Raw genomic sequence first — 122,636 nt, forward strand, 5'->3', positions numbered from 1 at the left:
TTTGTAAAGCTGGAGCAGGAATTCGAACAATGGTCTATCTAACTCAAATGCCTGCTCTTTGAAGTTTCCCATCATGCCTATGGTCACCCTCTACGGTACACTGAATAATGGCCTGCAGACATGTCCACACCTGACTTCTCAGGAGCTGGGACCCTGGGCAGAAAAGGAACTCCGCAGCTGGGATGAGTTAAGAGTCTTCAGGAGATTTGCCTGGAGTATCTGAGTGAGTCCAGTAATCCCGAGGGTCCTTGGAAGAAGGAGGCAGTAGAGATAGGGTCAGAGACACAAGGGAGATGAGACAAGGGGAGCAGCTGCTGGGATGATGGCTTCGAAGACGGAGGAAGGGACGCAAGCGGCCTCTGTGAGCTGGAAAAGGCAAGGGAACAAATTCTCCCCTGAGGCCTCCGGAAGGAATACGGTGGTGCTCACACGTGTGTTTTAGACTTCCGGCTACCCAAACAGTAAGACAGCAAGTTTCTGTTGTTTTAAGCCAGCAGGTTTGTGGTAATTTGTTACAGCAACAATAGGAAAACAATAACCTTCCCACTTGTCTTTGCAACTTCTTCTGAATCTATCATTTTGAATGAGTTTTTAAATTTTTTAAATTAAAGAGAATACTTGCCAATTTACAAAATGATGTCACAAGAATCATTTGACCCCATAGGAGCTGCCCAGTAACCCAGCAGTTTGTTTAGGGGAGATTTCTACCTCCTTTAATAGATGAACAATGAGATGCAAATGGACAATTGCCCAGTGTCTCCCACTTGCTGAGTGATAGTGAAAACAGTAATTAACCTCACCTTGGATGAGCACCCAATCCAACACTCACTCTCCCTTCTTCCCATGTGCCAAGCATGAACCTTAATGTCAGGAATTCAACTGACCCGGAAATTTCCCATTTTTGTTGTATCCTTTGAATCAAAATACATCAGACAAGCACCCATTGCAGCATGTTGGTAGAAAGTTCAATTTTGGGTATTACCGTGTTCCATCGCCTGCCCTGGAGTTGCACAAAACCCCCGGAGGCATCTTCAATGCACCATGATGACAGCTGCCATCATTAGTGTCTTAGTCCATGTGGTATACAGCAGTCCAAGTGCCCAAGGTTTCAAACCATCCATGGTCCATCGTCCTGGAGGTAAAAACTCCAAGACACGAAAGGTAGGGACAATTCTAGATACCAGTGTTGGCCAAGTCTCCTTTCATGGAGGATCAGGACTTACTTCTCCCATTCCATCCATCTCAGTAAGAGATCCTTTTGCAATAAAACGTTATTTCCTATATTTAACAATTATTAGTCATGGCTATGGGAAACAAGTGTCAAGCAAATTTGTACATTTTGTTGCTGAGATATATCGTAGTCAATAAAAGACTTTCAAGTATAAAAATATATTATACCAAGATACAATTCTGTGGGGGAAGTAGAATGGGAAATGTAATTTCAAGGAGTAAAAGGAATGAAACAAAATTTCTGTCAAAGAGCTTATCACACACTTTTAAAACAGGTGATAGTGGTCATCACATCATAATGATATTTCAGTTCCAGTAGGTGAGATATAAGAGTTAAGTATCAATATTTAAAATGCATTGAATACCATCTCATTTTGAATTACAGTATTTTAATTTGTGAAGGAGTTTAGATAGCAACTTTGTAAGTGTGAGGGACTATCCAGTTTTTCTGTACATGAGCAGGTTCCACCGGTGGGAAGTCATGGGGGCAGAGACCACAATCCTGCTGCTTTTCTGCCTTCAAACAGAAGTGTAGTGTTTAATTTTCACCTCTGGGATGTCCAGAGCTGTATCAAATAGTGACTTCCTGGTGTCTGGATGGTGTATTTTGGGGAGTCCCCACTTGAGCCCCAAGCTTCCTGTTTGTATCAGAGGTAGAATTCCTAGGGTCGGTCAGTTCTGGGATGTCCCCTTCCAGCAGTATGGTAAGCACCTTATTCTCTAAATTCAAGACCCCTTTGTTTAAATATCTAAAAGGAGCTCTGTTTTCAGTACTGAACCCCAGTAGACACAGCATGGGCTTGAACCACGCTAGCACCCAGTTAAGCAATGCAGGTTTTCCAAGAATGAGATGCGGTTATCCCCTGGCAGCAGAGAGCTGGCTAATGGTGTTACCCAGACTGTGCTCCTTAGTCAGTTGAGCCAGGGATAAAACCACAAATTCTTAGCAAAGTAGCAAGACTGCATCACTGCCGCTGAGCCTCGGGGAGCCAGCCTCAGGACCACCTCAGCCTGACATCTTTGTCCCCTTCTGCTTGCCTGCGCCTGGCTGACGCTAGGAGACTCAAGACTATTCCCCCTGCAGTCAGACCACACGGACAATGCCAAAGGCCGGCCACCACCCACAGATACCCCTCAGAAATTATGAGAACAGCTTCTCTGTGATAAAGACAGGGGAAAGACTCGAGGAGGGAGGATGATTAATGGCCCCTTCAGAGCTGATGGAAAGCAGGTGCCATCTGCATTTTGGGTGCTGATATTTTCTCACACCACAGCATTCCCATACGGTAGCAACCTGGGGGACAAAAACAACAGCCTAGTCAGGGGGAAGCGGGGTGGGGGTCTGTGTTCTTCAGCTGCTTTGGAAGACAGCATGCATTCTGGGAAGTGTTGCCACAGGGGGCTGGGAGTTCTCCTGGTGTTTGGCACAGTTGACCTCTGTGCAAGATCCAAAGGTGATACATTTAATAGGCGGCTCATTTGCTTTCATCTTCATGGCAAGTGTCTAGTCCCAAAGGCAGTTCTTAAAGCACAACACAGCAGGTAAGATGAGCTCTCGCCCCCATCAGCCTGAGAGAGGCTGCAAAGGAGCAGCATGGGATTCTGCTTCGGCAAGGCAAATACAAAAAGACGCAAGGAAGGGGCAAGCTGATGGGGAGGGAGGACACCCACAAAGCAAGAATGGATGAGCAGCGGCCAGACCAGGGGCCCATCTCCAAGGGATGCCCATGGGCAGAAGAGAGATGGCGCTCCTGAAGCGGAAGCAGGGCCGGGAGGGGGGCATTTCCAGATGTTCCCTGCTCACGGTGGCTCAAAGGCTTCTGAACACTTTTGCACCTATTTCTAAGCGGTATCCTCCCCTCAAGACAAAGGCACACCCACATATCCATCGAATACCTCCTCAGCACTAATCACAATGCCCAGAGGTTAAAAAATTAGGCCCCCAAAATAGATACTTTCCTTCTAATTATAAAAGTAACACACATCCTCTAAGCTGGACAGAAGTCAGGAGCTCTTCTGCCCCAGGGGAGACCTCAGCACCAGCCAACAGCCGCACATGGCCCCAGGTGAGTGCTGAAAAGAGGCAACCAAAGCTCATCTTTCTCCGAATCCCTCCAGCTGCTCTGACAATCCTGGCCATGGAGTAGGTCCTCCTGCAAGAGCAGCTTGCTACTTGAAGCACTGTGTGAATATCTAGAGACTAATATACGATAAGTATAGAAAACTAAGTATCAGTGAGGACAACAAAATTCCTTCTAAGACATCTGAATATAGAGAATCTCTGGAAGGTCAGAGAACCGCTTTAGAAACTATGCAATTGGGGCTAGCATTGTAGCACAGCAACTTAAGCCATCAGCTACAACAGTGGCATTCCATATGGGCTCCAGTTTGAGTCCTGGCTGCTCCACTTCCAACGCAGCTCCCTGCTAATGTGCCCGGGAAAGCAACAAAAGATGGCCCAAGGGCTTGGGCCCCTGCACCCACATGGGACACTTGGATTAGGCTCCTGGCTCGTGGTTTTGGCCTGGCCCAGCCCTGGTTATTGTGGCCATTTGTGGAGTGAACTAATGATTGGAAGCTCTGTTCCTTTGTCTCCCCTTCTCTCTCTCTCTCTCCCCCCCCTTCAAATACATAAACAAATTGCAGCAGCTGTGCAATAAGGAACAATGCCCACAAATTTCAGCCAAGGACTGCTCTGGAAGACAGCCCTGCTAACTTCTGGACACTATCACAACCACTGGCACCCCCCACTGGTTAATGCTGAACCTCACTACCTCTGGAAATTAGTGTGGCCACCCTCACCCTGAGAGATTCCACACCAAATGCCGAGCTGTGTGCTTGCTTGGCTGAGCCCTAGTTTCCAGCTGCAAAGGAGACTGTGGAAGTAAGACTCTTTCACTGAGCACCCATGAGCCCCAACATATGTCTGCCTTCTTGGCAGCACCTGAACAAAAGCTATGTGCTAAGCATCCAATCAGAAAGCAAAGGTTAAAGGAGGAGCCTCAGTGGCCAATAAAATTCCCAGGGGTCTTATCATCAGGGCTCCTGCCCAAGTTCAAGAGCACATCCCCTGTCACCACCTAAACCAGTATCATTGAATAGAAATACAGGATGAGCCACAAACACAGGCCACACATGTAATTTAAGATTTTCCAGTAGCCACATTTAAAAACTGAAACAGCTGAAGTTGATTCTGACCATATTTGGTTTAACCTCCTGTATCCACAATTTTATCATTTTAGCAGGTTGTCAATAGTAAAATGAATTGTTAAAAAGATGTATGTATTCTTTATTTATAAGTATACTAAATCCTTGAAACCAGTGCGAACTTTGTACTTATAGCTCATCACCATTGAAACTAAATCACATGTATCAAGTGGCTCCCACACTAGAAAGTGTGGACAGGCCTGCTGGGACACCATCACCCACGCTTGTGCCCTCCTGCCACATTGCAGTTGGGACAGTCGAGCGAACTACATTTCCATTCTCAATGTGGTGAAGAATCGCTGCTCCCTTGTGCTCGGGAGCCGAGCTGAGTTACAGAGTTCCTCACCCTGGGTCCTCAGTCCTCAGGGCTCCTGAGAAGCATGTGATGGCTCTTCCTAGTGTCATATCGCTGCTAATCCCCTCATGACCTCACCTTCTCCAGGGCTGGGGACCAGGCACTCACTTCAAGTGCCAAATTGAAAAGGATGCCCAAAAACTCAGTCACCAAGATCAGCACTCAATCCAGCAGAACTTTGACATTTAAAGTTCACAGATACCTCCATCAATAATAATAATAATAATAATGATAATAAAAACCATGCCCCCAGAATCCCAAAGTCACACCCTCACTTCCTCCAGCGGCAGAGGTAGAGATGGGACAGGAGACAAGGGGTTAGGCGCCACCCTCTGGGACAGGGAACTCAGCTCCTTCCTGCCTGCCCTTCAGAGGAGGCTTCTCATCTGGGCTGGCCTCCAGCTTTCAGTTTCCTGGCCTTTGAAAGCGTACCCTGCCATTCTGGCTTCTCTGCAGGATGCAGCCTGGGACCGCAGACACAACAGATCATGGCTGCACCTTGGGCCTTCCCTGACCCCAGTGGCCAGGACCCTGGGTGTGAGGCCCTGTGTCTCCATCTGGGCCCAAGCCCTCTGCAGCTGCACTCTCGGGCCCTGAGAGAGTCCTCGAGGCCTCCGCTTGCTGTCTTCACCGCTGCCCCATCCTTATCACCCTTTCTGCGCCAATCCCTCCACTCCTTGTTCCAGATCCCAGGCCACAGACCTGAGGAGCCTGGGTACACTCCTGAATCCAAGGTCACATTTGTAAAAGAAAGCTACTTCAAGAACAACCGCTGGATAATACAGCGTTACCCTGTAGTTTCTAGAAGAAAGTGGCACAAGTTGGCTGAGTGGCTCTTCCTGGTCTGGCAGAATTAGTCTTGCATCCTCTTCTTTCCTGCAAACACAGCTGGAACCAACCAGAACCAAGAAATGTCTCGCCCTCCTACCAACCCTTCCCTTTTCCGTCAAAGCTTCCCCACAATGTGTTCATATTCTCAGATACCACTGATGAACAAAGCACTGATTATCAAACTCATCTGCACAAAGATTTAATGTGGATTTCTTGCCTCTACATAACATGTTTCCAACATTTTTTAAACTGTAATTCTTTTAAAAGATTTATTTATTTGAAAGTCAGAGTTACACAGAAAGGAGAGGCAGAGAAAGAGAGGTCTTCCATCCACTGGTTCACTCCCCAGATGGCCGCAATGGCTGGAGCTGTGCCTATCCGAAGCCAGGAGCCAGGAGCTTCTTCCAGGTCTCCCACGTGGGTGCAGGGGCCCAAGGACTTGGGCCATCTTCTACTGCTTTCCCAGGCCATAGCAGAGACCCGGATCGGAAGAGGAGCAGCCGGGTCTTGAATCGGCGCCCATATGGGATGCTGGCGCTTCAGGCCAGGGCATTAACCTGCTGTGCCACAGCACTGGCCCGTAAACTGTAATCTTAAAAGCCAACATATTCCAGTAGTTATAAGCAAATGGCACCACCATCAATGCACAAGTAGGCATATTTCTGGCAAGTTTTGGAAGAAAAGTGTCTCCTGCTGTCTCTGGAGATACATGTGAGCGCCTTGTGATGAGCCCTTGATCAGAAAGGGAATGTTTTAGAGTCTTTGCTGCTCCTCTTCCGATCCAGCTCTCTGTTGTGGCCTGGGAAAGCAGTAGAAGATGACCGAAGTCCTTGGGTCCCTGCACCCACACGGGAGACCCGGAAGAAGCTCCTGGCTCCTGGCTTGGGATTGGCCCAGCCCCAGCCACTGCAGCCATTTAGGGAGTGAACCAGCGGATGGAAGATCTGTCTCTCTGTCTCTCCCTGTTTCTCTGTAACTCCTTCAAATAAATAAACAAGTTTTTAACAAATAATAAAGGGAATTTTTAGCACAAGTCTTACAAACTCTTCAGTCCTGCACCCATGTGACCACATACACCAGCCTCGGGGGCCCAGACTGAGCCTGGGTGCTCTGCACAAGAGTCCGTCACAAGGGTGGGGTTTAGTCTAGCAGTTACGCCGGGCAGGATGCCCACAGTCCACACCCAGGTTCAAGTCCCTGCCCTGCTCCCAATTCCAACTTTCTACTAATGCACAGTCCGAGAAGCAGTAGAGATGACACTCCCACTCATATGGGAGAACTGGATGGAGTTTCCAACTCCCAGCTTACCGTAGCCCAGCCCTGGCTGTTGCAGGCATCTGCAGAGTGAACTAGCAGGCAGGAGATACTCCTGTTCTCACATTCATTTATTCATTCTCTCTGTCATGCCCTCCCTCTCTCCATGCCTCTCAAATAAAGTGAATTTTTTTCAATTTCTTAAAATACTCCATCACTAAGGTACCAGGAACATCAGCAATTGTTATGTACAACTACTATGCAAGGTAAACGTGAACACCAGGCAGCAGGCTATGGAAGTAGCACTGGAAAATGAGCACCCTGGGACTATGCTTTTCTGTACCTCCTTCTAGGTGACTCTCGTCTGCTCATTCAGGGACATCACATCATACCGAGGATTGTCGGAGGCAAAATGCAGAGAGGATATCTCACTTACACCGTCCAAAATAATACCTTGAAGCTCATAGCAGGGGATGACCAACCATTTTGAAAGCAAAAGCAAGACTCATAGAGAGAAGGGCAGCTTTCACACTAAAATTAACTGGGAAGAAAATGTACTCATTCACTGAAATGAATTGGACAAATGTCTTCTCCCATCATAGTGCACGTGTCCTTGTTTCACAGAGCCCTGCTTCCACGTGGTATCACTTTGGCCAAGGTGTTCTTCCCCCAGCACTGTGGGGAACATCAGAAACAGGAGACAGATACGGCTGTTAGAATTTTTGCTCATGCTTTTATCACAAGCATTGCAACCACAACCAAAGAATACAGACAGAAATTCCCTGTGGTGCCCAAAACCCAGAATTAAAAGATAAGTTTATGTTGGTGTAAAAATTGGAATCCATGCATAGTTTTTTCATAGCATACATTTCCCATAAACTTTTAAAAAAACCATTCTTATGCATGAACTTCAATTTTTTGCACCAAGAAATTTAAATAACTAAGCCTTTAATCACATTTTCTGGGAAATTTTTTTGAAATACCCTCATATATGCTGGCTTCCCTGGGATACTTGTATAGCAACTTTTTTTTTTAACTTATCCTCACATGAGTGGAGGGTGAGAGAGACCCACTGTTGTTGCGCTCCCTTTTGGCATTTTGTTGTTGTTGTTGTTGTTGTTCCAAGATCATCCTTTGGAATTCCTTTTCCCATTTGCCAACCCCCTATGCCCTCCATGTGTTTACAACATACAGACCAACGTGCTACCCACACACACTTCTTTCTCAAAGACAAACTGAATCACCCTGGAATTGCTCTGCTCTCAGGAATCCCACATCTTTGCTCTCAACAGAACGTAATCATGACAGAGAAACACTTTAATTTGACCATATCATTTCTTCTGCTTAGGCACAAAAGAAGACTACATTTCCCAGATTCCCTTGCAGTTAAGCAGGCTGCATGTGACTTAGTTCTCACAAAGGGGAATGTGAGCAGTAGTTGCTTCCGGCCTGAGGCAATTAGGTATAGTGCTGAGTTCACCATCCTCCCTTATCTACAGAGAAATCAAAGACAATGGGTTGCAAGAGGAAAATGACCCAGCTGGCCTTGAGTGAATGTTAGATTGGAACCATTAAGGGGAGCTCACACACATACATTAAAAACCAAACCTTTGCTGTTTACATCACTGAGAAATTGAGGGTTACTGGTTATTGCAGTACAGCCTATCCTATTTTGACCAACATGATACCTGGAGATGGAAGGCAAAGAGCCTAATGGAAGAAGAAGGTGAATGTCTGTAAGTGTGATCCCTAAAGCCATGAGGCAGGTGTTGGAAGAGTGTGCTCTCAGCCTCAAGTCAAGCAAATCAGTTTATGAAGCTGCACACTGAGAAATTTGACCAACAAGAAGGAAAAAGGATATCCTTCCTCCCAGGCTACTTTGTGGTTGAGGATTTAAATCTATCTGCCATTTGTCATTTAACATTCCTTCACATGATTTAAATAAAAGATAGATTCTATTCCAAAGCACAAAACCAAGAAAAGCCACAGCACAAAACCATCCTTTTTTTTTCCATAATGAATTTTAAATCAGATGGGGAAAAAATTCTTACAACCCTAAAGCTATTGCTTTGTACATATCACGAGTCCGCTTGTTTGTTCTTCAAGAATGAATGTTCCTTGCTTTGAGTCTACCCAGGCAGTCAGAAGTACTATAAAAGACCATATAGTTTTCCTGATCAAATGTGCATGGATTACAGAATGTGCCAGCCATGGAATGCACTTTGTTTGAACTTTCAACTCATTTCAGTCCTCGGTTTTATTATCAGAGTTTTTTCCCCCATGTAATTTTCTCTAAGTTTCTACTCTGTTCAGGGAACAATTGAGAAGGTGGTGCACAGTTAAAATTAAAACCTGCCACTTCCCACATAAAATATGTAAATAGTACAATGCAGCTTGTATTTTTTTAAAGGCAGCAATTTCAAATTCTCTTAAGTAGTATCAGAAAAAAAATCATGGATTAATTTAATCCAGTGTCCTCTAACCCTTCACATTCCACAGGACTTTTATTCTAATTAATGGGAAGGATTAGCCATCTGGATGTTTGGCCTCCATCTAGTATCTGCCATGTGGGAGAGTTGGTTTATTATCTGCATGTGGCTGAGCGAGTCCCTTAATCTCATTCTTGAACCTATATGAAAAGCAATCAAGGGGCAGGCATTTGGCACGAGGTTGAAATGATTCTTGGGGACACCCACAACCCATACCAGGACACCTGCATTCAAGTCCTCACTCCACTTTCAAGTCTAGTTTCCTGCTAATGTGCACCCTGGGAGGCAGCAGATGATGGCGCAAGTATTTGGGACCCTACTACCCATGTGGAAGACCTGGAGTGAGTTCCTGGCTCCTGGCTACAGCCTGGTCCAGCTCCAACCATTACAGCCATTTGGGAGTAAAACAGATAGAAGAGCTCTCTCTGTCCCTGCCTCTGCCTCTGTCTCTTTCTCTCCAACTCTGCCCTTTCAAATAAAATAAGTCTTTTTTAAAGATGAAGGAGAAATACTTTTTCAGACAGATTGAGACACTTTGTCACCTATAGACCTACCTCACGAGAAATTCTTAAAAGAAATCCCTCAGGCCGGCGCCGCGGCTCACTTGGCTAATCCTCCACCTGCAGCGCCGGCACCCCGGGTTCTAGTCCCGGTTGGGGTGCCGGATTCTGTCCCGGTTGCTCCTCTTCCAGGCCAGCTCTCTGCTGTGGCCCGGGAGTGCAGTGGAAGATGGCCCAAGTGCTTGGGTCCTGCACTCGCATGGGAGACCAGGAGGAAGCACCTGGCTCCTGGCTTCGGATCAGCACTGCGTGCCGGCTGTAGCAGTGATTTGGGGGGTGAACCAATGGAAAAAGAAGACCTTTCTCTCTGTCTCTCTCTCTCTAACTCTGCCTGTCCAAAGAAAGAAAGAAAGAAAGAAAGAAAGAAAGAAAGAAAGAAAGAAAGAAAGAAAAGAAAAGAAATCCTTCAGAGGGAGGAAAACAACAAAAGAAAGATATACATAAAGAACCAGCATTAGAGAAGAAATTAAGCTAAAATAAAATCTTTTCTTACTATTCTTAATTGATCTAATGGATAACATCCAAAATATGTTCAATGATTATATATTCAGTGATTATAGCTTATCGATAAGTAAAATGAAAGACAATAAGACGATAAGTAAAATGAAAGACAATAAGGAATGGGAAAAAGGAATTGGGTACATTATGTTCTAAGTACTCATACTATCTGTGAAGCAGTACAATGTTATTTGAATGTGGACTTCGACTAGTCATAAATGAATGTTGCAAACTCTAAGGCTAAAAAATATTTTAAAACAAATATAATTTCTATGCTAAAAGAAGAGAAAAAATGGACTCATATGAGATGCTCAATTAAAATCAGAGAAGATTAAAAAAAGCATGGAAGACAAAAAATGAAACAAGGAATAAGAGCAATGAACAGAAAACAGTAACACGTGTGGGGAGGGGGTGCCCCTGGCATCCAGTGGGTAGCCATCAGGGATGCTGCTCAACATCTCACAATGCACAGGACAGCCGCTCACACGACAGATGACAAGGTGAAAACTGTCTTATGTCAGCATCTCGTCAACTCCATGAATTATAAACTGAACTTTTTTTGAAGTAGGAAATGTGACAGAGACAACTAGTTGTACAGTAAGATTCATACATCCTTACATTGATACAATAGAATTATTGCTGAGAAATGGCTTCTCAGCCAGGTACCACATTTCTAGCACCTAGGTTGAGTGCTGTGGCTGGATTTTGGCAAAGGATGGTGAGCAGGAGTGATGGTGCACCCTTTCTAAGCCATGGTGATTAGGAAGCAGATAAACCTTTTTCACCTCCTTGGCTCTTGGCTGCTGGCAGAGGCACTACAGGACAGCAGAGGACACTCTCTGCTGACCAAAAACTTCCACTGCACAGTTACAAGAGCAAGCAATACTCTATCGGATTAAGCCACTAAAATTTGGTGCACACTTGGTACAACAACTAGAATCTCCTTAACTGATCCAATAAGTGTTTCTCTCTCTCTAATATTTATTTATTTATTTGAAAGACAGAGTTACAGAGTGGCACAGGCAGAGAGAGAGGTCTTCCAACTGCAGGTTCACTCCCTAAATGGCCACAACAGCCAGAGCTGAGCTGAGCTGAAGCCAAGTACCAAGAGCATCTTCTGGGTCTCCCATGTGGGTGCAGGGGCCCAAGGACTTGGGCCATCTTCTACTGCTTTCCCAGGCCATAGCGGAGAGCTGAATCAGAAGTGGAGCAGCCAAAACTCAAACCAGAGCCAGTATGGGATGCCGACACTACAGATTGTGGCTTTACCCAGTACGCCACAGCACCGGCCCTGATAAATGTTTCAAACAGTACTTGCTTCCAAAATAATTCTGAATCATCTACATTAAAAACCTAATATTACAAGGGCTGGCGCTGCGGCTCACTTGGTTAATCCTCTGTCTGCAGTGCCGGCATCCCATATGGGCACGGGGTTCTAGTCCCAGCTGCTCCTCTTCCAGTCCAGCTCTATGCTGTGCCCCAGGAAGGCAGTGGAGGATGGCCCAGGTGCTTGGGCCCCTGCACCTGCATAGGAGACCAGGAGGAAGCACCTGGCTCCTGGCTTCAGATCAGCACAGTGCTGGCCGTTGCGGCCATTTGGGGAATGAACCAACAGAAGGAAGACCTTTCTCTGTCTTTCTTTCTCTCTCTCTGTCTATAAGTCTATCTGTCAAATAAAAAAATCTAATATTACAGTCACATATCTCTCAAATCACCTCCTTTAATTGTTCAGTAACACTAAAGATTCTGTAACAAGGGTTATGCTCTGAAGGAAAAAATAGAAGACACCAAAAAATGGAAAAAATCTTCCATGTTCACAGTTTAGGAGAATTAATATTATCAAAATGCCCATGTAAAGCAAATTGCAGATTCAACTGCCAACCAAAATACCAAGGATATTCTTCTCAGATCCAGAAAAAAAGGACCCTACAATTCATATGGAAACATGAGAGGCCCCAAATAGCTAAAGAAACCTTAAACAATAAAAACAAAGCTGGAAGCATCACAATATCAGATTTCAAGACATATTACAGGGTAGTTATGATCAAAACAATCTGGTACTGGCACAAAAATAGACATGTGAACCACAGGAATAGATTAAAGACTCCAGAAATTAATCCACATATCTATAACCCAGTAATACTTGACAAACAAGCTGAAATCACTCCCTGGAGAAAGGACAGTCTCTTTAACACTTGGTGCTGGGAAAATTGCATGCAGAAGAATGAAACAAGACCCCTACCTCACACCCTATACAAAAATCAATTCACAGTGGATCAAGAATCCAAACCTAAGGCCTGAAACCGTCAAATTACTAGAAGAAAACATAGGGGAAACACTGCAAGACATTGGCCTAGGCAAAGACTTCATGTATAAGACCCCAGAAGCACAGGCAATAAAAGCAAAATAGACAAATGGGATTATATCAAGCTAAGAACCTTCTGCACAGCAAAGGAAAGACTCAATAAAGATACAACTGACAAAATGGAAGAAAATATTTGCAAACTATACATCTGATAAAGGATTAATATCTAGAATATATAAGGAGCTCAAGAAACTCAACAACAAAACAAACAATCCGGTTAAGAAATGGGCTGGAAGCTGGCATTGCAGCATAGTGAGTTGAGCTGCTGCCTACAGCACCAGCATCCCATATGGGCACTGTTCAAGTCCTGGTTGTTCCACCTCTGATCTAGATCCCTGCTAATGTGCCCGGGAAAAGCAGTGGAAGATGTCCCAAGTGCTTTGACCCTGTACCCATGTGGGAGACCTGGTTCTTGGCTCCTGGCTTTGGTCCGGCCCAGCCCCTGCCATTGCAGACATTTAGGGAGTAAACCATAGGATAGAAGACCTGTCTCTCTCTCTCTCTCCTCTATATACAACTCTGCCTTTCAAATAAATAAATTATATCTTTTAAAAAATGGGTTAAAGATATGAACAGTCATTTTTCAGTGGATGAAATCCAAATGGCACAGACACATGAAAAGATGCTCAGGATCATTAGCAATCAGGGAAACGCAAATAAAAACCACAATGAGGTTTTACCTCACCCCGGTTAGAATGGCTCTCAGCCAAAAATCAAAAAATAATACTGGCAAGGATGTGGAGACAGAGGTTCTCTAATGTGTTGTTAGTGGGAATGTAAACTTGTGCAACCATAATGGAAGACAAGATGGAAATTCCTCAGAAAGCTGAAAACAGACCTACCATATGACCCAGCCATCTCACTCCTGCGAATTTACTCAAAGAAAATGAAAGCAGCATATTAAAGAGTTATCTCGACCCCTAAGTTTATAGCAGTTCAACTCACAATAGCCAAGATATGGAAAACTCAGATGTCCATCAACTGCTGACTAGATAAAGAAAATGTGGTTTATATACATGATGGAATACTACTTAGCCATAAAAAGGATTAAAATCCTGTCTTTTGCAAGAAAATGGATGCAACTGTACCATGATGCTTAGTGAAATAAGCCAGGCCCAAAGATAGATACATTTTGCCTGATTTGTAGTAACTAGTACACAGAGTACAAAAAATGTAATGTGTATGAGTGAAATTGACATCTTGAGATTTGTTTTTTATAGCCCTTTGTCTATATTTCTGAGGAACAGTAGTTTCTCTACTTACTACTGGTTGGTTGACTTTTTTATTTAGTGGAGGATTAAGCCTGTGATTACAAAGTAATTTGGAAGTATGTCATCACAAAAATTAAAAGAAAAATAAGGGCCAGTGCCGCGGCTCAACAGGCTAATCCTCTGCCTTGCAGCACTGGCACACCGGGTTCTAGTCCCGGTCGGGGCGCTGGATTCTGTCCCGGTTGCCCCTCTTCCAGGCCAGCTCTCTGCTGTGGCCCGGGAGTGCAGTGGAGGATGGCCCAAGTGCTTGGGCCCTGCACCCGCATGGGAGACCAGGAGAAGCACCTGGCTCTTGCCTTCGGATCAGCACGGTGCGCCGGCCGCAGCGGCCATTGGAGGGTGAACCAACAGCAAAGGAAGACCTTTCTCTCTCTCTCTCTCTCTCTCACTGTCCACTCTGCCTGTCCAAAAAAAAAAAAAAAAAAAAGAAAGAAAAAGAAGGAAGGAGGTGGTAAGGTGAGAGCAAGGGTTAGAAGGAGGAAGGGAAGTATGATTATGTTCATAAAACTGTATATATGAGGGCCGGCACCATGGCTCACTTGGCTAATCCCCCGCCTGCGGCGCCGGCATCCCATATGGGCGCCGGGTTCTAGTCCTGGCTGCTCCTCTTCCAGTCCAGCTCTCTGCTGTGGCCCGGAAAGGCAGTGGAGGATGGCCCAGGTGATTGGGTGCCTGCACCCGCATGGGAGACCAGGAGGAAGCACCTGGCTCCTGGCTTCAGATCGGTGCGGCGCCAGCCGTAGCGGCCATTTGGGGCATGAACCAATGGAAGGAAGACCTTTCTCTCTGTCTCTCTCTCACTGTCTAACTCTACCTGTCAAATAAATAAATAAAAAAAAAACCTGTATATATGAAATACACGAAATTGGTTCCCTTTATATAAATAATAAAGAAGATGCCACTTTTTATGAGGTGTTCAAATTAGGCTTTGTTGTCTTAAAATAATGAATACCCCTCCTGTTCCAATTTAGTGAAATGTACATCCCCTTTCTGTAGTAACAGCCACAGCTACATTGCCTAAGCACTCAAGAATTCACCAATCCAAAGAACCAGCCCAGCTTCCGCCCCTCCTCAGAGAGAACTGCAGGTGCCTTCTCATTGCTGGCAGACTCCAACTCTCTGCTTCTATTGCTATAGAGAAGAACATGGAGGCCAGTATAGTTGGGGGAGTCCTTGTCAACTCTTGGAACAATAAAAGGAATGAGCCCTTACTTATTCTAAATGTAGCCTACCTGAAGCTATAGTGAACCGAATAATGACACATACATATAAGAATGTGGTATGTAACATACTAATAAGTGGTCAAATAAAGGGCCACTAAATAAACCCTTTCAAAGAAACTAGTTGACCAAACCAGAAAAAAAACCAAAACCAAACTAGAATCTTACCTCACATACCACAAAATAAGCTCTTGGTAACCTAACAATTAAGAGAGAAGCATGAATTTAAACAAATGTTTAAATCATGTTGACATGGTAAGGAACTTCTAAGTGTAAATGCAGAGAAAGACATCAAAATGATCATCCAACAAAACACCATAAATAAAATTAAAAGGCAAATGATCAGCCAGGGAAGTCCTCAGACTCTATGTAATATTATTTCTCTAGAAATTTTAAAAATCAGGTCCTTTTACAAGATGCAATCCTAATGGAAAAAGTATTTGCAGGATATGAAAGACATTACACAAAAGAAGAAATGCAAATGGTTAATGTATGACAGCATGTTCAACTTCCAACTAATAAAGGAATGCAAATTAAAATAAGATACTATTTTTAACCTTTCAAATTGGTAACACTATTTGGAAATTATACCACTGTGTTTTGACAGATGTGGTGACATGAACAGTCTCATTGCCTTTTTCAAACACTATAAATTGGTAAGACTAATAGAAAGACAATTTGGCAATATGGATCAACAGCCTTAGAAAATCATAAAGTTGACCTAATAATTTTACTTCTAGGAGTTGTACTAAGGAGGTTATCAGAAAATTGTATAATGATGAATGCAAGAGGATTATCCTCTAAGCTCTGTCCATTGTGAACAAATAAAGAGGGACACATTTATTTAATAAGCATTTGTGGAAATATTTAACCACATGAGTAAATGCTCAGAACATAACTGGAAAGGCAGGATATAAAACTGTATATTTCACACCCTAATTACACAGTGAAATGCATGGAGGAAAGCAATGAAGAAACGTGAGTTGCAGTCTAGTGAAATTATAGGTAGGGGCCAGCGCCAGCATCCTATATGGGCGCCAGTTCGAGTCCCGGCTGCTCCACTTCCAATCCCACTCTCTGCCATGGCCTGACAAAGCAGTAGAAAATGGCCCAAGTCCTTGGGCCCCTGTACCCACATGGGAGACCGGGAAGAAGCACCTGGCTCCTGGCTTCCAATTGGTGCAGCTCCGGCCGTTGCAGCCATTTGGGGAGTAAACCAACAGAAGGAAGACCTTTCTCTCTGTCTCTCTCTCACTGTCTGTAATTCTACCTCTTAAATAAATAAAATCTTAAAATAAAGAAATTATAGGTAGTTTCTCTTCTGTTTATTCTTTTTAGTGTTTTCCCCCATGTTTCTATGATTAAAAATTCTTACTTTTATAATCAGGAAAAAAGTAAATGAAATGTTCACATCCTTTTGAGCGCCACCATATCACCAGAGAGAAATTCTACCTTCATTATTTGCCCTTCCCACTTTGTTACTCCGGCAACTTCCCAGATCATTGTTTCCCATGCTCATTGCCTGTGGCACTACTTGGAAGTCTGAAGTTTTTCAGGAACTCAGGTGAGATTCCTTGGGCAACCTATTTAGCTGATAGCTGCCTACACAATGAAGTAGTGAAAGTTAACAGGGAGTACGGTAGGCAAGGCCTTACAAAGCAGCCATTTCACTCCCAATTATTTAGAAAGAAAAGGAAGAGAAGGCTCTTCTTGAATCTAAAGAGAAATCTGTGCAGTGTCCATTGAGGGTTACTGGCCCGCTTGTATTATGCTATGTAACAAAGCTTAGCTACCCCAAACCATAAAACTATTGGAAGAACTGGGGAGAATGCTTTACAACATTGGTGTGGGTGTTGATTTCTTGGATGCAACCCCAAAGCACAGGTGACAACAGGAAAAATAGACAAATGGGGTTACATCAAACTAAAAAGTTTCTGCACAGCAAAGGAAACAATGAACAAAGTAAAGAGACAACCTACAGGATGAGAGAAAATATTTGCAAGCCATACATCCCAGAAGGGGTTAGTATCCAAAATACATGAGGAACTTAAGATATTTAACAAACAGAAAACAAACAGGCCTCTTTTTTAATGGGCAAAGGGCATGAATAGACATTTATCGTAAAATGACATACGAACATCCAACAGATTATATGAAAAAAAATTCTCAGCATTTCCAATCATCAGAGAAATAAATACAAATCAAAACCATAATGAGCTGCCACTTCACCTTAGGATGGCTGTTATCAAAAAGAGCAACAAAAAGTATTGAGAAGACTGTGCAGAAAGGGGTCGCCAATACACTGTTTGTATTAGAAATTAATACAGTCATTTTGGAAAGCAAAATTGAGTTTCCTTAAAAAGCTAAAAATAGAATTTTCATATAATCCAGAATCCTTCTTCCAGGTATATATCCAAAATACTTGAAATCAGTGTATCAAATAGATGTCTATACTCCCATATTCATTGCAGCATATGCACAATAGCCAAGATACAGAAACAGCAAGAAGTGCCCATCAATGGCTGCATAGATTTTTTTAAAATGGGGTATATACAATGGAATGTTATTCAGAAAAATAAATCAAGAAATTTTGTCATTTGAAATAACATAGGCCAACCTAGAGGACATTGTGCTAAGTGAAATAAGCCAATGCAAAAAGACAAACACCACATATCATCACTTAGAGGTGGAGTCTAACAAACAGTCGAACTCACAGAAGTTGAAAGTTGAATGGTGGTTGGCAGAGGCTGTGGAGGGGGTGGACAGGGAAAGCAGAGACGTTGGTCGGCGGGTACAAAGCGACAGCGAGGAGGCATTCACTCTGGTGCCCTATTACACAGCAAGGTGACTCGTAAATGATATTGTGTTGTATGTTTCAAAATAGCTGAAACAGTGGATGTTAAACATTCTCACAAAGAAATGATAAGCATATGAGGTAATGGATTTGGTAATCAACCTGTTTGGATCATTCTACAATGTCTACATGAATTAAAATCTCACATTGTACCCCTACGAATATACAGTAGTATTCATCAGTCAAAAGTCAAACAAAACTTTAAAAAACAGAGGTACGAGACGGATGGTTCCTGCGCTCCCTGAGTGTTGAGGGTATGGATCTGAGCCCCGCAGTGTGCTGCAGCGCCATCTACCAGCCTGGGAGGCAGTGGAGAGCCTCAAGAGAAAAGAAGAAAGTAGGCAAAGTCTTGATCACTGCCCTCCTACTGGGCTCTTCCTTTACTTAGGGCAATAAAGTGCCCATATTTTTTGAGGCCACTTTAAGTTTTCTAGTTCACACAGCCAAACTTGACTTTCCCCACTTGCAAGGCACAGATACCACGAGGCTAAAATTTTTCTTTGGAAATGAAAGAAACTTTCACTCTTTAACATTCAGGATAATCACATCTACTTGAACCCAGCCCAAATTTAGGTAACTGCCCTGATATACAGACAGGAATATCAAAAAGGAGTTCCGGCCCAACAGGTTCTGACCCAACCATGGCTAAACTCACCAGCTCCACTGACAACAGCTTTGGGGGTGCAATTGCTGAAGAAGAGTGGAGGTGTAGGTCTGTGGTCCCAGCTGGGGAAGTACCACAAGCTTGGTATTTCTGAGCCACAGTGAGGGACCCCAGGAGGGCCTACAAAAAGCTGCTCTCCTAAGTGGGCACCAAGTGGCACTAGGAGTCCACCACTTCTGGCCAGTGCCTGAAATGCCACCTGAGCCCTTGATGTAAAGCCCAGCAAGGAAGGCAAGGAAGGCTGTCAGCCACCTCCGTTCCACCATGGACTGCCCTGTGAGCCCTCCCCCCGAGATTCTGAGATTGCTGTGTAATATTCGTGCAAAATGAGAGAACTGTGGCGGCACCGTGAAGGGGATGGGGGTCCCCATGCCCCTGAGCTGAGAAGTAGGAGGGCATTCAGGAACCTTGAGGGCACTGGGAACAAATTTTGCTGAATCACACTTCTGCAGTGGGCAGGAAGCCTTGACTGATGCAGTTTTGCCAAGAGCAGGTCTTTTATGCTATTTAAACAGCACAGAAATGGACTTGATAACTGCTAGGTGCTGTTCTGAGTGCTTTACAAACATTGACTTTTTAAGGCCCCCTCAACAGCCCGTGAATACGTATCCCTGTTACTGATTAAGAAAGTGAGGCGAGAAGTTGAGAACCTCTCCCAGGAGCGGGCGTTTGGCAGAGCAGTTAAGACACTGGTTGCGATGTCTGCATCCCATATGGAGTGCCTGGGTTTGAGTCCTGGCTCCACTTCCAATTCCAGCCTCCTGCTGATGCATGTCCTGGGGGGCAGCAGGTGATGGCTCAAGTACCTGGGTCCCTGCCACTCATGTGGGAGACCCAGATGGAGTTGCTGGCTCCCAACTTCAGTCTGCGTCAACCTCAGCTATCACAGGCATTTGGGGGCATGAACCAGCAGATGGAAGATAGATGTCTCTGTCTGTCTGTCTGTCTCTCTCTCTCTCTCCCTCCCTCTCCCCCTCCAACCCTCCTTCCTTTTCAAATAAAATGAAAATAAATTGCATCAAAAATAAAGAAATAAAGGCCCCACAGTTAGAAACTGAGGCACAGAGATTTCAGTAACTTGTCGGTAGTCACACAGCTGAGAAGAGGGTAGCATAAAGGTCTGTGTGAGGCCTTTGCTGGCAAGGCCTACATTCCCAGACACCAGGCTCTGCTGCCCATGCTATGGTTTTTTTTCAGTTTCTCTGCAAACTCACTGCCTGATTTATCCTCAGGCTTCTTCGAAATGTAGCCAGTCATGAGGGACTCAGGCCAACCATTGCCCTCTTTGCCCAAGCTTCCTGATCATTCCAGGCCTCTGCCCATCACACAGCCTCCTCCTTAAACATTATCGTCAGTGCCGGGGTCGTTAGGGAGAAACCCGATGAAGAGGAAATGATTATAAAAGTTACATCTGCTGTTCAGGCAGCTGTTCTCTTTCCTCATTAGGACAATCAATCATTTTTCAACATCATTTTTGTAACTAGGAAAAGGCTCCATTTATTCTAAGACTAAAGAGCAGGAATGAGGGAATTAAATCCCGCAGGTCTTTAGCTGATAGGGTTTTTTTCATATTCTGTCCTCACCAATGACCTAATTAAGCTCTCAGAGAATGATAAACTCTCAGCTCCTCGGTCTCGTTTCCATGTGTGTCTGCAGAGCAGGGGCGACTTGTGCCCAGTAGTGCATGCTTTCTCTCCTGGCCTTTCTCGTGGGTCTTATCTTCACAGCTAAGCCCAGCTTTCTCCGACTTTCTGTGAAGGCTTCTTGGAAACATGTCTCCACTTCCAAAACCAGAGCCAAGCCTTCAATTGTCACGGAGCCCTTCCACCATGTTTCCATGGTATCATGGCACCCTAAGGCAGGACAGACACTCTTTGTAATGATTATGAGCCCCAACCATCCGGACAGACTGCCCAAGTTCACATAGCAACTTTGCCCTTTTCTCAGTATTTGACCTTAGGCACCTTATTTAGCCTCCTGGGGCCTTGATGCCCCCAGCCTTCAAGGGGGGAGCAACAGTACACCCCTACCTCATGGGATTGTCATGAGGATTAGGTTCAGTAGTAGTACACACAAAGCACTTCTAAGAGTGAACACCTGATGCACAGTAAGCACAAAACTGTGTATCTACTACTGTTGTTGCTGCCACTGCTGTTGTCATCATCAAGTCACTGCCTCTGACACTGACCTGCCCTTTGAAACCTCTTCCTTCCCCTCCAAACCCCAAGGCTGCTTCGGGCTAACCATCGATCTGCCTTCTCCATGCCTACATCTTGGCTGTTGAGAACTTCGGGGGAAAAAATCCAAGTATGTGAACTGCAAACTCATGGTCTCCAATCTGAGCCCACTTGTCACATACTTTGCTGTATGTTCCTCCCTGCATCGGACAGGGTCCAGGCAGGAAGACTAAGCACAACAGTTATCTTAGTTAGCCAAGGGAAACGGGTGCTGGAAGCTAACATGTTCCCACGCGTGTCCGAGGGCTAAGAAGGTGGCAGGGGACGCTGAGACACTACAGAGCCGGTGTCAGTGACTGTCCCTGGGATCCAGGGGGCAGCGGGAGGAGGCGGAGATTAGGAGACTGTAGAGGCCTGAAGAGACACCCCATGGGGCTGTGATGCAAGTCCCTGAAGAGGAGGCACCACCCAGCTCACACAATGAGGCAGCCTGTGGGCATGCTGGGAAAACTGCGGACTGAAGGGAACCCATTACCACTGCTGGGGTGGTTCTCACGGGAAGGACTGCCACCTGCCCTGGGCAGCGTACTAGAGTGATGGTTCTAAACAGCAAGCAGGGCTGTGCCTCTTGAGAGGGAGTGTGGTGTGCGACTCAGCCGACAGGGCCCCAGAGCAGGCGCCGCCAGCTTGCCAGCGCTGTCAGCACACACGGCACTCCTCCCCAGCCACTCCCGCGTGCCAGCTGTTTCCCCAAATGCTCTGGGCCTTGGTGCCTCCCTGGAAAGCTCTCCTCCATGAAGTCTTGGTTGCTCGCCCATCCTCTCCGTGGGCCCTTATTATAAGCTCAACAGTCCTTTCAGCAGGTGCTGCTGGGGCCTGCCCACGGGTCTTCAGTGTTCACCGCCACAGGGAGGGCTGCTTACTATGAACGCCTGTGCACCACCTGGGCCAGCTTCGTGTCCCTGCTGCGGGAAAACACTGAGGACAGCCCAGAATTCCCACGGAAGAGTCAACCCAGTGCCTATCTTAGTAACTAGCTCAACGTGCACCTTTGATCCGCTTTCTTCTGTTCCCTGCTTCCATTCCCTGATCTTTCTACCAGTGTTTCCTGGGACCAGCGCCCAAGTGACCTATGCACTTGCACTCAGATTCTTGCTGCAGGACTTGCCCAGCTAAGAGACTCCTCCCACTGCCCAGTACTTAGTGTGCTCCCATCTGTTTAAGATCCTGAGCACCCTGAGCACTCCTGACTCTGAGGGCTGGGACCTCGGGCCATTCTGTTCTTTACGCCTGAAATCCATGCTAATTGACAGGAGGGGCAGGTCTGCAAAAGAAGCCAGTGGCTGTTGCAGAATGTGATGTGTGATTTTTGGAGGAGCGTGGCAAAGGGCCTGGAGATTGGAACTCACATTTTCAGGAGGTGGGGCTGCTTGAGCAGCTAAAGGGCGTTGACTTCCACTTGCTCCCTCTCTTTCATCAGAGGAGACACACATCCCTCCAAAATTGCGAGGCACAGGAAGTTTCCCCTTTTACCAGGTCCCTTAACTCTGTCCCCCAGAGCAGCTGTCACCTCTGACTGTAGGAAATCCTCATCTGTCTCGCCTTTCTCTGCTCTAAGAAATGCTGTGCCCAATGGCGGCCCCTCGACTCTGAGCAGTTCAGAAAGCAGGCAGCTCTGACATCGTCTACCATGGCTGCTGTCTGGCTTAGAGGCCGTCTTTTCTCTGTTGAACTAGGACCAAGCAGACCAGGACTGTTGTCGTGACTATGCCTCCAACTTAAGTCTTCCTCTGAATGAGACGTATCATAAACAAGAGCCCTGTCACAAAGCCCGGGAGTGTCTCCATTCTTTTCTGATCAGCAGCACTTAGTCCACGTGCCAGTCGCCTCAGCTTCCCGCCCAAGAGCTGTGTTCTATAAAGTAACTCAGTGTGCCATCTGCTAATCAAGGCACACATGACCCGTTTCCTCACAACATGTCCTCCTGCCAGACAACTAGGAGACCCCTAATTCAAGGCAGCCCACCTTTCCAAGAGTAGGGCTGCTAGAAAAGACTTGTAAAATACTACTATTTCATTCACTAACATTTTTGAGCACCTACAATATGCTACCACCGCTTACAAAATGCTGGACTAGCACATACAGTAGCTCTTCCAATTCTCTAAACAGCTCTATACGGAAGGCGCTTTGATTAGCATCGTGTAACAGCAGGGGAAACACAAGGGGTGCCTGACTTGCTTGAACACAGGCTTTCCAACTCCTGAGCCTCTGGACCACACCACAGTACATACTGGAATGATTTCCTAACGTTGTTTATAAGAAATGCACTTAACTACGACAAATTAGGGGCCGGCCTTGTGGCACAGCAGGTTGGGCTGCCACCTGCAGGGCCGACATCCCATCTGAGCTCAGAGGAGCAAGCTCCGCTTATTAGCGGCAGCCAGCTGCCCGCTAATACCCCTGGGAAGGCAGCAGATGATGTCCCAGGTACTTGGGCTCCTGCACCCATGTGGGAGATCCAGATGGACTTCATGGTTTCAGTCTGGCCCAGCTCTAGCAGTTGGGGCCATGTGGGGAATGAATCAGCAGATGAAAGATTCTCATATTCATTTTCTTTCTTTCTTTCTCTCTCTCTCTCTCTCTCTCCCCCTCCCTCCCTCCATCCCTCCCTTTCAAATAAATAAAATAAATCTTTAGGGACCGGTGCTGTGGCGTAGCAGGTAAAGCTGCCACCTGCAGTGCTGGCATCCCATATGGGTGCCAGTTTAAGTCCCGGCTGCTCCACTTCCAATCCAGCTCCCTGCTATGGCCTGGGAAAGCAGTAGAAGATGGCCCAAGTTCTTGGGCCCTTGAACCCACGTGGGAGACCCGGGAGAAGCTCCTGGATCCTGGCTTCAGATTGGCACAGCTCCAGCAGTTGCGGCAAATTGGGAAGTGAACCAGCGGATGGAAGATCGATCTATCTCTCTGCCTCTCTTTCTCTCTCTCTGTAACTCTTTCAAGTAAATAAATAAATCTTTTAAAAAATAAATAAATAAATCTTTAAAAAATATGACAATTTACACAAACTAGAAGTAAGGGTGCGTGGAGAAATATATATCATGCTTGTATTAATAGAAGAAAGCCTGAGTAGCTACATGAATTTCAGACAGAGCAGACTTCAGAGTAAGGAAAGCTAACAGCAGTAAAGAAGGACATTACAAAATGACAAAGGAGTGAATACTCTAAAAAGACGTAACAATTCTTAATGTGTACCCACCAGCAGCATCAGAATATGCAGCAAAAGCTGACAGAACTGCAGGGAGAAGTGGATGACTCCACTGTTACAGTGGAAGGCTTCAACACCCCTCCGTCGGAAATGGACACACCCAGCAGGCAGGGCATCAGTAATGACACACTTGAACTCCACAGCACCATCAATAACCTAGGTAAATTGACAGCAATAGACTGCTTCAGCCAACAGCAGCACCGTATGTGTTATTTTCAAGCTCACACAGAACACTCACCACAACAGAATGCATTCTGGGGTACAAGCCATACCTTAACAAATTTAAAAGAATACAAATCGGGGCCGGCGCCGTGGCTCACATGGTTAATCCTCTGCTGTGGTGCCGGCATCCCACATGGGCGCTGGGTTCTAGTCCCGGTTGCTCCTCTTCCAGTCCAGCTCTCTGCTGTGGCCCGGGAGGGCAGTGGAGGATGGCCCAAGTGCTTGGGCCCCTGCACCCACATGGGAGACCTGGAGAAGCACCTGGCTCCTGCCTTCAGATCAGCATAGTTCCAGCCATAGCGGCCATTTGGGGGGTGAACGAACAGAAGGAAGACCTTTCTCTCTGTCTCTCTCTCTCTCTCTCTGTCTAACTCTATCTGTCAAAAAAAAAAAAAAAAAAGAATACAAATCCTCCTACAGTCTCCTACAGTGTCTGCTCGCACATCACAATGGAACCAAACTAGAAATCACTAACATAAATATAGCTGGACAACTCCAGAATGTTTGTCCATGGAGATTAAACACAGAGGTCAAAGAAATTTCAAGAGAAATTTTTTAAAAATTTAGAATTCAATTAAAATACAACTTACAAAAATTTGTCAGATGCAGTAAAAGTGCTTAGAGGGAAATTTATAGCATCGCATGCATATATCAAAAAGAAGAAAGTTCTAAAATCCATAATCCAAACTTCTACATTAAGAAATTAGGAAAACAAAGTAAACTAGAGCCAAAGCAAGCAGAATGAGTAATATGAACTAGAGCATAGGGTGGGAGTGTGGGCGGGAAGCCAGGTAGGGTGGAAAGTATCACTGTGCTCCGAAATCTGTATATATTAAATACACGAAATTTGTTCACCTTATATACATAAAAACATTTTAAATAAATTTTACAAATTAGAGCATACACCACTGAAATAGAGAACAGAAAATCAATAGAGAAAAATCAACGAAACCAAAGGCTGGTTCTTAGATAAGATCAATAATTCAATAAGCCTCTAGCTAGAGAAAATACACAAATTAATAATATCATAAATGAAAAAGAGGCTATAACTATAATCCCATGGACATTAAAAGGATAATAAAGGAATGTAATGAATAACTCTCTCTGCCCACAGATTTGACAGCTTGGATAAGACAGGCCAACTCCTCCAAACCTGCAGTTTGCCAAAACTCACATGAGAAGAAATAGACAGTATGAATACACTTATCTCTGGTAAAGAACTTGAATAGATAATTAGCAACATTCCAAAACAGAGAGTATCAGGCCCAAATGGGCTTACTGGTGAATTCTACCAACCATTTAAGAGAAAAAATATATCCATTCTTTTTTTTTTCTTTGACAGGCAGAGTGGACAGTGAGAGTGAGAGACAGAGAGAAAAGTCTTCCTTTTCCTTGGTTTACCCACCCAATGGCCGCTGTGGCAGGCACACCACGCTGAGCCGAAGCCAGGAGCCAGGTGCTTCCTCCTGGTCTCCCATGCAGGTGCAGGGCCCAAGTACTTGGGCCATCCTCCACTGCCCTCCCGGGCCACAGCAGAGAGCTGGCCTGGAAGAGGAGCAGCCGGGACAGAATCTGGTGCCCTGACCAGGACTAGAACCCGGGGTGCCGGCACTGCAGGCGGAGGATTAGCCTATTGAGCTGCGGCGCCGGCCAATATATCCATTCTTTCCAATCTCTTCCAGAAAAGAGAAGTAGATGGACTCCTTCCTAACTCATTCTATGAGGTTAGCATCACCCAAATACCAAGACCAGATAAAGACATTATAAGAAAGAAAACTACAGACCAATCTCTCTCAAACTCCTCAACAAAATGTGAGCAAATCAAATTCAAATCTGTACAAAAACAAATATACATCTTGACCAGTGGAATTCACACCCTCTATGTAAGACTAGATCAACATTAGAAAACTAATTAATTTATCATGCGATCATATCAACATATACAAAAAAAGCATTTAACAGAATCTAACACTCATTCATGACCAAAACTTTCAGCAAACTAGAAACAGAGGGAAACTTTCTCTACTTAGTAAGGAATATCTAATCTACAAAATACCTACAGCTAGCATCATACTTCCTGGTGAGAACATCAAACCTTCTCAATAAGACCAGGAATAATAATAGATGGGAAGTCTCAGCTAACACAATAAGGAAAGGAAATAAATGGCGCACAGGTTGGAAAGGAAGGCATAAAACTTAATTCACAGATGACAGAGTCATCCATGAAAACATAAACGAATCAACAAAAACTCCTAGAACTAATAAGCAATTATAGAAAGCTTGTAGGATGCAAGGTCAATATTCAAAAATAATATATACTGAAAATTATAGGACACTGATGAAGTAAATTAAATAACACAGAGACAAACTGAAAGCCACCTTGCATTCATGAATTAGAAGAATTAAGATTGTTAAAATAGCAATACCACCTAAGGTGATATCCAATGTCAAAGTCCCACTGACATAATTTACAGAAATTTAAAAAAATAAATTCATATGGAACCATAAAAGACCACAAATACCCAAATCAATCTTGAGTAAAAAGAATAAAGTGGAAAGCACTGGACATCCCAGTTTCAAAATATATCATAGGAGCTGGTGTGGCGCAGCAGGTAAAGCTGCCACCTGCAGTGCTGACATCCCATATGGGCGCCAGTTCATGTCCCGGCTGTTCCACTTCTGATCCAGCTCTCTACTATGGCCTGGGAAAAGCAGTAGAAGATGACCCATGTGTTTGGTCCCTTGCTATCCATGTGGGAGACCTGAAAGAAGCTCCTGGCTCCTGGCTTCAGCCTGGCCCAGCACTGGTCAGTGTGGGCTTTTGGGGAATGAACCAGCAGATGGAAGACCTCTCTCTGTCTCTCCCTATCTCTCTGTAACTGTGACCTTCAAATAAATTTTAAAAAATTTAATTATATATAATGAAACTATAGTAATCAAAACAGTATGATACTGGTATTTTAAAAACAGGTATAATTCAATGGAACAGAATAGAGATCCCAGAAATAAACAAACACTTCAATGGTCAACTGGTCCTTGATCAACATTCTCAAGAACACACAATGAGGGGAAGATAGTCTCTTCAATAAACAGCATTAGCAAAATCAGATATCCAGATTGAAGTGGGGCCTTTATCTCACACCATATCCAAAAATTGACTCAAAATGGATGAAGGACTTAAATATTAGACCTGAAATCATAAAACCCCAAGAAGAAAATATTGGGAAAAATCTTGACATTAGTAACAATTTTTTTCAAAATAACATCAAAAGCACAGGCCAAAAAATAAGAGAAAATAAACAAGTAGGATTACTTCAGGACAAAAACTAAAACACTTCTGCACAGCAAAAGAAACAACCAACAGAGTGAAAAGGCAACCTATGTCACCTCTTGATTGTACCTGTCCAATTCCACTCCCCACCTGTAATACAGTGAGCTCATATGAACACTCAGTTTAAATGACCTGAATAAATATGAGGAGAGAGAGAGAGAGAGAGAGAAATCCCAAATTGACAAAGTTTTAACCCATAATGGCTGAAGAAAATATGCTAAATAACTTGACTCTGTCATCAGGTGGAATGGGGCCCTTATAAAGATTAAATTGTAGAAAACATTATAGTTTACTTGCTTGCTTGCGTCGTTAGTACACTGAAGCTATCTTGCCACTATCAGATGAAGAACTGGGGGCCAGCGCTGTGGCACAGCAGACAGAGCCATTGCCTGCAGTGCCAGCATTTCATACGGGCGCCAGTTCAAGTCCCAGCTGCTCTACTTCTGACCCAGCTCCCTGCTGATGCCCTGGGAAAGCAGCAAAAGATGGCCCAAGTGCTTGGACCCCTACACCCACATGAAGCTCCTGGATCCTGGCTTCAGCCAGGCTCATCCCTGACCACTGCACCCCTCTGGGGAGTGAACCAGCACACATACAATCTCTTGCTGGGCACGGTGGCGTGTGCCTGTAGTCCCAGCAACTCAGGAGGCTGAAGCTGGAGGATCGCTTGAATCCAGGCATTCTGGGCTGTCATGCACTATGATGATCAGGTGTCCATGCTGTCTGGCATCAATCTGGTGACCTCCAGGGAGCAGGGGACCACCAGGCTGCCTAAGGAGGGATGAACCAGCCCAGGTCGGAAACAGAGCAGGTCTTTCAATGTCTGGCTCTGTCTCTTCCTTTCTCTCTGTAGCTGTTTCAAATAAATGAATAAATCTTTTTAAAAAGATGAAGAACTGACTCAAATGATAACTGACATGTAATTGTAATTTAATTATGTATACACCCTGATAAACTATGCATATTCACTCGGACATGAAAAAAGCCAGTAACTTTTCTAAGTATCAGCAATGAACAAAATAGAATTTGATTTTAAACAGTTGACATTATCATTCCTGAAAATGAGATACTTAGCTATAAATCTAACATGATATTTAAGTTACATAAATAAAGAAAACTAAAAACTCTGATGAAAGAAATCAAAGAACTAAACAAATGGAGACATAATTCATGTTTATGGATAGGAAAACACAATATTGTCCAGGTGTCAGATGTTCCCAATTTGATACACAGATACAACCCATCCCAACCAAACTCCCAGCAACTTATTTTGTGAATATTTACAAACTGATTCTAAAGTTTATAGTGGAGAGGCAAAGATCCAGAATACTCTACTCAATTTGGAAGGAAAAAACAAATTCACATTGACACTCCTTAACTCCAAAGCTTATAATAAAGCTACAGTAGGCCAGCGCCGCAGCTCACTAGGCTAATCCTCCGCCTGTGGTGCCGGCACCCCAGGTTCTAGTCCTGGTAGGGGCACCGGATTCTGTCCCGGTTGCCCCTCTTCCAGTACAGCTCTCTGCTGTGGCCCAGGAGTGCAGTGGAGGATGGCCCAAGTGCTTGGGCCCTGCACCCACATGGGAGACCAGGAGGAAGCACCTGGCTCCTGGCTTCAGGTCAGCAAAGCGCACCGGCCGCAACGCGCTGGCCGTAGCGGCCACTTGCAGGGTGAACCAACGGAAAAAGGAAGACCTTTTTCTCTGTCTCTCTCTCTTTCTCTCTCTCTCTCACTGTATAACTCTGCCTGTCAAAAAAAAAAAGCTACAGTAGTCAAGACAGTATCGTATTGGCATAAGAATAAACAAATGGTTTAACAGAATAGACCCACATAAATATAGCCAGTACATCTTTAACAAATGAGCAGAATCAATACAATGTAGCAGAGATAGTCTTTTCAATAAATGGTACTAGAAGAATTAAAAATCTATGTGTAAAAAAATTAATATAGACACAGAAATCACGCCATTTATAAAAATCAACTCAAAATATATGACAGACCTAAATGTAAAACCATAAAACTCTTAGAAGATAACATGGGAGAAACCCAGACAACTTTGGATGTGGCAATGATTTTTTTATGTTATAAAAGACATGACCCATAAAAGAAGCAATTGATAAGCTAGACATCATTAAAATTAAAAACTTATGCTGTGGGGCCGGCGCTGTGGTGTAGCGGGTAAAGCTGCTGTCTGCAGTGCCGGCATCCCATATGGGCACTGGTTCAAGTCCCAGCTGCTCCACTCCCAATCCAGCTCTCTGCTATGGCCTAGGAAAGCAATGGAAGATGACCCAAGTCTTTGGACCCCTGCACCTGCATGGGAGACCAGGAAGCTACTTCTGGTTCCTGGCTTCGGATCAGCACAGCTCTGGCTGTTGTGGCCAATTGGGGTGTGAAGCAGCAGATGGAGGACCTCTCTCTCTCTCTCTACCTCAGCCTCTTATAACTCTGCCTTTCAAATAAAATAAATCGTTAAAAAAGAAACAAAAACAACAAAAAACCCTTATGCTATGTGAAAGGCAATATCAAGAGATTGAGGAGACAAGCCAAAGACTGGGAAAAATATTTGGAAAGGTAAACTTGAAAAGCAATGAACTGTCAAGCCATGGAAAGACAGGGGGAAGCGTCAATGCCTGCTGTGTGCCCAACGCTGTATGGTTCTAACAGTAGGAATTTTTGAAAATTGAAAAACTATGTTTACAGGAGAAAGATCAGCAGTTCTGGGGAGCATGGGAAGGGAAGAATGAATGGATGGAACACAGAATTTTTAGAGCAAGCGAAACTAGTCTGTATGACAGTGTAATGGTAGATATATCATACATTTTCCAGAACCATAGAATGTACAACATAAAGAGTGAACCTCAATGTACAAGGGTACTTCAATGAGTTCATAGAAAATTAAATTAAAAGATGTTTATTTTGGTGCAGAAAAAAGTTTATTAATTTTGAAAAGTAAAATGAGGCATGTTGCAACCAACAGCACAGTTCCAGCTTCAGCTAAATGTAGAATCAAAAGAAAGGAAAGTCAGGCAATAAGCATTCCAGGTAATAGCTGCAAGACCAGCACTTGAACCCTGGGCATCAGTCTCTGGACAGTGTGCACTTGTCCACTGCACCACCCTGCTTCTCTTGGTCATCACCATTACTATTATTTTGCAAGTGGGCACACTGACACTCAGAGAGATCAGCCACTGAACAAACGTTCCAGATTCTGTGGGAGACAGAACAAGGTTCCAGGTGTCTTGACCCCTTGAATCCCAGTTCTTCCTGCACTTCCATGTCTCCCTCCTCACGGCGTCTGTATGGGGAGGAACTTTCATTCCAAGCACAGCATTCCAATGATCAAATCCTTCTGAAAGCAAAACCATTTCCTGCTCACTTCCAACCTGATTTAATCATCAAAATCAGAAGAGGAGCTTCACTGACATGGATTCATGAGTAGTAGGACAAGTAGAACATAGACCAGAATGAAACTCAGACAGAAATGTGGCCAGGAGATTTTTTCAAAAAGACAACCAGTGAGAGGCACTGGAAGAGAGGAAAGAGAGGACACTGCCTTTAATTCCTTCTAAGCTGGTCCAGCAAGAGACCTGCTTCGGTATAATTCCCTGGCCTACTTCTTTTCCTGATAAGCGACAGCTGAGCTGCGCAGACACGAGGGCTAGCCTCTCTGTAGAAGGTTCTTGTTTGATTAGATGCTGCTTTCATTTTATAACGATTCATATTTCCAAAGGCATCTCTCCTTCTTCACTTCATCTTACATCCCAACTTCTATCCCCTGCCCCCAAAACCCAAGGCTCTCTATCTGCCAGTTAATACCACACTGCACCAGAATGCATGATTATGTGCAGTCTAATTTCCTCTAGGTCATGTTCACATTCCGTTATTGTATACACATTGAGGATAACTCAATATGTATAATCTTCCCTTTGAATTTTGAAGCTGTGAGTTCAGCCTGCTCTACGATAAATTAGACATTATTCCTAAGGCTTTCTGTGCTCTGGTGCACCACCCTAAGGCCCAGGGTTTCAAACGATTGTCTTTCTTTTTCTCCTTTTATAAAACTAAGCTGGGTTTCAACGTGTGTCCCTTGCTATTGTGATCTCTTATTATTTCCTTTCATCCCTAGAAGAAATCTCACAGTTCAGCATGATCCAGTGCCTTGGTTGCAATTGGCTGAGTGATGTTTGCTTAAATAACAGCCCTTCCAGATGGGCGATGCTAGCTTCAGGTCAAAATAAAATGAAACTAAAGAGTGATCAGTGTTCAGAAATCACTGGAGTGTTGCTGGCTTTATGAGCATAATGCAATTCTATCAGCTTCTTTGATTAGTGTCAAAGATGAGAAGTTGGAGGAGGCAAATGTTTCGGCTTGTGTGCTTTGGGAATCAAAGCGAACAGCTTCTGACTGGAGAGAGAGGGAGAGGGAAAGAGTGTGAGAGTGTGTGTGTGTGTGTGTGTGTGTGTAAGCAAAATGTGTTTATACATCATAAAAAGTCATATGAAGAAATTATAATAAATATCCTGTTTCTAATAACCACTGAAGGGAAGGATACCAAAGAGAACAGAACTTAGCACCTATTATTAGACCTCTGGTGGGTTTTATTGTCTGGGAGGTTATAAGTATCTTAAAGAATCTGGCAAGACTAAGCTTGAAGGTAAAATGGTACTTGCCTTTCACTTCATCCTAGTACTCTGATCATTCAAATTATGAAATGTCCAAAGATTCATGTATAATCTCTATTTTCACCTTGTATGGAACAAAAAGTTTTCCATTATTACATTAAAGATGCTTGATACATACTGGGTCCCACTATAAGGGGTCCTACCAAAGAAAACACTTTTATTCACTCCCAGAAGTAACACCCAGATAAATCAAGCAAGACTGATCCCATACAGTATTATCAGACAGTATTACCCAGTTTCCGAAGCGCTGGCACACAGCTGAGCTCCCGTGATCTTCACAATCACTCTGTGGAGAAGGGAGAGCAGATAGTGTCTGCATCTTTGTGCAGCCGAAGAAAGCAGAATACAGAGCATAAAGTGAACACTGGCCAGTTATTCAGAAAACTGTGCCCCTTTCCCCTTTACATACAACATTTCCCAGGATCCGTTAAGATAAGCTCTGCATATAAAACCGGTTCTGTCTAACGGAATGGGAGAAGGAATGTGGATTGCCTCAAGGCCCAGCCCAGAAAAGCCTCCTGTGTGTAAGCCCCTCACTCTCGTTCCTCATCGACTAGCTGAATGGAGATCACTCCCAGGATTTAAACAACAACGAAACTACAAGATGGAAGATGCCACCTAGAGGAGACTTGTCCAGGAAAGCCAGCCAGCCAGGAATAAATACATTGGATTGTTGCCTGAATAAGAAATCTATTTGCATTGTTTTTAAATTTTATATGATTTTCCCGGTACTTTATTTTTTCATATTGATGTGCATTGTTTTAAAAAATTGGAAATTTTGAGCTTGCTTGCTGCAGAAGCTGCTCTACAATAAAAGAGAGAACTGAAGTGATTTGCCCAATGCTACAGAGCTCCTTTGTTTGAAAAAGGCATCCAGGACTAGAATTCTGTTTTTCTAGTGTTTGGTTTAATATTCATTTATTTGCCAGCGCTAACCATATGCAAGGTACTGTGATATACTCTGTTGCAAATCCAGTAACTGAAGGATTTAAAAGGATGACAGTCAGCTCACATGCAGGCTGTGTGTTCTCTCAACTCCCAATCTCGTCCTGTGCTTCCTCAGTGTGTTCTTCTAGTAGTTACTTCCTCAAATATTCCAGCAACAGCAAAGTACAGTGACAGGACCTAGGCTTACTGCTCTAAGAGGACCCATATCTGAATATTATATCTTCCAAGTTCCCTTTGCTCCCTGATAGTACAATTGGGAGTTAATAATATGTATTCTCTCTCACTGTGACAATGTCAATGGACCTCCTTTAGCAGGAACCTAATAAATTAAGCTGCCAGTACAGTCAGTGTCAAAGATTCCAAGGCCAGAGGGCGAGTGCCAAGGCAAGCAGAGGCAGTGAGCCCATTAGTGAGAGACACTAATGACAGGAAGTTTCCACCAGGCAGGAAAGGGATGCTAGCAATCGTTCAGAACCCTGGAGAGCTCCTGGTGCACACCATTGCTGTGAGATTGTTTACTCTGAGACCCAGCCAGGTAGTTGGCCCTTTCTTCTAAATGCTGTAGTTGATGTAGGGGTCTTGTTCTCTGTGCATGTCTCAGTGTCAACAGAAGAGGAGATTCATTCTCATTCTTGCTGAGAAGTTTGGGGCCTCTATTCAATAGGTGTGTTGGGGCTGTCTCATCTGGCCTTACTAAGGCCCGCATGAAATGCTCACACCTGAGAAACTTTTTTTTTAAAAGATTTATTTATTTGAAAGTTAGAGTTACACAGAGAGAGAGGCAGAGAGAGGCGGGGGTGGGGTGTCTTCCATCCGATGGTTCACTCCCCAGATGGCTGCAATGGCTGGAGCTGTGCCAATCCGAAGCCAAGAACCAGGAGCTTCCTCCAGGTCTCCCACGCGAATTCAGGAGCCCAAGGACTTGAGCCATCTTCCACTGCTTTCCCAGGCCACAGCAGAGAGCTGGATCAGAAGAGGAGCAGCTGGGACTAGAACCGGCGCCCATATGGGATGCCAGCGCTTCAGGCCAAGGCGTTAACCTGCTGCACCAAAGCACCGGCCCCCTGAGAAACCTTTTTAAAGTCCATAGTCAAGGGACAACCTCCTCCTTGATTACTTATGTTCTGGAAGCTCTCTGTCTTCTAGGTCAGAAGCTGATGCTGAAGTTGGTCTGGGCCCCAAACAACCCACCCAGCTGAAACCCTACGAACATTTAAGGCCACTTTATCAGCCCTCTATCCCCAACAGGGGGATCACTTAGGGTACAGACCCCTTTTTTTCTGACAGTTTGTTTCCAAGAAACTTGACAGATATTATATAAAATGTTTTGTATAGTAAAGTAAGTTTGGGAAATCTTCAATTACAAATACTTAAGATGCTTTCATATATTTTTCTCTCACTCTTCACAAAGTCCATCTTGAAGCGTGTAGTATTTTTTCTCCTTGGAACCTTTTCCTTTAGCAATACATTTTCCAAAGTAGAATTTCTGTGTTAAAGAGATTGAATGGGTATGGGCAAATCCAGTTGAGATAGTGACATTTTGGCTTCCATCAGTAGTGGATGAAAGTACCAATTTCATTAGTGCCTAATTAGTGATTTGTTGAGTATTTTTTGATGAGTAATTTCTGGAACTACTTCGATAAAGTGCCTAGAACTGTGTCTGGTGCAATAGTAAAAGCTCGGGGCCAGCTCCATGGCACAGTAGGTTAATCCTCCGCCTGTGGTGCCGGCATCCCATATGGGCGCCAGTTCTAGTCCCAGCTGCTCCTCTTCCAGGCCAGCTCTCTGCTGTGGCCCGGGAGTGCAGTGGAGGATGGCCCAAGTACTTGGGCCCTGCACCCGCACGGGAGACCAGGAGGAAGCACCTGGCTCCTGGCTTCGGATCGGCACAGCTCTGGTCATTGCGGTCATCTGGGGAGTAAACCAACAGAAGGAAGACCTTTCTCTCTGTCTCTCCTGTCTGTAACTCTACCTCTCAAATAAATATAATCTTTTAAAAAATAGTAAATGCTCAATAAGTGTTTAAGGTTGAAAGGAAAGATTTAACACTTTTCCATGTGTTTGTTTACTTGGTAAAATTCTTCATCCTTGTTTTCTTCTTTACTACTAGGAGTATTAATATTTTCTCTTTAATTTCCCTAAGACATTAAGCCTCTGTTTGCCATAGTTGTGGAAAACTATTTATCTTGTGTTGTATAATTTCTTATGTTCACTATTTTAAATCTTATGTAATCCTATTTGTCAGTCATGGTGTTTTGCCACTGTAAGAGTGTAAACCTCCATCTTTAAACATTTGTCTCTTGCAACAAAATGTAACTGGAGACCATTAGGTTTAGTGAAATCAACCACTCCCAAAAAGACAAATGTTTTACCTGATCTGTGGTAACTAGTATAACATACATGAGCAAAATTGACATTTTGAGATTTGGTTATTGTTTAGAGCCCTTGTCTATAGTCTTGAGGAACGTTGTTTTTTCCACTTACTACTTGTTGAATTCTTTATTTAGTGGAGAGTTAAGCTTGTGATTATAAAGTAAACTGAAAGTGTGTCAGGGGCCGGCACAGCAGTATAGCAGGTAAAGCTGCCGCCTGCAGTGCTGGCATCCTGCATGGACGCTGGTTCGAGTCCCGGCTGCTCCACTTCCGATCCAGCTCTCTGCTATGGCCTGGGAAAGAGTAGAAGATGGCCCAAGTCCTTGGGCCACTGCACCCATGTGGGAGACCTGGAAGAAGCTCCTGGCTCCCGGCTTTAGATCAGCTCAGCTCTGCCCGTTGTAGCCATCTGGGGAGTGAACCAGTGGATGGGAGACTTCTCTCTCTCTCCCTCTCTGCCTCTACCTCCCTGTGAATCTGCCTTTCAAATAAATAAATAAATCTTTTTTAAACCCCCTATATATATATATGAAATATGTGAAATGTGTTACCTTTATATAAAAAATAAATTTTAAAGATAAAGAGTATAACCCTTAAAGAAAAGTCCAGAGACCTCATAAAAATACACTGTGTTTCCTTTTGAATTAATTTCTTCTATGTAATTTATCCATCTGATATTGCAGTGTGAGATGCAGGCCTAAATTGACTCTTCTCTAATACCAGAATCCCAATACCATTTCTAATCTCATCCTCTTCTCTCCCAGTCTCTTGTAACTTTTACTACTGGCTTTTTGTAAAGTGTGGGTTGAAACAGGAGGATTTTCAAATCTCCTGGGGAAAAAAGTAACATGAGGTGAAATGAAATTGCCTAAGCCTCTCCTGGGTAGGTTACACCACCCTTCTCCTGGAGAGTTCGCAATCTCGTTAAAGGCCATCCTGTGTGCATGTTCATGTAGCAATCTAGTGCCTCTCCAGTGTCTTAAAGTCAATGCTGAAAGTCCCCAGACACAACGCAGACTTGCGGTGAAAGTACGGCTTCTGCATTTCTTCACCTGATAAACTACCCTCGCAAACCCCAGGAGGCACTGACTTCCAAGCCCATGGGCCTTCCTCTATTTAGGCTAGCCTCTGGGTACTGGGAAATGCATGTGTTCTATTTGGGGGTGGAGGGGGGGGTCAGTGTTCTAGAAGAGTATTGGCTCTCTCCCTCTGGCAGCTTCAATCTCATCTCCAGAAATTCCTGACAGGCTTTCTGGCTCCCACATAGCGTCCACACTACACTAGAGCTAAAGAGGGCTCAAGAGGGTTAATCAGGTAGAGGGGACTACTGGTGTTCCACTGACATCCCCTTTAGCAACGAATGCACCCATTCCTCTGCCAGCTGCTGTGTGTTGCTCCTATGTTCCCTTCTTTGGAGCTTTACCCCAGCTGAATGAGTCACTTTGCTCCCAAAAGCAATACCCACCTCTGGGGTATGGCCCAAAGCCAACCACTGAATGCAATCCTGACCTTGCATCAAGGGGCACCATCTCTATGGTACACTGCATGATTCCCTGTGCAATCAGGCTGAAGCTAAAAACCCATCCTTGCTTATCCACTCTATCCCTCTTCTCTCTCTCTCTCTCCTTTTCTCCTAAGACCATCCCCACAATAAACCGCAGGCAATAGAATCCCTGTCTCTAGCTCTGCTTCCAGTGATCACAACCTGAAGCATGCCTGAAGTCTGATAATGCCTCTCTTTGCTAGGCTGAGCCATCCCATTGCTTCAGTGCTATTTCCTCTAATGATTGACATCTTCCCTCTGTACTATAGGGCAACATAAGTCAAATATTAACCATATGTGTGGATGTGTTTCTAGGTTCTTCCATTGGTCTATTTTTCTCTCTTTGAGAAAGTAATATATTGTCTTGATTACTGCAGACTTTCAATAGTCTTATTATCTACTAGGTCAAGTCCTCTGAGTTGTTCTTCTGCTTCAAATGGGTAATAGCTATCCTTTTTGCATTTCTATATAAATTTTCAAATCAGCTTGTCAAGTTCCACCAAAAACCTTTATTCGAATGGCCCTGAATTTAGAAATAAACTCGGAGAGAATTAACACCTCTTGCTCATAGTTACTGTGGTGCATCTCCCTTTCTTGGCATTTCTTCAGTATTTCAAGGCAAGTTTTCAGCACGTTTTCTATAGAGGTTTTGCACATCCTCTGTTAGATGTATTCCTAGCTACTTGATATTAACTTCATATACTGTATGTTATGGATATAGGGAAATATATTGGATTTGGGGATGTCGAGGTTTTATATCCAGAGACTATTAAATTCCCTTATTATTCCAATAGTTTATCCGACAAATCATTTAGATTTTCTACGAATATAATTGCATCTTCTGAAAATAATGACAGTTTTCGGTTTCTCTCTTTCCCATTCTTTTGGCTTCATTTCCTTTTCCTTGTCTTGTGCATCGGCCAGAATACAGTTTCCACTATTGAATAGTAGTGGTTATCAGGGCCATCTTTGTTTTTCTCCTGATTTCCAAGGAAAGCTTTTCAACATTTTGGCATTCAGCACAGTGTTTGCAGTAGGATTTTTGGAGATTGAAGATGTCTCCTTCCACTCACATCCACACATGTATTTTGGATCTCATATGTAACAGTGGAGTTGCTGGGTCATAAAGATACGGAAGTCACTTTTAAGGAAAAGAGTCTAAGTTTGGCCTTAGGTGTACTGAACCAAGGCTTCAGGAGGGCTTCCAGGAGGAAGCGTGCAGTTGGCGATTTAAAATGTGGGCCTGCAGTTTGGGCAGAAGCCAGAGATGTGGGTTTGGGAGTCCTCAACCTAAAGCTTATCTTTGGAGCCACCAGATGGAATGTTCTTTGTGGCAGGAGAGCAGAGACAGAGGAAGACTCCCGATCAGCACTTGGAAAACACCTGTATCCAGGAGACCACAGGACAAAGAGCAGTGGAGACAGGATGGGAGGCAAATGGAGAATCAAGCGTAAAACAGGGCAGGGAAAACAAACACAGGGAGGGCCTTAGATGGGGCGACTGGGAAACCATCACACTCGCGCCTCCCTCGCTGGATCTGCCGCGACAGCTCCTCCGCTGCTTCCTGGCCTGCTTGTTTTCAATCTTTATAAAGTCCTTTGGTTACTGTTGGAGTCACTCCAATTTGCAGCACTGATATCACCCTGGCAGCTGCTAAGAACATTCTCTACCACCTCACAGAAATACTCGGGCCGAAGGACTTAATGAGCACTTACTAATTATAGGCCCATCAGTCAAAATTATGACCTCCAAAATAGCAGGCTTTCAGAAGTCAGCTGAAGGTGCACGTGTCACAGGACAAAGCCTCACACAGACGGGGCTGGTGGGAGATTCCCTCTGCAGAGTTAGGGGCTTGGGTTTCCTGCCTTGTCCTGAACCCTCTTCATGCTGCTCTTACAACTCCTGTCAACACTGCTTCAGGCTCCTCTTCAAAGGTTACAACTACGAAAATCAGGGAGAGGAGGAACCCTCCTGCAGGAGGGCCAGCCAGGTTCTGTGGATGGAAACGCTAGAGAAAGTTTGGGAGAACTGCACCAGCTGCGCCTCCCCTCTCCGTGACCAGGCAGTAAAGCGTGCTCTGCGTCATTCGGTACATAGCCACAACCTTCAAATATGCAGTGACTGCTGCTCCACAAAATGAACACTGATCACGCATTCATCCTATCCCAAGCAAAGGGAAGACAACTAACCTCGCAGAAAACATCTCCTTAGCAATGAAGAAGGCCAAAGGCAACGGGAGACGGCAGCATGAGATGGGCGAGAAAGGAACAGAAGAGATAGCTTCCAAATAAGAAGGAGAAAAAAGAAAGAAATGTAGACAGGAACAGCAGCAGAACAAAATGTAAGGCCAAATACAAGGAGGCTTCAAAAAGTCTGTGGAAAATGTACAGTATCTTTAATTCCTTTTTTTCCCAAAAACTCTGTGTACTCTCCTTGTATGTCAATGATCTATCTTCCAATCACTATCTTTAATAGATAAACAAATCTGTTTATATTGGGTGGATAAAAAAATAGACATAGGCTATTTATATAACAGTACACCTAAAACAATGATATACATAAGCTAAAATAAAAGCTCATATTACATAAATAATAACAAAGAATCTATCTAGAAAAATTAATATCAGGAAAAACAATTGAAAGAGGAAAAAATTTAATAGGAATAAAGTAGGACATTACTAGGTGATAAAGAGAGCAAACCACTAAGAAGCTATAAAAAATTTGAATCTGTATGCCCTTAATTATTAAGTTTCAAAATACATAAGGAAAAACTTTTACAACAGATACCCAATCATGGAAGATTTTACTTAACTTCTCTCAAGGAATTATCAACAAGGTGGACAAAATAAACGTATAGAAGGAATATTAAAATTTAACCCACACTAAAGCCTCAATCTAATATTTACATACAGAACACTGTACTCGATAGATACACAATGGGCATTCATTTGGAGACCACATGGAATATTTATGAAAATTGACCACATCCAAAATAGGCTAAACAGACACTTTCTCCAAATCCAAAGTTGGCAAACTATGGCCAGTTGCTGACCTTGCATCCCTGGTGGAAAGAAATTTACTAACACTGTTGTCTCTTTAGTTCAGAGATTGCAACAGCCTCAGCCTCCATGTGGTCAAGTCAGGAGCAGCCGGCCCACTGGCCCAAGCTGAGATCATGTCAGATCGCAAGCAAGAGGCTTTCTGATGAATCAGAAAACAGGACACAAACTGGAGTGGGCATTTGGCACAGTGGTTAAGATGCCGCTTGGGACGCCCACATCCCATATCTGAGCACCTAAGTTCAAATCCCAGCTCCACTCCCAATCCCAGCTCCCTGCTAATGTGCACCCTCGGAGGCAGCAGCTGATGGCTCAAGTACTCAGCTCCCTGCCACCCACATGGGAGACCCAGATGGAGTTCGGAGCTCTTGGCTTTGGCCTGGCCCAGCCCCACTGTTGACATCCTTTGGAGAGTGAGTCGGCAGACGTACAATTTCTGCCTCTGCCTTTCACATAAATGAAAAATTTTAAGAAAGAAAAGAGAGAAAATATGAAACAAACAAAATCACTGAAAACTCCACAATTTGGAGATTCAAAAGCAAAACCACTTAAAAGACATGGGCATGAGACATGAGTAGGATGGGCTCATTTTTCTATCCAATCGCAAACCATCAAGTCATTTCAGCTGCCACTGTTTCTGCTGTATTTTCACAGATATTATCAATTCATTCATCCTCACAATAAACCTGTTTTTCATGATGAAAACATCCGACTGTACGGAGAAGCATCTGAGGGTCACACTGGAGGCACCCACTCATGCCAGTACCAAGGCCATCTCGCCACCAGGGCAGCAGGCCAAAGAGCTGGGAAACTAAGTTCCAGCACTAACCTCACCTCTGTCACTTCCCCCGCCGTGCAGAGCTAGACGTGAATGGAGGGCTATGTGGGGCTGCAGCAGACAGAGGATTGGGGTTCACAACTGGGATTTCGTGAGAGTGTGGGGCCAGGGAGGGGCTCGTGACCCCTCACGTGATGGCTGTCACCAGTGGCGTGCCTGTGTGTGCTCTAAAATGTTGCGCAGCCTAGTGGCCCAGGGTTCTGTACGGCCCTGAGCACAGGTGGGAATCGAGATAGCCAGCATCACGGGCACGTTCACGGACAACTGGTCTTTCCCTGGACACCTCCTGTGGGACCCAAGGCCTGGCTCCAGACTGCCCAGTGCATAACCGGCATCGCGCTGGAAGGGAATCCGTAAGGAACACTTCTCCTGCCCTGCATCCCCTGCGACCATTCACTGCTCATTCCTACAAGGAAACGCGGAGAATGCTGGGAGATTTGCGAATGGGCTGCTCAGTGCTATGACTCCTCCAACCATCCGCCTACCCTTCTTTAGACGGAAGAGAGTCTCTAAAGATCACGACACCTCTTTCTTACAAGTGACAGGAGGACAATGCAAAATACTTCAAAAGAGCCTGCGATTTTCTCAAAGAATTTCAGATCTTGCTTCTGCAGCCGGTGGTTTTAAATAGCTCTGCAGAGACTGGGAGGTTCTGCCTACTTTGTATCCATGCTTGAAAAGGCCAAACCCATGCGTAGATGAACGAGGCTTTGTCCCCCAGAAAACCCGACATAGAGTTCTTTGCAATGCCTGGCTCCGCATCCAAGACTACAACTTTTTCATTTCTAGGTGGATAATCTCATCCCCTTGTCTGAATGAACTGTGCCAAAGCCCAGGAGACAAAAGTGGGTAACAAAGCGAGATGATGGATATGTTAACTTGTTCCACTATCGTAGTCCTTGATATAGATGGCTCTGTAGGCAAGTACCTTGTAATATCATGCTTCATCCCTCAAAAACACACAATAAAATCGACATTTAAAAATTACCACAGGGGCTGGCGCTGTGGCATAGCAGGTTAAGCCACTGCCTGCGGCACTGGTTCAAGGCCCAGCTACTCCTCTCCCGATCCAGCTCTCTGCTAACAGGCTGGGAAAGCCGTCGAAGATGGCCCAAGTGCCTGGGCCGCTGCACCCGCGTGGGAGACCCGGACTCAGAGGCTCACAGGCTCAGGGGCTAGTGACACTTAGCACTGCACCGCGATGCTTCTTTTCCTCTTGAAGTGCTTTCAAGTGTCACATTCCCTCTTGGGAAGCTGCCTTAGCTGGAGGTGGGAGAGGGGCTGTACACCGAAGGCTTTCAAAGAGCAAACGCCTTCTGATGCAAAAGAAATCGGACTTGCATTTCCAATATATAAAGCAGATTTCAAAGTGATATTTTGTCTACATTTATTTTGTAAGTTCTAAATCAGACAAGAAACACCCAAGGCTTACTCCAGACAGTGGGAGAAAAAGAAGTGGAGCCAGGTGGTTGAATAAGGCCCTCCTGTACAGGAGAGCCTTCCCAAGAGCTGAGGAAACCGGGGGAGAGACCACAGTACTTGGTTTTAGCATCCTAAAAAGAAAAGACGCAGTCGAAGCAGCGCGGCATGGAGAGACACACTGCCCCCTTGAGGGAGGAAGGGCAAAGTGCAGGCCTTTGACTTCGAATCGCACAGCCTCTGACCCCAGGCCAGTGCTCACAGAGCCTCTGCATCCATCCTGGACTCATGATCTGGCCCACACAATTGCTGGCCAGAGCATAGGCTGGCACACACCCTGCGCTCTGGGTACCACCCAGGTCCGTCCCACCCTTGGCACCGAGGAACTGTCTCCACAACGCTTCCCCCAAGCCCTAGGCAGCCTGGGGGGAAGAAGGACAGGGAGTAAGTACAGGGCTTCTCCTTGGAGCTCAGCGTCAGGCCCAGCACGGTGAAACCCAACACTGAGCCGAGCCCAATGGGCTCGGGCCCCAGGCTGATATCCACAGATGGGGCCTCTGACCCTGGCCTGGCACCAGCTGGAGCATCACGGCCCCAGTGGGACACACTTGTTTCCATCCCACATGAAAACTGCACAGCAGCCTTGATCTTGCCCCTGTACCACACCGGTCTCAGTCGTCACAGCAACCACGAGGGTCACAACGCTGCTCATTCTTCCCTCCATTCTTCCTCTACCCCCCAGGCGGCACAGCCAGTAGAGGCAGGAGATGGTGCCTTGGAACCCAGTACTCCCACTACAGGGAGGCCCAACACCCAGCAGAATCCCGTAACACCTGAACACAGGCTGTTGACTATAGACAGAGCCTCTTGAACTGGTCCCACACCCAGGCAGAAACTCATGAACCCAGCAGAGTGAACTACCCTCTTGAGGCCCTTCCCAAGTACATCTAAACTTACAGCACACCAACTGCAAGCTCATGGCAAATATAGGCTTGATGTGCCCTCTAGTGTCTGAAATGCAGCATTACATCAACCAACACTAGGCAAATGTGGGCTTATGGCGCCATCTCGTGGTAAAATAGCAGTAGTGACTTCCTAGGAGGCTCAGAGATAAAGTTAAGCCTGCTTAGAATTTCTGAACAGGCACAAAGCCAGACTACAAAGACTGAAAGCCACACCTGATTCTTCAATATACAATTACTGTCAACTAACCACAAGCATCAGAAACATGCAGTGAAACATGACCTCATGAAACAGATCAAATAAGGCACCAGAAACTAACCCTAAGTGAGGGAGCTGTGGGACCTCAAGAGAATTCAAAATAGCTGTTTTAAGAAAACAACAAGGGGGCCGGTGCCGCGGCTCAATGGGCTAATCCTCCGCCTTGCGGCGCCGGCACACCGGGTTCTAGTCCCGGTCGGGGCGCCAGATTCTGTCCCGGTTGCCCCTCTTCCAGGCCAGCTCTCTGCTGTGGCCAGAGAGTGCAGTGGAGGATGGCCCAAGTGCTTGGGCCCTGAACCCCATGGAAGACCAGGATAAGTACCTGGCTCCTGCCTTCGGATCAGCGCGGTGCGCCGGCCGCAGCGTGCCAGCCGTGGCGGCCATTGGAGGGTGAACCAACGGCAAAGGAAGACCTTTCTGTCTCTCTCTCTCTCTCTCTCTCTCACTGTCCACTCTGCCTGTCAAAAAAAAAAAAAAAAAAAAAAAAAAAAAAAAAAAAAAAAAAAACCAAAAACAAGGGGCTTGCATAGATTAAGCCACTGCCTGGGAAACCACCATCCCATATTAGGTCACCACCTGCAAAGCCTTCATCCCATATGGGCACCAGTTCAAGTCCCAGATGCTCCAGTTCTGGCTTGGCTCCCTGCTAACGTGGCTAGGAAAGCAGCAGAGGATGGCCCAAGTATTTGGGCCCTTGCCACCCATGTAGGAGACTGAGATGGAGTTTCAGACACCAGGTTTTGGCCTGGCCCAGCCCAGCCCAGGCCATTGTGGTCATCCTGAGGTGGAAAATCACTCTGTCTCGCCCCTCCCCATTCTTCTCTGTAACTCATAAATAAAAATAAATCTTGAAAGAAAAAGAAAACATCAAAATTCAGGAAAGCATATTCAGTCATCAGATATTTAATAGAAACATTGAGATAATTTTTTAAATATGAAAAAAAATCAATAGTACATGAAACATTCTCCAGAATAGATTACATGGCAGGCCACAAAATAAACCTCAAAAATGTTTTTTGTTTGATAAGTAGAGAGATTGAGAGAGAGAGCAAGCTCCCACCTACTGGTTCATACTTTAAATGCACACAACAGTAGTGCAGGGTCAAGGCCAAAATGAAGAACTAGGAATAGGATCGAGGTCCCCAGGAACCCAACTACTGGAGCTCTCACCACTGCTTCCCAGGGTCTGCACTGGCAGGAAGCTGGCGCCAGGAATCAACCCCAGGCCCTCCAGTGTGCAATCGGAGTATCTTAATTGCCAGGCCAACTGCCCACTCTATCCACAAAGTTTTTTTTTTTTTTTTTTTTTTTTTTTGGATAGGCAGAGTGGACAGTGAGAGAGAGAGACAGAGATTTTTTTTTTTTTTTGGATAGGCAGAGTGGACAGTGAGAGAGAGAGACAGAGAGAAAGGTCTTCCTTTGCCGTTGGTTCACCCTCCAACGGCCGCCGTGGCCGGCACACCGCGCTGATCCGAAGGCAGGAGCCAGGTACTTCTCCTGGTCTCCCATGGGGTGCAGGGCCCAGGCACTTGGGCCATCCTCCACTGCACTCTCTGGCCACAGCAGAGAGCTGGCCTGGAAGAGGGGCAACCGGGAGAGAATCCGGCACCCTGACTGGGACTAGAACCCAGTGTGCCGGCACCGCAAGGCGGAGGATTAGCCTAGTGAGCCATGGTGCTGACCCCACAAAGTTTTAATAATTAAAATCGTATCAAATATGTTTTCCAACCACAATGCAATGAAACTAGAAATCAATAACATGAACTCTAGAAACTGTGCAAATACACAGAACTTAAAAAACATGCTCCTGAATAATCAATGGATCAATGAAGGCATTAAAAAGGACATTAAGGGAGCCGGCGCTGTGGCACAGCAGGTTAAAGACCCAGTCTGCAGTGCCTGCATCCCATATGGACGCCGGTTCAAGTCCCAGCTGCTCCTCTTCCAATCCAGCTCTCTGCTGTGGCCTGGGAGGGTAGTGGAGGATGGCCCAAGTCCTTGGGCCCTGCACCCACGTGGGAGACTGGGAAGAAGCACCTGGCTCCTGGCACCAGATCGGCTCAGCTCCAGCTGTTGTGGCCATTTGGGGAGTGAACCAGAGGATGGAAGACCGACCTCTCTCGCTCTGTCTCTCTCTCTCTTTCTCTCTCTGCCTTTCCTTCTCTCTCTGTGTAACTCTTTCAAGTAAATAAGTAAATCTTTAAAAAAAGGACATTAAAAACTTTCCTGAGACGATTGATAATGGAAATGCAACCTATCAAAACCTAGGCCATGCAGCAAAATCAGTACTAACAGGAAGTTTGTAGTAACTAATGCCAGCATTAAAAAAAAAAGCAGAAGGATCTCAAACAGCCTAACATTGTACCTAAGGGAACTAGAAAATTAAGAACAAGTCAAACTCAAAATTACTACAAAGAAAGAAATAGCAAAGATGACAATATGGGGCCGGCATTATGGCACAGTGGGTTAAGCCACTACCTACAATGCCAGCATCCCATATGAGCTGGTTCATGTCCCAGCTGCTCCACTTCTGATGTAGCTCTCTACTATGGCCTGGGGAAGCAGTAGAAGATGGCCCAAGTGCTTGGGCCCCTGCACCTGTGTGGGAGACCTGGAAGAAGCTCCTGGCTCCTGGCTTTGGATTGGCACAGCCCTAGCCATCATGGCCATTTGGAGAGTGAACCAAAGGATGGATGACATTCTCTCTCTCTCTCTCTCTCTCCCTCCCTCCCTCCCTCTTTCCCTCCTTCCCTCCCTCTCCTTCTCCCTCTCCCTCCATCTCTCTCTCTCTCTCCCCTCCCTCTCTGTAATTTTGCCTTTCAAATAAATGAAATTAATATTTTTAAAAGATGACAGTGGAAATAAATGAAATAGAGAATAAAAATATAAAAGATGGGTTAAATGAAGAAGGTTGTTCAAAAAAGTAAACAAAATTGACAAGCCTTTAACTAAGCTAAGAAAAAAAAGACTCAAACAAAATCAGAAATGAAAGAGGAGACATTATAGCTGACACCACAGAAATACAAATGAAAGACTATTACGAACAGCTAGACTCCAACAAATTGAAAAACCTAGAAGAAATACTAACTTCCTAGACACGTACAACTTACCAAGATTGAATCATGAAGAAATAGAAAACTGAACATGTCAATAATGAGTAATGAGCTCGAACCAGTCATAAAAAGCCTCTCACCAAAGAAATCCCAGGGCCAGATGGCTTCACTGCTGAGTCCTCTCAAATATGTAGAAAAGAAACAATACCAAGTCTTCTGAAATAATTCCAAAAATTGAAGAGGAGGATATTCTTCCAAAACCAGAAAAGAACCCAAAAACCACAAAGAAAATGACAGGCCAATATCCTTGATGAACATGGATGCAAAAGTCTTCAACCAAAAATACCAACAAACTGAACCCAGCAGCATGTCAAAAAGACTGCGTACCACCACCCAGTGGGACACGTCCCAAGGAGGCAATGATGGTTCTACGATGCAAACCCATGAACGTGAGAATCCACATCTGCAGAATGAAGGGCAAATATCATACAATTATCTCAACAGATGGCGAAAAAGCATCTCAGAGGGGCTGGCTGTGAGGCCCAGCAGGTTACCACCTGTAATGCCAGCATCTCACGTGAGCAACAGTTTGAGTCCTGGCTGCTCCACCTCCAATCCCGTTCTCTCCTGGGGACAGCAGAGGAAGACGGCCTGAGTACTGGGGCCCCTGCACCCAGGTGGGACACCCGGATGGAGTTCCAGGTTCCTGGCCTCGGTCCGGCCCAGCCCTGGTCAAAGCAGCCATTTGGGGAGTGACCCAGTGAGTGGAACATTGATTCATTGCCTCTCCCTCTCCCTCTGTGTGACTCTGCCTTTCAAATAAATAAATCTTTCAAAAAGAAAGCATTTGATAAAACTCAGCACCTGTCACAATTATAAATTGTCAACACATCAGCTATAGAAGGAATGTACCTCAACACCGGAAACCCGCAGCCAAGCTCTTTCTGAGTGGGGAAAAAAGCTGAAGCTTCCTAAGATTCGGAAGACGACAAATGCTCATTTTCACCACCTGTGCTCCATGCGGTACTGAAAGTCCCAGGCAGAGCAACGAGGCAAGAGAAAGAAATCCGGTGCATCCAAAGTGGAAAGGAAGCGACAAGTTGCCCTGTTTACAGATCTTTATAGAGAAACCTTCAAGGACTCCAGTTTAAAAAGAAAAAACTATTAGAACTAACCCACCACCTCAGTGAAGTTGCAGGAAACCATATCAATGGAAACTATTGGTAGTGTCTCTGTACACCGATAACAAATTATCTGAAAAAGAAGTCAACTTATCCTAATTACAAAAGCTACCCCAAAACCCCATAAAATAGTGAGGAATAAATTTAACATACAATGAAAAATGTAAAACAATACTGAGGAAAGAAATTGAAGAGGCACCAAAACATGGAACAATGTCCTGTGTTCGTGGATTGGAAGAATTAATATTGTTAAAATGTCCATGCTGCCCAAAGCAATCTATGGGTTGAGTGCAACCTCTATCAAGAAACAATCCTAACGTTTGTATGGAACCACAAAAAAGAAAACGTAATAGCCGGAGACCTTTTGAGCAAAAAGAACAAAGCTAGAAGGAGCACACTAGGTGACGTCAAGACCAAAACCAAAACACCGAAATAGCATGATGGGGGCCGGCACTGTGGCCTAGTGGGCATCCCATATGGGCACTGGTTCTAGTCCCGGCTGCTCCTCTTCCAATCCAGCTCTCTGCTGTGGCCTGGGAAGGCAGTGGAAGATGGCCCGAGTCCTTGGCCCCTGAACCCGCGTGGGAGAGCTGGAAGAAGCTCCTGGCTCCTGGCTTCAGCCTGGCCCAGCCCCGCCTGTTGCGGCCATCTGGGGAGTGACCCAGCGGATGGAAGAGCTCTCACTCTCCCTTGCTCTGTCTCTGTAGCTCTTGCCTCTCAAATAAATAAAATAAATGTTAAAGCAAACAAGTACTGGCAAGGATGTGGGGGAAAGGACATTCTCACACACTGCTGGAGGGAAGGTAAATCAGGATAGGCCACACGCTCCTCCCCCAGCTCCCTGGGAATGGCCCTGAGCCCCAGAGCGCCTCGTCGAGGCCACCCCACCCCCACCCCGGCCGGGGTCTGCTCACCTGCAGTGGCTGCTGGGTTGGGGGCCTCGACGAGCAGGTCGAAGGGCGGCTCCAGGCTCATCCGTGCGTGCGTGTAGCCGCAGCTGAGGCGTCGGCGGCCCCGCCCCCGGCCCGCCCCCGCAGCCCTGCCCAGACCCCTCACCCCACGTGGCTGCACCCACCTGCTTGCACGGCGCCGCCGCAGCTCCGTTGATTGCCTGCGGTCGCCTCACCGTGGAGAGGCTGGTGAGGGCGCCCACCGGGACACGGCAGTGCCCTTTACCCAGAGGCCGTAAATTTGGTAACAAGTTTTCTTTTGGGGCTGGGACTCTGAGGGAGGTCAAAAGGGTATTTAAATAATAAGGCTAAGCACAGCAGTGTGCATTGCGGCACCACAAAGCCCCTTTGTTTTTAAAAATCTTATTTTAAGGGGCTGGCGCTGTGGCGTAGCGGGTAAAGCCATGGCCTGCAGTGCCGGGGAGACCCGGAAGAAGCTCCTGGCTCCTGGCTTTGGATTGGCGCAGCTCTGGCCGTTGCGGCCATCTGGGGAGTGAACCAGCAGTTGGAGGACCTCTTCTTCCAGGTCTCCCACATGGGTGCAGGGGCCCAGGGACTGGGGCCATCTTCTGCGCATTAACAGGGAGCGGGATCGGAAGTGGAGCAACTGGGTCTCGAACCGGTGCCCATATGGGGTGCTGGCATCACAGGCACCGACCCCAGAATGTACTTTAGTCTCTCCGAACTATAATTCCTTGCTCTATGGGCAGAGAGGAGCCGAGCCAAGCTGGCCGCCAGCGCGCACACTCTTCTTCACACTCTAGGTCACACCAGCTTTAACATTTGATAGAAGGCGGTAGGGATGACTACAGACCCAACTTAGATTTTTACAGGGTAAAAGGTCAAAATTGGTGCAGACCAAAGAACTGAAAGTACTGGTGGGATTGGAGGCAGGGTGAGGCAGGGTTCTGGAGGCTGTCCTTTTTTGGGCTCCCTCCCATTATTGTCAGACCACAGGGTTAGGCACCAACCACATATCTTGGCCCTCAGGCAGTTCAGGCAAGACAAGCAATGAGGCAGCACGCGCTGCTGGGGCTAGCTCGTGCGCTCTAATGCCGCCAGAAAGGGGACACCTGGAGCTCCGCCCTGCCTGCCCCACCCCCATCACCATCGTGCTTTCTGATCCTTTCAGAGTCCCTGGAAATGCTTGCCTAGGGAAACAGCTTTTCAATTTGAAAGATAAAACAAGAAGGGAGGGGGCTGTGGTGCCCAGGGTTAAGCCGCTGCCTGTGAAGCTAGGATCCCACAGGAGCGCCAGGGGGCCTGTGAAGCTAGGATCCCACAGGAGCGCCAGGGGGCCTGTGAAGCTAGGATCCCACGGGAGCGCCAGGGGGCCTGTGAAGCTAGGATCCCACGGGAGCGCCAGGGGGCCTGTGAAGCTAGGATCCCACGGGAGCGCCAGGGGGCCTGTGAAGCTAGGATCCCACGGGAGCGCCAGGGGGCCTGTGAAGCTAGGATCCCACGGGAGCGCCATTTGAGTCCCGGCTGCTCCACTTCCCATCCAGCTCCCTGCTAATGTGCCTCGGAAGGCAGGTTGGGCCTCTCACCCACATGGGTGATTCGGCTGCAATGCTAGGCTCCTGGTTTTGCATTGGCCCAGCCTTGCCCATTGCAGCCATTTGGTGAGTGAAGAAGTGGATGAAAGATTGATATTTCTCTCTCCCTCCCTCCCTCCCTCCCATCTCTCTGTAATTCTGCTTTTCAAATAAATAAATCTTAAAAAAAAAAAACCCTTAAATTTGAAAAAAAAAAACAAAAGAAATATTTTTCGTCTGCATTCTTTTCACATAAGAACACACATTCTGATAAGAGAGATGTCGAACTTTATTGCTGTGAGTCCACACACCCACGCCCCCAGCTTCTGATGGCATGGAGGTCGTCATTAACACATGCTATATGACGTCAGGGGTCGGTCAGGAAGACAGAAGCCAAGCACTGCACCCCAGGCATCGAGCGTTCTAGGATAAGGACTAGTGGCTCACAGGTAGCAAAGGCTGCCAAAGACAAAGGAAGCAGCCACTGGAGACCTCCGCTGGGAGCACCAGTACGAACATTCTCGAAAGATCACTTAGGAAGCTGCTGAAGTTCGCAAAGGTCTCTGGCAACGCCCTTGCCCTGTCCGCTCGCCTTTGCAGCTGTGAAGTGTGGATTCCCATGAATCCCTCGGGAAGCTTCTGTCCATCTCCAGTCTGCCCACATTCCTGGCTGGGAAGAGTAACAGTTTTCGCCTTCTCTCCTGCCTCCAAATCTGAGCCGTGATTCCCTGGCAAACTCTAAAGCAGAAGCAAACGGAGATAGGGGTTTGGGGAAATGGGTCTCACCGCTTCCCTTCTGCAAAGCAGACACTCTCAAAGAGGGAGGTGGGGATGGTGAGTTGAGCCAGACGATCCAGCCCATACAGAATGCGCAGTGCCTGGCATGTGGCTGGGGCTTAAGCAGTGTGGAGCAGCGGCATTGCAAGTGCTTCTTCACCTTTTAATGTTCCAAACCCTGATTTCTATTCCAGGATTCCTATCTGCCGGCCAGCCCCCACCGCCAGCCCCACCCCATCTCATTGTGCTGCAAACAAGGAATCTGCAGTTACATCCCTAGAAAGCAACTACTCAGTCGTTGAGCAGTACTGCAAAACTCTATAGAGGGATTACAGATTAGTGGTAACAACCCCAGCATAAAAGTGAAACTTGGAATCTAGCCCTGATTTGGGGGCTAGCGGCTGCACAATTTGGGGCAAACTACTGAGCCTTGTTGAGACTGTGTGACTGAGAGCAGTACATCACCTCTGGGTGTTGTTCTCAGCAAGGCATACCGCTGGGGCAGACGTTCGGTGCAGTGGTGAAAACACTGCTTGGAATGCCTACATCCTGTATGGAGTGCTTGGGTTCGAGTCCTGGCTCTGCTTCCTATTCCAGCGTCCTGTCAATGCACACTCAGGTAGTTTGGCCCCTGCCACCCATGTGGGAGACCTGGATGGATTTTCCTGTTTCTAGCTTGGCCCAGCCACAGCTGTTCTAGGCATTTGGGGAGTGAACCAAGAGATAGAAGCGCACTCTCTCTCTCCCTCTCCCTCCCTCCCTCCCTCTCAAGTAAAAACAACAACAACAACTAAGAATGCTTACCCTGGTGGCCACCTGCAGTGCCTGCATCCCATGTGAGTACAGCTGCTCCACTTCCCATCCAGCTCTCTGCTGTGGCCTGGGAAAGCAGTAGAAGATGGCCCAAGTGCTTGGGCCCCTGCACCCGCATGGAAGACCCAGAGGAGGCTCTTGGCTCCTGGCTTCAGATTGGCGCAGCTCCAGTCGTTATGGTCATCTGGGGAGTGAACCAGTGGATGGAAGATATTCTCTCTCTCTCTCTCTCTCTCTGCTTCTTTGTAACTCTGCCTTTAAAATAAATGAATAAATCTTAAAAAATGCATACCTTATTCTAATCAAGAAAGGACCATCAGATGAACCCAAACAGAGGGGCTTTCTACAGAAGAACTAACCAATACCCTTTAAAAGTTGTCACAGACTGGAGGAGACTAAAGAGACATACCAGATAGGATATTACATTGGATCCTGGAAGCAAAAAAGAACTTTGGTGGGAAACCTGGTGATCTATGAAGACAATCCAGGGTTAACAGTATTGTACCAATGTTAATCTCTGAGTTTTGATCACTGCACCACGGTTATGTAAGCTGTTCACAATTTACTATCAGTTGTTAGCTGATATTACCAGATTATCAACTTCCTACCAGCTAGAAGGGACATGAGTTGGGTCTTGAATTTGTGGGATCTCCTTCTCTCTCCCCAGGCCCTTGGCTATAGATTTGATGGGGAGACAATAGCACGCGCACGCGCACGTGTGTGTGTGTGTGTGTGTGTGAGCAGGCCCTTAGCAGTTTCTTGCTTCCAGCATCTGGCCCCCTCCTCATCTCTTCCTCTATGCACAGGCTCACCTTGGTTTTATATGAACACACAGAAGATGAGTCTGAAGCCCCCCCTGTTCCTGCCTTCGAGCCCCTCCTACATTTTGTTCCCTCCCAAGCCACCAGAGGGCGCCTGTTAACCTCTAACTCAGATCAGGGGTATTCCCCTGCTCAGAACCTGTCTTTTTTTTTTTTTTTTTTTTTTTGTAGTTGAATTTATTCTTTTTTTTTTTAACTTTTGTTTAATGAATATAAATTTCCAAAGTACGGCTTATGGATTACAATGGCTTCCCCCCCATAACATCTCTCCCACCCGCAACCCTCCCCTTTCCCACTCCCTCTCCCCTTCCATTCACATGAGGATTCATTTTCGATTCTCTTTATATACAGAAGATCAGTTTAGCATACATTAAGTAGATTTCAACAGTTAGCTCCCACACAAACATAAAGTGAAAAATAATAGATGATTTTTTAAATGATGATGAAATCAGATCAGACCTATTGTCATGTTTAATCCCAGTGAGAGTCAAGTTGGAAATTAATAATTTCTTCTTTTTTTTTTTTTACAGAAGATCAGTTTAGTATACATTAAGTAAAGATTTCAACAGTTTGCACCCCCATAGAAACACAAAGCGAAATATACTGTTTGAGTACTCATTATAGCATTAAGTCTCAATGTACAGCACATTAAGGACAGAGATCCTACATGAGGAGTAAGTGCACAGTGACTCCTGTTGTTGACTTTACAAATTGACACTCTTGTTTATGGCATCAGTAATCTCCCTATGCACCAGTCATGAGTTTCCAAGGCTATGGAAGCCTTTTGAGTTCACCGACTCTTATCTTGTTTAGACAAGGTCATAGTCAAAGTGGAGGTTCTCTCCTCCCTTCAGAGAAAGGTACCCCCTTCTTTGAAGACCTGTTCTTTCCACTGGGATCTCACTCACAGAGATCTTTCATTTAGGGTTTTGTTTTTTGTTTTTTTTTTTTTGTTTTTTTTTTTTTTTTTTTTTTGCCAGAGTATCTTGGCTTTCCATGCCTGAAATACTCTCATGGGCTTTTCAGCCAGATCGGAATGCCTTTAGGGCTGATTCTGAGGCCAGAGTGCTGTTTAGGACATCTGCCATTCTATGAGTCTGCTGAGTATCTCGCTTCCCATGTTGGATCAGGAGAGTGAAGAGACAACCGACAGAATGGGAAAAAATATTTGCAAACTATGCAACAGATAAAGGGTTAATAACCAGAATCTACAAAGAGATCAAGAAACTCCACAAAAACAAAACCAACAACCCACTTAAGAGATGGGCCAAGGACCTCAATGTGGGGAGCAACTCGGACTAGACTAAGTTACTGGAATTAAGACTTATTCTATGCATCTGCTCTCCCACAATATGGCGCTGAGAATGGAGTAACAGCTTCTACACAGCTGCCTCCAGTTCAACCAATAAACTGTAGGACCTGCTCCTGATTGGAGGAGAGCAGCATACTCGGCGTGTGGGCAGCCGAGTTGGGATTGGTGGAAGAGGACTATAAAGGAAGAGAGAGACAACATGCACCAGGAACATCTAAGGGGAACATCTATCTGAAGGAACACCTGTGCAGCCCCCGAGAGAGCCGGCCGACGGTGTGCCGCTCCCCTGCGGAAGTGGGGAAAGTGGCAGGGGGCCCGCCCCTCCACGGAGGTGGAAGGGACGGTAGCCAACCCGGGAAGAACCAGCAGTAAACCCGGGGAGGGCCGAGCAGACAAAAGAACAGCGCAGGGTCCTGTGTCGTTCCTCCACGAAGACGGGGAGCGACACCTCAATAGACATTTTTCAAAAGAGGAAATCCAAATGGCCAACAGGCACATGAAAAAATGTTCAAGGTCATTAGCAATCAGGGAAATGCAAATCAAAACCACAATGAGGTTTCACCTCACCCCTGTTAGAATGGCTCACATACAGAAATCTACCAACAACAGATGCTGGCGAGGATGTGGGGAAAAAGGGACACTAACCCACTGTTGGTGGGAATGCAAACTGGTCAAGCCACTATGGAAGTCAGTCTGGAGATTCCTCAGAAACCTTAAGATAACCCTACCGTTCGACCCAGCCATCCCACTCCTTGGAATTTACCCAAAGGAATTTAAATTGGCAAACAAAACAGCGGTCTGCACCCTAATGTTTATTGCAGCTCAATTCACAATAGCTAAGACCTGGAACCAACCTAAATGCCCATCAACGGTAGACTGGATAAAGAAATTATGGGATATGTACTCTTTAGAATACTATACCGCAGTAAGAAACAACGAAATCCAGTCATTTGCAACAAAATGGAGGAATCTGGAACACATCATGCTGAGTGAAATAAGCCAGTCCCAAAGGGACAAATACCATGTGTTCTCCCTGATCGGTGACAACTGACTGAACACCAAAAAGGAAACCTCCTGAAGTGAAATGGACACTAAGAAACGGTGACTTGATCAGCATAGCCCTGACTGTTAATGAACAACTTAATACATTATCCCTCTTAGTAGTTTTTTTGTCTGTTCTACTTAATATGACTGGTTTAATTCTGTAATTAATACACAGTTATTCTTAAGTGTTGAAATTTAACTGAAATGTGATCCCTGTTAAACATAAGAGTAGGAATAAGAGAGGGAAGAGATGTACAATTTGGGACATGCTCAAGCTGACTTGCCCCAAATGGTAGAGTTAGAAACATACCAGGGGACTCCAATTTAATCCCATCATGGTGGCATGTACCAATGCCATCTCACCAGTCCAAGTGATCAATTTCAGTTCACAATTGATCATAATGAAAGGACTAAGAGTGATCCAACATGAGAACCTGTCTCTTTAAAAGTGAAATCCAGCCGGTGCCGCGGCTCAATAGGCTAATCCTCCGCCTAGCGGCGCCTAGCGGCACTGGCACAACAGGTTCTAGTCCCGGTTGGGGTGCCGGATTCTGTCCCAGTTGCCCCTCTTCCAGGCCAGCTCTCTTCTGTGGCCAGGGAGTGCAGTGGAGGATGGCCCAGGTACTTGGGCCCTGAGACCAGGATAAGTACCTGGCTCCTGCCTTCAGATAGGCGCCGTGCGCTGGCCGCAGCGCGCCGGCAGCGGCGGCCATTGGAGGGTGAACCAACAGCAAAAGGAAGACTTTTCTCTCTGTCTCTCTCTCACTGTCCACTCTGCCTGTAGAAAAAAAAAAGTGAAATCCAGAGTCATCCGTGTGACACAGCAGGTAAAGCTGCTGCCATCCCACATGGACTCAATCCGATTCTCAGCTGCTCCACTTCCGATCCAACTCCCTGCTAATGGGAAAGCGGAAGATGGCCCAAGTGCTTGGGCCCCTGCACCCACGTGGGAGACTTTGACTAAATCTTTTAAAATTTTTATTAGTATGAAAAGAAGAGATTTTATGCATTCCCTAGGTACAGTTCCAATGAGACAACCACACTTCCCTCACTCCCTTGCTCCTCCAATCCCCCTCCCTCCCCTCTCTTCATCAATTTTTTCAAAGCTATAATTTCAATCCACTCTGTATCACAGGCTTAATTCGCCACTAATCATAATACTCAACAAGTAAAAAGTAGGAAGAACACAGTTCCACAGGAGTATAAACAAGGGATAAAAACAATAATCGTATCCCAAAATGACCATTTCATTCCTACATTTTTTGGTATTCTATATTAACTACCACATATCAGAGAAAACATATATTCATTTTTCCTAGACTGGCTTATTTCACTAAGCATAATGGTTTTCCAGTCGCTCCCATTTTGTGGCAAAAGACAGGACTGCACTCTTTTTTATGGCTGAGTAGTACTCCATAGTGTGTGTGTGTGTGTGTGTGTGTGTAGCACATTTTCTTTAGCAAGTCATCAGTTGATGGACATCTGGGTTGATTTCATATCTTAGCTATTGTGAATTGAGCTGCAATAATCATAGAGGGGTACAAATAACTCTTTTGTATGCTGACTTCTTTTCATTTGGGTAAATTTCCAGGAGTGGAATGGCTGGGTCATATGGTAGGACTATATTTCCAGATCTCTGAGAAATCTCCATGAATAAATAAATGGATAAATATTCAAAAAAAAGTGAAGTCCAAGTCCATCGTGCAGCCCATAGGCACACTCATACCTTAAGGTCTTTGCTTCTCCCCAGTTCTGGCTCCCTCCCTCACCTTTCGGACCTGAGTCAACTATCACCTCTTCATAAGGCTGCGCCCGCAATCTATTTCAAAGGTCTTCCTTTCTCAAGAGACTCTCAGCCTGTTTGGTCAGATCCATAGCACTTGCCACTCTGAGAAAAATTATTGATTGATTGCTTCTTCCCTCCCTAAGCCTGTAGGCCTCCTGCAGCAAGGACCGGGGGCTCAATCTTCAGCTGGGAGCACCTCCTACAGGTGCTCAGTAATCTTTGAACTGAAGGCACCCCTCTCTCTCCAGGCTTGCCCATGTGGTCAGCTTTCCTCCTCCCCATGGCTGGTGTAGTGTGAACCAAGAAACGTGATTCCTCAACCACCCCATATCTCCGTTTTTATTTTCTTCATGTGCTTAGTCCTAAGTAAAATGTTATCTTGACAGTGCTCTCACCCAGAACGTTCCACGGGCACACACTGAATGAATAAATGCATGAATGAAATAAAGCGCTCAGTGCACAGTAAGAGCATATATATATATATAATATATGCTGTATATATATATAAACAGTATATATATACAGGATATATATACTGAAGTGACTATTAAAACATAAAAATGGCATTATCCTTTAATAACACTTATATTTTACCCAGGAAGGACAAAGCACTTCCAGAGTTTTCAATATCCTTACAATTGCATCCACCACAGCCATTGGTTATTGTTACCAGTTAAACTATTGTTTTGCTTATCAAAGAAGCAAGCAAACATTCTAGCTTTGCCACATTTTTGAAACTGGCCAAAAATGCATTACCATTAATATAAAATACTGTAGATAACATTAGTAAAAGTTGTACGAGTTCATTAAAAGAAACAAACCACGCATCTTATCAAGAATATTTTTAAGTGTTTATTGATCACATTTATTTGGAAAATAACAATATTAAAGATAAATGTTTTCAGCAAAAACAAGTCTTATGGACAAGCATTTAAAATGTTTAACATTGGACTAATACAATAACAATTAAATTGAGAGATTCTGAATAAAGAAAAGGTTCAATTTAGTTTAAAATAAAACATGAAACACATCCCAACAAAATTTACTTTGCCTAATCAAATGTGATTTTAAAGAAGTGATATACATTATGATCCAAACCATGGGAACCATCTTCAATACTTTTAAAAAAATAAAGTGAATTCTAAACTGGGTCATCTAACATAGCCATTATCCACCTGTGATTATTTATCTTCGAATTTTAATTAAGTAAAAGTTTAGCGATCAAATTTCAAGCTTTGCTCCTCTGCCTAATTAGCCACAGTTCAGGTGCTCAGTGGCCACGTGTGCCTAGTACGGACCACAGGGAACAGTGCAAACTTCTTTTCTGTGCTTATTTACATTTCTCTCATTGTGGAAAGTTCCACTGGACAGGGCTGCTGTAAACTACTCACACAAAGGATCTTCAGGAAGTTTGTGAAAAAACTTCATAATTTCAAAAATTTTTGTATCAAAATAAACTTATCTTTTAATTCCATTTTCCATGTACTTTTTGAAGTCCCTCATATAAGCAACCAACATAATAATGTTAACCAGATAAGTCTTGGAAAACTTTTGTAAATATATGTTTTGTTTTTGTAGACTGGTTATTAGTCCAGAGAATATTTCAAATCCTATATAATTTGAATCAAACTTGAAATCTGAATATACAATGTGAAATTTATTTCTGCCTAGGAGATAATATTATTTTATAAATTTTTGGTTGGTGAATAATGATTGTATATATTTTGAGGTACAATGTGCTGTTTTGGTTCTATTATCAGTTTGCAAAAAAATTACCTGTGAACCTGAGTGGTGAAGCCAAAGATTATCCTAAATGAATTCATCTAAATAACTCTGGTCAAAACCTTTTTATTCTCTCTATGGAAGATTTTTTGAATTATCTACTTTTTAAGACCAGATGTTATTTAGAAATAATACCATAAAGGCAACTACTATGGCATGTTACCTATAGAAGAATCTTTACATTTTATAACTTTTCTTCTACAAAACTATGTGAGTATAGACTCATATGCCACTAAAATACTCTAAAAGCTGAATTTAACTTTTAAAAGATATAATCACATATGAAAATATGTGTCCATTTTACAAATTGGTCCCATGAAAGTAGCTTAAACTATTTCAAGTCATGGAAAAAATAACTTGCCAATTTTCACACAAATTATATTTTTTGACGGACTGCCATTACTTCCTTTTAAATTTCTTGCTCTACTATAAGACCTCTGATGTTAATACCACTTAACTAAGATAGCCATGGCTCACAAGCAAATGGCCACAACTAAGGGCTGTACACTTGCAAGGAGCAGATTTACTTTCTGAACAATAACTAAGAATGCTGCAAAGCAAATGTAACTGAGGACTGTTTGCTGGGTTGAAAGCTGAAAGATGATATTACAACTGACAAAGTGTGTCCTAAATACAAAATTTCAGACAATGAAATTTTAACAATATTTCACATGGCTAAAAAGACATGCAAAACCTTGGTCAAAAAGAAAATCCTATTCATGAACAAAATGAAACTGTTTTTTCTTAATTACCTAATCATTCTGCCAACACCCTTTAAGGCTACTTTTTTACAATTGAAGTTCAGATCATGTTTTTTATTTAAACTTTCTAAGATTCAAATGTTTAAGTATTTCAACTAGTTCAATCTATCAAAAATGCAAATACATTAAAACCTTCACTCAGACATTTCAGAAACCACAAATAATGTTAATGTCTGAATTTGGTCAGATTTTTTCTATTCATAGTAATGTATTCTTAAGTTTATATTACTTCAATGGCACCAAAACCATATCTGTATTCACGTACCCTGAGTAATGTTATCATGAGGTAAGAAAAAGAATGCTGTTCTTGTAGGAATAAATCAAAAGGACACAGGTATCCTCTCTCGACAGCTTAGATTGAGCATGGTGATGTAGACCCTACAAAGGAGGTAGACAGGTTTTGGCCCTGTGGAAACCCTCTCTCCCTTTGAAAGCGGGTGAGTTGAGATCTAGAGCTCTGTAGCTAGATTCACTTGGCAAACACTAGGGATATACTCCATGCAAGCCACTTTGCTTTATGGGTTGCCTCTGTAACTACAGCTCTCTGCCTGCTTACTTGCATGCACTTCACAAATGCTCACATGCTGCCTGAGTGCTTAGCACACTTTTCTCAGCCTACACTCCAACAGCAATGAAAACCACTGCTGGCAGTTTCACACTGTTTCCTCAGTCACGGGCTTTTATCAGTATGCTGCCCACTACCTGTCACCTTGCCCTGGAGATGACACATTACACATATTCCGACCACAACTGTGCCTCCCTTTTGGGCAGAAAAGGAATTTTGCCATTTCTCCAGGTATCAGTGCGAAACTACTCTGCCATAAGAGGCTAACTTTGGGATTTTAACTTGAGAAACTTACAGAACACTATAAATGTTAACAAACAAGAAATGGGCTGGTTGACATTCAAGGGCTTCACTCAGTTACAGCTGGGATCTCTTGGCCCCCATCCTGGAAGCTGGTAGGATTTATTTGGGAACCTCTTGAGGTCATGGCGAAGGACACGGATATAGCTGTTGATGGCTGCCACACACAGCTTCCAATGATACTCATTTTCCAACAGATTGAAACCTGGGTAGGCATCTTGGAGAAATTCTGGTGGTAAAAATCCCAAAACATCACAATTACTTAGAAGTGAATTCTCAGAGAAATGAATGTACTCAACCTTAATTCTCTGTCTGTAAAAGGGTCATTAAGACTTTAATTAACTAAAACTCATGGACTGTACCCATTATTAAATGAGCTGAACAAATACAAATCTTTTAAACCCAAAGAATGTATCTGAAGGGTCCTCAAAACACCAATGGAAAAGGTATATTGTGGAAAACTATGCATGGATTTCAAAAATTTGCACCAAAATAAACTCATCCTTTTAAATTCCATTTCCCATTGACTTTTTGAAGTCCCCCCATAGTTCCCTATACGGAATCAACACCTTTGGCTACTAGTCTTGGTAACTTTTGACCACCAATTTTCAGAAGAGTTCCCCCAAATAACAAAATCTTAGGATAAGAAATGATATTAATATAGAAGAATAGATTGGTTTCTTTGTTCAATGGGATACCAGTCAGTGTTAAAACATATGAACATGTCTCAAAAACATAATGTTGAGTGATAAAAAAAGTACAAAAGGCTAAACTCCCATTTATGTCCATTAAAACCACTAAAGAACAGTATCACATGTTATTTATGGATCTACTAGCAGAAGTAACAAAAACACCAAATATACACAGGAATGATATATCCTGGACTAGAATTACTTCTAGCAGGAGGAGCAGGGAAAGGGATGATGGGCTGGAACTGTAATTATAGCAGTAGTGCTTTACTCTTTAAAAAAAAAAAAACCTGGAACACAAAAGGCTAAGTGCCTATACTGGTAATATGCAGATGGGCATTTGCCACATTGCTGTATTCTATTGCAATAGATTGTAATGAAGTGATCCAGTCACTGAAGTTACGTTAGAGGCCATCAACCTAGATGTCCCACTAGTGCAGCTATCTCCTCTCAGCCTGCTTTCCCAGCCTTTGGTCTGACTCTTCCAGCTCCCCAAGTTCACTTTATCCTTATATTAAAGTGAAATAAATATGCTTTCCTGTCAGCTTCTACTCCTTGGGCCTGGCTCTGTCTCTTGGGAAGACAATGACTGCTCTTTTCTTTCTGCTGAAATAACTCTCCCAACTGCCCTTCTCCAAAGCAATCGAACTTCGGGTCTTACAGGAAGTTTGTTAAAATATGCTGACTGTTTTTTACTGCAAAAGATGTCATCTTGATTTTAAAATGATTCAATAAATAAATAGAGTATGAAATATGTAGAAAAATATTTTTCACCAATTTTAAGGAATTGATCTACTTCAGATATTAAAGAACTTATTATAAAAGTCACCTTTTTGCCTCACATTAAAAAACTTCAATTAGAAAGACATTACTTCTTCTAGAAACACATTCCTTTCCAAACTGACTATAAACTTCGTACCATCAGGTAAGAGGAATTGAGTGTGAGTGTTTTGCCTGGCTGGTTTGCTCAGAGATGTTCAAATTCTAAGTTGTGATTAATGACGGACTACAAGGTGAAATCACTGACAGCAGCAATTTTAAAAGGAATATCATAGAGTAGAAAACACTGGGATGCAACTTTCCCTAGCTTGTATAAAAATCACACACATGTGCTGTGTCACAAAGTGAGATGTATTTCTTACTTATGGGTTGCAGTAGGAAACAAAGTTTGACAGTACCTGGGTTAAGATAGGGCAAATGGTTACAAAAGGAGCTGTAAACCAGGTTTCTTTAGTTTCGTCTGATGCCCCACTGCTGTTCCAATGTGCTGGATATGAAAGTGTGTGATGTGAAGAGAAGAACCAAAGAGGAACTAACTGCAATCAGGCTGGAAGTCAGAGCTACATGTTTGCTGGGCACCTGTGATATAAGTAAGAAATTCTGCTTCCTCCTTTGTCCAAATGTAAGGCTTCACCGAACTGTTTCTGGGCGCTTCAACACTTCATTTATATACGTCACAGAAACTACACTATGCTAATGTGCACAAGGAAAAGTCTAGCAAAGTAACCTGCTGTAATGCTGTTCAAACTTGTGTGAATTAAGAAAGCTTCAGTGAAGGTGACTGAGTTTCCATACCCATGGCAGGCCATAGCACAGAGCCACCGTTAACAATGCCCTTCCCGTTCTAGTAAAGCCATTCAAGACAGAGCAATTAGCCCTAAGAATCCAAATGCAAAGAGAAGTACAATTCATGGACCTGCTACTTGTTATACTGTGATAAGGGACTCTCCTCAAAAAATACACAAACCGAATGAATTCTTCTCCCTGCCTTTCTTCTCTAACACAGTTGGCCTCTTATTTATTCTGACATACTCTATGGAGAACAAACCTCGGAGAGCATTAATCCTATTAGGGTCAAGGGCATAGATGCCTTGCGTAATACTTCCATAGACGTTACTTCTGACCAAGATTTCCTCTGGGAACAGGTGGCGAATGAGGAATCTGGCCGACTGCTCTGGGCGAGCCTTGGATTTTGCTGCATGGATTAACGAAGACGGTACATGTATATTTCTATTTGGATTTCCAAAATATTCTAGAAGAGCAAAGAGAAAGATGTTAATTTTCATGGCAGATGTTAGGTGGTATTTTTTTAAAGACTGTAACAGAAAGGTAAATTTTTCCAAATTTTTAGGCTGAAAACTTAAAATGTTTCATTAAATTAAATAAAATATAAATTAAAATTTAAATTTCAGGTTAAAAGAATTGAAGGCTCAAATTTTTAGTGGATTGAGACAGCATGAGAAATGAGGCAGAAAATACTGCTACTGTGATTACATATACTCCCATCATTCAAGAGGAAGACTCAGTATTCTGCTACCTCTTGGTGTACATTAAGTTTTAAAATTACATTTAGTAGCAAGTTCTAAGCAATTTTAATGCATTATTTCCCTACTTATAAGAAGGGCTTTTTCACACATAAGCACCATGACTCTTACTGAAACAATGCATTTACAATTGTTAAATGTAGGTTTTCTGTTTAGTATTAAACCCATTTAAAAGGCAACAGACTGCTGATTTGCCCTAGATATCATATTTTAGGTATATTATTTGAATTAAAAATTAATAATTTTAAGTTTGATTTCATTTCTCAACCCTACAATACAACTGAATCTACATCATCTCTCTTTGGCCCACACTAATCCAAATTGACCATATTTGAAAACTATTATTTTTTTTTGACAGATTCCACATTTAAGCAAGAGAGATTAAATTATTAGGAACTCACTCAATGGGTCCAAAGACTTGACTCTGGGAGATTAACCTTGCTATTTATCAAAGGTCAGAAAAAAGATTAATACCCTAACCTGGTCATTCAATTTCTGAGAACCTAATATAAAAAAAATCCAAAATATGGAAAAAGTTATCCAAATGAAGTGAATTTTTCCCAATGTGATTTATAATCCTCTTAAAAAAAAAAAAACTTCAAACAAAACAACCAAAGCAACAACAAAAACCAAAGATGAGTTAAATAAATCAGGGTATAGTAAGTAACTCACTAGAATGTTATAAACCTATTTATATCAATGATCATGAAGCTTGTAGATTCTTGAGGAAAAACAAACACATATTATAATATTGACAAGATGAGTAATTATATGGTGACCACATTTCAAAACATTCATAAGGGGAAAAAAAAACCTTAAGGAAATGAAAAGGGCCACAACAGTTTTTGAAGGTATCTTGATTGTAGGAGCTTTTGCCCCCTTTGAAATATTTTTCCAATTTTTAAAATGAGAGAGTGTTAACAACTACACACAAACTGGTGGCTGCCTGGCTCCCAGAGCACCTAGCAACCAAGTCAGGATGGAGACCTTGTGACCCAAGTTCCACACACAAGATCTATTTTTTTCCCCATAGCCTGGGGTGCTGTGGCTCCTGCCCGCCTGAGGCTGGGTTTCTTCGATGCTTCTTTAAATACAGGAGCTATTTGTCCAGTGATTTTTGTTGTTTCATTACAACCTTAACAGATATGGTAGTTAGGTTACTTTTATAATATAAAAAATATATTATAAAGATATATCATTTCAACAATTCAGTTTGAACAGAATTCCAGGTAATACTCTACTTAGGACTGTGGAGACAGAATTAAGTTTTGCTACCACAGGTGCCACTTTAAGGACAGTCAGATAGATGCACCTTTGCTAGACAGCCAGCAGCAGGGGCCACCATTCTGAGGAATGGCATTCATGGATTCCTGCCAAAGGCCTTAGCATGTGCGGTGGGCCGGGCACACAGAACAAAAACCTCTGGCTCCTTCCCCTTCACTGGCAGAGCTCACACTGCTCAGCTGAATTGGCAAGGAGATAGTTTCTGCAGGGAAAATAACGGATTCAGCTGAACGCCAAAAACCATCCGTCTCAGACCTAAGCATCTAGGTTCCGTTAACTCGCTAATATAAGAGGGTAAATTGTTTTGATTTCTTGTGAAATTTTTCAAACATACAGTCAGCCTTTGGTATCCTCAGGGGATTGATTCCAGGCCCCTTATATATAGCAAAATGCATGAATGGTCAAGTTTCATATATAAAATGGTACAGTATTTGCATATAATATTTATCCATCCTTCTCTATACTTTAAACCATTTCTGTATTACGTACATTACCTAATACAATGTAAACATGACATTTTTTTGTCTTATTGCTCTTTATAATTTTTTGCCAAATAGTTTCAATTTGCAGTTGGTGAATCTGAAGATGCAACACTGTGAATACACAAGGCCAATCATACATAAAAGTAGGGAGAACAGTACAATGAACCCCATAAGCGCATCACCCAGATTCAACATTTAGCAGCAAGACAATTTATTTTTATTTATTTATTTGATTTAAAATCTTTTTTTTTTAATTTGAGAGGTAGAAAAACAGAGAAAGGCTCCCATACACTGGTCACTCCCCCACATTCCTGTAGCAGCCAGGTCAGGGCTGGGACCACCCTGGGAGCTAAGAACCCAATCTGGGTCTCCCACATGGATGGGAGGAACCCACCTACTTGAGCTATCACCTGCTGCCTCCCAGGGTCTGCATCAGCAGGGAGCTGGGGATCAAATCCAGGTACTCCAAGATGTGTCTTAACCAGCAGCTCAATAGGCCAAATGCCCACCCTAGAACTCATTTTTTAAATTCACCCAGGGGCCAGCATTATGGCCCAGCGGGTTAAGCTGCCAATTGCAACACCAGCATCCCATAGTGGAGTGCTGGTTCAAGTCCCAGCTGCTCCACTTATGATTCAGCTCCTTGGATAATTCGCCTGAGAAGGCAGCAGATGACGGACCCTGCATCCGTGTGGGAGACCTGGATGGAATTCCTGGCTCCTCACTTCGGTCTGGCCCAAACCGGGCTGTTGCAGCCATTGGAGAATGAACTAGGAGATGGAAAATCTGTGTGTGTGTGTGTGTGTGTGTGTGTGTGAATCTCCCTCTACCTCCCTCCTTCTCTCTCTCTCTTTCAAATAAATAAATCTAAAATAATAATAATAATCATCTCACCCAGCACTTCAGTAGAGTAGATTGTATTATTAATGGAAAGGCTTCCCATTTCTTCAGGAATGCCATTCCTGTTAGGCACAGAATTCCCAGTTTCTCTTGTTTCTGGAACATTCAAACTCTGAGGAAACTGAAAGCCGCCTTCACTGGGCACCCTGACCCCTCCAGCATTCCAATCTGCAGACGCTGGTGTACCAGGCAGCTTACAGCCACCACCATTGTTCTGTCGAAACAAAGAAGCACATCGATAAACCAAGTCCCATAGTGAGAAAAGAGGTACATACTCCCCCACCTACCAGGGCCCCTCGGTTGCTACAGAAGCTAATGGCCTCTGCTAAGGTTGGCTGAGGCCACAGGAACATTTGGGACCATAATGCCATGGGAAGAGAAATAGAGGAGTGGATTCTTCCTCAGGCTGGCATGGCTTGCTGGCTCTCAAGGAACTTGGTAGCTTTGTCTAATGAACTCCATGAGACTCACTGCCACAAATAAGTGTGTGATACATATTTCATGAGAAAATGAACAGATGAGTTTCTGGAGGATGACACCTTTTGCTCTGTTTTCAATGTTTTGCTTGTTTTCCTTTCCTGGTGGCTTTCAAATCTGGCTGCACGTTTGAATTACCCTAGGGATCTTTGCTTAAAAAACAGCTGTACAGGGCCCCATCCTCAGCAGACTGAAACAAACCTCCAGTGGGAACAGGGAGCTTAGGCACCAGGAACTTTTTTTTAAGTGTCTCACATGATTCTAATACGGGCCTCGGGTTAACAAGCCCAGCTCTAGGGTCACGGCTTTTCAAACTTAAACGTGCACTCAAATCACTGGGGCAAGGAACCTAGGGTCTTTGCTAAAATGTGAACTGTGCCTCAGTGAGTCTGGTGTGGAGCCCAAGACTCTGCATTTCTCCTAAGCTTTCCAGCAGTGGAGGGCTGCCATGGCTGCTGCTGGGCTGCAGACCCACTTTGAATGGCAAGGACCTATCCTGTTCCTCCTCAAACACACAGCAGGCCCTTGGCAGATGCTGTTTCTCTTTTGACGCCTAAGCAAATATGCAAATTACCATTTGCCAGGCAGCATCTTAATTTGACATTCAAATTGTTTAGGGTGCAATTTTTGAGGACTATAAAACGGAATGTTAAAAATAAGCAGATTCAGTTTCAGACAGATGGTGTTGGAGTTATCACTGAAACCCAGCCGTTTACCAGGAAATCATAAGCTCAGCTACAAATATTCTTGGCAAGTAGTTTTCATGAACTTACTGGAGAGACACAAGAGTGACTAGACATGGTGAGAATGAGATGGGGTGTTTAGAGAGCTTGGGGGAAAGTAGGAACTGTTGTGAAGTTAAAGGCTCCATCAGGAGCAGACAACGGATCTGGCAATCCTCTCTAGTAGCCTGTTTATGGTAAAAAGGAAGAGAAAGAGAATGAATGAGAATCTCTAATGCAAGTTGAGGATAGATGGGGAGAAACCAGGGGCCTGCTACCATCGGACTATAGAGAGTATGAAGTATCTGCCCTAAGTTAGCTCTATGACATGCATTTTTGTCAACCAGTCCTGCTATCACCAAAAGTGAACAAGTAATGAAGGGTGTGCATTTTCTCCTGTGCAGTCCCCAGCTGCCATGGAAATAGCCGGAGAACAAACACAGCCGGCTCCTTTTGGTGTTACTCAGTTAGATACTGAGAGAGGTTCGCCAAGTATCTTTGTAGCTCAAACTTTTCTCTAGAACAGCCTTTGGTTTCAAATATACTAACTTTAACACTGTATTTGATTTATCTTTAGGGTGTTTTATAGAGCATTAATACCAAAAAGTGAAATAAACAGCATGCTTTGGAAAAGACATCTCCTGCCTGGGAAACCACACAAATGAGATCTTTAGCACACCCCAAAGATCTGGGCATCGTGCTATCACTTCCAGAGTTGTGTACAGCACAGACCTGAGCAGCAGATACCATGAAAAGTTACTTACCTGCCTTCTTTTGGCTTCAGAATTTAAATAGCGGATCAGAGAAGCAACATTGGAAATACAGGCTTTCCACTCTTTTCCAAATTCACTCAAATCATAGTTGGGAAAAACTGTGGCCAGAAACTCTGCAGACAGCAGAACGTATTCAGAAAGATTAGGAACAAAGTTAAAATGAGGATCAAACAGGTGAACAACTGAACAGCCTGAAGATTCACATAGCCTCCATCATTATTTCTTTAACTGCCAATGCCATTCATCATACGATCAAATGAAAAAAAAAATAGACCCCCATAGTAGCTTTACATACCTCTCACCGCAGCCATTTTATTGGGATCAAGCCGTGGGCGGTCTCGGCAATTGGCACTCACTGAGCTGCCAATCAAGGTTTCCTTGGGGAACAAATTACGAACCAAGTAGCGGGCTGCCTGCTTAGGGTTGGACTTCCTTTGTGCAGCCAACAAATGAATATTAAGCATCTTGACATTTCTTTTGGGATCACCAAGGTATGCTTTAAAAACAGAGAAAAAGAAAATCCTTGTTACTGTCATGCTAGGGTACCATGAAAGTGCCCAAGATAATTCAACTGTCTGATTTCAAATTCACAAATTTCTACTTGGGTAAATTGTTTTCTGTGTTTGTTCCTTCCTTGTCCTTAAACAGGTCTCTGATGCTGTCTACCTATCTGTCGTCATTCTTCACTTCTGCTAGTTTTTTTTTTTTTTTAAGATTTATGTACTTGAAAAGCAGAGTTACAGAGAGAGAGAAGGACAGAGATCGTCCATCCACTGGTTCACCTCGAAATGGCCACTCTGGGGCCAGGCCAGGCCAAAGCCATGAGCCAGGAGCTTCATCAGCTCTCTCATTTGGATGCATGGCCCCAAACACTTGGATCATCTTCCACTGTCTTCCCAGGCACATTAGCAAGGACCTGGATCGGAAGTGGAGCAGCCAAACTCGAACTGGTGCCCATATGAGATCCTGGCACTGCAGGCCACAGCTTAACTCACTACACCACAGCAACAGCCCCTTTGCTATTCTTGAACTTGTTATATTTGAGCTAATCTGCTCACTGGCTCAAAGAAATTTAATTCTTAGGCTGCAGGTATGTATGTAAATGTGTTCCTCTGAATTCCCACTGTACCCTTTAGCACTCTTCAAGTACATTCAGAGCTACATTACTCAGTGAGTATAGGTTCTTGGATGACAATTTGGAAAGCAGGGGTGGGGATGAAGAAAATGTTCAGGGGCCAGCACTGTAGTATAATGGGTAAAGCCTCCACCTGTGACATTGGCATCCCATATAGGCACCAGTTCAGGTCCCAGCTGCTCCACTTCCTATCCAGCTCCTTGTAAATGGCCTGGGAAAAGTAGCAGAAGATGGCCCAAATGTTAGGGCCCTTGCCACCCACATGGGAGATCCAGATGAAGCTCATGGTTCCTGGCTTTGGCCAGGCTTAGCCTTGACCATTGTAGCCATCAGGGGAGTGAACAAGCAGATAGAAGACTGACTCTTTCTCTCTCTCTCTCTCTCTCTCTCTCTCTCTCTCTCTCTTCCCGCCTTCTAATTCTGAATTTCACATAAATAAATCTTTCTCTTAAAAAATAAAATGTTCAAGCAGCTAGCATTTATTGAGTAGCTACTATATATTTGGCACTGTGTTAAAAATATTTTGCATCTATAAGCTCAGTTTCATCTTCCTAATAACTATCATTATTCCCACTTACCAGATGAAGAAACTGAGGCCCAGAGAAGCTATTATTTGAACAAGGTCAACACTGCTAGTTATAGAGCCAGTTTTAAAATCTAAGTATGGCTGTTCATAAGGGGGTTGTTCTGAACCATCAATCTTTTGCTAATGTCTTCCATTCTTTTTTCTATTTCTTTTCTTAAACCCAACACTGAAATCATCTTTTAGGTACAGTGTGTGACCTGCTTTTTTAGTTAGCATTATAGCATTATATTCTCCATGTTTTTATTTTTTGAGTTCATATCCCTGTCATGACTTTCCTGACAGGTGGATTTGTGTTACACTGTTTTCTCGGCATTGTCTTAAGAACTTGACATGTATTGTCCCATTTGAACCTCACAATTTTATAAAGTAAGTACTAAAATTGTTGTCATTCACAGCTGAAGAAGCTGATGTTTAGGTTAGGAAAGTGGCTGGAAGTCACCATATCAGTAAGACAGTGAGCTGGGATTTGAACCCAGGAGGCCTGATTCAAAAGCCCACCCTCCTAGCCACTATACTTCACTGCCTTACCTGCTGCAGAACTATCAGAAATCACATAACTAATTCCCTATTCTTGCTCATTTGTTTGCATCCAACTATTCATGATTCTATAAAGGACATTCTCATATCAAAGTCTTAAAGTGAATTTTTCTATGATACCTTTAGGTACAAGTGGGATTATTGAGTCAACTGACATAAATCCTTTTATGGATTTTATATAAACTACCCTTCAGAATGTCTGCACCAACTTAGACTTCTACCAACAGTGCCCACTGCCACACAAAGAGCCCAAGTTTTGAAGTTTCTTCTAGCTTGTGAAACAAAATAATTTAAAGGCAAAAGCCCTGCTGTCAGCCAGGAGTCAGCAAAGCACAGTCCACAGGTGGATCCCTGCACTGGCCTCCCGCCCCCCACAACGCCACATCAAATCCTTCTGCCTCTGGTCTCTGGCTGCCTTCTTGTGACAACAGCAGGAGTCAGCAGTTATGATAAAGTTTTCTGGCCTCTGCTCTAGGTCATGAGTAAGAGATTAGCTGCTTGGAAGTCAAGACACAAAGACACTAATTTGAAAGGCTTGCCCTTAGAAGCCATAGAGCCTGGGGTCTCCTTGGCTTGTACTGTGACTTGGCAGGCAGTACAGCACACCGGAGAGAAACAAAAGCTTGAAATTTAGAGGGGCCCAGAATGGAGAGACCCAAGTGTCACTCACCAACTCTGTGAGCTAAGGGATGGGGCCATTAGAGAACCTGCATCATGGAGTCATCTCATGAGAGTAAGTGAAGAAGATACATGCCAGCTGCTTAGCACAGTGCCTTTGCAATAAGTGGCACTTGGCAGATAGTAGATAGTATTTAAAACATCACCTAAAACCAGCCTTCAAGATAGGAAACAAACAGCTTCCACTAGTTTGCATCAAAAATGTTGATAAAGAGAGGTTAAATAGGGTTATGTGTTATATGTGTCATTTCAAACTCACCAAAACTGGCAGTGGGAGAAATAGACAACAAAAAGGAAGAATATTGGTTGTTGTACTCCTCCAATCCAGTTGTGCCGTTCACTGTGTCAGCGCCATCTCCAGCGCTAGATTCTGCTTCTGCCGTCATTTCTGTAGGTAAAACTTCTGAAAGAAAAGAACTCTCAACTGCAATCTCTATTTCCAGCCAGGCTTCTTCATGTGTGAAGGGGAAATAAACACACTCTTAGACAAAAAAAAAAAAAAATTACGGAAGTATTCGGCACCAGCAGACCTACTCTTAAAGAATAGCTAAAGGAAGAGTTGCAAGCAACAAGGTCCCAAAGACACTAGGCATTCCAGAGCTTCAGGAAGGAGGAGAGAACAGAAAGAGCAGAGATAGGCGCACAGAGACACTAGATCATTCATCCATTGTCAGGGACATGGGCAATGGAACAGCCACACTGGAACCCAGCTTGGCAGTTTCTTAACAAAGCTAAACCTGCAATTACTGCATAAACCAACAATTTTATTCTTGGGCATTTATCTGAAGAAATAAATGTTCATGTTGACATAAAAACCTGCACCTGAGTGCTCTTAGTAGCTTTATTTGTAATGGACAGAAACTGAAAACAATCCAGATGTCCTTCAACAGGTGAACACTGATGCAAACTGCGGCTAACTCATACCATAGACTACTACTCAGCAACAAAAAGGAAGAAGGAACAGAAAAATATGCATCATTGGCATCTTAAATCCTTATGGGATGACTGCAATAAAAATGAAAAAAAATCTGATAGCTACAACAATGGATTAAAAAGCAGGAAGGGTAAAGAGACCTAAGTGGAATTAAAATTTTAAACACTCCACTCCAAATGGTAAAAAGTTAATGCCAGCAAACTATGGTTATTCACATGTGTACATGGGCTCTTCAGAAAGTTCACGGAAATGTGTATTAGGGAAAAAGTATGTATGCATTTCAAAAATGTTTGCATCAAAATAAATTCATCTTGTAACTCCATTTCCTATGTACTTTCTGAAGTACCCTTGCATTACCATATACCTATCAGAATGCCTAAAATAAAAACTAGTGAAAACAACAAATACTGTTAAGTATGCAGAGAAACTGAAACATTCCTACATTGCTGGGGTGGGCAGGGGGATGTACAATGATACAACCACTCTGGAAACAGTTTAATAGTTTTTTCTAACATAACCAAACATGCAATTACCATACCATACCACCCAACAGGCAATTGCACTCTTGGGCATTTATCACTAAGAAATGAAAAATCCGTATTTTCATAGTAGTGCTCACAGCAGCCTCACTTGGACTAACCCAAAACAGCACACAATCCACATGTACTTCAACAGGTGAATAAGTAAACCATGGTACATCCATACCATGGAATACTACTCAGTAATAAAAAAGACGGGTCTTCTGATACACACAGAAACCATGGATGAATCTCCAGGGGATTATTCTGAATGGTAAAAGGCAATCCTGGAAAGTTATGTGCCATATGAGTCAATCTATATAAAACACCCTTGCAAAGACAAAAATATAAATAGGGAGCACACACTTGCTGCTGAATGGGTTGCAGATAAAGCCAGTGAAGGAATAACATGAAGCAGGTAGGTATGGTTATGAAAAGGCAACAAGGGGATTCCTGAAAGTGAAAAGACAATTCTGGATCATGACTGCAGTGAACCAAAAAATGTCATAAAATTGCAGAGAACTAAATACAGTCATAACACATACACACACACACACACACACGGAGAGCTGAGTATATTTGAATAAATCTGTGGACTGCATGGATGTTCATATCCTGGTTATGATATTTTACTGTATTTTGGCAAAATATTACTATTGGGGAAAACCAGGCAAAGGGTACACAAGAACTCTCTGCACGATTTCGGACAGCTGCATGTGGTTCTGACATATCTCAAAATGAAAAGCTTAATTTTTTAAAAAGTGATCACAAAGAATTAATATTAAGAATGTTGAAGAATCTAAATTAAAGAGTGCTACTTATAATATATATAATTCCAACTCACCATGATCCGAGTTGTTGGAGACAGGTGTTGAATCATTATCTTGGTTACTATCATTTTCCACTAGATTTGAGTCATTCATTGTCTCAGATGGCATGGGTCCTGTTTTGAACATTTTAATATGTTAAACATTATCAAGTGTTGAAAGCCAAGAAATCATATCCAAGTTCCTTCTATCAGGCAAAACTATCCTTCAAGAATGAAGGAGAAATAGAAGCATTCTCAGACAAAGGAAAACTTTTAGAAACAGTTGTCATTGGCTGATTTATCCTTAAAGAATGGCTAAAGGATGGGGGGCCAATGCTGTGGTGCAGCAGATTAAAGCCCTGGCCTGCAGCACCGGCATCCCATATAGGTGCCGGTTGGCGTACCGACTGCTCCACTTCAGATGATGGTTTTTTGTCCCTGCCTGGTAACTGCCAATCTGATTGTCAAGTTTTTTTTTTCCTCAAAATTGTACTTTAAAAATCCCACTGCCTCCAGTCTCTTTGGGTTTTCCTCTCTTAGAAGCCCCCCTGCAGGCTGCTTTGGCTGGAGGACTTTGACTCTAATAAATCTATGTAAATCTCAAAAAAAAAAAAAAAAAGAATGGCTGAAGGAAGATCTTCAAACTGAAAGGGTATGAATGAAGGAAGGAATCTTATAGCACCAGGAAGAAAGAAAGAATGACAGAAAGGCAGAAATATGCTTGTGGAGAAACTAGGTCACTCATACATTGCTGGTAAGAATGGAAAATCAAACAGCCACTCCGGAAATAGCTTGGCAGCTTTCAGAAAGCTCAACATACAATTGCCAAAGACTCAACAACTGCACTCTGGGCAGTGTCTCAGAGAAATGAAGACAAAAACCTGTACACAAGTGTTCACAGGACCTTTACTTCTAGTAGCTAAAAATAGGAAACAACCTAGATGTCCTTCAATGAGCTAAAAGATAAGCAAACCTAACATATCCATACCATGGGATGGTACTCAACAATAAAACAGGAGGAACTACTGATACATGCAGCAACTTGGTTGAGTCTCCAGGGAATTGTGTTGGGTGATTTTTAAAAGCCAACCCCAAATGGGATCTGTCTACTATAGGAGTTCATTTACATAAAATTCAGAAAATGACAAAATTATAAAGATGGGGAGTGAATTAGTGGTTTCCAAGGGCTGGACCAGGGCAACTGAGAAGGAAAAGGTGGCTATGGCTTTTAAGGGCAGTAAGTGGAGATCCTAGTGGTGATGGAAATGTTCTGTAATTTGATTGGGATGGAAGCCATGTCCTGAAATTACACAAAATGGGATACACATACACATGGTAAACACACAAATACAAGTATAACTGAGGAGCTCCCAATAATATGTATGGATTGGATCTATGTCAATATCCTGATTTTGACACGTTATATAGTTTTGCAACATGTTTTCTTTGGAGAAATTTTGTACAGTTATGAGTTTATCAAAACAACTTTTAGTTTTTCATTAATTTTTACTTAGGAAAAGTCACCACTAGTTTGCACTAAGGGAACTAACAAACATAGATTTAAAATGCTATTTGTATATGTATCATTTCGATCTCACCAAAACACGCAGGCATATACAAAAATGAATGAGTATCGTTATCACTATTATTTTCCACTGAAGACGGACAGTCTGCCATCCCAGAGCTCTTTTTCACGCCGGTTCTTCCTTTGGTCCACATGTCTGTAAGGAAAACATTTTTTAAATGCTTTAAGAAGACACTCCAGAAAGGATAGTCTATTCAGTAAATGGTGCTGGAAAACTGGACATACATATATGTAGAAGAATGAAATTAGATTCCTACCTCTCACCGTATACAGAAATCAATTCAAGATGGATCAAAGATCTATATTTAAGACCTGAGACAATGAAACTGCTGGAAGAAAATGTAGGAGAAACACTCCAAGCTATACCAAGACATTGGTACAGCTGATGACTTTTTAGATAAGACTCTAAAAGCTCAGTCAACAAAAGCTAAACTAGAGAAATGAGATTACATCAAACTCAGAAGCTTTTGCATATTAAGAGAAACAACCAACAGAATGCAGAGACATCAAACAGAATGGGAAAAAATATTTGCAAGCCATTTATCTGACAAAGGTTTAACATCCAGAATAAGTCAGCAACTCAAAAGACTCAACAACAACAACAAAACAACCAACTCAGTTAAGAAATGGGTACAGGACCTCAATAGATAGTTCTCAAAAGAAGAAATAAAAATGGCCAAGAAATATATTTTTTAAAGAATGGTCAACATCACTAGCCATCAGGGAAATGTAAGCCAAAACCACAATGAGGGAGCCGGCACTGTGACGCAGCAGGTTAACACCCTGGCCTGAAGCACTGGCATCCCATATGGGTGATGGTTTGAGACGCAGCTGCTCCACTTCCAATCCAGCTCTCTGCTATGGCCTGGGAAAGCAGTAGAAGATAGCTCACTCCATGTGGGGGACCCGGAAGAAGCTCCTGGCTCCTGGTTTCGAATCAGCACAGCTCTAGCCTTTGCGGCCAATTGGACAATGAACCAATGGATGGAAGACCTCTCTCTCTCTCTCTCTCTCTCTCTCTGCCTCTCCTCTCTCTGTGTAACTCTGACTTTCAAATAAATAAATAAATAAATAAATCTTTTTTAAAAAACCACAATGAGATATCACCTTACCTCTGTCAGAATGACTATTATTCAAAACACAGAGAGCAATAAACACTGGCAAGGATGTGGAGAAAGGGGAACTCTTCTACACTGTTGGTGGGAATGTAAATTTGTACAGTTACTGTGGAAAACAGCACAGAGATTTCTTTTAAAATAGAAATAGAACTGCCATATGATCCAGTAATCCCACTACTGGGTGTATACCCAAAGGACTTGAACCTATTGTATCAAAGAGATACCTGCTTCATTATGTTTATAGCAGCACTGTTCACAATAGCCAAGATATGGAGTCAAGCAGAGTGTCCATCATCAGATGAATGTATAAAGAAAATGTGGTATATATTACATATGCATAATGGGATATTATTCAGCACTAAGGAAGAATGAAATTCTATCAATACCATCAAAATAGATGCGACTAGAGGACATTATGTTGAGTGAAATAAGTTGGACACAGAAATACAAACACCACATGTTCTCCTTTATATATGGGATCCAAAAGGTTTTTTTAAAAAGCTCAACCTAAACACAGAATGTTCATTACTAGAGGCTGGGAGGGGTGAGAGGGATAAAATGAGTTTAAATTTTAAAATAGAGGAAAATGGAGCCAGTTTGAGTCCTGGCTGCTCCACTTCTAATCTAGTTCCCTGCTAATGTGCCTGGGAAAGCAGCAGAAGATGGCCCAAGTCCTTGGACCCCTGCACCCACATGGGAGACCTGGAGGAAGCTCCTGGCTTTGGATTGGCCCAGCTCTGGCTGTTGCAGTCATTTGGGAAGTGAACCAGATGATAGAAGACCTCTCTGTCTCTACCTCTCTCTGTAACTCTTTCAAACAAATAAAAATAAATCTTTTTTTAAAAGAAATCATAACCATATATCAATACATAGATCAATATTATTGGAAAACTTCTAGAGACATAAGACTCAAGAGATGAAAAAAGTGTTTCAAAGACAGTCCCAAAAGATAGATGGGGGGAGAGAACAGGAGAGACAGAGAAAAGAGAAAAGGAGAGGTGGGGAAGGAGAAGAGAAAAAAGAGAAGGGAGCGAAGCAGGGAGAGAAGAAAAAAGAGAGGGAGAGGAGGAGGAGGGGAGAAAAGAGAGGGGAGGACAGAAGGAGAGACAAAAGAGAAAGTGATTAAGGAAGGCAGGAAAAGAAAGGAAGGAGGGAGACAGAGAGGGAGAGGAGCTGAGAGGAGACAAAGGGGAGGTGAAGAGAAAGAAAGGGAGGGGATAGAAAGAGAGGGGAGAAGAGGAGAGGAGGAGGAAGGGCGGAGGACAGGGGAAGGGAAGGAAAGAGAAGGGAGGTGAGAAGGAAGAGTGGTTGGGGAGGGGAAGAGAGAGGAGAGGGGAGAGAGTGAAGGGGAGAGGAAGGGCAGGGAGTACAAGGAGAGAGAGGAAAGAGAGAGAACGGGAAAGTGAGTGAAAAAGGAAGAAATGAACAGCAAAAGCAAAAAAGAGAGAAAAAGAGGAAAGGGAGAAAGAGAGGGAGAGGAGAGGAAAGGAAAGGGGATACAGCAGAAATAAAGAAAGAAAAAAGAAGGGAGGGAAAGAGGAAGGGAGGGAAGGAGGGAGGGAGGGAAGGAAGGAAGGAAGGAAGGAAGGAAGGAAGGAAGGAAGGAAGAAGGAGAGGGACAGAGAGTAGAGAGGAGAGATGAGGTCAGAAGAGGTGAGCAGAATGGTGAAGATTAGAGGAGAAGAGACATTACAAAGGAGAACAGGAGACAGCTGAAGGAGAAAGAAGAGAAGGAGAGAAAATGAGAAGACAGAGAGAACGAAAGGAGGGATGGAAAGTAAGAGAAAGAGAGTGAGAGAGCAAGAGGAGAGGGGAGGGGAAAGAAGAGGAGGGGAGGGGGAGGACAAAAGGAAACAGAGAGGAGAGAGAAAAACGGAGGGAGAGGAGAAAGAGTGAGAGGAGTGGAGGGGATGGGGAGAGAAGAGGGGAGGGAGGAGAGGGCAGGAAATGAGAGAGAGGAGAGAAAGGAGCAGAGAGGAAGAGAGGAAAGAGAAGAGTGGAGGATAGGGCAGGGGAAAGAAAGGGAGGGGAGAGGAGGGGGAGGGGAGAAGAAGGAAGGAAATGGGAGGAGAAGGGAAGGGGAGAGGAGAGGAGGGGAGGGGAGGAGAGGAGAGGTGACAGAAGGAGAGAATAGGGGAGGGGAGGACAGGAGTGGAGAGGACAGAATGAGAGACAAAGGAAAGAGAAAGGAAAAAGGGATGAGAGAAAGAAAGCAACAACGAAAGGAAGGAGAGAGGGAGAGGATCTCAGAGGGTACAAGAGGAGAGGGGAGGGGAGACTAGGGGAGAAGAGGGGAAGGGAAGGGAGGAGAGGAGAGGGGTTGGGAAGGGAAGCAGAAAAGGGAGGGGAACAGAAAGGAGAGGGAAGGGGAATGGCGAGGAGGACAGGAAGGCAGAGGAAAGAGAAGGAGAGAGTGAAAGAGAAAGAAACAAATAGCAAAGGGAGAAAGGAAAGTAGGTAGGAAGGAAGGAAGGAAGGAAGAAAGGGAGGGAGGAAGGGAGGGGGAGGGGAGGGAGAGAAGGAAGGAGGGAGGGAGGAAGGAGAGAGAAAAGAGAGGAGAGGAAAGGAGAGTGGGAGGAAGGAAAGGAGAGGAATGGAGAGGAGAGGGGAGGGGACAGGAGAAAGGAGTAGAGAGGAGAGGACAAAAGAAGAGAAAAGAAAGAGGAGAGAGATAAAGAGAGGAAAAGAAAGAGAAATAGAGGAAAAGAAAGAGAGGGAGGGAGAGAGGGAGGGAGGGAGGGAGGGGGGAGGGAGGGAAGGAAGGAAGGAAGGAAGGAAGGAAGGAAGGAAGGAAGGAAGGAAGGAAGGAAGGAAGGAAAGAAGGAAAAGAGGGGCCAGCATTGTGGCATATAGGGGAAAGCTGACACCTGTGATGCCAGCATCTCATATGGGTGCTGATTGGTGTCCCAGCTGCTCCACTTTCCATCCAGCTCCCTGCTAATGTGCCTGGGAAAACAGCAGAAGATGGCCCAAGTACTTGGGCCCCTGCACCCACATGGGAGACCTGAATGAAGCTCCTGGCTCTTGGCTTTGGCCTGGCCCAGCCCCAGTCTTTGCAGCCATGTGGGGAGTGAACCAGCGGATAGAGGATCTGTGTGTGTGTGTGTGTGTGTGTGTGTGTGTCTTTCTCCCTCTCTCTGTAACTCTGACTTTCAAATAAATAAATCTGAAAGAAAGGAAGGTAGAGAGAGAAAGAGGGGAGGAGAGGAGAAGGGAGGAGAGGGGAGGGAAAGAGTGTGGAGGGAAGGTAAGGAGAGGAGAGCAGAGGCCAAGGCAGGAGAGGAGAAGAGAGGAAGCATGGAAAGAGGAGGAAATGATAGTGGCAGGGAGGAGAGGCAAGGGGAGAGAAGGGGAGGAAGAGGAGAGGAGGGGAAGACAGGACAACAGAGGATGGGGAAAACAGGAGACACAAGAAAGGGAAAGAGAGGAGAGAGAGAAAGACACAAAAATACACAGAGAGAAAGGAAGGAAAGAAAGAGGAAGGAAGAAGAAAAGGAAGGAAGGAAGCAAGCAAGCAAGGAAGAGGAGGTAGGAAGACAGAGAGAGAGGGAGAGGAGAGGAGAGGATAGGAGAGATGAGGAGATGACAGATGAAGGGACAGGAGAGGAGGGAAGGATAAAAAATAAATAGGAAAAGATAAAAAGAATGGCAGAAGGAAAGAGAGTGAAACAAGAAAGAAAGGAAAGAAGGTAGGAAGGCTGAAGAAGGAGCAGAGAGGAAAGGAAGAAGAGAAAGAAAGAAAAAGAGAGAGAGGAGGTAGAGAGAAAGTAGGAGAGAGAAGAGAAGGGGGGATAGGAGAGGGGCAGAGAGGAGAGAGGGACAATAGAAAAAGAGACAAAGGAAAACAGAAAGACAGAGACAGAAAGGAGAGGAGAGGAGAAGAAAGGAGAGGAGAGAAGAGGAGAGGAGAGGAGAGGAGGGAGAAGGAGGGAGAAGGAGGGAGAAGAAGGGAGAAGAAGGGGAAGGACAGAGGGAGGGTGGGAGAGTGGATGGGTGGGGGAAAAGGAAGGAGACAAAAAGCTAAGACACTCTCAATCACATATTCTACATTCAGTGAAGCTATCTTTCAGGAATGATGTAAAAAGAAAGATATTTCATAGACAAAAGAAAACCAAAAGTATTTGTTACCATCTGATTTACACTCAAAAAATAGTTGAAGGAAATTTTTCACCAAGAAAGGACATGTCAGAAGGAATGGAGCCTCGGGAACTGTGAACAAGGGGAAAACCAGCAATATGGCTGCAGAGAAACCGGGCCACTCACATGCTGCTAGCAGGGATGCCAAATGGTATAGCCACACTGAAAACCAATTTGTCAGTTTCTTATAAAACTAAATCTTAAATTTTTCTATATTTTCATTTTATTTGAAAGGCAGGGATGTAAGATGTTACCACTGGGGAAAACTAGAGAATGGAAACACAGGATAACTCTGTAGTATTTATGATGATGACACTGCAGCTAAATTTTTCTGAAAATAAAAGCTTTAATTACAAAAAGCTACCACTATGTTACATTCCAGGTCTCACAGAGTCTTGCTTCAATAGTACTTCAAGTAATAAGTATCATTTCAAACTCACTCAAATTGCAAAGGAGGCAGTCAGTTGGTGAGAAAGCATTTGGGTCACTGTCACTTCCCAATGATGGTGCATGACTTGCTGTCTCAGTGCTTGCTTCCAGGTTGCCCTGTAGTTCTTCCAGCATTTCTATAAATAAAATATTTTCAAGCACTGGAAAGTAAGACAATCTCAACCAGAATTCTGTATCAGGCAAAACAACCCTTCAAGACCAAACGGGAAATACATTCTCACACAAGGGCAACCTCGAAGTGCTTGTTATACATTTTAAGAATAATTAAAGGGAAATCTTCAAACAAAAAAGAAAGATGAGTCAATCTTGGGGCATCAAAATGGAAAAGAAAAAAACGAAAGCAGTTCAAAAAAAATGTTTGTGGGTTGGCGCCGCGGCTCACTACGCTAATCCTCCGCCTAGCGGCGCCGGCACACCGGGTTCTAGTCCCGGTCGGGGCGCCCGATTCTGTCCCGGTTGCCCCTCTTCCAGGCCAGCCCTCTGCTGTGGCCAGGGAGTGCAGTGGAGGATGGCCCAGGTGCTTGGGCCCTGCACCCCATGGGAGACCAGGAAAAGCACCTGGCTCCTGGCTCCTGCCACCGGATCAGCGCGGTGCGCCGGCCGCAGCACGCCGGCGCGGCGGCCATTGGAGGGTGAACCAACGGCAAAGGAAGACCTTTCTCTCTGTCTCTCTCTCTCACTGTCCACTCTGCCTGTCAAAAAAAAAAAAATGTTTGTGGACAAAGTGGATCACTCACATATGGCTGGTAGGAATACAAAGTGGTACAATTTCTCTGGAAAAATCACCTGGCAGCTTCTGGGGCTGGCACTGTGGCATAGTGGGTAAAGCCACCGCCTGTAGTGCCAACATCCCATATGGGCACCAGTTTGAGTCCCGGCTGCACCACTTCTGATCCAGTTCCCTGCTAATGCACCTGGGAAGGCAGTGGAAGATGGCGCAAGTCCTTGGGCCCCTGCACCCACGTGGGAGACCTGGAGGAAGCTCCTGGCACCTAGCGTCAAATGACTGGCCTAGTTCCGACCATTGCCACTTGGGGAGCGAATCAGCAGATGGAAGACTTCCTCCCCCACCCCAGCCTCTGTAACTCTGCCTTTCAAATAAATAAATAATTTAAAAAATAACCTGGCAGCTTCTTATAAAACTAAGCATGCAATTACCATACAATCAAGTATGTGCACTCTTGTACATTTATCCAAGACACATCACAACTTGGGTTTACACAGACACCTAAATGTGAAAGGTCACAGCAACTTTACTTCATGAATCAAAACTCAGAAACAACCCAGATGTCCTTCCACAAGTAAACAGATAACCAAGCTGTAATATATCGATCCTGTGGAATATCATTCAGCAATAAGAAAGGACTATTGATACATGCAACAAATTGGATGAATCTCCAGAGAATTATGCTGAGGCCAGATGGCTATAAAAAAGTAAGATGAGGGGCTGGCACTGTGGTTGTAACAGGTAAGGCCACCACCTGCAGTACTGGCGTCCCTTATGGGCACCAGTTTGAGCCCTGGCTGCTCCACTTCTGATCCAACTCTCTGCTATGCCTTAGGAAAGCAGTGGAGGATGGCCCAAGTCCTTGGGCCCCTGCATCCATGTGGGAGACCCAGAAGAAACTCCAGGCTCCTGGCTTTGGATCTGCTCAGCTCTGGCCACTGAGGCCATTTAGGGAGTGAACCAGTAGATGGAAGACTTTCTCTCTCTGCCTCTGCCTCTCTGTAACTCTGCCTTTCAAATAAATAAATAAAGTTTTTTTTTTAAAAAAAAAGACATCCTGCTGTTAAAAGAAATGTGTATCTGGGGCAGGCGCTATGGCATATTAGGTTAAGCTTCTGCCTGCGGCACTGGCATCCCATGTGGACACCAGTTCAAGTCCTGGCTACTCTACTTCCAATCCAGCTCCCTGCTAATGTCCTGAGAAAAAGCAGTGCAAGACGGCTCAAATGCTTGGGCCTCTGCACCCACGGGGGAGACCTGGAAGAAGCTCTTGGCTCCTGGATTTGGATGGGCCCAGATTGCAGCCATTTGGGGAGTGAACCAGCAGATGGAAGACCTCTCTGTCTCTCCCTGTCCCTATCTGTAACTCTGCCTCTAAAATAAATAAATGCATCTTTTAAAAACAGAAAAGAAATGTGTATCTTGACTATGGTGGTAGATATCAAACTTACTCCTATGACAAAACCTAATGGAGCTAAATGCATACATACAGATTAATACAAGTAAACTAGGGAAACCTCAGTAAGATCTGTGAGTTGTATCAATGTCAGCATCTTGGTTGTAATGTTCTATTACATTTTGGAAAATGTTACTGTTGAGATAAATGGGCAAAGTGTAAAGGATATTATTTCTTACAAATTTCAAATTAGCACAAAATTGAAAGTTAAGTTTAATAATGAACTGCCACTAATTTTGCATTAAAGATGTTAATGGGCCTAGGTTAAACAGTGTTACCTGTACCACATATCATTTCAAACTTACCAAAATCAGGAGAAATGGAAGCAGATGAAGAGGCAGCAGCTTGGTCACTGTCATTTCCAAATGAAGGTGGGCAATTCATTGCCTGCTGGTTGTTTTCCTGGCTTCCTTCTGCATTTCCTGGCACCTCTATGAGTATAACTTTTTCAAATACTGAAAGACAAGAACTCCCAATCATGAATTGTAGACTGGGCGAAATAACCTTTTAGGAAAGAAGGGAAAATGAAGATATCTCCACAAAAAGAAAATTAAAAGATTTGGTCCCTGGCAGATTTAGCTACAGGAAAATCTTCTAAGAGAAAAGACATTACAGAAGAATTCCAGTATCTTGGAACATCAAGGAGCAGGGAACACAATGGAAAGACCAGAAATATAGATGCAGAGAAATTGGGTCTCTCCTACATCACTATTGGAAATACAAAATAGTGCAAGCTCTCTGGACAACTGTTTGGCAGTTTCTCATACAATGAAACATGCTATTATCATAAGACCCAACAATTGTTCTCTTGGTATTCATGATAGAAAAATTAAAACTTATATTTACACAAAAACCAGTACATAAATGCTCATAACAGCTTTGATTGCAATATCAAAAAACAGAATTAAAAAAACCTGATAGATGTCTTTCAAAGGGCAAATAGTTTTTCTGAATTGTTCATATTTTATATCATGAGATTCATCAATATAAAGGAACTATTAAAAATGAAAAATTGGCCAGCGCCACAGCTCACTAGGCTAATCCTCCGCCTGCGGCGCCCGCACCCCGGGTTCTAGTCCCGGTCGGGGTGCCGGATTCTGTCCCAGTTGCCCCTCTTCCAGTCCAGCTCTCTGCTGTGGCCCGGGAGTGCAGTGGAGGATGGCCCAAGTGCTTGGGCCCTGCACCCGCATGGGAGACCAGGAGAAGCACCTGGCTCCTGGCTTCAGATCAGTGCAATGCGCTGGCCTCAGCGCACCAGCCGCGGCGGCCATTGGAGGGTGAACCAACGGCAAAGGAAGACCTTTCTCTCTGTCTCTCTCTCTCACTGTCCACTCTGCCAGTCAAAAAATTAAAAATAAATTTTAAAAATTAAAAAAAATGAAAAATCATGGGGCCTGCACTGTGGCGCAGCAGGTTAAAGCCCTGGCCTGAAGTGTCGGCATCGCATATGGGTGCTGGCTTTAGTCCCAGCTGCTCCACTTCCGATCCAGCTCTCTGTTGTGGTCTGGGAAAGCAGTAGAAGACAGCCCAAGTCCTTGGGCCCCTGCACCCACGTGGGAGACCTGGAAGAAGCTCCTGGCTTCAGATCGGCACAGCTCCAGCCATTGCAGCCATCTGGGGAGTGAATCAGCGGATGGAAGACCTCTCTCTCTGTCTCTACCTCTCTCTGTAACTCTGTCTTTCAAATAAATAAAATAAATCTTAAAAAATGAAAAATTGCATTTATACAAACATGTGTACATGAATATTCACAACAGCATTATTCCCAATATATAAAATCTAAAGTAAAAAAAGCCAGATGTTATTCAATAGGTGAACAGTTAAACAAAATGTAGTATACAGGCAGTATACTGCTCAGCAATAAAAGGAATAAATTATTACTACGTGAGTTTCCAGGAAATTAAGTTGAGTGATAAAAGCCAATCTCAAGTGCAATGCCACTTATATAATCTGAAGAGACAAGATGGAGAAGAGCTCCTCGGCAGCCAGATGATGGGGATGGGTCAATGGGGGAAGGAAAGGGAGACCTGAAAAAGATAGGTGTGGTTATCAAATAGTGATCTGAAGCTCTAGGCATGGCAGAAAGTGATCTCTCCCTTGGCTGTGGAGGTAAACACACAACCTCACTCACAAGATGAAAACGCCAAACACTAACCTGTTAGAGACAAACACACACCTGCACACACAAAGGTACACAAGGAAAGCTGAGCACATTTCAATAAGATGTGGATTATATTGATGTCGACATCTGGTTATGATATTTTATTATATTTTGGCAAAATATTACTATAGAGGGAAACCAGGTAAAGAACACAGAAGAGCTGTCTGTATTATTTGACAGCAGCCTCTGGTTCCAAAACAATTCAAAATAAGAAGTTTAATTTTTCAAAAGCAATCACAAAGAACTAATTAAAGAATGCTGCTGAATCGACATTCAATACTTGGAACATGAAGCATTTCAAACTCACCAAAACAGGGTACAGCAGTGCCAGATGAAGGATCAACATTGGTGGGAACGATATTTCCCAATAAAGCTGGGTAATATCTTGTCTCAGAGCTGTCTTTCAGCACATTTTCTCCATCTTCTGGCACTTCTATGAGGACAACTTTTTCAACTCCTGAAAAAAATAACACTGAATCATGAGTGTTTCTTTCATCTAGAAAAGATGAAAAAAGGTATTTGCATACAAAGGAAAACTAACTGAACCTGTCTCTAGCAGACTTACCCATAAGAAGACTAAAGGGAGGTCCTCAAACAGAAAGGGTGTGATGAAGTAAAGAAACGTGGAGCAGCAGGAAGGAAGGAAGAACAGAGGAAAGAAAGATCATACCATTGGGGCAGGGAAGGGATTCCCCAAGAGAGTGTGGTATGGCTATCAAAGGGCAGGTTGATAAAACTACTCAGGAATAACAAGGGAGGAACCGGGACAAGCATTTGGCACAGGGTTAAGAAGCCATTGGGATGCTCATACCCGATACAGTGCCTGGGTTCAACCCATGGCTCTGCTTCCAAGCCAGCTTCCTGCTAATGCACATGTAGTGAGGCAGCAGGTGATGGCTCAAGTACTTGGGTCCCTGATGCCCACATAGGAGACCTGGGCTGAGTCTGGGTTCCTGGCTTCAGCCTGGCCCAGTCACAGCTGTTGTGGGCCTGTGGGTAGTGAACCAGTGGACAGAAGAGCTATGTATGTGAGTGTGAGGCAAGGTGGGGGGGAGTGGGCTTGGAAATAAATCAATAATGTTTAAAGTGTGAGAAAGTATTGACACCCACCACAACCTATGTGAGTCTTCAGGCATTTATGCTGACTGAGAAAAAAAAATTATAAAGACCACTATTAACCATGGATTAGGGAACAGGCAGTCACAAAGGATAGAGAGGTGGGCGTGGTTATAAAAGAGCAAGATGAGGCCACCTGGTGGTAAAGAAAACGCTCCATATCTTCACTGTGGTGGAAAAAATCAAACCTACTCAAGTAAGAACTTTACATGGAAATAAACATAAACACACACAAATTACTACAAGTAAACCCAGAGGCATCTCAGTAATGACTGTGAATCACATCAGTTTCAATATCTTGATTGTGTTTTTGGAAGATTATTTACTGCTGGGAGAAATGGGTAAAGTGTAAAGGCCACCACTTCGTATTATTTCTGACATATACCTGTAAATCTCAAATTACTTCAAAAAGATGTAATTATAAAAACGAGCTACAACCAGCTTACCCTAAGGATACTGATGGGTCCAGATTCAATAATGCTACTTGTAACAGGTATCATCTGGAATTCAACAAAATTAGGCAGAATACCAGCAGATGAAGGTGCAGAACACTGGTTACTGTGATTTCCCAATAGGGTTGGGTCATTTATTGCCTCGGGATTGTTTTGCAGGCTGGTTTATAGTATTCCTAGCATAACTACAAGAAAAACATATTTTGCAGGTGCTTAAGGAAAAAAGGGTGTCCAGTGCTGTGGTCTACTAGATAAAGCCACTGCCTGCGATACCAGTATCCAATGTAGGTGCCACTTTGAGTCCCAGCAGCTCCACTTCTGATCCGCTGCTGATAATGTGCATGGGTAGCAGCAGAAGATGGCTCAAATGCTTGGGTCCTTGCACACACGTGGGCAACATGGAAGAATCTCTGGGCTCCTGCCCTTGGTCTGCCCCAGCCCAGGCCATTGAGGCCATTTGGAGAGTAACTCAGTGGATTGAAGATGTCTCTCCCTCTCTCTACTTCCCCCCTCCCATAACTCTGCCTTTCAAATAAATAAAATGAATCTTTAGGAAAAAAAACTTCTCAACTATGAATTTATATGTAGTAATAAACTGAGTAATGTGCAAGAAATAAAGACATTCTTACATGCACGAAAACTAAAATTACCGCTCTTAGACTCACCCTTAAAGAAAGGCTCAAAGTAAAACTTCATATAGAAAGGGTATGATGAAAGAATGAATAAGTGAGCATCAGGAAAAAAGAAGGAACAATGCAAAATGGAGAGGAACATAGATTATAAGTGAGAATGAAAAATGGTACAGCCCTTTTGGAAAACACTTTTTACCAGTATATTATAAATTGAGACACGGATTACAATATGACCCTGGATTGCATGTCAATTTATGCCTAACCAAAAACAAGTAAATGAATGTTCACTGGGCCTTTATTTGCAATAACTCAAAATTATAAATGCCCCAAATGTCCTTCCAGGGGTGATCGAAGGAGCAGCGTTGTACATCAACACAATGGAAAGGTATTCAACAGCAAATAGGAGAGAATTACTGATACATGCAAGACCAGGTAATAACCTTGAGGAAAAGGCATGCCCAGAAGGTTACTAACATTTGATTCCATTTAAACAACATTCAAATGACAAAATTACAGAGTGAAGTCAGATAACAGATCATCAGTGGTTAGGATGGAACAAGTAAGAAAGGAGGACCAGGGGGAAGTGGTTGTGGTTAATAAAAGGCAATATGGGTGATACTTGTGGCGATAACTTTCTGTATCATGACTGTGGTGGTGGACAAGATGAAATCATCAAATACTAAACACCCACTTGAACACACAAGATACACAAGGAAAGCTGAGGACATCTCATTGAGATGTGGATTGCATGGGTGTCCATATCCTGGTTATGATATTTTACTGTTTTGGCAAAATATTACTATTGTGGGAAACTGGATAAAGGACTGCTAGATCTCTCTGTTTTATTTCTGACAGCAGCCTCTGGTTCCGAAACAATTCAAAATGAAAAGTTTAATTTATAAAAAGGCAATCACAAAGATTTAACATTAAGAATGGCAATGGAAATAGATTCAATAATAATAGATACCATTTCAAACTCACCAAAATTGGAAGTATCATTCGGAAATGAAGAAGAAGCATCTGAGGTAGTAATATTTCCAAGGAAAGTTGGACAATACTTTCTATGAGCATTCTCTCTCGTCTCGTTTTCTGCAGAGTATGGCACTTCTGTAAGTATAATTCTTTCAGCTCCTGAAGGAAAAGAACAGAAATTCAAGAAGTTGAAGCTATCCTACTGGGGAAAAGTGAAAGAAACATTTTTTCATACAAAGGAAAACTAACTGAACCTGTCTCTAGCAGACTTACCCATAAAAAAGACTAAAGGGAAGTCCTCAAACAGAAAGGGTGTGATAAAGTAAAGAAACGTGGAGCAGCAGGAAGGAAGGAAGAACAGAGGAAAGAAAGATCAGAAGTAGGGTGTGCTCAGATATTGCCACTGGGGATGTAAAAAGGTAGACTCTTCTGCACAACTGTTAGGTAGTTTCCTGTAAAACAAAACTTGCTATTACTATAAGCACCAGCAAGGGCAATTGTGACAGAGAAAGGAAAAATTTAGGTTGGTAAAAACATCAGTACATGAATGTTCATAGCAGTTGATTCCTAGTATCAAAGACTGGGGTGGCAGAGGTAGGGGAACGACTGCCCTTCAACAGATGAATACAGAAAAATATTGCATACCCACTGGGGCAGGGAAGGGATTCCCCAAGAGAGTGTGGTATGGCTATCAAAGGGCAGGTTGATAAAACTACTCAGGAATAACAAGGGAGGAACCGGGACAAGCATTTGGCACAGGGTTAAGAAGCCATTGGGATGCTCATACCCGATACAGTGCCTGGGTTCAACCCATGGCTCTGCTTCCAAGCCAGCTTCCTGCTAATGCACATGTAGTGAGGCAGCAGGTGATGGCTCAAGTACTTGGGTCCCTGATGCCCACATAGGAGACCTGGGCTGAGTCTGGGTTCCTGGCTTCAGCCTGGCCCAGTCACAGCTGTTGTGGGCCTGTGGGTAGTGAACCAGTGGACAGAAGAGCTATGTATGTGAGTGTGAGGCAAGGTGGGGGGGAGTGGGCTTGGAAATAAATCAATAATGTTTAAAGTGTGAGAAAGTATTGACACCCACCACAACCTATGTGAGTCTTCAGGCATTTATGCTGACTGAGAAAAAAAAATTATAAAGACCACTATTAACCATGGATTAGGGAACAGGCAGTCACAAGGAAAGAGTGACCTGAGAGAGGTGGGCGTGGTTATAAAAGAGCAAGATGAGGCCACCTGGTGGTAAAGAAAACGCTCCATATCTTCACTGTAGTGGTGGGAATCAAACATACTAGGTAAGAAATTTATATGGAAATAAACATAAACACACGCAAACTACCACAATTAAAACCAGAGATAGCTCAGTCATGACTGCATATCATGTCAATGTCAATATCCCGGCTGTGTTTTGGACTCTAGCATTGAAGATTACTTACTGCTGGGAGAAATGGGTAAAGTGTAAAGGCCACCACTTCGTATTATTTCTGACATATACCTGTGAATCTCAAGTCACTTAAAAAATGTAATTGTGAAAACGAGCTACAACCAGCTTACGCTAAGGGTACTGATGGGTCCAGATTCAACAGTGCTACTTGTAACAAGCATCATCTGAAACTCACCAAAATTAGGTAAAATACCAGCAGATGAAGGTGCAGAGCACTGGTTAATGTCATTCTTCAATAGAGTTGGGGTACTCGTTGCCTCCGGATTGTTGCTTTGCAGTGTGGTTTCTACTCTTCCTGGCATCGCTACAGGAAGAAGATATTTTTCAGGTGCTTAAGGAAAAAAGAAATTCTCAACCATGAATTTACACAGAGCAAAACACTGCTGAGAAAAGTACAAGAGGGTCAGCGCTGTGGCGCAGTGGGTTAAAGCCTTGGTCTAAAGCGCCAGCATCCCAAATTAGTGCCGGTTCAAGTCCCGGCTGCTCCTCTTCCGATCCAGCTCTCTACTATGGCCTGGGAAAGCAGTAGAAGATGACCCAAGTCCTTGGGCCCCTGCACCCACGTGGGAGACCCGGAAGAAGCTCCTGACTCCTGGCTTCGGATTGGCACAGCTCCGGCTGTTGCAGCCATCTGGGGGAGTGAATCAGCGGATGGAAAACCTCTCTCTCTGTCTCTACCTCTGTAACCCTTTCAAATAAATAAAATAAATCCTTTTTTTAAAAAGTACAAGAAATAGACATTCTTATATGCAGGAAAAGTAAAATTATTTACCCCTTTAGACTCATCCTTTCAGAAAGGGTGAAAGAAAATATTCATACCAAATGGATATGATGAAAGAATGAATCTTTAAACATCAAGAAGAAAGAAGATATATCACAAAGAGGAGAAAATCTCATACATTACTGGTTGGAAGCTAAATTGGAACAGGCCTTTGAAAAAAATTTTTGCAGTTTATTATAAAACGAAACACAGATTACCATATGACCCTGAATTTCATGTCAATTTATGCCTACACAAAAACAAGTACATGAATGTTCATTTGGTTTCACTTGCAATAGCTCAAAATTAGAAACGCCCCAGATGTTTTTCGAGATGAACCAATGAGCCAACAATTGGTCATCAACAGCATGGAATAGTACTCAACAGCAAAAAGGAAGGAACTACTGCTACACACAACACCTGATAGCAACCCTGAGGAAATTCCATCTAGTGAAGAAAAGGTTATGTAACATTTGATTCCATTTAAACAACACTCTAATAACAAAACTACAGAAAACTAAGTCAGATAACTGATCATCAGCAGTTAGAATGGGACAGGGTAGAAGGAAAGACCAGGCGGAGGTGGTTGTGGTTAATAAAAGGCAATATGGGTGATACTTGTAGTAATAATTTTCTGTATCATGACTGAGTGTGGATATATAAACAAATTCTTGTGATAATACTGCATAGAACTAAATACACACATGTGTTTATACACATACACACAAACATGGATTCAGTCTACAAATGTCTGATTGTGATATTATACCGTAATGTTACAATATGTTATCATTGAGGGAAATGGATAAAGCATAAACTGAATTTCTGAATACATATAGATCTGAAATTACTGAAAATATAAACTTTTTTTTAGTTCAAATGGAAAACAGCTAGGTGCCAGCATTGTAGCATAGCAGGTGAAGCCTCTACCTGCAGTGCTGGCATCCCACATGGCCACCCGTTGGAGTCCCAGTTGATCCACTTCCAATCCAGCTCCCTGCTAATGTACCTGGGAAAGCATGGAAGATGGCTCAAGTGCTTGGGCCCCTATACCCACATGGGAGACCTGGAAGAAGCTTCTGGCTCCTGGCCTCAGCCTGCCCAGCCCTTGCAGCTGTTTGGGGAGTGAACCAATGGATGCAGATCTCTCTCTCTCTCTCTTTCTCTCCCTTCTCTCTGTGTGACTCTGCCTTTCATTTCAATAAATAATTTTTTTTTAAAAAGAAAACAGCTATCACTGACTTGTAATAAGGATTTTGATGGAAAATAAATTCTCAACTGCAAATTCTTTTTTTAAAAAATTGTGCAGATAAACTTCTTTTTTCTTAAAGATTCATTTACTTGAAAGTCAGAGTCACACAGAGAGAGAAAGAGAAGCTGGGGGGGGGGTCTTCCATCTGCTGATTCACTCCCCAATTGGCCCCAACAGTCAGATCTGCACTGATCTGAAGGCAGGAGCTTCCTCCAGGTCTTCCCACGTGGATGCAGGGGCCCAAGCACCTGGGCCATCTTCTACTGCTCTCCCAGGCCACAGCAGAGAGCTGTATCAGAAGTGGAGTAGCTGGAACTCAAACTGGTGTTCATATCGGATGCTGGCACTGTAGGCAGCAGCTTTATCTGCTATGCCTCAGTGCCGGCCCCAACTGCAAATTCTATACCCAGTGAAACTATTCTTGGAAAATATAGGGGAAATAAAGACATTTTGTAAAAGATTTATTTATTTATTTATTTATTTGAGAGTCAGAGTTACAGACAGAAGGAGGGAGAGACAGAGAGAAAGATTTTCCATTCACTGGTTCACTCTTTAAATAGCCACTAAGGCTGGAGCCAGGCCAATTCAAAGCCAGGAGCCAGAGCTTCTTCCAGGTCTCCTACATGGGTGCAGGAGTCCAAGCACTTGGGCCATCTTCCACCACTTTCCCAGGCCACTAGCAGAAAGCTAGATCAGAAGAGATCAGCCGGGACACAAGCTGGTACCCTTATGGGATGCCAGTTACCCCAGGCAGAGGCTTAACCCGCAATGCCACAGCACCAGTCCCGACAAAGACATATTTAACAGGAATGAAATCTAAAACAACCATAAAGCTAAAGAAAATTACTCAAATACAAAGGAATTTACGATAGAAAATTTGTAGCATCACCAAAGATGAAAGGAAAACACAGAAATATGGATGTGAAGAAAATGCATCACTCATAAATGGTACATACTCTAGAAAACTGTTAGCAGTTTCTTAGAAAATTAAACATACTATTACCATAATGCTTGGCAACTTTGCCATTGATTTCAAGAGAAAAGAAAACTTTAGATCTACGTAAAGACGTGCTCTTGGATGTCCACTGCAACTTTACTCCTAATATCCAAAAACTGGGGAAAAAAAAAAAAAAAAAAAAAAAAACAACAACAACAAAAAAAAACAAGATGTCCTTTCAATGGACAAATTGTGCACAAATGGGCAACTGTAAACACATTGTGGCACATGATATCATGGAATACAATTCAAAAGTAAAAAGGAGGCAGAGTGGGCATTTGTGCAGCAATTAAGATCTCAATTGGGATCCTCACATCCCATATTAGAGTGGCTGGGTTTGAGTCCTAGCTTTGCTCCTGATCCCAACTTCCTGCTAACATACACCCTGGGTCCACATGATGATGACTTGAATATTTGGGTCCCTGCCACCCACATGGGAGACCTGGATCGAGCTCTCTCTGTCTCTGCCTCTCAAATAAATAAACGAAAATTTTTTTAGAAAACAAAAAAGGAAGGTTGGGCATTGTGACACAGCAGTTAAGCTGTCACCTAGGATGCACACTGGAGTGCAGGTTTGAGTCCCAGCTACTCTGCTTCCAATCCAGCTCCTTGCTAGTGCCATCTGGGAAGCAACAAATGATGGCTCAAATACTTAAGTCCATTGCCACCCACGTGGAAGACTGGAATGGAGTTCCTAGCTCCTGGCTTCTACCTGGCCCAGCCTCGGATGATGGATGATCTCCCTCTGTCTCACTCTGTCACTCTGCCTTTTTTAGAAAAGAAAAAGAAACCACTCATACATACAACAACCTGGATGAATGTCCAGAAAATTATGTTGAGTGAAAAGTGCCAGTACCCAAAGATGACATATTGTAGGATTCCCTTAATATAACTTTCTTGAAGTAAAGAAAATATACACAGAAAATAGATCAATAATTACAGGTGTTAAGGACAGGGTACGTTAGAAAGGAAGGATTACATAAGGGAAGTGAATGTAATTATCAAAGGGCAAGATGAGGCATTGTTTCAGTAATGGGAATGTTCTATATCTTGACTGTGGTGGTAAACATCATTACAGCATCACAGGAAAGCACAGTAGAAAGAGCAGAAACATGAATACAGGTAAATGGTATCCCTTATAGGGAGCTGGCAGGAATGTAAAGTGGTACAGCCACACAGGCTAGCAATCAGTTTCTTATGAAACTAGACATGTGTATGTCCAAACTCTTCAAATTGTGTCTATTGAAGATGTGCAGTATTTTTGCATATAAATTGCTATAGTATTCCCTTCAAAACACCCCTTTAGGGGGTGATAGGCCATGAGGGTTCCCTCCTCTGGAATGGGATTAAGGCCCTTATGAAAGAGACTCCATGCAGTGTTGGATAAACTTGCCCTTCTCCCTCTTGCCTTGTGAGGAGAAAGTGTTTCTCCCCTCTGCAGGATGCTGCTCTCACCAGACAATCAAATCTGTTGGTGCCTTGCTTTAGAACTTCCCAGCCTCTCATGGAAAGCCAAGACACTCTGGCAAAAAAAAAAAAAAAAAAAACTAAATGAAAGATCTCTGTGAGTGAGATCCCAGTGGAAAGAACAGGTCTTCAAAGAAGGAGGTACCTTTCTCTGAAGGGAGGAGAGAACCTCCACTTTGACTATGACCTTGTCTAAACAAGATAAGAGTCGGAGAACTCAGAGGGCTTCCATAGCCTTGGAATCTAATGACTGGAGCATAGGGAGATTACTGATGCCATAAACAGGAGTGTCAATTTGTAAAGTCAACAACAGGAGTCACTGTGCACTTACTCCTCATGTAGGATCTCTGTCCTTAATGTGCTGTACATTGAGACTTAATGCTATAACGAGTACTCAAACAGTATATTTCACTTTGTGTTTCTATGTGGGTGCAAACTGTTGAAATCTTTACTTAATGTATACTAAACTGATCTTCTGTATATATAGAAAATTGAAAATGAATCTTGATATGAATGGAAGGGGAGAGAGAGTGGGAAAGGGGAGGGTTGCGGGTGGGAGGGAAGTCATCGGGGGGGAGGGGGATGCCAATGTAGTCCATAAGCTGTACTTTGGAAATCTATATTCATTAAATAAAGAAAAGAACTTCCCAGCCTCTGAAGCCATGAGAAAATAAATTCTTTCTAGTAGCCAGTCTTTAATATCTTGTTATAGCAGCACAAATGGACTAAGACATCAATTATATATTTTTTAAAGATTTATTTATGTATTTGAAAGTCAGAGTTACACAGAGAGAGAAGGCAAGGCAGAGAAAGAGAGAGAGAGGTCTTCCATCCTTTGGTTTACTCCCCAGTTGGCCGCCAGGCCCAGAATTGTGCTGATCCGAAGCCAGGAGCCAGGAGCTTCTTCTGGGTCTCCCACGCAGGTGCAGGGGCCCAAACACTTGGGCCATCTTCTACTACTTTCCCAGGCCATACCAGAGAGCTGGATCAGAAGTGGAGCAGCCAGGACTCAAACTGGCACCCATATGGGATGCCGGCATTGCAGGCAGCTGCTTTGCCCGCTATGCAACAGCACTGGCCCCATCAATTATATCTTAATAAAGTTTTTTTAAAAAAACTAAACATGCATGGACAGGTGTTGTGATGCAGCAGGTAAGTCATCACTTGCACTTTCAATGCCTGTATCCTATATTGGAGAGTCCAATAGAGTTCTGGCACTTCTGTGTCCTATATAGCTTTCTGCTAATGCATGCTGAGATAGCAGATGACAAATGGACTAAGGGTCTTGGGCCCCTGGAAGACCTATATGGAGTTCCAGGATCCTGGCTTCAGCCCAGCCCATAACTGGCTGTTGTGGGTATTTAGGGATGAACTAGCAGAGGCAAGATCTCTCTCTCTCTCTCTCTCTCTCTCTCTCTCTCTCTCTCTCTTTCTCTCTCTCTCTCTTTCTGCCTTTCAAGTAGATGAAAAATTTTAAATAAACATTTTAAATAATGAAACATGTAACTAGCATATAACCAATAATTATACTCTTGGGAATCTGCATCAGAAAATTGAAGACTTACAGTTAAAGAAAAATCCATATATCAATGCTCATGGTAACCTCATCCTAATAGTCAAGAACTGGGAAAAAATTCCCTTCAATAGATGAACGGCTACACATGGTACACCTATACCATGGGATGCTATTCAGCCATGAAAAGGGAAAAATTACTGATACATGCAGCAACTTGATTAAATCTCCAAGGAATTATGTTGAGTTAAACATGGCAATACCAAAAGGTTATATACTATATGCATCAAATTATATTGCAATATTGAAGTTATAAAATTATAGAACAGAGCAGTGGTTGCCAAGAGTTAGAGACGTGTGAGTGAGGGTGGGTAGGGCCACCAAAAGGGGAGGGGTTTGGTTATAAAAGAACAAATCAATCTTGTGTGATAGAAATGAACCTGTGGTAACAGAAATGTCATAGATCTTGGCTGGTAGTCAGCATATAAACCTTCTCATGTGATAAAACTGTACAGAACTAAATTCACGGACACACATAAATACAACCATAGTTTTATGAGATGTCATCACTGGGGAGATATTGAATGAAGAGTAAAGGGTATCTCTCTATATGACTTCTTACAACTACATGTAAATCTATAATAATCTCAATACAAAGTTTTTAATTGAGAAAATAATTAGCACTAGTTTGCATAAAGGATATGTTCTTTTAAATCGGAAATGAAGGATGTCCTTTAATAATGTGTGCTATTTCAGACTCACCAGAATTGGAAACAATGCAGAAAGATGATGGAGTATGTGGGTTCATGCTCTCATTTTGCAGTAATGGTGGGCAATGCCTCACATCATGGTTATTTGCCAGAGTGGTTTCTCCTGGTGGTAAGACTTTTTCGTGTTCTGTCGTAGTATTTTTGAAATATGAGGTAGCAGTGCTACCTGGTTTGGTACACAGATGTAATGAACACGTGGAGACAATTTTGGGAAGCAGTGCACTGTCCTTGGAGTCTGACGGCTGGAATTTAGGATAATCTTCGGGCTTAAGAAATCCACCCAGAGGCTCAGCCCAAGCCTGGGCTTCCTGATTTTCCTCTGGCAATGTGCTATGATTTCCCTGTCCAGGGTTAAGAGAATAGAGTGAATTAAAATCTTTTCTTTGGCTCCCAGACTTTCTCCTGGGATATACAATCAAAAGTTGTTTTTTGGATTTTTTTTTTAATACAGATGACCTCTAAAATGTCACAACCTAGAATAAATCAACTGTAAGTAAAAATGGAAATTAAAAAGTTGGTTTAAAAAAAAGTTGGTAAAAGCATTCATACCAGCCAGCGCCGCGGCTCACTAGGCTAATCCTCTGCCTACGGTGCCAGCACACGGGGTTCTAGTCCCGGTCGGGGCACCTGATTCTGTCCCGGTTGCTCCTCTTCCAGGCCAGCTCTCTGCTGTGGCCCGGGAGTGCAGTGGAGGATGGGCCAGATCCCTGGGCCCTGCACCCACATGGGAGACCAGGAGGAGGCACCTGGCTCCTGGCCTCGGATTGGCACAGTGCGGTGGCCAAAACGCGCTGGCTGTAGTGGCCACTTGTGGGGTGAACCAACAGAAAAAGGAAGACCTTTCTCTCTGTCTCTCTCTCTTACTGTCTAACTCTGCCTGTCAAAAAAAAAAAAAAAAAGCATTCATACCTACTTTCTCTGCAACATCATTTACCATTGTTAATAGTAAATGCTGTATTTTGATTACATGGTTTTTATTCCTCTTCAACCCTACATTTCAATTACATTTTAGACATGATGATTATTAACATAAAAATGCTTAGTATCATAATTTATCAAACCTAAATTTTAGCATCCTTCCAACCCTTGTATTCCTCCATCTGCTACTGGAGTAAGTATACAGTAGACTTGCTAGCCTCACAAACATGCTGACTCTCTATTACTTCAAATTGGTTGGTATCATTAGGAACTAGAGGTTTATCAAAGTTATAAAAATGTTTCCATAACACTTACACATTTTAGTTTATTAGAAGATTGTTGCATCTCTGAAACAATTTCACAAAGCTGGGTAATTTGTCTGTTCACGTATTCAATAAGTCCTCGTAGAGCCTATAACAATAAGAAATATTTTAGTAGTTCCTATTTAACAAGCAAAGTGACATGTGACGATAGCACTCTGGCAGACTTTAGCCGCTAGACACGACCAGAGCCCTCAGACCTCTGGTCGGCTGCTTGGTGCCTGGCTGGGGGTGACACAGCACCACACTGGCTGAGAGAAGGACCCCGACTCTCTCCTCCTCGACCCTGTGCAGGCACGGAGAGGAGCCCACAAGCTGGGAAGCGCAGGTGCCACAAGCGCTCCAAAGCACCGCGCTTCTCAGAAGGAAGGGGGGCCAGAGAGTCACTCGCACATCGTGATTGACGAGCTAGAGACAGGGGAGCCCTGCACCGGAAAGAGCACCTGATGAAGGTGACTTCGGGATTCTGAGCGGTTTTCAATCAGGTGATCGACACCAACCTTGCAAAACCACTGAGCACTGCCCCTCCAGCACCCACCAGGCGTGCGACAGAGAAAAACCCGAGGATTCTTCTTGAAGTACACAAACATCAGGCCAGACAGACACTCAAATAAGAGGCCAGAAACATTTCCTCACTCATTCACTGTAATCAACATTTACTGAGGGCCCAGCCTTGTCAGAACCACTTGGCTTGGTGCTGGGAACAGGGACGATAATCAAAGCCAGCTCCCGTCCCAGAGGAGCTGTCACCTTAGCAGAGGAGAGAGACAAGAAGAGGAGATTTCAACAAAGTGCCAACCGCCGGGAACAATGACTCCCAACGTGTGGCCCCATCCCCTGCAAGCTTGTGAGAAATGCAAACTCTTGGGCCCACTCACACCCACGGATGCAGGAGCCGGGAGAGTGGGGGCAGCGATGTGGGTTTTAACAAGGCCTCTGGGTGACTGTGATGTGTGTGCAAGTGTGAGAGCCACTGGCCTGTGGCACTGAGGGCAGTGGCACGGGTGCTGGGGGACACAACGGGGTTCAGAGGCTAGCGTTCTGCTGCTTACTAGCTGTGTGACCTTGGGCAAGTTGCTCAACTCCTCTGTGATTCAATGCCCTTATGTACAGAATCAGGATGGAAAGAGCTCGTAGGGCTGTCTTGAGGACAAAAGCACCAGGCTCTGGTGTTGTGTTACCACTGACAGTGAGCTATGGCGTGATGACTGACCCAGCGGTGCTCAGCGGTCTGTCATTAGTGCTGTTAAGAGCAGTGCCACGACACGGGGAAGACCAGGAGCCTGAGCTCTCCCATGAGAGTGGGACCTGCCCCAGGCTGGCAGCTGTGGCAGGCTTTTCAGAGAAGGTGATGCCTGAGGTGAGAACTGAAAGTGAGAGGCACTGACCAGGTGAAGACATGTGGAAGGGCACATAAGACAAAGGGAACAGTACCTTCAAAACACCAGAGCACAAATGAGCATGATATATCTAGGGAACTACTTACAGTTTACTGCAAAGTGGAAGCCTCAGAGGACAAAGTATTAGGCAAGGAGGCTAGATCGGCAAACAGTATCACACTTAGATTTTTTACTCTGAAGACAATCAAAACTCATGCAAAACAGGAGACTGACTCATTTTCAGAAAAGTCCAAAATTAAAAATGGTGGGGGCCTTAATCAAGGTTGTGGTGGTCAGGATAGACAAGAAACTGTCTCCAGTGATATTAAACACAGAGAACCATGAAGACTTGGTGACTGATGGGCCGGGGCTGGGCGGGGCAGAGTGGGGAGTAGCCAAATAAATAATGTCTGGATTTATGGCTTAAATAATTAAGCAGATGATGCAGTTAACCTGAGAGAAAAAAATACGGAAAAGAACATGTTTGGGAGCATAGATGACAAATTCAATTTTGTATATATTATAAAATGTTATACAGCAGGTGGTGATACACACATGAATCTAGACCTGAAGAGAACAGCATAAGATGAACACACAGCTTTGAGTCAAAACTACACTGAACAAGAACCATTGATGAAGAAGGAATTGTTCAGGTAGACTGAGCAGAGAGGGACCAGAGGACAGTACAAATGAACTTAGAAGATACGACTTCAAGGGATGAGTTTTTGGCACATCTGTTACAACACTGCCTGACACACCCACATCCCATATCAGGGTGCCTGGGCTCAAGTCCTAGCTCCACTTCCAATTCTAGTTTCCTGCTAATGGAAACCCTAGGAAGCAGCAAGTGATCTCTGGTGAGACCCATACTGAGTTCTGAGCTCCTAGCTTGTGCCTCTCTCAGCCCTAGCTGTGGCAAGCATTTAGAGGGTGAAGTCTATGTTTCACTTACAGCCACTGAGATTTCTTTAAATTATGTGCTGGTTTTAATTTTATGATTAAAAGAGAGGAAAACAGAAAGACAGTTTAGATAGAAAATATAAATGATTGGGGCTGGCACTGTGGCACAGTGGGTCAATGCCCTGGCCTGAAGCACTGACATCCCATATGGGCGCCGGTTCGAGACCTGGCTGCTCCACTTCTCATCCAGCTCTCTGCTATGGCCTGGAAAAGCAGCAGAAGATGGCCCAAGTCCTTGGGCCCCTGCACCTGCGTGGGAGACCTGGAAGAAGCTCCTGGCTCCTGGCTTCAGATCAGTGCAGCTCCAGCCGTTGCAGCCAATTGGGGAGTGAAACTAACGGATGGAAGATCTCTCTCTCTCTCTCTCTCTCTCTCTCTCTCTCTCTCTCTCTCCCCCTCTCTTCTCTCTGTGTAACTCTGATTTTAAAATAAATAAAATAAAAATTTTTAATAAAAAAAAGAAAGAAAATATAAATGATCTTCAAGGAGCCTGGCTTTCAAGGCAAGGATGGAGGATGACAGCTAAGAGGAAGGGGATGGACAGGAGCCTTATGGTCCCTTTAGGAGCATCGTGAGCCTAGGCCATGGAGGCTGCTCAGGTAAGAGGCACAGTGGTGGGGGCAGCCCCTCCCTGCCTCTCCAGGGCACTTCTATGGGGCCTTCCCGGCTGGGTAAGAGGAACCCCAGTAAATGCTGCGCTCTCTCTAGTGGCACTGAGAAAGTCTCTGCAACCATTTTTAGTTTTCAAAGGGTCTTGGCTCATTTTATTCAAGGAACTTTAAAGGTTAAAAAACTGTCTTTTATATGAACTTTCTTTACCTTTGGGGTATGTAGCTCACAAAATCTTTGATGATTACAAGCTTTACATCAATCTCTATCAAGGAGTTAACTTTAAAAAAAAAGCCTCAGAGCAGGCATTTGGCCCAGCACCTAGGACTAGGACACTGATTGGGACACATCCCATATCAGAGTACCTGGGTTTGAATCCCAGCTCCTCAGCTTCCCACCCAACTTCCTGCTAATGTTCACCCAGGGAGGCAGCAGTGATGGCTCAAGTACTTGGGTCTGGCACCCACATGGGAGAACCAAGTTGAGTTCCTGGTTCCCTGCTTTGGCCTAGCCCAGCCCCTGCTGTTGTTGGCATTTGAGGAGCAAACCAACAAATAGGAGATCTCTATCTCTCCAGTTTTCCTCTCTCTCCCTCCTTCTCTTTCTGCCTCTCAAAATAAATAAATAAATAAATAAATAAATAAATAAATAAAAACAAAGCCTCAGAACCATGTAAAATAGACTTTTAAAAAAAAGTGGGTAAGGTACCATTTTGTTTCAATTAAGACATTCTAGATATGTTTTAGCCACACATTAAATTTCATCCAAATCCACCAATTTCCTTTAAAGATTGAGAAATTAAATACTCAACAATCTACATGGAAAGGACTTAACTACATTTCATCAGCTATGAGTTGCTTTTTAAAAAAATATTTATTTGAAAGGCAGAGTGACAGAGAAGGAGAGACACACAGAGAGAAACAAATAGACAGACAAACAGATCTTCTATTCACTGGTTCACTCCTCAAAAGGCCACAATGGACAGGGCTAGGCCAGGCTGAAGCCAAGATCCAGAAACTCCATCCAGGTCTCCCATGTGCATGGCAGGGGCCCAAGTACTTGGGCTGTCATCTACACTTTCCTAAGAACATTAAGCAGGGAGCTAAATTGGAAGCAGAGCAGCCAGGACTAGAACCAGCATTGCAATATGAGATGCTAGCAGTTCAAGCAGTGGCTTAAACTGCTGTGCTACAATGCCAGTCCCATGAGCAGCTGTTTTTTAAAAAGCTACCCAAAAAATGTGCTTTTATTTCAAATTTTTCACCTTGAAATATTGTTCTAACTAGGAATTTCCTAAGTTTATCACAGAGGGGTGATATTCAGACAGCACTTGACGTGAGGCTGGTGTTGTGGTATAGCAGGGAAAACCAAAGCCAGCATCCCATATGGGCGCTGGTTCCAGTCCTGGCTATTCCACTGCCAATCCAGCTCCCTGCTAACGTGCCTGGGAAAGCAGCAGATAATGGCCCTAGTACTTGGGCCCTGTCACCCACATCGGAGACCTGGATGGAGTTCCAGGCTCCTGGCTTCAGCCTGGCCCAGCCCTGATCATTGCTGCCATGTGGGGAGTGAACCAGCAGATGGAAGTCCTCTCTCTCTCTGTCTCTCCCTCTCTCTCTCAAACTGTCATCCAAAAATTTAAATCTATCTTTAAAAGAAAAAGGAACTTGACACAAGAAAATTTCTATTAATCCAATGATATTAAAGGTGATAAGGAAAATCCTGGCTCAGTAGTTCAGAAAACTTCGTTTGAGAGGCAGAAGTTTAATACTTCACAACAACATTATGATTTTATACATTGGTTTTGATTTTCATCAGAGGAAACTGTATATACATTGTTCTCCTATTAATATTATAAAAATAAGGAGTCAATGTTTAATGCTAGGAGCCAAATTAAGCACTGGAAAACTAACACTTTAAATAATTATCTATATTGATTGATTTTATTTATCACCTACATGCCAAAGGATTTCAGAAGTCATATAAAAGTGAGATAAAGTAAAACCAAAAGCCACATTCATATGGGAATGAAAAATAAAAGTGCTGACTAATAAAGGGGATAAGGAATGAAATTATTATATAAGAACCTAGATTTAAGAAAAGGTACTATTGGGGCAGGCTCTATAACAAAGTGGGGTAAGTCACTGCTTGGGATCCCTAAATACCACACTGGATAGTCAATTTGAGTCCTGGCTGCCTTGCTTCCAATCCAGCTCACTGCTAGTGGGTCTGGGAGGCAATGGATGATGGTCCAAGTGCTTAGGTCCCTGCTACCTACATGGAAGACCCCACAGAATTCTTGGCTCCTGGCTTCAACCTGACCCAGCCCCAGCTGTGGTGACTATTTGGGGAGTAAACCAGTGGAGGGAGCATCTCTCTCTCTCTCTCTCTCTCTCTCTCTCTCTCTGCCATTCAAGTAAATAAATCTTTTCTTTAAAAAAAGAAAAACTGGGCTGATGCTGTGGTGTAGTGGGTAACGTTGCCGCCTTGAAGCACCGGCATCCCATATGGGCGCTAATTTGAGTCCCGGCTGCTCCACTTCAAATCCAGCTCTCTGCTATGGCCTGGGAAAGCAGTAGAAGATGGCCCAAGTGTTTGGGCCCTTGCCCCTGCGTGGGAGACCTGGTGGAAGCTCCTAGCTCTTGGCTTCGAATCAGCTCAGCTCCGGCCATTGCGGCCACCTGGGGAGTGAACCAGCAGATGAAAGACTCCTCTCTCTCTCTCTGCCTCCGCCTCTCTGTAACTCTGCCTTTCAAATAAATAAATCTTAAAAAAAAGAAAGAAAATAAAAGCTACTGGATATTAGTATGGATATAGTTTTTATATATAGTGATGGATATATATATATAGATAGATTTACGTATATGCATGGATTAGCATACATTCATTTATTTCCTAGCTCTGTTCTCTGAGAGGGTGTTGGATCAATAACAAGACAAGGGCAGCAATGAACACATTTAGTGTTCAAATCTTGGTTTCTAAATACCCTTCTCCAATAAAAGGAACCGGGGCTTCTCAAGAGAGGAACTGGGGCATGGAAGGTACAGATAATCCCAGAACATCTCATGATGTCAAAAATAAGAAAGTAGTTGGGGGCTAGCACTGTGACATAGCGGGTAAAGCTGCTGCCTACAGTGTCAGCATCCCATATGGGCACTGGTTCAAGACCCAGCTGCTCCATTTCCAATCCAACTCTCTGCTATGGTCTGGGAAAGCAGTAGATGTCCAAAATGCTTGGGCTCCTGCACCTGCGTGGAAGACCTGGAAGAAGTTCCTGGCTCCTAGCTTCAGATTGGCCCAGCTCTGGCTGTTGCAGCCATTTGAGAAGTAAACCAGTGGATGGAAGACCTCACTCTCTTTCTCTCTCTGCTCCTGCCTCTCTATATATAACCCTGCCTTTCTTTTTTTTTTTTCTTCTTCTTTTTTTCTTTATTTTGCCAGGCAGAGTTAGACAGTGAGAGAGAAAGAGAGAAAGATCTTCTTCTGTTGGCTCACCCCTCAAATGACCACTACGGGCAGCGTGCTGTGCTGATCCGAAGCCAGGAGCCAGGTGCTTCTTCCTGGTCTCTCATACGGGTGCAGGGCCCAAGCACTTGGGCCATCCTCCACTGCCCTCCCAGGTCATAGCAGAGAGCTGGACTGGAAGAGGAGCAACCGGGACTAGAACTCGGGGTGCCGGCACCGCAGGTGAAGGATTAGCCTAGTGAGCTGCGGTGCCGGCCCAAACCCTACCTTTCAAATAAATAAATAAATCTCAGAGAGAGAGAGAGAGAGAGAGAGAGAGGCTAAGAACAGGGTGGCAGCAGGTCAAAAGGCCACAGGAGCCAAGCCAACTAGAAAGAACTCCTGATAGCCATAGCTGGAAACTTTGATCAATGACTCAGAATAAGCTCCTGGCTTCAGATTGGCCAGCTGGGGAGTAAACCAGCAGATGGAAGACCTCTCTCACTCTCTGCCTCTCCTTCTGTCTCTCTCTCTCTCTGTAACTCTGATTTTCAAATAAATAAATAAATATTTTAAAAAAATAAAGTAAAATATATAAATATCCATGAGTCCATGTTGATATAAATATATATGGAATAAATAAGTGGGAGATAAAGCATAGCTGTGCTTTTCAAATTAATTCCCATTAATACAGAAAGAATGAGGGAAACTGAATCACCAAAGTAATGACTACTGCAAATAAAATCCATAGATGGGTTGAGAAGAAACAGGACATTAATAAAGTCTCAAAGTATCCTTCCACCCAAGATATTCATCACAAAGGGGAAAACTAGTAACTTTACAGTGGAAAAATCCAAAAGATACTGCATTAACCAAGTGATAAATGTTAACATTACCAATAAAAAGACAAATCTCTGATAAGATTCAGTGACAAGATAACATTGTTAGTCTTGCTAAAAATGCATATAATCTTAACCCATTCAAGAGAAAATATAAGACACACCAAAACTGAGAGACATTTTACACAATAACTGACAAGTATTCATCAAAAGTGACAAGGTCATGAAAGAAGAGGAAGGAACAAGGAACAGATGGACAAGACTAATGAGATACCACTCAGTTCAATGTGGGATATTGCACTGGATCCTGGAAGAGAAAAAAAACATGGGGGCCATCGCTGTAGGTAGCAGGCTAAGCTTCCGTCTGTGGCACCAGCATCCCATATGGGTGCCTGTTTGTGTCCTGGCTGCACCTCTTCAGATCCAGCTCTCTGTTATGGCCTAAAAAAGCAGTAGAAGATGGCACAAGTCCTTGGGCCCCTACACCCGTGTGGGAGGCCCAGAAGAAGCTCCTGGCTCCTGGCTTCAGATCAGCTCAGCTCGGACCGTTGCAGCCATTTGGGGAGTAACCAGAGGATGGAAGATCTATCTCTCTATCTCTCCCTCTCTCTGTCTGTAATTTTACCTCTCAAATAAATAAATAAAATATTTTTAAAAAGGATAACGATATGGAGGAGAGGAAGAAGGAGTGACAAAATTTAAACAAGGACAGTAGTTCAGCTAATCCTGCTATAACAAGGTTAATTTCCTGGTTTTGATTACTAGACTTATGCAATTACCTTAATTTTAAGTGCTATAGGTTAACATTAAAGGAAGCTGTGCAGTGTATGTAAATTAAACTCTGTAATATTCTAGCAACCCTTCCATAAATCTAAAATTACTTCAAGAATTTAAAAAGCTAATGAAATAGGCTACAAAAATGACATGAGTGTCCTGTTAGATACAGAAAAGAGGGAAAGAAAATGGTTAGAAGATCCTTGTCAGATAAAAAGAAGCATACCAGTTCAGGAGAAAGAAATATTTCCTTGAGCATGTGTTCAGAGTAACTCCACAGTATGTAAAGGCTGAAAAAGAATCTAAATTGTTTTCTTGGTGATGGTAAGTGTGAACATATTTGGCAATTAGCACTTAACATTACATAAATATTCAAGTTGAACTCCTTAAACTTCTGGGTGGAAAGACTAGTCTTCCAGTAGTCTGGCACGAGAGTTACTTTAAAAGCAAATATTTCTAACCATGAAAAAGAACCAAACATAAAGCTTTTGAGTTTTCAAATAATGCAACAGTGACACTCTGTGGACAAGATAGGGAACACTTAAACATCTCTCTTTTTTTTTTTTTTAATAAATTTATCTTTAAATCACCTTAAATCCTTTTTTTTTTTTTATTTGACAGGTAGAGTTATAGACAGTGAAAGAGACAGGGAGAAAGGTCTTCCTTCCATTGGTTCACCCCCCCAAATGGCCGCTACGGCCGGTGCGCTGCGCCTATCCGAAGCCAGTAGCCAGGTGCTTCCTCCTGGTCTCCCATGCGAGTGCAGTGCCCAAGCACTTGGGCCATCCTCCACTGCCCTCTCAGGCCACAGCAGAGAGCTGGACTGGAAGAGAAGCAGCCGGGACTAGAACCTGGCACCCATATGGGATGCTGGAGCCGCAGGCGGAGGATTAACCAAATGAGCCACAGCGCTGGCCCCATCCTTTTATTTATTTATTTTTTTAACGAGACAGGACAATATACAAAGTAGTTGTCAATGTTTTTGTTTCAAAATACATGATAAAGGGTAATTATTAGTACTCTAGCTCCTGACTCCAGCTTCCTGATAATGCAGACCCTGGGAGGCAGCGGTGATGACTTAAGCAATTGGGTTCCTGCCATCTATATAGGGAGACCTGCATTGAGTTCTCAGCTCCCAGCTTCAGCCCAGCACAGTCCCAGCTACTGTGAGCATTTAACAAGTAAACCAGCAGGTAGGATATTTCTGTATCTATTCTTCTAGCTCTCTGTCTCTCAGATAAATTAATTAATTTTAAAATGATTAAAAAATTACCTGAACTACCGTCACATTACAAACACTAGATAGTCAAAATCATATGCATCATTGGGGCCGGCACTGTGATGCAGTGGGTTAAAGCCCCAGCCTGCAGTGCTGGCATCCCATAAGGGCGCCGGTTCTAGTCCCGACTGCTCCACTTCCAATCCAGCTCTCTGCTATGGCCTGGGAAGGCAGTAGAAGATTGTCCAAGACCTTGAGTCCCTGCACCTGCATGGGAGACCTGGAAGAAGCTCCTGGCTCCTGGCTTCGGATAGGCCCAGCTCTGGCGTTGCAGCCATTTGGGAGTGAACCAGTGGATGGAAAACCTCTCTCTCTCTCTCTCTCTCTCTCTCTCTCTCTCTCTTTCTCCCTCTCTGTGTAACTCTGTCTTTTAAAATTATATGCATCGGGGCCAGTGCCATGGCTCAATAGGCTAATCCTCTGCCTGCGGCGCCGGCACACCAGGTTCCAGTCCCAGTGTCCCGGTTGTCCCTCTTCCTGTCCAGCTCTCTGCTGTGGCCCGGGAAGGCAGTAGAGGATGGCCCAAGTGCTTGGGCCCTGCACCCACGTGGGAGACCAGGAGGAAGCACCTGGCTACTGGCTTTGGATCGGCGCAGCACACAGGCCGTAGCGGCCATTTGGGGGGTGAACCAACGGAAGGAAGACCTTTCTCTCTGTCTCTCTTTCTCACTGTCTAACTCTGCCTGTCTAATAAAAAAATTATATGCATCATGATATAGATTAATAATCAGTCAAAATTATATGGCATTGATATAGATTAATAGGTTAATAATTACAAACACAATATTACTACCTTATCTGTGTACAATGCTTCATGATTTTCAAAGTGCTTTTAGATAAACCATGATATTTAGTAGGCAATTAATATTTTTACCCCCAAAGATGAAGATATTGGGGTTGACAGAAGTTGAGAACTGCCTGTGTTACTTATTGTGACACTAACATTCACATCCTTACATAAACAAATAAATGTATTTTCTGTTAAGCTAGCATATATGGTTTAGTAATCTATTTTATTCAACTTCAGAGATCAACATAGCAAAATATGATAGGAATGTAAAACAGTATAAACACTTCCAAAAACAGTTTGGCAGTTTCCAATAAAGTTAAACTTTCATCTACACCATGACCCAATATTTCTATTCCTGGAAATTTACCTAAATTTAATATAACCATATTATTACAAGGAGACTTTCCTAAGCATTTTCACAATGACTTACTCATAACAGCCCAAAGCTGAAAACAACCCAAATGTCCACCAAGAGAATGGATAAATAAATTATGGACATTCACAATGGAATATGACTTAGCAATAAACAGGAATGAAATACTAAGACAAGAAATGAATCATTCAAAGAGTAAGGAAAAGAAATGAACACAAAAGACATGATTATAATTTATATAATAAAATTATATTTTTACAAAGCTATTAACAAAGTTGTAGAATAGAGAAAACCAATCTAGGATGGAAAAGCCATCAAAATGGCATTCCCCTCATGGTTAGTAGAGATGGGGGCTTATTGGGAAGAGGCATGAAGGTACTTTCTGGGGCCAGGTAAGTGTGTTCCTATCTTGATAGGGGTGTGGGCATATATACGAGGGAGCTTCAAAAAACTTGTAGAAAGTGTGCGTTATTTTTCATTCTAGTCTTCCATGAGTTCTTTGAAGCCTCCTCATATTTATCAAGATTCTTCAAACTGTATACTAAAGATATGTCCAGTTCACCATATGAATTTAAACTCAATCAAAAAAATTAATAAAAAATATATAAATTGTAGGGGCCAATGTTGTGGCATTGTGAGTTAAGCCATCACTTACAACACTGGCATTCCATATCAGAGTGCTGGTTCAAGTTCACTTCCAACCCAACTCCCTGCTAATACACATGGGAAGATAGCAGCTAATGACTCAAGTATTTGGTCCCTTGCCATGTGGGAGACCTGGATGGAGCTCTGGGCTCCTGGCTTCAGCCTGGCCCAGACCTGGCTATTGCAACCATTTGGGAAGTAAACCAGGAGATGGAAAATCCATCTCTCTCTCTCTCTCTCTCTCTCTCTCTCTCTCTCTGCCTTTCAAGTAAATAATCTTTAAAAGATAAAATGAAATGAAACTCAATTGAACAAAGAAATATAAAAGAAAAAAAGCAAAGAAAGATTTTCATTTTAATGTACAAACCGTATACTTTTCCCCTAGCAGAGATGATCGTGCTTTTTTGCACAGTGGGTTATCATCCACTGAGTTGGGGTGGGCTCTTTTTAAATTTTCTGAATGGTTTACTGGTAAAACTTCTGGGTTTTCTTGGGCTACAAAATCTTCAGCTCCTGAAAAGCAACACATACAGAAGTCACTTCACAGCTTACTACCTCGATAACCTTTATATAGACATGCTCTCAGAATGTCACCTCCAATTGGAGTCCTGGTTAAATGTCACAATGACAAAACAAGAACGCTTCCACCAGCAATTTAGAACGAGTCTTTAAAAACCAAAGGGCTATAGTGTCCGCAACGAGGCATAAGAATCAAAATCAGGGGCCAGTGTTGTGGTGCAACAGGTTAAGCTGCCACCTATGATGCCGGCATCCCATGAGTCTCAGCTGCTTCACTTCCGATCCAGCTCTCTCTTAATGCACCTGGGAAAACAGCCAAAGATGGCCCAAGTGCTTGGGACTCTGTCACCCATGTGGGAGACCCAGATGGAGTTCCTGGCTGCTGGCTTCAGCCTGGCCCAGCTGTGGCCGCTGTGGCCATTTGGGGAAGTGAACCAGTGGGTGGAAAATATCTTTTGCTCTGTCTCTCCCTCTCTTTTCATGACTCTGCCTTTCAAATAAATATTAAAAATTTTTAAATACATGTATAAGTTTTTTCATAATATATATTTTTCATGAACTTTTAAAGACCTCTCCCATCTTAAAACTGCTATAGGGGCCGGCGCTGTGGCGTAGCGGGTAAAGCCACCACTGCAGTGCCTGCATCCCATATGGATGCCGGTTCGAATCCAGGCTGCTCTACTTCTGATCCAGCTCTCTGATATGGCCTGGGAAAGCACTGGAAGATGGCCCAAAGCTGTAGGCCCCTGCACCTGCATAGGAGATCCGGAAGAAGCTCCTGGTTCCTGGCTTCAGATCGGCACAGCTCCAGCCGTTGCAGCCAATTGGGGAGTAAACCAGCAGATGGAAGACCTCTCTTTCTCTCTCTCTCTCTGCTTCTCCTTCTCTCTCTGTGTAACTCTGACTTTCAAATAAATAAATAAATCTTTTAAAAAAACCTTGGCTATAATCACTTATTAGTTTGAAGAGATTTTTGTTGATCCTTTGAGATTTTTCTACATAGACAATCATGTCACCTGCTCCGTGGTCTTTTTCTTTCTCTTTTCAAAGATTTACTTATGTTTATTTATTTGAAAGGCAGGGCCAAAGAGAGGGAGATACAGAGAAAGAGATCTTCCATCTGCTGGTTCACTCCCCAAATGGCAGCCAAAGCCAGGAGCCAGGAACTCCATCCTGGTCTCCCACATGGATAATAGGCACCCAAGTAGTTGGGCCATCATCTGCTGCCCTCCCAAGAGCATTATCAGAAAGCTGGATCATAAGTGGATCAGCTGGAGCTTAAACCAGGACTCTGGTACTGGATGCCAGCACCACAAGTTGCAGCTTAACACGCCACGCCACAGAGCAGGCCCCTGTTCCATGGGCTCCTGACCCAAGTTGTTCTCCTGTCCGTTCAGTGTTACCTTTTCACTTGTCTTGCCACGAAAAAGTTATCATTAGCGTTGCCAGACATAAATAATTTTTCAGAGACAGAGAATATATTTTCTCCAATGCTTTCTGAGATGATCTCCCATAGAGCAAAGGAGAAAAAGAGACATGTCAAAGGAGAAGTGAAGACAAAAGGCAAGCACAAGCAAATACTGTGATTATTACCATGAAGCTTAGCCCTCTGGCAATAACTAACACAAATGCTATGGGCCTATTTAGTCCACTTACTAGAAATGGAGACCAGGGAGCAAATTTTTCCCTAGAAGGGAATTTAACAAAATTATTATATAACACTTAAGATGGCTGCTGATAGTTACCGTCGCTGTCTTCAGAATCTAGTTGTTCAGACACATCATCATTGGAAGAGCTGTCCTGGAAAAACTCTGCTTCAGAATCCTCCATCGTAACATCATCATAATAATAGATGATATTATTCTCGTTGTCTTCAACAATTAGAATATAATCTAAGAATATGCAAAGAGGAGCGCAGACCAGACATCACGTTACATAAACAGTTGCTAGAGGAAACTACTTTATAAGATTATGGATTGTTTAAAATATATTTTAGCTGAAAATTTGCATTAAGTATTTGTGTCTGTAATCATTACAAGTCAGCTAACAAACTGTTTGGAATGAAGCTTTGAGATATATATGTATGTATACACACAGAGTATCATTCCTAGTACTTCCAATTTTGTAGAGCAATAAATTTCTTCACTGAATCAGTAAATTTCTTCTCATTTAAGAAATGTGACCACCTGGCCCATGCTATCGTGTGCTTTTAACTTCTACATGATGAACCCGATGTTATATGGCTACTTTGGATGACCATGAATTCCAAACCTAGTCTCTAAAAAATAGTACTATTTACAATAATTAATATTGCAGAAATAAAGTGAAAAAGTAAATGTTATAAAACACTACATTTAAACTGAATCTCACAAAACATGAAATCAGTAACCACAAAAAAATTAGATGTGGAATAGCAATTCAGAACATCATTTTAATGAATACAAAAAATAACACATTACGTAAACTATTAGCTATCTAAATGAGCTTTTGTATTTCTTAAACTTGGTCTGAAAAGCAAGAACATGCTTCAAGTGTTTACTCACACATCACAACTACATTACAATGTAATTGGGACTCACTGCATTCATTTGAAATAGATCAAAGCAGAAGAATAAATTAATTAGCTAATGTGAGGAGACTGTGAAAATGGTACTAAGGAAATCATGTGATGTCAGCCATATCCAGAGGTCTGACCTGTGGGTCAAACACCATCCACTCTTCTGTCTTCATGGGAAAAAACAAAAACAGCAAAACATTAGGAACTACCTAAATATCTAAAAAGGGGGGTTAAATAAGGAAAAGCTTATATAAATTATGGCATTTCCCTAAGATGGAATAATAATGAGAAGTATGTTCTCAAAGAACATTAATTGATATTAGAAATGTTTGTGAAATAATGTTAAAGAGAGGGGCCGGTGCTGTGGCGTAGCAGGTGAAGCCACCACCTGCAGTACTGGCATTCTATATGAGCCGGTTCAAGTCCTGGCTGCTCCACTTCTGATCCAGCTCCCTGCTAATGCACCTGGGAAAGCATTGGAAGATGGCCCAAGTCCTTGGGCCTCTGCACCTTCGTGGGAGACCTGGAGGAAGCTCCTGGCTTCAGCCCAGCTCTGGCCATTACGGCCATTTGGGGAGTAAACCAGTGGATGGAAGATATCTCTTGCTCTCTCTCTCTCTCTCTGCCTCTTTGTAACTCTGCCTTTCAAATAAATAAATAAATCTTTTTTAAAAATGTTAAAGAGAAAAAGGGGAGTTAAATAGAAAAATACAGTATAATCCTAACTTTGAGATCCAAAGGAAACATCAGTAGTTATCTAGGTGGCTATCTTTAAGTAGGGAAATTATTTTCACCAGACTTATTTAACAATAAATTTTAGACTTTATCATCAGGCGAAAATAAAAAAAAAAAAATTGAAAATTTCTTTTTAAGGCAGCTTTTTGCATATCAACAGGTTCGTCAAACTTCAGCTAGTAAAGCTATCCACAACTGTGCTACGGTTTATCAGTAAATGTGTAAAATTTCAATTAATTCCTTTAGGTATACAATACTCTCCATAATACACATTTTAACAGATATTATACCATTTGTAAGTTTTCTGAAGGTGACGTACCCAAGGCACAGGCATTGCCTTTGCCATCGACCTACGGCATAGGGCACGGGTCGCCCAGAAGAGGGCTGAGCCCCGCGCCCCTTCGAGGAACACAAGGCGACACCCGGCCGCTCCCGGCAGCCAGACCGCTCCAATGTTTGGAGAAAGCCAAACCGCGCCAACGCGCTGACCAATCCCTTCCTCCACGTTCGGGCAGGACCCGCACACGCGACCGTGCCCTCGTCCGCAGCCGACTCCAGGGACCACCGCGTCGGCCAGAGCGAGGCGCGGAACGCAGCCCACAGCGCCCCGCACCGCTCGGCGCCCGCGGCCGCCCGCCGGAGCCGCGAGGCGCGAAACGACTCTCGCAGGTGCCCCGCGTTCCACCCCGGCCCCGCGCCCAGAAGCGGCTCGCAAAGGCCCGTTCCCTGCGACCCACGATCACTCGGAACCCGGAGAGGGGCAGCCAGGCAGCGAGAGGGAGGGGCGCCACCCTCGCAGCCCCAGCTGCGGCCTTTTCTACCCGCCGAGCCCCGCAGCGGACGGGCCGGGCCCAGGAGCCCGCGCCCAAGGCTCCCCTGCTTTACAGGGGTCCCCGCGTTTTGCAGCATTTCAGGAGAGAACGAGGCTCGAAATATTCGCGCGAATTCCTTCCCAACACCCCTGCATCTTCATCTACAGGAAAACAGCGAGAGCGCAGGAGGGTCCCGCAAAACGGTCGTCGAAGAACAGAATTCAAACAAACGCGTGCTTACTCCCACGCAAGAAAGACTACTGAAGCCCAGACTTAGGGTTTTTTTTCCATAGCGGGCATTTCAATGAACTTTTGGAAGATTCCTCAAAGGCATGAATTCAGAAAACGGTGCACCGAAATCAAACGACTTCAACTCGGTACCCCACAAACTTTCCGACGCACCCCCGTCCTGTCTGTGCTAGCTCAACTGCTAACCAACAAGGCTTCGAAATGTGCAGCTCAGTCCCAAAACACGTTCTATAGATCAACTGCTGAGTTTCCTAACTCTTTTAACTGAAAACTGTAAAAGTCCGAGAGTCTAGGTCCTTCCTCAACCCCCACTCACCTCCAGCAAGGAAGAGAAAGGTTGAAAATCAGCACCAGTACGAAGTGGCCAAATCTCAAAAGCTCACAAGCCCCGGCGCCCAGCGAGAGGCGGTGGGAACCACCGAAACCACCCCCCACCGTGGCGCTGCTGAACTTGACGCTGGGAAGGACCTACTCGCTCTCGCAGCTAAAGAAATTATTTTGCTTCAGAGCAGGGCGCAGCACATTCTCTCCACGCCCCCCACCTTCCCCTCCCCACTCTCCCTCCCCCCAGACCCCCCAGAGTCTCAACGCTTCCCTGCTTAAGACCCGGCTCCGCAGCTGCAAAAAAAAAAAAAAAAAAAAAAAAAAAAAAAAAAAAAAAGTAACAAGCGCGCCCAGAACTCGCCACGCGGTACGACGTGTGGCAAAATGGCTGGTTCCTCCATTTCCCCGATCCGACGCCGCTGCAGTTTTATGGCCACGCGAGGCTCTGAAAAGCGCGGGCCCACATACCGGTGAAGAAGGCGCGGCCTCTCAGTGAGCGCTAGCGGAGAACGCCAAGGCCACCTGCCACCTAGAGCCCTTGAACGCTGCAAGCTACGAAACCGCCAGGAGCACTAGTTCCACCTTGAGCCCCAGTTATGTTGGAAGCTCGGGGAACGCCACGAACCCTAGAGGCCATGAGCCCTAAATTTACCTCAATCCCCTGGGACGCCACAAGCGCTAAGATCACCTCGAGTCTTAGGGACACCAAGAGCTCTAAAATCACCTCAGTCCCCGAGGCGTCCCGAGCCCGAGCCCTAGGATCACTCAGCTCCCCGCGACGCCGCGAACCGTAAAGTCACCTCAAGCCCCAGGATGCCGCAAGCCTTAGAATCACCTCGAACCGAGAGGACGCCGGGAGTCGCTCGATCCCGGGACGCCACGAGTCTTAGAATCACCTCAGGCCCCCGCAACGACGTGAGCCCTAGATTCACCTCAAGAGCCCGGGGGGCGCCGTACGCCCTCGGATTGGCTAGGGCGAGACGCCGCGAGCCCCGGGTTCACCTCAAGTCCCGAGGGCACCTCGTGCCCAAGGACCAACTCCATTTCCCGGGCGCCACAAGCTCTAGAATCACCTCGAGCCCCGGGACGCCGTGCGCCTTAGAATTAGCTCGATCCCCTCATGACGCCGCGAGCCCTCATTCACCTCAGGCGCCGGGGATGCCCCAAACCAACTCGATCCCCGCGACGCCAGGAACCCTGTGATCATCTCCAGCCTCAGGAGACACTTTGGGCCACTAGAACCGCGTGCACCCCTGAGACGTCCTGCACCCAGGGCCATTCCCCGCCCTTGGAACCCGGGTTCCCAAAAGTTAGCTGATCAACCAAGTACGACGCCGTAGAACGATTGACGGCCGTCGCCAAAGACCAGCCAATCCGGCAGCCGTCCGGGCGACCGTCTACCAGCACCGCCCGTATCCCATCAGAGTTTGAAGCAGAAACTCGGGGGGTAGCTCAGGAGAGGGACCCTTACCCTGTAGTTCAGACATCGTGAGGTGGTGGCGCCAGAGCAACTGAGGCTTGGCGTCTGAGTACCTACTGGGTCACGCCCACGAGGCGTCCGCGGACAAAGAGACGCCTAATGGAAGGGGGGCCAACCTACTAGGCTCAGGGTTCTGCGGCTGCGCAGTAGTGCAGGGCGCGCTTGCGCGATCTAGAAGTTGGGGGGTAGGGATTCAAATGTGGCGTCTTAGACGTCTTAGACGTGGGGGAGGAGTTCCAAGTGTGGCGCCTTGCCCGCTTCACATTCCACTGATTGTATGTGTGTGTGTAATTTTTGCGCGGCATGTACACAAATGTATACTATGTGTATGCCTACATGCATATATTTATGTATATGTTTGCCTCTACACAAAATGCTCTGTTAGAGAGCTGACTTCAGACTAACGTTCAGGGCTGCACGCGCACATCCAATGCCGGCTTCAGGAACAGAATCCAAAATAATACAGCTCGTAACATGTGCCCCTAATCACTCCTACTAATTCTTCCATGCCACCCTAGACTTCAGCTACTCTGCTCTCTTGCTACATCATTTTCCAAAAAAAAAGCGGCGTGCTTTCTTCCTCCATAAGGGAATGCCCGTTATGATTTACCGAGCGCTCGCCACAACTCATTTCCGGCGTCCTATTCAAGCTGTCGTAAGAAGTCGATTTCGGCGAACCGTTTCAAAAACGAGAAATCTGAGGCTTGGAGAGCTCAAAGCTACAATGCTAGTGGCAGAGTTATGATTCCAACACGCCTATCAACCCCCATAGCGCATGGCCATATTCCTTGTGTTATTCTACTTCAGGTTCCATTTGCATCTGGAAATTCTTCACAACCTTCAAGGCCTGTTCCAGTAGGATGTCTGTCTAATAATGCTCGCACCAAGACACTTTCCTACAGCCCCTTGAGAAGGATGAATCACTCCACTGGGACCCCACAGCAAGATACCTTTTTATCCCTTTTAGCACTTAAATTATTCTGTCAAATAGAAATCCTAATCAACACACCTCCCTCCTTCTAAGTTCCTACAGAGCAGCACAAAGTCTTATATGTGTTTAACAGCACTCCCCTCACAAGATCCCAAGAATTAAATGATACGAACTACAAAGCACAGGCTGGTGCTGTTAGCAGTGGGTGCAGGGTGGGGAGGGGCGGGATTGAGCCGCTGTCTGCCATGTCTTCACCCCATATGGGAAGCGGTTCGAGCTCCAGCTGCTTCACTTCGGACCCAGCTCCCTGCTAATGTGCCTGGGAAAGCAGCGTTCCCAGGTCACAGCAGAGAGCTGGATTGGAAGAGGAGCAGCCGGGATTAGAACCGGCGCTCACATGGGATTCTGGCACCACAAGTGGAGGCTTAGCCCACTACGCCACAGCACTGGCCCCACTGACTTTTTTTTTTTTTAAGATTTATTTTATTTATTTGAAAGGCAGATTTACAGAGAGAGACAGGAAGGGGGAAGACATCAATCTTCCACCCATTGCTTTACTCCCCAAATGGCCACAACAGCCAGGAGCCAGAAACCAGGAGCTTCATCTGGGTCTCCCACATGGGTGCAGGGGCCCCAGCACCTAGGTCACCCTCTGCTGCTTTCCCAGGCACATTACCAGGGAGCCGGGTCAAAGTGCAGCAGCCAAGACTCAAACCAGCACCCACATGGGATACTGTTGTTGCAGGCATGGCTTAACCTGTACGCTACAACACTGGCCCCATACACTGACTCTTAGCACCGTCTCTCTCCTCCTTTGGAAGAAAAGTGACAATTTCTTTACTTGTACAAAGGAAAGGTACGTTTTGTTTTTATTAATTAATTAATATTTATTTTTAGTTTGTACTTATTTTGACAGGCAGGGAGAGACAGAAAAGGAGAAAGAGAGCTTCCACCCTCTGGCTCACTCTCCAAATTACCCACAACCACTGGGGCAGGGGCGGGGGAAAGCCAGGAGTCAAGTGTTCGATGCAGGTCTTCCACAAAGTTTTGCAGCAACCCAAGTACTTGAGCCATCATCCGCTGCTTCCCAGGGTGTACACAGCAAGAAGCCAGAATCAGGGGTGGAGCTGGGGATTGAATGCAGGCACTCTGGTGTGGGATGCAGGATGCAGGCTGCCTAACTAGCCACTGAAACACTAGGCCCAAAATTCCCCCTGGAAAGTTCTGTGTTCATTAGTGAAAAATACGCAGATGTTTTGCTGTTGCCCGGGACTGCGAATGTCTCTGTAGGAGGGAGTAGAGAATGCCTCTGTAGGAGAGAGTACACAGAGAACTAGAAAGGAGACACTGTATGAATGACTGATGTGCATCTACCTCAGCTCCAACTTCACTCACTTTTGCCAGCCCTGGGAACATGGATAAGGGCCCTTTAAATACATTTTCCTTTACCAGGGGCTCAATTTCAGCTTTTGTGAGTAGGAGGTGCTGGAGACCTTGGTGGAGGAAAAGAATTTGGCCTCCTGCTTCCCCCGTGCTCTGTGGCAGACTTCAGCTTGCTTCTAGAGGGCAATTTCTGACAAGTTCTAGAAGGCAGGCTTCCGGTGCTTTGCACAAGTTTCAGAGTGTGACTTTACAGCAAGTTCCACCAGTGCAGCCCCAGTGACCCGTGTGCTACTCCGTGAGCCACACGTGTGCATCTTGGCTCTCTATCTCAGCCCTAAGGATAGTGCTTATTCCTTACAACTAGTTCATGGATTCTTGCAAGTGTTCTTTATTTCTCATGAGCCAATCCCTCGTCCCTTCAATTCTCAGTAGCACTTCATACTTCTTTATGTCCAACGTGTTCTGTTCAAACGATTGCGTCATTTTTCTCTTCATATCGGACTCGAACTGATGCACTCCCCCTCTTACATCCCCTTCTCCCATCTAGAACTCTACGAGGCCTGTGCATGGCATGTAATTGGCTGTCCAACAGACAGGCAACCATGTCTGTCAGTTTCACGTCAGGTCAGTCCTGCGCACTCATTGGCTTGGCCCCTCTTTTCCATGGACGGTGATGGAAGGGAGGGAAGAAAGGCATTCCTCACTGGCACTCCTCAGGTTAGCTTTCCAGTTCCTCACTTACCGAAGCTGCACACGCCTGCAGTGCGAAGAGACGCTGGTAATGCTGTCTCCCTATTCTCCGGTGCGAGCTGGAGCAGGGGTTTCTGGGGACAACCTGGCATTCTGCAGCCTAAAAACAAACAAACAAACTGCATGTATCACCTGCCCAAAAGCCTCTTAATAAATTTGAAAATTCCAAGAGTTTGGGGCCGGTGCCGTGGCTCACTTGGTTAATCCTCTGCTGCGGTGCCGGCATCCCACATGGGCGCTGGGTTCTAGTCCCGGTTGCTCCTCTTCCAGTCCAGCTCTCTGTTGTGGCCCGGGAGGGCAGTGGAGGATGGCCCAAGTGCTTGGGCCCTGCACCCACATGGGAGACCAGGAGAAGCACCTGGCTCCTGGCTTCGGATCAGCCCTGAGCACTGGCCATGGTGGCCATTTGGGGGGTGAACCAATGGAAGGAAGACCTTTCTCTCTCTCTCACTGTCTATAACTCTACCTGTCAAATAAATTTTTAAAAATTAAAAAAAGAAATTCCAAGAGTTTAAAAGGTGGATGTTATATTTTTAAAACATAATAATATTACAGAACACCAAAAAGTTCACAAAATTATAGCCATTGCTGAGCTAGGGAGCTGGGAAAGACTGGAAACATACAGAGGTGTGAACAGCTGAGAATACTGCTTTTGCTCTCGGGCATTTACTGAGCCAGAAGAGGAGAGAGGAGGTGGGACTGCACTTGTTGTGGTTTTGTGGGACTGAAGGACCAAACAGAAGCTCCAACCCATCAAAGGATGGTGAACCCACCAAAAGCGGGTCAACCCCCTCCTGCCTCTGGGCCCATGAAGAGACACAGCCGCTTGGCAGCTGCCCTGTAACAGACATCCAGAGTTAACCAGATTCCTCCTTCCACCTGCAGTTCCTCCTCCTGTCACCTCCCGGGCTTTAGCACTCCCAGAGGTCCTGTGAACTCCCTCTCTCCTGTGAACACAATGCCAGCATATTTCACCAAGACATTTTAAATACAATATCCAGCATAAAGTGAAATGTAAGCAGATATAGGAGAGGATAAGACAGCAGATGAATCAACTGAAGCTTCTATAATCCGAGGACAGTGCCTTCTGCTGCACCTCCCCCTCCCTGCGCCACACCCCACACCCACAGGGAGCCTCGCAGGTGTCCTGACAGCTCCAGGCCGCGACCTCAGGCCTCGGCAGCCGCGAGTGTGGGAGCCTCTTGGGACATCGTGGAAGGGTGCAGAGCGAAGGGGCCTGGAGGGGCCGAGTTCGCGGAAAGAAGCCTCCGCACCCTCGTGGACGGACAAGTGTGTTAGGGCCGCACCTGAGAGGCTGCCTTGGCCGCAGCCGACCCCACAGCTCCCAGCGGAGGCGGAAAGAAAAGCCCAGGACAGAGCCACTGCCACAGCAGGGCGGGGGCTGAAGCGGCCACCTGGGTGTTTCTGGGACAGGGCACGGAAGACTGGTGGGGACCTCGGCCAGCAGCAGAGGGCAGGCAGGGACAGTGCTGGCGAGGGACTGCAGCAGGCCAGGCAGCAGACGCAGCCACTGCTGTGTCCCCAGGGGACTGAGGGCCAGGGACGCCTGTTCTGCCCCCGCCCCACGGCCATACCTCAAGGTCACCAAGGGAGCCAGAGAGAGTCTGATGCCAAGGCCCCAGCCCAGAGCCTCCCACGCACTGGCAGGCACGCTCAGGGGCCCCAGGCTGAGACCCACTGCCCCACTGCACGCCGTGTCTGTCCCAGGCAGGTGACACTACTCCCACACCGACGGGCCAGGTGCCCATCACCCAGCTGTTTCCCTGCAGCTGAGCCAGCGGGCTGCACCCAGCGTGTGGCCGGAAGAGGCATGAAGGGACTTCAGTGCAGCCCACAGCAGCACAGCCCAGGGGGCCCCCGGCACAGCCAGCCGAGGACTCCGCATGGTCAAGGAGCAGTGCTCACCCTCGCCGTGTGCAGCTCACGCTGTCATTTCTGTGTGCAACCCCGCGGGCTGTGGCACAACCACTGAGCGTGGACACTCGCAGCGTGAAAGCCAGGACACGCTGGGGGTGGCAGGTCTGAGGTGTGAGAGCCACACGTGGACTCCACCCCCACGCCCGGGCTGCCTGGTCGCCTCCCTGGGTCCGCACAGGGTCTGGGGCTCCAAGGACCTCAGGAACACGTCTCAGGGTGGGCCAGGAAGGAGACAGTCGGGGAGGGCAGGCAAGACCTGGTGAGCCAGCGTGGCCACTTATGTTTTCTGTGCGGAGAGACGGAGAGGCCAGAAGAGCCACAGGACACCACAAGGCTGCATCCTAGGGCTTGTGAGGTTGCGTCCCATCGGTTACTCTGCATAGCGTGTGTGGGCCTGTGTGCGTGTCTGTGTGTGGGAGACAGAGGCGGAGACAGGCAGGCAGAGGGCGCTGAGACGGGTGCTGAGAGTGGCACAGGGAAAAGGTGCCCGCCCGCCCACTTTTTGCAAGAGCTTGCCTTGGATGAAGTAAAATTTGCCTGAGAATTTCGGTCTGTCTCCGGGCTGACACCCCTGGGGAGAAGCCCAGCCAGTCAGGCACCCGGAGTATATGTGTGCTGGGGATGGCAGGAGGCAGCAGTGGCTTCTGGGGGACGAGCGACCTTGGAGGTCACCTCCTCGGATGCACCAGGCCACAGTGACTGCTGCAGGTGCAGAGCTCTGGGGCCGGTGTCACCCTCGCCTGTTTGCTGGGGAAGCGAATTCAGCGTATTTATCTGACCACCACGGCATGTGTCCTCCTGGGGGGCCTCTGTTCTGGTAGGGGGACAGTCCCCATAATCCCACCCTGTCACAGGGCCACAGGGGACCCTGCCCTCCCACCCAGCCCATCACTGTGTGCTCCTGAGGCCAGTGCAACAAGCTGTTTGCAGCCTTGAATCCAGGTCGAGAGCCCTCAGCGTGCTGGTCGCCCTCATGGGTCCTTAACTTTGGCATTTCACTTTTTTAAAAAGGAGCAGCTGGGACACAAATTGGTGCCCAAATGGGATGCCGGCGCCACAGGCAGAGGCTTAGCCCATAATGCCAAAGCATCGGCCCTGGCATTTCAATTTTGAGAATGCAAATGTGAAAAACAGCCATTAACAAATTCGAATGGGGCAAGCATTTGGCCTAGTGATTAAGACAGCTACAGCCTATGTGGGAGTCCCTGGGTTTGAATTCCAGCTCTGCTCCTAATTCCACCTTCCTGCCATGCACGCCCTGGGAGGTAGCAGGTAGTTGGGTCTCTGCCATCCATGTAGGAGATCCCAACTGAGTTCCAAGCTCCTGGCTCAGGCTTGGCCAAGGCTTGGCTGTTGCAGGCATTTGGGGAATAAATCAGCAAATGGAAAATCTCTCTCTGCCATGCCACTTCCATCTTTCTGCCTTTCAAATAAATAAAAAATAGAGGTTTTAAAAAGCTCTACCAAAAAGTTCAACTAAGACCACTGTAAAACATTAAGCTTCTCAGACTTCAGGAAATCTTTAGTTTCTTCTTGCATCATATTTTAAAATTTATTTATTTATTTTTATATATTTATCCGTTTATTTGAAAGGCAGAGATAGAGAGAGGCAGAGGCAGAGAGAGAGAGAGAGATAGACAGAGAGAGGTCTTCCATCTGCTGATTCACTCCCAAGATGGCCACAACGGCCAGAGCTGCACCGATCTGAAGGCAGGAAGCAAGAGCTTCTTCTTGGTCTCCCACGTGGGTGCAGGGTCCCTAGGACTTGGGCCATCCTCCACTGGTTTCCCAGGCCATAGCAGAGAGCTGGATCGGAAGTAGAGCAGATGGGACTCAAACTGGCGCTCATATGGGAGGCCGGCACTGCAGGCTGTGGCTTCACCTGCTATGCCACAGCGCCGGCCTCTCTCACATAATTTTTTTTTTAAAGATTTATTTATTTATTTGAAAGTCAGAGTTACACAGGGAGAGAGGCAGAGATAGAAAGAGAGAGAGTCTTCCATCCGCTGGTTCACTCCCCAATTGGCCACAACGGCCGGAGCTGCGCTGACCTGAAGCCAGGAGCCAGGAGCTTCCTCCAGGTCTCCCACGCGGGTGCAGGGGTCCAAGTACTTGGACCATCTTCTACTGCTATCCCAGGCCACAGTGGAGAGCTGGATAGGAAGTGGAGCAGCCGGGTCTTGAACTGGCGCCCATATGGGATGCTG

The 122,636-nt window shown here is 44.5% G+C and overlaps 1 protein-coding gene, 1 long non-coding RNA gene and 1 pseudogene across 4 annotated transcripts; 1 reads left to right on the forward strand and 2 right to left on the reverse strand.

Moving 5' to 3' along the window:
• Nucleotides 1-7,444: 7,444 nt before the first annotated feature.
• Nucleotides 7,445-49,144, reverse strand: LOC149119534 (uncharacterized). Of its 3 annotated transcripts, XR_016227944.1 has the most exons (4): nt 49,032-49,144; nt 32,715-32,768; nt 24,235-24,399; nt 7,445-7,552 (listed from the first exon to the last, which is right to left on the reverse strand). It is a non-coding gene; the product is annotated as an uncharacterized LOC149119534 (long non-coding RNA). The 3 variants fall into 3 exon arrangements; XR_016227943.1 differs by lacking the exon at nt 24,235-24,399; XR_016227942.1 differs by lacking the exons at nt 7,445-7,552; nt 24,235-24,399 and adding an exon at nt 30,765-31,149.
• On the forward strand, nt 28,401-28,678 carry LOC149119535 (signal recognition particle RNA; annotated as a pseudogene).
• An 8,850-nt stretch (nt 49,145-57,994) lies between the features above and the next one.
• On the reverse strand, nt 57,995-115,564 carry BEND2 (BEN domain containing 2). The gene is made up of 18 exons (XM_070067225.2): nt 115,419-115,564; nt 111,016-111,162; nt 109,119-109,264; nt 97,655-97,750; nt 96,414-96,762; nt 89,838-89,966; nt 88,226-88,375; nt 85,352-85,501; nt 83,189-83,338; nt 80,691-80,816; nt 75,009-75,131; nt 73,447-73,545; nt 71,410-71,553; nt 68,510-68,710; nt 68,206-68,327; nt 66,237-66,456; nt 63,081-63,284; nt 57,995-60,792 (listed from the first exon to the last, which is right to left on the reverse strand). The coding sequence occupies exons 1-18, from the start codon at nt 115,432-115,434 to the stop codon at nt 60,617-60,619; spliced, it is 2,748 nt and encodes a 915-aa protein (XP_069923326.2). The 5' UTR covers nt 115,435-115,564; the 3' UTR covers nt 57,995-60,616.
• Between the last annotated feature and the right edge of the window lie 7,072 nt (nt 115,565-122,636).

The sequence above is a fragment of the Oryctolagus cuniculus genome, chromosome X (assembly GCF_051225735.1).
Source record: "Oryctolagus cuniculus isolate XC-2025 breed Fujian yellow rabbit chromosome X, ASM5122573v1, whole genome shotgun sequence".
Taxonomy (NCBI): Eukaryota; Metazoa; Chordata; class Mammalia; order Lagomorpha; family Leporidae; genus Oryctolagus; species Oryctolagus cuniculus.

Bases quoted from the DNA above. Each gene is read 5' to 3' on its own strand.
- BEND2 (XM_070067225.2), bottom strand. The intron at 89,967-96,413 runs GTGAGTCTGAAA...TTCTTCCTGTAG, and splicing joins CTGCATTGTTTCCAATTCTG to CGATGCCAGGAAGAGTAGAA. The intron at 83,339-85,351 runs GTGAGTTTGAAA...CTTGTCTTTCAG, and splicing joins CACTGCTGTACCCTGTTTTG to TATTTGAAAAAGTTATACTC.